This window comes from Punica granatum, chromosome 6 (assembly GCF_007655135.1).
Source record: "Punica granatum isolate Tunisia-2019 chromosome 6, ASM765513v2, whole genome shotgun sequence".
In the NCBI taxonomy this organism is placed as follows: Eukaryota; Viridiplantae; Streptophyta; class Magnoliopsida; order Myrtales; family Lythraceae; genus Punica; species Punica granatum.
Genome location: NC_045132.1, coordinates 20,222,404 through 20,361,353, shown reverse-complemented (window position 1 = coordinate 20,361,353; position 138,950 = coordinate 20,222,404). Strand labels below are relative to the sequence as shown.

Genomic DNA, 138,950 nt, shown 5'->3' with positions numbered 1-138,950 from the left:
CCATAAAAATAATAACATGTATGCAATAATGAACCCATGCAACGTATGTGATAGAAGACTAGTACATATTAAAAGACAATCAGTTGCCGAATTAATATCTAATCATTTAAACTAATAGAAAAACATTTTAAAAAGTTACTTGAAATTTAATGGAGATTATTGTTCAATTCTAAAATTATTAAATGACAAATTCCATTAGTCTTAATAATAAAATTAATAAAAATAATTATAATAAAATGATAATGAATTTATGAAAGTTGAATCGGTGCAGTTCACGGGATGAACAACTGGTAGTACCATAGGTTTGTTACATGAGGTAACTGTAAAATGGGCTGAGGGGCCCTGGAAAAGGTGACTGTAGTTGGGCTATTTTTTTCCCTAATATAGCTGGAATAGAGTTGATTCAATAATAATAATAATAATAATAATAGTGGTGGTGGTGGTGGTCTTTTTCTAATTGAAGTTAAATTAAGATTATACTTTAATTTGAAGTATAAATTATAGAATTATATTTCACATTATAAAATTCATTTAAACATATTTCAAATTATATATAAATAAGCATGAATTTATATATTAAGATTTCAATTCATGCATATATTGAGATATGTGAACCTCAATATATATATATATATATATATATTATGTTTGAATAAAAGTTAGTTGAAATGATAGAACGAGCATCATTTAACTCTTTTTAAAGGAAGTATCATTCTTTCGAGTTGGAGAAAAAATAATCATTTTAATGAGATGTTCTTTCCAACTTATAAAAGAGATACGAAAGAAAAATGGAGAACATGATGAAATATTCATTCCATTCTATTTGTTTCCATCCCAATGCGCCAAAGTTAGCCATATATATACACGCACACGCATAGAAAAGTTAAAACAACAAAAAACATTCTTCTTGACTCACTGGTCGGAACAGATTTGAAAGAGAAAGAACGTTCTTCTTGACTCTCTGTCGGAGCAGATCCGAAAGAGAAAGAGCAGACAACGTTCTTCTACAAAATATTGTTCTGTTCTCCATTAAAATCCTATTCGGAGGTTTGGAATTGGCGCGTGAGCTTGAGATTCAATGTCGTGAAAGGAATTAGTTCCAACTTGATATGATCGGAACTCAAAGAGCTGTTCGAAGTTGTGCATATTATTGGAAAGTATAAGGAGGGCCGAGGCTGACCTCGACATCGTGCAGGCCAAAGTCAATTCAAATCGGGTTTTGCTAATGAACATGCGCTGTATCTAGGGGGTCGTAACTGGAGAATGTAAAATAAATACGTACCTTTGCGTAGAGAAATTCATACATGAAGTGCGTACTACTTAATTTTAGAGCTGTTATATATTTTTGTTTTTTTTTTTTCAATTCAAAGGAAGCAATCCTCGTGGTCAATGAAGTTCTCCCTTCATAGAGCCCAAAACAGGAATAAAAATAATTAAAATAAAATAAAATGTCGACCTCAAATACTAAAGTTTGGGAAGACCGTATGTATAGTCCCAATCTATATATGAAGGATCTCGTTAATTCCTCTGCACTGGGACCATACAAAATTGGGTCATATCAATGACAAGGAATTGGCAAATCCGACGCCCCATAACTGTTGATGAAATTAAGGACATTTTAACAAGATTAAGTGGAAAAGAAACTGTGGCACGTCGTCCGAATTAACCCAAACTTTGTCACTCACAGTTCAAATTGATTCTAACTCAGTGGCTATGGACCAAGGAGGATCTTGTAATCAAGATCAAATGTGTAATTCAAGTGTCGCGAAAATACGATGGCACATCAAAGGAGACTCCAACCCAATCTCAAGCGGACTCGAAGGCTAATATATTATGTTGCTTGGGAAATCCTAATGAACGTATTCGAACTGGAGACTACACCCAATTTACTGGTTTTATGTCCAATATTTTTGATATACCACACGAGTTATTGAATTTCCATGGACTTATACGGGTTTGTACTCATTTCCACTTAAAAGCTCAAACTAATAAGTGGTGATTTTCAAGTCTCATATAAACCAATAGATATTGATACATCATTTCCATGTGGGATTAATATCATCAACACTCGTCCTCATATACAACGTGTGGTCTATTTCTGCCTACACGTTGTCTCATGCTCTTAAATATCTGCTATCAATAACTGACCTCAAGCCGAGCTCATCTTCTGTGCTTCGGTGAGGGGGGGACTAACACGATGTGCTCTTTTTGGCTGCTCTCAGACATACTGGACTTGGCATAGTATTTGTGCGCATGCGCACGTATACGAGCAATTTGAGCTCTGATACCATGTAAAATTTCCATTTGGACCTACATGGACTTAAGCCCATCTGTAACCCAAAAATTTGAGCCGATAGATTGTGGTACCCAATCATTTATAAACTCGTGGATTTTTCTTTCAATTTTTCGTGTGAGATAATATGTCTCAACACCCGCCCTCACATGGCAACGTGTGGGTTTGATGTTTCACCTACACGTGCCACGTGAACTTGAACATCCACTTTCAGGAACTGACTATGAGCCGGGACTGAACTTCCATATTCGGGACTTAACCATGAGGTGAACTTCTTCTTGCACATCATGCGAGAGGAAGGAGATAATTGATAATGAGGCCACACTTGGCTGAACTAAGATGAAATGCAATTTGGCTGCTTCAAAACTAGACGAGCTTTTGGGTTGGAAATGAGACCACCTTGGGAAGACTAAGGCGAAGCGCAATTTGGCTGCCTCAAAATTAGGCGAACTTTGGGTTGGAAATGAGTCCAATTGCTTATAAGACTAGTGGGTATTTTATATAGTATCAGAGCGGGTTATGCTTCCACTCGTTCGTGTGGGCTCACCCCAAACCAAGTCTAGTTTTGAGGCCGCCAAATTGCGTCTCATCTTAGTCCGACCCAAGTGTTGCCTCATTATCAATTATCTCCCTCCTCTCGCCCAAGATGCAAGAAGAAGTCTACCTTGTGGTTGAGTCTCGAGCACGGAAGTCCAATCCCAACTCCCGAGGGTTGTTCAAGTCCACATGGTACGTAGGTGAAGCATCAAAGGCATACGTTACTACGTGAAGGTGGGTATTGAAGCATATTGTCCCATAAGGAAAAATTAAAGGAAAATCCGCGGGTTTATAAGTGATTGGGTACCATAACTTATCAGCTTGAGCTTTTGGGTTGAAGATGAGCCCAACAGCTTATAGGTCCAGTAGAATTGTACACGAGTTCCTTACACAGTGCGTTGCTACTACATTGTTATCTTGTGATGTACTTCCATTGTAGTAAAGCAAATGAATCAAGCCTAAAATGTGGTGACCCGCGTCGCGTGCACCTCAAAATATATGCATCTATTTCCGCCATTCCGTAGGTGTATTTGTCTGAAAAACAATATCGTACATGCAAAAGTTTATAAACAAGTACATGCATTATTTATTCATCTAACCGGTCAACATTTGCTAAATAATCAAATATTCTATTTATAAAAAGAAACTTAATTAAAAAAAGAAGAAGAAGAAGAAGAAGAAGAAGAAACGAACGATTTGGTGATCTTCTTCTCGGGCCCACACTCGGATTAATTGTAGACTCTTTGATTATCGTTCTTCGCCGTTTGCCTGTAGATTCTTCTCCTAGAATTGTTGCTCATCCTCCCTGAAAGATACATAAGAAATTTTATATCTAATATCAATTTAGGCTGATCAATTTCAAGTCCATATCAACCAATAGAGATGACTCGAAAGAGAAAAGATCGAAATATTATTTTGTTATGACCAGGATGCAAGAGGGAGTTATATTTTATCCCAAGTCATTTTTACCATTAATCGTTACGTTGTTCTGGTGTCTATTGTCAGATATAGGTAAGTGCAACATCGTCAAAGTTCCTAGCCAGTACATGACATGACTTGAACTCTTATAACGATGCTAATCATATATATGGTGATGTATCAATCAAAGCATCTGTGACAGTAACAGACCACGTTATATGTATATATGCCGACCATGGACAACATGACAAAGAATGATCATTCAGGGATGTTCAAGCCTCGGGTTGGATTGGCTTTTGGTTGAACCGAAATTGAGAATTGCAAATCTGACCTTTTGAAAAATTTAATATAGGTAAACTAACCCTTATAAAAATTTGATTTCAACCTCTGTTTCGGTGCATAGAAAAGCCATTCCCCTCCCCTTGATGGGGAAAAAAAGAAAAAGAAAGGTCGATCAGACAGATTTTCAGAATTTTTCTATTTAGGATTATCGATGTTGATGCATACCCGATGAACTTCTAGTTTGGGATTTGACCGCATGAGGGATGAAGACTCCAGTCCCATTGCTCTTGATGAATTGATGAGAGCTTGGGACGCAGCTTTGCGCAGAATTTTTGTTACCGTCATTCTCGGGCACAGCAAAATCAGCCCAAGCAGCGAACCAAGCCTCGGTTGTTATGGCATTAGAGGCTCTTTTAGAGGGGCTAAAGTTAATCGGTTTTGAATCATCTTCTTCATCATCAGCAGTCAATTGCAGAATCTGCCTCTCGAGCTCTGCGTAGTAAATATCATCCTCAAAACTCACCGGTTTTGAGCAGTTAATGATGCGGTCGAGGCCCGACCCGAAGCTGTGGTGCGACCCCATAATTGATACTCACCAGTTGAGGGAATTTTGATATATGAAGGGAAGCAATTTTGTGATATTGATTAAGATGATGACATGATGTATTTATAGGAGGGTTGTGTTGAAGGGAAGTGCTTTTGGAGTCAACACTAATTGAACAAATCTAGATTAATTATTAGCTATATATGTTCCTAATGTCTGATTAGGTAAAGATTTTTCTCTAAAAATCCAAGGCAATAGAATCATTTCCACTTTAGAGTTTTTGAATTCTTAAAATGCAAAATTGCATAACTTATCCCTAGTTTTAAGGAGTTTCAACTTTGAGTCACTATACTATGTATTCATTTGAGCACAGCCATACGTAATTAACTTCACGTGATACGACAATTAATTTATAGCCATGCATATCGACTATAATGCTAACGATATCGTCTTCTTTATATAAACTCAGAGAGTTACGAGTTCAGTTCAATGAATTTGCCAAGAAGCTTTTTGCGATGGTCCTCCAATCACGTCTTGTGAAATATTTTGGCCTCAACCGCAAATATTCCACTACCTATTATAATAGAAACATGACTAATCCCAAGTTGCTCATGATTTGATAACTTTCTGTTGACTATACAACATCTAAACCCAAGCGAATGGAACCAGTACTTTGGCTATATTATAGAATAAAATGTGTACTAAAATGTAGCTTTTAGTGGGTGATGTCATTGTCTTATAAGAGGTTTATGTTGTCGTTTTGGCTAAATGACAATAGGTAAGCATTGGTTAAGGGTATCGGGTAATGCAGGTGTGCTACTTCAACAATCGGCGGAGGATAATTTTTTTTTTATCATTTTGCCGTTTTATTTTGGGGTCGTCACCGTAAGCTGAGAAAATGGCGCCATTTGGAGTTCTTGACAATTAAAGTTTTTAAATAATATATTCAAACAAGTACTTTAGAGGGTCAAATTTCTTCGGCCCGCATACATATAAAATATTGTTTGCTATGAGAAAATTGACAAATATACAAATATTGCCAAATAAAGTGCAGTAATTTTACATTAAACTAATAAGATAATCACTTGAATTGCATGTAAAAATAACGTAATTCGATAAATTATTTATTATAATTTTTAAATACATGTTTAATTATATATATATATATTTACAAATATAGTTAATTAAATTACTAAAAAAAAGTACTCATCGTGAAAAACATATCTATTTATTAGGTATTATGATTTTTATTTCATTATACTAGATCCATGAACTTCCCTCTATAAAAAAAAAGTTTATGTAGTATCTATAAAAGCAATTAAATGAGTTCAAGTTATATTATTGATCATTGTTGTTATGATATGACGAAAGCTTTATGTGTAACTTTTTTTTTTGGTAGAATATGGGTTTAACTTCTTTTTGGTGTGAACTATAATATTTAGAAACTCAATTAAACCCCGACTAACCTAGTCGAGTAAGGTCAGCTTAATAAGGGGTAAAACTCTCTTAGCATTGATTTTCTGCATTCACAAGGACTTGAACCTAAGACTTTATTTAAGCGGAATAAGCGCCGAACCGCTTGAATCAACTAACATTGGTCGCTTTTAACTTTTAGCTTTTACAGGATTCCCATCATCAGTTTTTTTTTTTTAAAAATTATGAATTATGCATATATTACTGCAAATAGTAAATTACATCAAGTTCTGGGTACCCCTCGAATGCACACAACGATTGGAAATTTGACAAGAAATCGTGGTGGCCCAAGGACATGAGCTAGAGAGTTATCAAAATGAGGTATCCAAGTACATTTTCAACCTAAGGAAAAAAAGAAGAAGCAAACTACTAATATTCGAGATAGTGCTCCTAGTCTTCCAAGGCGCACGAGTGGTGGGGAGATAAAATAGCATCAACAATAAGCAAAGCATCGTAACGAAGCCATGCACGGCCATCATCAGCTTAATTAATCAGAATAACTAAGAAAATATTTTGCTAATTTAGGCCTAGTGGTAAACCGATGTGCCCATGGATGACCACCTTCACCGTAGGCCAGGTCATCGGAAGAATCCGAGACTTTCTGCCACATCCAATTATCCATACGCGGCCGAGGCTGCCAATGCCGGCCACCCCAAGCCGGCAAGATTGTGAGATTTTGATATAAGGGCCGAATTGATATTTTTATAAGGAGTTGAATTCTCTGATTTTTCTTTACTTTGCGCCAAGTAATCGCATCGAATCGATGGGATTCACAGTTTTTTGACATAGAGCGCAGGCAGCCAACTTGAGCAGCATAAAACCATACAATTATAGCTAAATATAAGCACTATAGTTAATAATAATGATCAGAGGAGGGAGAATTTAGTAAGTGGAAATTAAAAATATATATGAAGGACCAATTCATTCTGGAAAACTACTAATCCAACCGAAACATTGGCCAAGCCCGTACATTTATTGTCGGCACAAACAGGTACAATCATATCTATACAACTCAATAATCTTACATATACATGGACACTCAGGTCATGAGTACTACGTACTATATATATATTCTGACCCCTGCATAGATCGACCGAGATTGCAACATTATGGTATGCTAAATTCGATTGGCAGCTAAGAAATAATCATCGCGACATGCCATCTGCAATAATGGGAGGTGTAAGTCCCTCGGCTTTCCACTTCTCGACATTCGCTTCCCAACCTCAACGAACATTCCCACATCAAAAAGTTGATTAGAATTTTCGAACTTTTCCCACTTTTTGATATATAGGCACAGTCAGTATATGAAACAAAAGATGAAAATCCAATATGCAAAGTCTTTGTGATTCCTGTAAGTCCAAGGCATTGAAGAATTTTAGTAAGTAGAGAGTATTAGTAAAATTCCATCATATCGAAGATGCAAATGCAACTACTGATGTGATTTCAGGACGGAATTTGAATCCTTATAGGAAAAAATAAAAGACCGGGTCTGAATAACTTTTTCTACCTAGAGAGGGATTGATCCCGCGATTCTTGAATTCTCTGTACTCCTGGGAGAGACTACAGATGCAGCAGCAGCTATGAACAACTAGGTCCGAATATGGAGCTTCCGGAAGTGAGAACAAGCGACGCAGTTTCGTTCTGTACAAGCTTCCATAGAGGCATGGACATCGCTGCCCACAGTAGAGTATGCTCGCCACCGTGCTTGCTGTACCAAGCACAAAGAAGTTATGCAAATTACTTCAACATACAAAATTCAAATATCGAGCACCATTAACATGTATTAACAGTGTCAAGTAAAATTGATATCACAGATTAAATTCTTACGTGTTGTTCCACGGTCTATAATCTCTGCGATCTGCCCGAAGGTTACGCATGGACAGAAGCAACTTTGGAGACCTTCAGACAACAAAGCCCAAGCAACGCTTTGATCAGTCCACCATCACTTAACAATATAGGAGATATATCCAGAAATGTAAAGCTCAAGAAGTTCAAAAAAATTTATGATATGTATCTGATAGTTTACAATTGGATCCATCCTCGCGACAATCCCAGAGACCGGTGGTCCACTGCCCACTGACGACCTCCTTCGTGTATTCTCCTGCAGGTTTCCCTTCAGAGACATCACCGCCTTTCGATTTCATGTTTCTTAAGAACCACAGGGAAGCAAAAGTTTATACTTTGTATCTTATGATGGAGATTTATTACTTCACTTGTATCTTATCATTGGAGCTTGTTGGATATCTTATATATATACACTTTGTCCAGGAAACGATTTTGCATGAAAATTTCATAGTCATTTCTTTTAATTATTGTTCTCCATAGTTTTGACGCAACAATAATATTTACTTTACTTTTCTATTTGGGTGATAAATGTTTACTTTCGCAACAATAATATTTACTTTACTTTTCTATTTGGGTGATAAATGTTTACTTTACTTCTTAATTATTTGTGTATGTTTCAGGTGGTTGACATTTGACAAGTTCGGGGCAATAGCATATTGGCCGAGTGTCTAATCGATCATCGGAATAGAGAAAATTATCAGGAAACTTCAAACTCCCATGACATCTTTGATTGTTCTTTAATGTATATACAATTGTTGTCTGGTAATAGACGCAAATTCGTTGTTTTCGTATATCCTTAGCGCGCATCTTACAATGATGCTATACTATCAACAACTTTTTTAAATGGATAAGCATATATGTCACTCTATTAAATAAAAAGGAGAGCTTTCACCTATGGATATATATAATTAAGGATGTGACATATCTGCCAGGAAGCTGATAAGAACATTATCTGTCTTCCTTATCATGCATGATAACCTTGTGTCGTTTTTTGTTTTAGTGTGAAAGCTCATACATACATAACAATAATTTGATGTGCTTAAACCTTATCTTTCCGTTTTGCCTTTAATTGAATAATAATTCAAGAAAAATTAAAAGAAAAATATGATTTTCACTACAACATTTTGTGATCTTACCGAAAGAAAATATGATTTTGATCATTTCTATGTTTTGGAGAATAAGTTCAGCATTGTTGGATATATATATATATATATATATATATATGTGATACATGGTAGGGGGCAGGCCTTAGGAAAATAGAGAATTTATAATGCTTGATGATTGCATGATTGTTTAGCAAGTTTATATCCCTTTCTATAATAAAACGCGTGGGCGTGGTTCGAGCGTACTGCAACATATGCTATCCGAAGTTTTGAAGCAAGCATCCTTGTTGTTGGGGAGTAGGGAGTTCCAAACCTTTTAATTGGAACTTTCGAGTACAAAATTATAAGGCTATGAAACCCTTAAATTACTTCGACTGCTTTTGGCTTACCAACAACTTGGGGAGAGGGCAAACAGCCATTTTAGGTTGTTGCTCGCTTTCTTGCTTCCAAGAGGTAAAGGAAGCCCGACGTACTATTTGTTAGCATGGCCCGAAGTGTAGGGATTTGATTTCACCTATGATCAGATAAGGGACGGCTATAATTTCACTTTCATGAGAGCATTTTCAATAAACTAGTTCGGCTAAAAGATCATTTTGATTCATCTTTGTTCTATCCATAAAGTTAGGCTGAAAGAGCATTTTCTATTAACTAATTTGGAATTGTATCCTTTTCGCATTGCCAATCTCTGGCACACATGATTAGATATCTTTTACTTTTGTATTATTATTATATTTATAATTGTAATTACCCACATGAATAGATATATTTTATCAGCAGCGGATAATGTGCTTTAGTTGTTTACTTAACATTGTAAATTTAATAGATCGTATGCTGCAACGGAAATAAACTTATTCAGTTAGTAGTATTCTAAGTAGTATATATTATTCTTTTCAAATGGATGCATTAATATATATATATATATATATATATATAAATAAAGCCCGAGCCGAATTTTCATACCGCTACATCATCAAAATATAAAACGGAGCTCTCTCGTGTTGTCTCATCATCGCCTATAGATTAAGGAAAATTTTTATATTCTTTTATCATTAAAATATTATCATATATAAATTGTTCTAATTGAATATATTCACAATATTTTTTTATTTAATTATTTAATAAACGATGTAAATTAAATGCACGTATAGGCCGTCGGAATATATAGAGTATAATTCAATCAAGGGTTATAATATATAAATAAATATGATGCCATTTACATTATAATATAATAGATGCCTTTTATATTTATATACATTATAATATATTCTCCTAGAGAAATCTTAGATATGCTTATTATATATTAAACTAAGAGGGGGGCTTCTTCCATCGTGTAGAGTTAGGCAGGTACAACAGGGTCAATACCGAGGGTTACGGCTGGGTCATAAACAACAGAGTCAGTTATTTTGAACGTTGATTTGATTGAACCAATTTAGAGTTTGTAATTGACTTCGATATTGATCTTTTCTCGCAAGATATAACTCTAATGCTTCTTTGTTATGATACGGTGATTGCGGTTTTGGAATGGTAAGTCATTTATTTGCTTATTGGGCTTAATTTAAAAGCAACAACATTCTATCTCTTTTCTCTATTTTATTTTTAAATTCTTTTTGAACATTGATTTGATTGAATAAATTTGGAATCTGTAATTGATTTTGATACCGATCTTCTTTTGATAGACTTCGATACCAATCTTCTTCTAGCAAGATAGAACTCTAATGAATCTTTGTTCTGATAAGGTGATTGCAGTTGCGTAAGAAATTTATTTGCTTAATGGGCTTAATTCAAGAGCAACAATATTATATCTCTTTTCTCTATTTTTTTAATTCTTTTTGAAAATTGATTTGATTGAATAAATTTAGAGACTGTGATTGACTTCGATACCAATCTTCTTTTGATAGGATATAACTCTAATGCCTCTTTGTTCTAATAAGGGGATTGCGGTTTTGAAATGTTGAGTTGTTTATAATTTTGCTTATTAGGCTTAATTTTCATCGTTATATTAATGATCGTAATCGAAATTGACTCTTTCTTGCTCACTCTATGGTGTTCATCTTTTGATTGTAATTGCGAGATTTAGATGTAAATGCAATGACTTAGAGTTTAGATGTAAATATACAACCATAAGTCTCTCTTCCTTGCTCTTTCATAATTCTTTTTCCCCTATAATTACAAATGAATCATGAGGTACGATACAAATTTCACGTGTTATTTCACCTTCCAATCTTTACATAATTCGCTTTTTAGTGTGACATTTAATTGTAATAATTTTCTGTTACTATTAGATTACCTACGTTACCTAGATACTTATTATTTATTAATCTATAATATTTTTAATCATATATATTTACTTCTCCACTGTTTATTTCTTACAAGGGTAATTGCTTGCTATGAATTTTTTTATAGTAGTCACGATGCTACATCATCATTAACAATAAGGAAATTTTTATATATTTATTAAGGGATATAATTAGGCGAATTACAATACATGATGGAATATATTTCCAAATAGGGGTATATTAGTATAGGGAAAGTGAAATATCCATTGGAGTATATAATGAAGTATAAGCCATCGTTTATACTAAGTAAGTTTCTCTACTCTTTTATAAAAAAAATGTTCTTATATATATTGTCCTAATTTGAATATATTTATATTATTTTCTTATGTAATTATATAGTAGAATATATAGATTATATCAATATATAACCCAACGAAATATACAGTAACTGAATATATACATTATACATAACATAAGTCAAGAATATACAGTAGAATATATATATTTCACAAAATCTTGATATATATCACCATAAGATAATATTACTTTTATGAATATATATGTATATATAGGGGAAGCAAAAGGGATAGAAGAACCGAACATATATGTATCTCTATATAATTCTACCTTCTCCAAGTTTTTCTTTTTCTGGTTTGAATTTTGATTTGTTAAATAAATTTTTTAATGCAAATTGAAAATTGATTGTTTCGATGTTGATGGTTTTGATAGGATCTTTATTACAGTTTCATTATGGGGGTCGCTTCAATAATTGTAAGACTTTTCTAATTAATACACCTTGAATATGTCCTTTTTATTTTTATTTCATAATTTAATGAAAATCTTTTTCTTCGTGAACTTCATGTTCACTAACTTTATTTATTTATTCTTATTCTTTGGTTAAATTTTGATTTGTAGAAGAGAATTTTTAATGCAAATTTCATACTAATTATTTCGATATTGATTGTTTTATGAAACATTTATTCCAGTTTTACTATGGTATTGTTTTAGTAATTGAAGATCTTTCAATATTTATAATTCAATTGGGATATTTCTTTCATCAACTTTGAGTTCGATAGTTTTATTTATTTATTTTTAGAAAGTTTTATTTGAGAAATCATAACAATGATTAGTATTGATTTTTACTTTCAATAATCAATTTCATTTATAAGTATATATTTTGAGTTTCACCATCCATTATTTGATACATGATCCAAAATATTGTAATTCTATCATATGAAATTTGCTTTCAACTTTTCACTTATTTTACGTTTATACGATAATTATTTTACATCGTATAATATTGAGAAAAGATATTTAGTATATTTTTACTTTAAGTATTTTTATATACGTATATTAGTAAAAGTAATAAAAGAGTATGCTTAGTATCTAATATTTTAAATAGGCATTCTTACTTTATAAGAATTAAAACTTAATATTTTTTAAATTTCCTTATCATATATCGTTTTTCATGCACGTTTTACATATTATAATAAAAAAGCTAAATGATATATATATAATTTAAAAACATATATATAAAGATCAAAATTTACGTTAATTTTGATATTTCAAGATTTCTATTTTCCAGTTCCTTACTAATTTTTTGCAGAATGTGCGGATCTTCATCTAGTTTATATAAAATGATTCGTAACATTTAGCTAGTATTTTACTAATAAAATTTTAGTATCTATAAAAGCAATAAATGAGGCCAGGTGATGCACATCATTATTGTTAACATCATAAATAAAGGATAAACCATTATTTGTTTGTTTCTCATATAGCTTTTTATCCCATCACCAGCACAACCAGAATTAAGACATCTATATATATATACACACGTGAAAACAAAGCATGAGTCGAATTTTCACGCCGCCATATCTTCAAAAATAAAAATGGATCTCTCTCGTTTTGCCACATCATCACTTATGTATTAAGGAGTTTTTTATGATTAATTATGCAATAAAATATATATATTATTGGTAGAATTGTCGTTCATATATTGTAGCAATCGAATTACCATTTATATAGATTGTTGCAAAATATAAAGTAGGAAACCAATATTAACGAGGCATATAATATTTCCCTTTACATTATGAGCAAATACATTCTTATCATATTAACTAAAATCAAATTGTCATTTATAAAATATTGTTTGCTTATAATAGCCGTTCATATTGTCGTATATATATATATATATACACACACACACACACCACATGAGTTAAACGAAGAGCGGCAGGCAAAGGGCGAAGCAAATGCGCCAACCAAGTAAACTCTCAATTCATGTTTTGTATGAACTAAATATACTTTAATTTGAGTTTGGTGCATACCTTTGTTTCTTTCCAATTGATATTTTGGCTATGGGTCATATGTCCTCTCTTCTCTCTTTCTTTTTCTTCACAGTGCGCAACCTCAACTACTTTTTTTAAATATTTTATAATTTTTATGCGGAAAACTTAACCGAGTTAATTTGGTTTCAGAAACGATTTATCAAGATATGTTCACGCGTGATATAATTGATTGTTTTACTTTTCATTATCTTATATGTTTTATACATCTATATCTATATCTATATATATATATATATAACAAAGTTTCGAGTCGAATTCTCGTGTCGTCACATCATCAAAAAATAAAACAGAGCTCATAGTCGAATTCTCACACCATCACATCATCATTTATATTAATTAAATTGTTATATTCTCATTGAAGAAATTTTATTAATTAATTATGTAGTAAATATATAAATTTTATATATAAGGCACAACGTAATATATATAAGGGAATAAAATATGACATAAGGCAGAACATAATATATACAAGGGAACACAATATGCAATAGAATATATAATATATAATATGAAAAATATAGTTGCTGCTTCAATGGAATATATAGATTAAGTATATATAGATTAAATATATTAAATATATAATTGTCGTTTTCTGACAATTTCATATCTTTATATGTAATATAGTTATCTGCCTAGCCGAGTATCTATTAAAGGAGAACAATATTCTAGATATAATTTTAAACTTCTTTTTTTCCTTTCTTCTCCAAATTTTTCTTTTTCTTGGTTGCGTTTTGATTCGTAGAATGAATTTTCTAATGCAAATTTCAATATAATTACTTTGATATTTTGATGGTTTTAATAATCTTCTCAAAAATTTTCTTTATCTTGATTGAATTTTGATTTGTTGAATGAACTTTAGTCGAGATTAACTGTTTCAATATTGATTGTTTTGACATAATCTCTATTGTAGTTTCATTATGAATTCCGGCGCTTAAGTAACGGTAAGAATTTTCTTATTTATTCTTCTTTTTTGGTTGAATTTTGATCTGTAAAATGAATTTTTTAAGTAATTTCTTTTTCAAATTAATTTTTTCAATATTGATTGTTTTGATAAAATATTTATTCCAGTTTTAGCATGGTTATTGTTTTAGTAATTGAAAATCCTTCAATCATTTATATATATATATATATATATATTAAGATTAAAATTTACGTTTGGTAAGGTCCGATTCCAAATTTCTAGAATTGTATTGTCGCTTGATTTTTCTAGCCTTTAATTCCATCCCAAGTAATTGCATATAGTCGCGATATTCACTAAAAGTTTTTCGACCTAGTGTGATGCCAACTCTAGTAGCCACATAACGGTTTTGCCCTTAAGATAATGTATCTTGAAAAGAAAGAGATGTATCTTATTCTTGTAAAAAGAAAATTAAAATCCTTGTCTCTCTCCAAAATGAGATTATATCTCATTATAGTACTTATGTTTGCACTAAATTAATAATGATAATAGAGCGCGAAGAATTTAGTAATTAAACATTAACTTAAACTACAACGAGAAGAAAATTCATTTGCAAAACTAATCGAGCAAACCGAAACACTCCTAGCCTGGTACAAACAGGTACAACCAATTTTTTCTTTATTATTTTTCACTTTTTTAATTATACGACATCGTTTCCTCTTCTGTTCATTTCAGTTGACAAACTTACGATATAGGCATACAACGGCTCGACACCACCACCACACCCCCCCCCCCCCCCCCCCCCCCCCCCCCCCCCCCCCCCCCGCATAACGATATGGTAATTCAACTGGCCGCTAAATAATAATATTCATCGAGACATGCCAGCTGCGACGATCGGAGGCGTAAGTCCATCAGCTTTCCGCAACTGGACATTCGCTTCCCAACCTTCACATACATCCCCACATCTAACCGTTAGTCCTTGTGTACTTTTCCCCCCCTTTTCATGGGAAGGCTATATAAAAAGAAACAGATGAATATCGAAATGAAAAATCTTTAATGATTCCGGTTAAATCTTGATAATTATATATGTAGTATAATTTCATGTATATATTGATATAATTTAATTGCCCTACCTATAGAGGGATCGAACCCGCGATTCTTGAGTTCTCTGTACTCCTGTGAGAGGCCACAGATGCAGCAGCAGTAATAATGTATGACTGAGTCCGAATACGGAGCTTCAGGGAGTGAGAACAAACGACGCAGTTTTGTTCTGTACAAGCTCCCATACACGCATCGACATTGCTGCCCGCAGTAGAGTATGCTTGCCACCCTGCTCGCTGCACCCAAAGGAATATATGCAAATTACTTGAACATGCTGTATACTTATGGAAAGGTTTGCAGTAACATATGCGACAGCAGTGTCAAGTAAACCTAACAATATGGTCTTAAGTTCTTACGTGTTGTTCCTCGGTCTATAATCTCTGCGGTCTGTCCGAAGGTTATGCACGGAAGGAAGCAAGTGAGGAGACCTTCAGATAACAATTCAAAGCCAAAGTAATGCTTTAATAAATCAATCCCTTAACATAGGAGATATATATATATATATCCATAAATGTAAAGCAGTACGTGATTACAAGTTCGAGCAACATCGTTCGAAAAATATATTTAATCTGATAGTTACAATTGGATCCGTCCTCGCGACAATCCCAGAGACCGGTGGTCCACTGCCCCTCCACAGCCTCCTTATCATAATTTGCAGGTGGTTTCCCATCAGAGGAGACATCAACGCCTTCGGATTTCATGTTTTGTAAGAATCACAGGGATGCAAATGTCTACAATTTACACTAGGAGATATGGATTTATTTCATCTTATGTGCATTCTAGCATGATGGGCATATATATATATATATAGATATATTTGCACTTTGTCTAGGAGAAGATTTTACTTGGAAATTTCAGCTGCATCTTTTAATTATTTTTAACTTGCATATATTTCAGGTGGTTGACATTTGACAAGTTCGAGGAAATAGCGTACCGCCGAGTGTGATCGATTATCAAACTAGAGGAAATTATAAGGAAGATTCCCTCCTATGACATATATTTGAGTTCTTTTTTTCTTTTTTTTCTTTCCCGGTAATAGGGGCATATAGGTCTAGTCCCTATTTGAATTCTTTAATGTATACAAATTTATGGTTTCTCCCTTTAACATTTTTTTTTATATAGAACACTATACTTTCGGTGAAGGTACTGATATTTTTCTTTTTCTGTTATAAAAAAAAGATCATGAATCTAGTAAAAATAAAAAAAAGAATAAGTTCAATAATTAAACGGCACAAATAGTTCCATTGACAAGAATCGAATCGAGAATTTATTGATTATCAGACGATAATATGAGCCGTTGCACTATATCTTATTTCTTAATTATTGATCATTTTAATGGAGCAAGCAACTACTTTGTTTGGGATAAGCACATATATAAGTAAGTCTATTAAACCAAGGAAGAGCGTTGACCTGAGGGGATAAGGATGTATGATATTGTTTACCAGGAAGCCGATAACTGCATTGTTCGTCTTCCTCACCACGAATGATAACATTTTCTTCTCTCTTTTTTTTTTTAAATCCTCTCTTTTTTTAAAAATGTAAATAGAATTTCATTCAACATAATAATACCAATACAAGGATAAGCACATAAGAGGCCCCAATGGCAGGATCCACGGGACAAACGAAACAAGAAAAAATTAACGAAGTCCACCGCTTATTACGAATAACATACACAAGAGGGTTAATAACCAAAAAAATCTTAAACTTTTCATATTTTAACGATTTTAACACGAATATTTTTCTTTAACCAATTAAATCACAAACTACCGATTTAATAACAATGTTAGCACACATTCAATATCTCCGTTAATTTTAACTAAAATCGCTGACGTGAACATGATGGTGCCACGTGACTCATGGTAATTAGTCGAGTAGATCCTACATTTAAAAAAAAATATTCTGAAAATTTAAAAAAAAACAAAAACTCGAAAAAAAAATGCCTATAATCAGGAGAACATAGATTTTTTTTTTTGAACCCTGGTCCGAAAGTTCAAATGGGCCACGACTTATCTAATCAAACCGAGTAGGTCCACTAAATGGTAAACTCTCCCAGCGTGGATTCTCCATTTACAATACTCGAACTCGAGATCTTGCTTAAGGAGAACAAGCGCCGAACCGCTTAAACCAATCCACGTTCGAGAACAGAGAATTTATAATTTTCACCTTGATGATTTTGTGTTTGTTTAGTAAGAATATGTCCATTTTTATTTAACAAAACATTGTCCGGGCATCGAATGCAACATATACCGTCCGTAAAAGCACCATAAGGTCTTTTCCTTTAACTGCTTCTCACCTGCCCCTTGTGTAGATTGGCTATGAAGCTTCTCAACACAACTTGGAGAAAGAGCGATGGTCGCTGGCATCGAGTCACCACAGCCCCGGTCTCCTCTCTCTTTCTCTCTTTGATTTCATTCGATTCCAGGTGGTGGTGGCCCAAACGCCAGCCAGCATTGCCAAGCGGAGTTGCCAGCATCCTTTGAGGCCACCAGAGACATCGTCTAGGTGGTAGTGATCATCGCCACCATTTCTACTGCAAACGTTAAAACTTTCAATGCAGCACATTTTGAAAATTTGAAGACTAAGGGCATTTTCGTCCTTTCATATATATTAATAATTTCAATCTGCCTTTATCCCGTGCTAATTTCCTTAATAATTAATCATACCTTATACTACTCAATTCCAATCCTAGTATGTCTAAACCCATTTCTACTCTCAACCACCAATTATTGCGTAAATTTCTAGCAATAGAAACCAAATCAGATGTCAAGTCATAATTGGAATGCCTACAATCATTAACTACCTTAATATAGTATATATTGACATGAAAGACTATGAGACCGTGCTATCGGAAAGTAGTTCCCGTCTTCCCATTAGAGAAGGCTCGTCAATTTTCACTCCATATCCATGCAGTACGCCTACTTTACTAAATCTTTACTCTATCCATGTAGTACTCCTATTTAACCAAAAGAAATGTTAGAGGGCTGAAAATGCAAGAATGTGGTTTAACGATAAATTAAGTTTGCATTGTGCGGATATTCTCTTCAATGCAGGATTTCAAAAAATTTTGCAAGCATCTCTCGGCTGACACTAAGATGGCGTCGTGATAGAATATTATTTCAGCCAATCGAATGAGGATACCTATGGGAAGAAAAATGACATGGCTGTGTTTTATCAATTTGGGCCAGGCTCACCAAAAATAGGCCGTGACAATAAGGTCCATAAATCATGATATTAAGATGGGCCCGCAGGATATTGATGCTGCATATTTAAGTCCAGTCAGATCTATCCCCACTCGAGTTCGGCCACGAGGACTTCTGGTTCGGGTACCCCTGACACTGCGGTTTTCGAACTGCGCCACACCTTGTGACTATATGATAGCATGATCAATATGGTTCTATGATATGTAGATGTACAAAGTATTTCCTTATGCGCATGAAAATGGTGACTCTATTGCCCTATTTAATATCGGAACAACGCACCCACTCATCACCCACAATTTGTTATCAGATCCTTGATAAGGATCTGGTGGATTATGAATGGCAAAAGTCAACGTTTACTACCAAAAGTCAAAGTCAATGCTCTCGTTTAGCAGTAAGTACGTCGCTTAAAGAATGACAAATTGCTGCGGAATCTAACAAATTGAAGCTTATTAGGTGCACAATTATATAATTGCACCAAAATTGTTCCCGCGGGATGTCCTCATGGATATTGCCAGCCGAAAACAGCACCCCTTAATTGTAGTTAATAAGTCAACGATATGGGCAAATGTATACGTACATAATTGATAATTCATTCCCTCTCATATCTTATGTGGGAACCATTAGGACTCCATCAGAGAAGAGCAAAGAGGTCAATCCAGCGATAACTAAAATGGGTCGGATCCAAACGGACCAGCTCCCCGGCCCTCCTCCGCCCCAAGCTCAGGGCGGTGTGCCACCATATCCTCCACAACCTCACCAGCCACCGCCACCACAGTATAATCTCCACCAGCCGCCGCCGCCTCCTCTGCCAAATGCGGCGCATATGATGCCTCCCTCCACTCCCCCGCAACATCAGGCCAGTTACAGCGCATACCAGAACAATGCAGCACAGTACAATCAAGTGACCCGGTATGAGGCCAGCTGGGGAGCCCCTGGTGCCCCGGTGCAGGCCCAGGTGGCCTCCCCATTGCAAGCCAGTGGCAACTTTGTGCAACAAAACAATGTGTATAACAATGGTGGAGGTACGCAGTTCCCCCAGCAAAGCAGCACTTACCCGGGTAGCTCGGGATTTCAATTGCCCAAGTTGTGGCCACAAAGCAAAGGAGGTTACGTCGGCACGAGACCGTGGAACACTGGCCTCTTCGACTGCATGCAAGATCCATCCAATGGTATGTATCACTTGATATCAAATGGTTTTTTACAATCATACACTCAAAAACTAGCAACTTGCCGACTATCATTAATTAACTCAGCCAATTAGAAATCTAACATAAATTATATTGGTTTTCTTCTTGTAATTCTGGCGTGCAGCTTTCATCACTGCGCTGTTTCCATGCGTAACATTCGGGCAGATTGCAGATGTCCTCGACAAGGGCAACACAAGTAAGTAATATGAACTGCGAACCAAGAAGACGCTCTTTCTATGCATATATGTGGTGATTGATTCTGTTACCGATCTGTTCTAATCATGTGGATGTATGTTTGCTGCTTGCAGCATGCGCTACTAGTGGGATAATTTACGGGCTCTCGCCGTGCATGCTGTCAAGGCGGTACCGGACAAAGCTGAGGAGGATGTTCGGTCTTGTGGAGGCTCCGGCGTCCGACTGGATAGTCCACACCATATTCGAGCCCTGCGCTCTCTGTCAAGAATATCGTGAGCTCAATTCTCGTGGCATTGACCCCGTCCTTGGTATGTACCAGCTAGCGACGTCTTATTAATCTATTGTTGAGTCATTCATTAATCGTATCAAATGATTAACCAAACCTACTTGCTATATTTATATGTCAGTTGTGTATAATGATCCATTACAAATTACAATTTTTATTCGCCCAAAAAAAAAATTACAAGTTTGACTTTCACTCTCGTCGACTCCTAAAATAATGCTACACTATATCTCAGGACGACGTACAAAGTAAACTAGGTAAATACAAATGAAGCATGTATCCAATATAGCTGTTAAATAAAATGAATTTAAAATGTATTGTTTATCCAATCTATTCAACCATGGGCCTTGTCCTCTTAATTATTAGAGGCTATAGCCTATAGTCACATTACTCATGTACGTTAAGGAATAATTTTGGTTCGAAAACATTTTATGAATGATATGTGTGCTTAATTTTATCGGATCTAAAATTAAGTGAAAATAATTACTAATCATGGCAACGGGCATGCAGGATATCATGGTAATAAGGAGAAAATGCAGGATCAACTACAAGCAGCAGCAGCTGCTAACTCGCCTCGGATGGTACCACCTCAAAATCAGACTATGGCCTAGCTAAAAAAAATTGTTGATGTCAAATTAATCTGATTTGCTAAGGGGGTTATTTCCTGGGGAAAAGCAAAAAAAAAAAAAAAAAGATGTTGAACAACGGGAAGATCCAGTAATTAACTCATTTTCCATCTTCAGTTAATCAAGTGTGTGTGCTTATGCGTCACTCGTTATTTTTTCTGGTTCAAATATGAGCCTGCTTCTCCCGTTAATTCGAGTGCTAATATTTGTAATTGTGAAACTATCTTAATTATATTTTTCAGTGTGTACCCTGATATGTGGAGGCCCATAGGACTAATCCATTTCGAGCTGAGTTGATCCATGATGTGATTAAAACTCTCATAGTATGGATTTTCTCTATTACGAAACTCAAATCCCAAACCTTACTTAAAATGAATAAATATCGAACCATCTGAATTAACTCATAATAGTAAACTATCTTAATTATTGGATTGTTTATTTTCGACCATTCTAATTTCTATTTCCTTTTCTGTTCCCCTGACGTACTGAAGTCAGGTTGTCTAACTATACCTCCTGAATATCCATCTTATGATTTTCTTTTTTCTTTTTTTTAGGAAAATGCCAATATAGCATTACTTTTTTTCAATGAGACTACGGCATGCTTATTCTATTCGCCGAGGAAATCTACACTATCTCCAATGGATCTCTTATTTTAGAGTCTCCGAATTGGATTCCACGCAATCACATCGGGATCACGTCAGATAAAAACAAACTCTAAAAAAAAAAGACACCTACACCAATGAATCTTTTGATTTTGAGATCTCTTATCCGAACTCATATATATATATATTAATTAAATTACTATTATATATAATGAATAGGGTAAATAATCTAAAAAAGCACGTACTATGCAAAAAATTCATAATCTAGCACGTACTTTAAAAATTTTCTAAAAATGCACAACGTTTCAAATCGTTCCCTAATCTAGCACGTCGTCACTTTCCGTCCATTCTCTGCCGTTAAATTGCTTACGTGGCCGTTAAATTTGATTAATTGACCGTTAATTGCCACGTGTCACCATATCATTGATTTTCCTTTTCCCTTCAACCCTGTGCATTTTTCATTAACGCCCAATGATATGATTACACGTGACAATTAACGGTCAATTAGTCAAATTTAACGGTCACGTAAGCAATTCACGGCAGAGAATGGACGGAAGGAGACGACGTGCTATATTAGAGAAGATTTTGAAACTTTGTATTTTTTTAAAAAAATTTAAAATTCGTACTAGATTAAGAAATTTTTAAATAATACGTGCTTTTTAAAGTTATTACCTAACGAATACATGTTAATAATAGTTATAATTAAAAAATAATATTTAATTCTCCATCCCCTTCCCCTGCCATCGACACAACCCCAAACACATACCTTCATGTTTGTCTTCTTCCTCCATCTCCTTTCTCCATATGTTTCTCTATCTCCTTCCTCTTCATGTCTTCTTCGGGAACTGGGATTGAGCGACGAAGTGGAGGTTCACGGGAGAAAGTGGGTTCGGGGGTTTCAAGAACCAGAAGCTCCTACGCGACGGAGTGGGTTCATGGCAGCTTGCGAGAGGACTTCCGTGAGTTTTGCCACGAAGCTCCTTCGTCCTCAGCTTCTGTCTGATTCGTTTAGTTTCGGTGCAGGGGGTTCATCATGGGAGCTCAGTCGAATTTCTTCTCAAAATTGTGGGCCTTATGGCTAACTCTGAAATCCCTAACTTCCAAAATTGAATCGAACCCAGAATCTCATTTTCCTTCCTCCTCATTCTTCTTCCATTCTCGCTCGGATCAATGGGGATGGGAGCTCTGAAGTTGGGGTTGCTGCGAAGCAGAGGATGGCAATGGAAGGAAGAGAGAGAGAGAGAAAGGGGGGCAACGACAATATTAAAAAATAAAAAAAAATAATGGCACATGGGCTGCCGCGTGAGACCTGAGCTGCCATGCGGCAGCCTATAATTGGCTGTCTGGGTGTCTCTGACATGTGTCTCTCCCTTGCCACTTGGCAGCATTCCCTCCAAAGTCATTCTTAGGGTGCGTTTGTTTTATAAATAATGTTTAACTCAATTTTACTTATCTTTATTTTAACATCACAATTATTATTTTTTTATATTTTTTAAATATTTTTAATCATTCAATTCAATTTTTAATATTAAATTCTCTAAACTATTCATTACTTTTTTACAATTTAACAACACAATTATTATTTAATCATTATTTTCTCTCAATTATTTATTACTTTTTTACACTTTTTCTCATAATTCAACAATACAATCATTACATACCAATTAAAATCAAAACTCAACTCAACTTTCAATCCAAACGCACTCTTATTTGGGCGTTAACAATCGAATGAAGCGGTATTGCACAAAGAGTAGTGAACATTTTTTTTTGGTTGAGCAAATTTAAAATTGAAATGGACAAGTTTTCCATGATTTAGAAGGTTGACAACAATTGTAGCCCCTTGAAGAGAAGAGGGAAAACAAATTTTATAATTTACGAGCATTCTCTTCATGTATATATATTAAAGTGCATCTAGAGCGAGACATAAAATAATATCATATGGTGAGACACTAATTTTATCTATTAGATATTTCAACATAAAATCTTGGTCATTCATAATTTATATATTTTGTCCATCAAATTCTAGTATTTCAACTATTCATTTAGCGGTTTTTGCCCACAATATTTTATACTAGTCACTCACTCATCCGACACGTGGTCCAATCAAATCGTCACACATGGGGCAACATAAACCGGGTATGGGCGTAACCCGACCCTAATTAATCGTACTAAAACCGAAGTAGTATACCGATATTTTATAACTCCGATTTGGTATTATTTATTAATTCGGTTTGTTCGATTTTCCATTGGTTCATTCTATCGTTTTCTTAACCAATTTTTTTTCCAGGTTTTTCATCCTTTCATTCTATCATATTCAATCCGATCACCATGTTCTACCATCATCTAGAAATTAATACAAAGTTTTCTGCATTTTCGATAATCAAATGGCTACCACAAATAATTAGGATTCTCATTTTTTTGTATTTAGTTGAAAATTTTGTTCATCGGAATTGAAACTTCAACTCCCTCATCAATTTCGCGATACATTCGATGCGAAAAGAGCTCCCTGTCGGACGTCTCATTGTTACGGTGGGAAACTGGTTTGGATTACAATGGCCAATCCTATCAACATGTTTTGCTTTACTTCATCAAACCGCGCCACGACTCAAGACTTCCCGTAGTACTCTCGGAGAGTAGGCTAGCCCATGTTGATCTTTTTTTTTTTATTTTTTTTCCCCGGTCTCCGATCAGTTTTTCTTTTTGGTGACAATAGTTTCCTTATATTTACTCCCTGATATTAAGGGATATTTTGCAACATTTTTCTGGTAACTTTTCCATGATATTTCTTTAGTTAATTGAGTTATTTTTTCTTTTTAAAATTGTTTTGTATTATTGGTTCAAGCTAATTGTCATATTTGCCAGAGCTCATTTGTGCTATAAATAGTCTTAGTAATATGAATTTCTTTAGAAGGGAAAACAAAAGCATCAATGAAAGGGGACCCTGATAAAAAACTAATAAATTTGTATATTTATAGATTGACATACACTAATTCTTTAATTCGCTTAAGTAAATCTAACTAAAAAGATAACAACGAGTAATTGTTAAAGATTTCGAGCAATATTGGTTTTGGTTGATTGAATGACTTGCCAATGCTAACTTTCATATTATATTCCTATTTATAGCCTCAGTTGTTAATTAGTGCAGCAATGATGATTGTTTACTTTACAAAGTAAAAGTAAAACTAACTTTTACTTTGTTTGTTTATATTGGCTCAAGATGATTGTAATCTTTGTCAAAAACTCATTTGTGCTATAAATAGTCTTAGAAATATAAATTTATTTAGGAGTAAAAACAGAGACATTGGTGAAGAGGACCATAATAAAAAAAATAAGTTCATATATGTATATATTGGCCTAAACCAATCCTATAATTCGCTTAAGCAAATCTAACTAAAGGGATAATAGCGAGTAATTGTTAAAGATGTCAAGCAATACTGATTTTGGTTTATTGAATGACTTGCCAATGGCAGCCTTCATATTCTATTCATGTTTACAGTTTTGTTGATGAATGCAGCAATGATGACAACCATATGATAGAAACAAATATTTGGAATTAAACTATCTTTTTATTTTTATTTTTATTGGCTCAAGCTAATTGTAATTTCTGCCAATGCTCATTTATGCTATAAATAGTAATTAGGATCATAAATTTCTTTAAGAAGGAAAACCAAAGCATCAGAGTAGAGGACCCTAACGAAAAACTAATAAGTTTATATATTTATGGGTAAATTGCACTTGTGGTCAAAAAAGTTTTACAAATGTTTCAATATGGTACAAAAAAATTTTCTTGCTACTTGATGGTACAAAATGTTTCAAAGTTGTTTCTGTATAGTACAAACCGTCATCTCGCTATTGACGCCGTCAAGTCGACGCTGATTGTGCAAAACCAGTTTTTGTGGGATGTTACATGATGGTGCAAAATATTTTGAAATTATAACTTAATAGTACAAAATGTTTTACGTAAGTTACATGATGGTGCAAATTTTACAGTCTTGTAAAGGATGGTTTGACGGCGTTAATGGCGAGATGACTGTTTTTACTATACTGAAACAACTTTGAAACATTTTGTACCACCAAGTAGTAAAAAAAAAATTGTACCATATTGAAACATTTATAAAACTTTTTGGACCACCAGTGCAATTTACCCTATATTTATATATTGATCTTGGCCAATTTATAATCTGCTTAGGCAAATTTAACTAAAGAGATAACATCAAGTAATTGTATAATGGTGGTTACGTGAATCGTGCTTTTTAGATTTTTTTACCTTTTCTTCCTAAATTTATTTTACCTTTTTAATTTCATAATTTTAGGGATAGTGATCATAAAAACTAACATTATGTATTTTAAGGAAGTTAAGATAGGGAAGATATTTTCTCTCAGATTTTTTTTTGGTGGACAACTAAAAAAAGAATAGTCGTTTGTTCATCGGAAGCTACCATAAATGATGGCATTCATTATATTTAAATTACGTAGACCATATTGCAACAATCTCGTTTCCTTTCCACAATCTTTGTTGGAAGAAATCTTATCGTCCTCGCTAAGGTAAGATACCTCATAAAGGGCGTCAAGTTGTTTAATAAATTCGCGTCCCACCATGTTGTGTTCGTCCAATTCTGACTTTCACCTAACTGCACGATAAGAAAACCGCCAATGGCCGTCATTAGCACATAGGAGCATGGTCGGACATAAACCATTCATGAAATTTAATCATAAGATGACCAAATTCATTCATTTGATTCACTTGACTATGTATTGTTTCTTTCGATTGTAATTCTCCGATGAAAACTTAAGTCTGTCTTTCTTTTCTACGGCAATGATGGAAGCCATGGCCAACAATGGTGTTTCAGAAGAATAACTAAATTTTTAAACCAAGTGTACTTCAGTCCGATTTAATTAACCTCCTTGTATTAAACCGATTTTTTTGGAAAACCGTTTGTTTCAATAGAGTCGAGTCAGCTTTGTCGTGGTATAGGTAGGAGCGGTTAATGAGTCGGGTATTAATTGTGACACGTGTCAGCCTCTAGTTGCGAGATATTATCAATCCAACATATTTGATTATTTTGGAATGTGACCTGATGATATTGTAACGAGATTAAAAAAACTATGGGTTGAAATGTAAATTTTAATAGTTAAAGGATGAAAAAAGTAAGTGTTCCATGCTGGAATTTCTCTATATATTATACAAGTATATATTCATGAAAACAACGAGAAATTAATTCCATGAGTACGTCACACCGAAAATCGATGAATTACGAAATTATTAAAATTACTAAAATTAGTAAGTATGAAGGATTGTTAATCGTACCTCTTGAAGAAATTATTATTTTTTATTTTAAATTTTTATGTTTTTAGTTTTAAAAGAGAACTGGTCCAATAGTCTTTCACAATTCCGCGTATTTACGAAGAGTGCCCAATTGACTGACGAGATTTGTGGCCAATAATAAGGTTTGACCATGCTCTTCATGGGCAAAGTGGGGTCACTTCCTTCCCCAACCAACCGTTTTCTTAGTTACTATTGCCAAGAGGCACGACGATCTTACTCGGAACTCTCCCTTCCCCTTTCGGAAATTGTTAAAAGAACTGTTCTCACTTATTAATTGGGCCTTTACGTATCATCACCGGATTAACAATCCTTCGTACTTGATTAACTACCAAAATCCCAGTGATTTCAAGATGGAACCACCGTGTCCTCCTCCGCCGCAGCCACCCGATTCCCAAGGACCGCCTCCACAATTACTGCCGGTCTCGTACAGTCCGAACCAGCCAGAACTGCCCCCAACGTTCAGCGGCGTTCCCATGAATAATACAGCCATGAGCCAGTCCAGTAATATTCCTACCGACCAAACTGGTCGTGGAAGAAACTTTTATCCCGGGCAACGGCAGCCTTGGTCGACTGGTCTGTGTGATTGTTGTAAAGATCCGAAAAGCTGTAAGTACATTCCTAAGACCATAAATTTCGATTCCATCTTCCAAATAATCAGTTGTGTTTATCGTGTTCAACATGTTAGATTCGATGCATGGTTAATGTACGGCTTTCGATAGTGATGTTCGTTGTTACTGAAGATTAATGCTCACAGTTATCAACAGTCTGAAGTTCTTCCAACTGGGACAGTAAAAGTAATTTACGAAGATCGATCAAGTGGAGAATACTGCGTTTTGGGCCAAAGTGACTACTTTATTGATTTTTGCAGGTTGTCTAACATGTTGGTGTCCATGCATTGCATTCGGAAGGATAGCGGAAATAGTCGACAGAGGATCTACTCGTACGACTCCGAAATCAGTATTCTCGTTGCTGTTCAACGTGCATTGGTTTCATCGAGTACATAGAATATACCATGTAGATTGTTAAGAGTATAACGCTTGAAAACATACGTCACTAACGTTCGCGTGGTGTGGGTAAGTGCAGCTTGCGGTGTGAGCGGGACACTGTACGCTCTACTGCTGTGGGTGTTCGGATGCTCGTGCATGTACTCCTGCGTGTACCGGACCAAGTTGAGAGGCCAGTACTTCCTCGAAGAAAAGCCGTGCATCGACTGCTGCGTCCATTGTTGGTGCGAGACGTGTTCGCTGTGCCAAGAGTATCGCGAGCTCCAGAATCGTGGCTTCAACTTGTCCATAGGTCTCTCCTACCCTCTCTCAAATCATAATATATGGCCGGCTGCAGCATTGATGTTCGATCCACCCCGAAACATATCGATCAACTATATATATCACAAACCGAGCCAATTCATTTTTTTTTTTTCGATTACAAGGAGGTCCATTGGCCTAATACAATAAAATAGAAATCCTAATAATTAATAAAAAGACACATGTAGTTCTACTGGGTATCGAACCTAAAATCTCTTTATTACTAAGCTAGAGTATGCACCACTACACTAGCCAATTCATATTTTGGAAGGCAGGAAGGGACCACATTGACCAGCACCTACCTAGTTAATGTTATGAATTGTGGAAGCTACATGTCCACTAAGTACATACGGGCGTTTCGTCCATTCAAAATTATCACGTTTTTTTTTCCGGTTACAAAGGAGATTTATGATGTCACGGTACAATAAAATAGAAATTTTAAATATCTTATAAGGAGACACGAGTAGTCTTACCTAAGTATCGAACCTTGAACCTTTTTGTTATCAAACGAGAACGTGCGCTACTATGTTATACCCTCTTTAATCACGCTTTATTTTCTTTAATTAGTACTTTTACAAACTCTTCTATTAAATATTTCATACATATAATAAATTAGAATGATCAACTATAACTCCAGAAGAAAAAATTGTCAATATATTAGATCAAAACATTTTACTTAATATTTAATAATAATAAATGTACAAAATTAATGCACTGTACTATATGTATTGAAGATATAACCCGACTTATATTTCACTTAAGAGTACCAGACCTTGATCAACCACACACATTTCCCAGCTGGGACGCTAACCATATCTATACATAAGACCCTCTTGTACCAATTGTTGAATCATCAGTTTGTTATGTTGGCATCTTTCATTGTTCGGTGGCACATTTGGATGTCAGGGTGGCATGGGAACGTCGAGAGGCAAAGGCGTCTAACGGAAATGCATCCAGTGGTGCCGAATGTCATGCATCGCTAGTGCGAGCTGCTAGCTACTGCTATACTTGAAATGGAGCTGGAACTTTTCCCTTCTTTAGTAATAATTTAATTGATTAATGGTTTGGAAGCAGAAAATCATGAATCTCATCACTGTAGTACATTTTCTTTTTCCCTCACATAAAGAAGCACGTAGAGCTAGCACAAGGATGGGACATTATTATAGTACATTATTAATGACTTTGATCACTTTTGCACATCATATAATATTCTTATTTTCCGATTTGGAAAGTCTGCAAAAGGGAAGTCCGCGCGACTACATAGTTAGGGATTATTTGTGAAGGGAAACAACGGGACAGGATTCCTATGCTAGTGAGAATATAAAAGTTCGGGATCTCTTATAATGGTTGAGGTAGGTAATTGCAGATATTCCCACACATTGAGAAAGGCAACATGTTCTGAATTAGAAAGAATTTCATGATGTATGTAATAACAAGCAGAAGCAGTTTTTTTGTTTTTGTTATAAAGGAGGTCCAAAAACGTAATACATTATTAGGAGATGTAATATAATTCGATCTTCTTGTTATTCTTCTGAAATCCCCCCCTCTCGAGCAAAATCTTGGCAGTACTATGATGACATTGTATGATAACGTACTCGTGTCCCACTTTTTGTTGAATATATGCTCTCTATGATCTATACACCGATAAGAGATTAGGAATGTTGGAACTTTTGAGTTTTGGCGACATCATTGTGTGTAGTATAGAAGATCCATTGGTTCAATCCCTTAGCCTCCTATGAAGGTCCGAGGCCGAGGCTCCTTCAGTGCTTAGCTTGGTGGACCTTCCTTCGCAAAACCGATCCATAATTTCTTGCTCAAATGAGTATTCCAGACGATAAGTATATGCAGACTTCACTGCAAAATTCAAGAAGACATCTAGACCGTTAATTTACAGAAATATGCTTAATTTTTGCGATACTTTTCACATCGATATATCAGCCAGTTTTGAATTACGGTCACATAATTAATGTCACTTGAAGTGGCCATTGAAAGTTCGATAATCAATTTACGCCTGTTCTAATGGTTAAACCATAAATCATTTCTCTTTTTTGATACGTCATATGAGATGAAGTCAGATCTTCGACATTATATGTCCATATGGACACTTACTTTTATATTTTATGATGTTCAACTAACATTGTTTTTATTTGTATCATCTATGCTTTTCCTTTCGCATAACCTCTTAGGTCGACGTTATTATCCGTGATTATACGATGTTCTTTGACATTGATACCATGCATCTATCAATATACGCATATATAATATGTGGAACTTCTACGTACCTTGTGGTTGCTGCAGACTAGGGCATGCTTGGTTCTTATCATTTCCATCCTCATCGGCTCCTTCTTCCATTTCTGCCCTAAATTTAATTAAGGGTATCAGAGTTCTGATCGTTCAAGCTAGAAGAACCTGAGATGAGAGCGCACAGAGTCGCTGGATTTGCTTAGGGCACTTGATGAAATGAAGCACGATTCTTTATATATACACGTCGAGGGAATGGACACCAACCCCCAATTGAATAATTAATTAACGTACCTTCCAACAAGGTTGATTCAAACGGCATGACACTTATTCCCTCAAACAAAATTTCGGATTCGAATCTTTTGAATGAAGAAATCTTTGATTGTGAAAGTTTTACCCTTTATGGGCCGACTGGGTAATTTTTCATGATCCATTTGCCTTCCGGATATCAGGGTAGACACCGAAAATTAATTAATGCAGAGGGAATATGAGATAACACCGATTTTTTTTACCCGGCAAGTGTGGTGGCGGTGCGGTGCTGGTGGTTGATGGGTGTCTGTTGTGATATGGGAGCCACCAGTAACTGGAAATATGCGCCCCAACCCCCATTTTATATATCTAATTGTTGGCAAACAAAATGACATATAAATGTAAATTGAATTACCATTACCCTTTAAGCAAACTTTTCTAAAAAAATTATGTCTGTATTATACATTTATGTATTGATCAATTAACTAAATTGTTAACCTAATTTATGTATAGCATACTCACTAGCTAGGATTTAAGCTTCATATATGTTTGAGTGCGCATTGTATGATACACGGTGTAAACCTAGTTCCACGCGGCATTGTTAAATTAAAAATTATTCTGATACTAATATGGATAATGGACTTGAATAAAATGAATACATATATAAATAACAATAGGCATAGAAGAAACTCTCCTTGATCCTCTAATTCAATGCAAATATGTTAATTTTTTTCAAAAAGTTAATCGATGAATAAATATGAGAAAAAAAAAGGGAGAGGTGATGGCGGACAATAGAGAGAGACGAGAAAAGACAAAAAAAAGAGTAAATTAGCAGTTAATATTTACAATTCTAATTTTTATCTTGTGACTTTTTTTTTTGATAGGCTATCTTGTGAGTTCTATAATTAGCGTTACTACGAAGCAATCCGCGTGATGCCGCTGGCACGAAAAATTTTTTATCTATCTTTTGATTTTTCGTATCAATTTAGTTAATAATTGATATTGAGTATAATTGTAACTAATGATGAAACTATTTAAGTGTAAATATATGAATTCTCGATTGTTAATATATTATTTAGAAACAATTCTAATAATATATCATATGGTATAAAAGCTAACATTATTCTACTAAACTTAATTTGAATTTTTAATAATTTTAATTAGTGATTATAATGTAGTAGACCTTAATAATCCCGGTAATTTTAAGTGACAAACTTTACTTGCAATGCACGCTTTTGAAATTCATTGAAAGCATCTTCTAGTCACGGTCAAGTCAATGACCGAGTGAATATTAATCTCATCAGTCATATGCTAGCCTAACATTGTGTTTCACCACAAAAAATTAAGACATACATTATCACAAATAAAAAGAGATTAATTAAATTGGTGATCTATTAAAATGTTTTTTTCATAATTAAATAAAAAGATATTATCAAGGTATGTCGATTAAGGTGGTTTGATGTTTGTTTTCTAAAATAAGGTTTCGGAAATGGGCAAAATCCACGATTTGGAGGGACTGACTATAAAGAAATATCAGAAGGTCGGTGCTGAGAGCTCTGAATGCTGAGATGTATAGGACGATTCCTGTTAACTTTTGGGTATGTCCTTAGTTTCATGTGTTGAAACGGTCACTTCGTGTTCCCGATAGAATCGGTTGGAATGGCAATCTCTGCGTTCCTATTAACAAGGACCAACAAGGACCGAAGTGCAGTTAGAATTTATTAGATGTAAGCAAACATTTCCGACTTGGTTAGCCCGGAAGTGTTAGCTGCAGTCTGTGTTAGCTTATTCTGCCTCTATTGTATGCATTCCTGCAACATAATTTTGAGCCAATTTAGGATATGGTGAAAGCGAGATTTTGTACTACTGATTGTGCGGTCTTGTAAAGTGAGTTGAATGACTGGAACTTGAATTAGTCGAGATCCGTTAGATTTCGGATATGAGATGGTGTAAATATATATATATATATATATCATTTATTTAATTTTAAAAAGTTAAAAATTAATAAAAAGAAAAAAGAGGGGGTGGGTTGGTGGGTGGGAAAATCCGCCCCAGTCGCCATAGAAATGAAGAGAGTAATCACTTTATTGTATAATTCTGGCAGGAGAAAGAAGAAGGTGAAATCAGTAGATAACAGACAGTAAATTTGATATTAGTGACATGTTACATGTCCAAGGAAGGTTGTCAATATATCAGCAGTGGAACTAAAACAATCCTTGGCTGATGGGCATATAGAATTGTCCTACCAATACCATTTGAACCAAGTCGATTCCAACTTATACAGTTAATACGACCTATAATGAAAACTACTATATGTACAATAACCAACCGATTGACTTAGTCCACCGCCACAACCAATATATGCGGTGGACCATATAACTTTATTTCGTCGAGTACTTAAGAGGTAGTCCGGCGCGGTCGAGGACAAGGCCACTGCACCACATATATATTGATTGACAATAAAGAGACAAATTTGATAAAATACAAAGGGAGGTTATGATTACTCGGTCAGGTCTGGCACATGAGCCTTTTTTTAACTCCCGCGTTCTTTACTTCGGCGGGTGGCCCCAACCCGACACCACCCACCCACCCACCCCCCCTCGTTTGGAGGTTCGTTGAATTTTTCATGTAAAATATATAGACGCGGACTCGTGTGGTATAAATGAAATTTGTTAAATGACTTTTTTTTTATTTGAGTTTTATAAAACAGTTCTAACGGCTACTTTAATATATATACATATACATATATATATTTATATCTATATCTACATGAAAGCAAAATCAAAGTGGATCCAGTTAGATGGCTCAGAATGCTCGATTTCTGAATAAAATATTGGCAATTTTTTAAAATTTTTAATGCATTTTTATAAATTACAAATATACCAATCAATGAGATAAGATAATTTTATCAATTATATATTGCAAACTAGCCTTTAATTCTAAAATATCTCTATCTTTTATGATTTGGTGTGGCATGTATGTACAGGTAAGAGAAAGTTTATGAAAATATCTTTATATATAATAAAGATAAAGATATTTGTTAGTGATACTTAAATATAGTATATAAGATAGATTAATATTTAATTAATATTATGATATTTGAATTTCTGTTGTACAATTTAACCCGTAACAAAACTAAATGATATATTCTTTTCAAAAAACAGATTATATCATATATTTTATAAATATATGAATCGTATTTAATTTACAGAAAGCAAATCATATTTTATTTTATTTTTAGATTTTATATAATACATTATAAATAGAAACCACCATCCACATAAATCACTGCTTATTCAGCTCTTAAAGAATACGTCTACCACTAGATATGAGCTCTCAAAAAGTATGTCTACCGCAAGGTGCATTAATTTTTTTGCTTTTTATTGTTTCATTTCAAATTCTCAATCTTGAAGGTATGGAAATCACGATAAACAAATCTCAACTTTTTCTCTTTTATTTTTTATACATGGATGTCTCCTATATACTTATGAAATAATTCTTTTTTTATGAAATTTCATTCTTTGTCCTATGTATGCAGTATATTGTGCTTTGAATATTTTTATACATAGTAAAATTGAAGGTGAGTTTTTTAAAAAATACGTCTATCATTAGACATGAATGTGAGATTTCAAGTATTTGTTTTACTTTTTGTCACTTATGTATAAATAAAAGCTTTAGAATGTTTGGATTATTAGATGAAATTTTGTGAGATTTTCGGATTCTCTAATTTTATGCGTATATCACGTCAAAATTCAAAATAAAAATGATGTTCTGTATGCGCATTAGATGGTTGTTTTTTTTTCATATTTCTTTAATCTAGTTTTTTCCATATTGTTAATTTAGATTAGGATTAACCGTATATTTAATAATATATTTTTATTGATTGTAAATTATTATGGTTTTTAAACAATTAAAAAAACATAAATTCATTTTTTCTCATGCAATGCATGGGCTCCACAACTAATATAATATAAATCATAGTTGTAGTGGGCCTGGCCAGATGACTTGAGAGCGCTCGGCTATTGAATAGAATTTTCTCAAATTTTTTATTTTTCTTAAAAACAAAGTTTTTATTTTTTTTAATATATAGATATAGATATAAATTTGCAGGACTGGCTATTACTTTCTGACTTAAAAAGGATATTTTTCAATTTGTAATTTTAAAGTTTTAAAATATATAAGTATAGATTTGTGGAATTGATCAGTATTTTCTCGGTTTATTGAGCTACTTTTAGAAAACGAACTTTTTAGTTATTATTTTTTAAAATAAAAATTGAAACATATAAATAAGATTTAATGGAACAATTGTTAGTTTCTCGAATTTTTAAGTTTTCTTTCGAAGATAAAGGTTTTAATTTTTAAAATATAAAGATATAGATTTGTGGGATCGGCCATTATTATACCGATTTAAAAAGGATCTATTTCAACTTTTTATTTTAAAATTTATTTTCGGTTACAAAGAAGGCATTAGGTTTAGTACATTGAAATAGAATTCCTAATAGCTAATAAAATGACAAGGATAATCCCATTAGGTATCATATCTTGAACCTTAGTTACTAGGCGAAGGCATGCGCCGCCGCGTTACACCCCCTTTTGATAAATTTCAAATTTGTTAAAATTTATAAATATAGATTTGTGGAACCGGTCGTTATTTTCTCGATTTATTGAGCTACTTTTGAAACCAATTTTTTAGTTGTACTTCTAAAAATTTTTGAAACACATAAATATAGATTTGTGGGATCAATTCTTATTTGCTTGGTATTTTGAGCTCTTTTTTAGAAAATAATTTTTTAAAAATATATGGATATACCAATTGAAAACGCATATAGATATAGAGATAGATTTATGAGATATGTTGTTATTTTTTAAATTTTTAAAACTTTTTAAAATTAATAATTTAAAATATTTTATGAAAAGATCCCAATAAAATAAATCACTTAAGGTCATATTTACTTTTCAAAAAATAAATTAGATCACGTATTTCATAGATATATGAGGTGTTATACATTTGCGTTTTTGAGAGCCTCTATTCCACATCGATAAGGCGCGGTTATAGTTTTCCAAGCTCAATTCTCGATAATAGCACTTCTAGAATAGGGATGGTTCAAAGGGGGCTGAAGGGGAAAATCGCCCTCCCGAAAATTATGACATTATAAAGAAGATTATATATTTTATTTAGATTTTTTATGAAAATACTTATATTGGCCTTCCTAACTTTGAAGATTAACCTTCTCATTCGCCCCGCCTAGGAACTCATCCCCCCTTGACCAAAATCTTGCGTCCATCCCTATTCTCGAAGGTGATATATTATTTATATTACCCTTACATTTTACTATACTCATAGGCCTCTCTTGTGACCAGGAATGCATAGGGGAGCCCCCCCTCCAAAATGTTGACGCTCAATAAAGATTTACATATTGTTCTTCGATACTCAATAAAATTATATATATTTGGCCCCCTAATTCGAAAACTTTATACTACTATTTACTCTCTACGGACCCCGCTCCCTTATGATCAAAATCCTACGTCTATCCCTGCTTATAACAAAAAAAAAAACTAAAACTAAATTGAGAATTCTTACACCGATACGTACGATAATTAATATGAAGTATCACTCATGATATATTTATTACAAATAGACAAGTCAGAACAAATAGATGAATATATACTCCGTAAGCGGACTGCGCTCTATAGGTCTTTCTCTGTAAGGACTTTCATCCGCGGACCCGCCGCTGCTCGTCATGAAAGTTACAAAATCAAAAGGAGAGGTGGGATTAGATTGGGAAGGTGACGGGACAAGCCCTCATGAGCATATGGAACTCATATGATTAATCATTTATATAAGTAATGTATACACATACATAAACATAGCGGGACCTTTCGTATTTATACGATGTCTAATTCTTTCCGAAAAATTGAAAGAATTTAAGAGGGATAGAGACAAGAGAAGTGTTTACCAACACAACCAAAAAAGCCAAAAATTAAAAGCAGAAAAAAATAAAATAAAATAAAATAAAAGAGCTCGTGGCATTTTGATAACACAACTCTCGTTCAAAGTTCAAAATCTCCATATCTATGACTGGCAAACACGAAAGGGTTATCACGTGAAAAATGAGGGAGGGTAGCTCAACTAATTCCCAGTTGCCTCACTGTTCTGTTTTTGTAATTTTTCATCGGGGTCCGGAATATGGATCGTTCGGTGTAAAGAATGTTAGAGATACTTTACGAATCAGAAATCCGAACGGTACCTTATTTTAGTATTACAGTAGTTAGTACGGTAGGGGATTACTTTGTAATTCAATGCCTGATTTATGTATAGCTAGGTTGATGATTGTAACTTGGAATTCTATTTTTCTGATTTATTTGTATCATTTGACTTATAGATAAGCACTAGCTGGTTTCTGTAATTTCTTAATTTGTTATATGTGAAAAATTAGATATTATATTAGAAATGGAATTAACTAGTTTGTTCCTTTCTATGGTACTTCCCCATGCAGCAGAATTTATATAGATTTGAAATGACGTTATATGCCGCCCATGATTAAGACCACGAAATGCGTCGATTTGCTCATTACTAGAGTGAAAAAAAAAAAAAAAAAAAAGGATGAAGACCAACAAACATACTTAGCTTAATCACATTCGTCGACTTGGTTAAGAGTGTATAAGAGCGTAGCAACATATGCATGTCTTCTCATAGAATTGGAGCTGAATAGCATAACCGTAATCGTGTATGTCGATCTATAAACTTGTTTCCCCTAAAAGAATGCATGCTTATATATTTTCTGTAATTTGTCATCAGCATCGATCATCCCTTTTAACTTTTGCGAATTGTGGATTAGAAATGGCATGGAGCCTGGAGGGGTGAGTTTGAAGAGTTATTATACAACCTTCATAATTCACTTCCCGATAATCATCCATAATCTGCAATCCAAACAATATGTGAGAGTAGCATTTGACGATATGCATTACATTATTAAGTTGCATTCAAAGGAGGAAAAGACAGTAATATCGACAACGCTGCATACACATTACACTGAAATTATGTTGGAAGAGAGAAGAAAGTGCCTGCAATCTTGTCGTATTTATTGCAGATATAACGCATCCCTTATTAGGAGGAAAGAGATTTTAGATTCAATTTTTTTTAATAAAACTATCTATATACGTGTCTAAATTAAATTACAACATTTTTTTTGGCTCGAATTACAATTTCAATGGTTGACATTATTTGGGTATTTACTTTTCCTAAATGCATGTTTTATGCATGATAATTTAGTTTCACCAACATTTCCACCATAGCACTTGCGTACATTCACAACCGTGCTAAATTCTGACATAGAATACTTCCAGTTAAGGAGAGGCAATCCGATTATCTTCTGCTGGACATTTTCCATTCTCAAACAAAATTCTCGAGAACAACCAATAAAATCAGAGGCGATTTCAAGACATTTTTCGGGTCATTAACACAGACAAGAATTAGCAATTCATTCCAGAAAACCATTTGTGCCCCAAAATTTATAGAGTCAAAGAAAGGCTCGCAAAAAGAGTGATTGTCAATCCCAGAACTGTAGCTACAGAGAATCATCATCGTGTACATTAAATCCAGCAGTGTGCTCAAACAATTGGCAGTATATTCGTTTTAGCTCGACATCATTACGTGATCGATCGATTGAATAGCTTGATTAGCAAAGAAACGAACATCAACATCGGGGTCTTCGCTAAGCTCCACCAAGCATGGACGGATTGTTTTCTCCACCACCTACATCACACCCATTGCCGTCAGCACGCCCATCCGGGAAAAATTGTCGCAACAAATTTTAAGGACAACACAGAAGTAAGGTTGCGTTTAGTTGTGAAAAACTCTGAAACATTTCCAAAAGAAAGTGCAATATTCACTTCAGAAGATGCACTTTGTGCAGGAAGCAACAGAACCCATCTTCGATTCAGAAGCATTCTATGCAAGGAAGGAAAATTGATTGGCAAAGCTGAAGATCAAAGGCTGAGTTTGGCCAACGGTTTCTTAGCTTCCCTTTGATTTTTTAACCAAAGAGAAAACAAAGTTCCCATTTCCTTCCAATGTTTTTTAGTGGAAAAACGAGTTTTAATGCTTCCATTGGGAAATCACATCTAAAGAAGCACAGTTAGACCTTAATTGCCTTATCCTCTGTGGTTTCCAAGAGAAAAAAACAGAAGGAAATCAAACTGTTATTCCCACAGCAAAAATATGGGTATATCAGTGGACATGGAAGTGGAAGATATTACAGATAGAGAAGACTTACAGACTGGTCGACGATGGGAATGAGTGACTGCAGCACCTTGGCAACATTAAACTTGATATTGGGCACCCTATAAAAATAGAAATGAAAGCCAGCAGTTCTACAAGTTACAATATTCTTTTGTTCTTTTTTTGTTTGGTCATCAAGTCGATGTAATTAAACAAGGGTACCTGTCTTTTGATGCAGTAACGACCACAGGTAGCAGCTTCGAGCACGTGATCTCAGAGCCCATGACCGGGGCGAGGAGAGAGATGGCATGAAGGATGGTCATTCGGTATAAATAGTGTGGATTGCTGCTCATTTCTAGGATCTGCCAAGTCTAATATTTTAGAAATAGTAGATAAAACTCAACTGAGGATTTCTGTTTCTAAGGACAATAACAAACACAGGATATCACGTGTTAATAAGTTTTGACCAGCTGCTTAAATCTAAAATATGATCTTCATTGACAGAAGCAGAAAAGAAAATCTGTGTCATTTATGAATCAAATTTCAACCAACTGATCAAGCGTTGATGAAATGATGCTAATACTGACTTGCCCAACATCTTGTGTGACATAATCTATTGCAAGTAAGTTGATTACTCAATACAAGATAGCAACCAGGAATTTAATTGTCCGAATTACCTGAGGGATAATGTGCTGCATTGCCCATTCAGGACCAAATTCTTCTGCGAGTCGCTTCAAGTTATTAGCAGCGGCATCACGTATGGAGTACACCTGCGGTAAATAATATCTATTAGTACGCCCGATAACAAAATTAAGCATAAGAAAGAAATATTAATGCAGATAATAATTTTTTTTCTTCCCATAAAAATCTGAAAACTCTGACAATCTGCTAAGCCTTAGGTCCTACTAAAGGACTGGTCTTGTCAGACATGAGAATTGAGAAAATAATAATATATAGATGCAACTCAAAGGTATCAGAAACGTTAGAAACTTCAGGCAGGAATACAGTACTGAGGGTAAGAAAATGGCAGTAATACAACTGCGCTAACCTTATCCTGCAACCACTGCATGCAAAGAGCACCAAGCTTGTCATCAAAGAACCTCACACCCAACTGGCTGGCCAACAGTGGTATATACTCTATTATAGCCAGTCGAACCCTCCAATGTCTATCCTCAGCAAGCTCAACAATGGCAGGTAACAAGGACTGGGATAAGAGATCAATTCCGATAACCTGCCCCAGATTTTCGTCCATTTAGCATAAAACAAAAACAATGATGTTGCTAGACTCAAACCTTAGAAAGAGCATGTGAAAGAATTAACTCCAGTAAAAGAATCCAAACCCTCATATGAACTAGGGTGACTATATATGGGAAAGAAAGGAATAGCACTAACATAATCAGGCTGAAGTGTTACACAAACCTGATTTACTTGATCAAGCTTGCTGATAATATTAAGACGCACATCAGGAAATTCATCCTTCAAAAGTGAAAGGAAAATTGGAAGAAGCTGCTCGATTGTTGCATCCTGCATCCAGATTAAAGAATTAAGCAATCATTAATAAAACATAACAAAGGATAAGCTCTGACCTAAGAGAGCTTTGTAGCGTACAAAGACCACTTTTTGCACAAAACTACATGACCAATGAAATCAAGTTAAATTAACAGAAAACATTGGACGGAAACTGGCAAGACAGGTGCTTCTAGCAGTACAGGTAAGAAAATACAAGTATTAAGGGCATCGGAACTTCATAATGCAAAGTCATAAAAGCTTCATATAAGCTGATCAGCAATCATCTCAACATAATTCATGGAATTATAAGATTTGGAATTTACTCTTTAGCAGGATTATTTCACAAAACAGAATTAGAAGAATAATCATTGGAAATCTCATTCAATATTCGGCAGAACAGTATGACCCAAACATTTAGCAGCATGCTGCTACTAGTCAGGTCCAGACTGTTAGAGACTTAGAAAAAATTAGAAAAGAAAGCGGTGTCGTATTCCGCTGCACTTTTTTCTAGGGGGAAAAGAAGAAAAGGTCTATAAATGTAGTAAAATCTATTAATGCAGTAAAAGATATGTTTATGCACTAATAGGAGTCAAACCAAACAGATAGAATTTGCAAAATTTCACGACAAGTTTGGATTCAGACCAAACCTTTTGCCTCGAATGAGGACCGGAGAGAACAAAATTTTGCATCTACTTTTTACTGAGACAAAATTTTGTTGCGACATAACTATAATACCTATTGGTAATTTCCTAACTTATTCTTGTCATAGCCAATACTGGCATTGATAGAGACCCAACAAGAGCTGCATAATCTTCAAAATGGAGACTTTTTAGTACTATGAATAATTTATTGCCAAGCCACTTTTGTTAGAGAAAAAGAATTTATCTGCACAAAATTTTACCCAATAAGAAAAAGTCTGTTCCATATCCCCATTTAACAAAGAAAAGAATAAAAGAAAATTTATTCTTATGCGTAAATACCCAAACGGACCACAATGCAGCATCCTACCTTTCCGAGGACGGGAGCCATTCCCATTATAACTGATGCCAAAGCTGAGCGGACATGCTGGGAAGAGTCCGACGACAATTCCTGCAAGTCGTAGAAATTATCAAAAAGTAGGGACAAAGGAACCTGAGACATATACTATTTCCATATCCAGGTATCGGTCATATTTATATAAAATAAAATAAAACAAACTCAATTTTTACCTTCACACAGGGAAGAATATGCTCAATCGCAAGTTCTGCATCCAAAATACGGCAAAACTTAGTCACTTTGCCGGCAGCTGCTATACGTACTTCAGCCTCATTGTCCCGTAGTAATCGCACATACGCAGGCACCAAGTCCGTCCTTTAAAAAACCAGCATGTGGAAAGGAATTTAACAAATGAACCACAAATAAATATGATATAAAATAACAATATCCTATGGAAACACAGCTAAGACCTCCAGTCTCTGCAACATTTCAAGAGAACTGCTTGATATTGGAAGCAACTAAAAAGAGCTACAAGACACTGAACTAACCAACAGACTTCATGAGTGAGAGCTTAAAGGCATAATGAAGGACAAAGAAGAACCACCCAAATTTGTTACCTGGTTGGCTCAGGCCCAACAGCTTCACAAAGTTCATATAATTGGTTAGCCACCATATAGCGCACACGCCAGGACTTATCCTATATGGGGGGGAAAGAAATATGAAATTAGGATGACTTGAACATTTTTCCTCCTTGACACAAACGTGAAACATCAATGGGGCCTGTAAGAGGCATCATAAATGCTGTTGCACAGAAAAATGATTGTTAACCGTACCCAAAAAAAGGAGCAAAAATGCATCATGGGAGTATTAAGGTGCATCACCAATCTTTCTGAACAGGAAACTATGTTAAAGATAAAAAGAAGATATTTCTTAGTGAGAAATCTACTGAAGAATAATGCCAAGGGTAAATTCAGACCTAAGGCTAGAAGTTCATCGGGAACCACATTTCCCTGAAATTTAGATGGCACCGATACCTCTCCAGCAACTACGGTGGGGTTTCACCACTACATCAATGCCAGACAAGATCTATCTCATTTTCCAGCATCAGGAAAAGGGATTCACTTTTATTTCTGCCACTAAGATCACCTCTTACACATGCTCTTTCATTATTAAAGCCATGTCTTTTTTTTATTTTAATGATAAGTAAGCCATTTCAGTTATTACTCAATCAATTCAAGGGAAGATGGTAAAGTAGACCAATAATAATAAGTTATCCGATAAATATGCTGCTTACGTAGAGTAATTCATAAAATGTTACCTGCGAGAAGTTTACAATGACAGGGAGTATACGTTGAACACAATCCTGGGGTTCCAACAATTTACCGAGGGCAGCGCAGCCCTCAACCGCCAATAATCGCACAGAATCCTGATCTGGGCATAAGAAAATTTTGATTAATCATGATAATTTCAGTCATAGATAGCCTAAGAACTTAACATAAACCAGAAAGTAGGAACTGAATGAGCAACTAGTCAACATACATGCACGCCTCAAGAAGCAGGGATCAATTAGAGAGGTGGTAGATACTAAAAATATACCATTTGCACTTAATTTTTTATAAATGAGAAAAGTAGCAAAATATTCTTTCAAGGATGTTGTACTTCGTAAGGATAAAATTTAGATACCATCTTGGGTAAGCTCCTCAAATATTGACATAATATCATCCTTTAGATGAGCATATTCAACAGTTGCAGCAAATTTCCCTAAATTCGATGCAGCAGACCTCCTAACCATCGGCATGTCATCTTGACATAACTGGTTGTATATTGTACGCAACTCTGTCTTCAACAATTCTGGAGCGCTAGGATACACAATATGAAACAATCCACAAGCAGAAACACGAGCAGTGAACCACTCACCAGCTGCCAGTCGCTGCAGGAGAGTATTACAATTAGAATCACAAAGACACCATCTGACTATAACAAAGTCTTTATAGACTCTCAACTATATAGAAGCCGAACACGCAAAACCATATGTTGCACCTATGTGCGTTGATCTAACAATGAACCATAAATCAACACTTTCCTCCACCTTCTCTGCACTACCTTTTTCTTTCTATTCCTATTTGACAGCTAAGTTAATTATTCATTTGAAGAAACCCTTAGAGAAATATACTGTAAAATTCAGATATAGCTGACAGTTCAATTGGAAACAAGAAACATGCACAAGCAAGCAAAATTTGCATACGACTGAATAAATACAAGTTTCAGTTTGTTGGTATTTCCTACCTTAACTAGCGGAATAAACCAGTTGACTAGATCAATTTCTCTCATCTGAGATCCAATTCTGCACAAGGACTCCACAGCTTTGTCCCTTACACAAGTTTCCTCGACAGTGCAAAGGGTTTCCAATGGCGTAAGTAGCACATGCGCATGCTCCACTCCTCCTACATAGGGAACGAACACACCCAACTCCTCCGCCATTGCAAGAAGCACCTCATCGTCATCGTCATTGTTTTCGCTCAGGAAAGGGATCAATTCCTTTCGTGTTCTCTCTTCCCCCAGGGCACGTGCTATTGTTGACAGCCTTCTAATGGAGTTCAACCGCAATTGGATGTCATCATTTTTAAGTTCATCTATGAGAACAGCTATTGGGTATAGTGGCTCATCAAATGCAGCCATTTTTTTTCAGGATTCTGTCGAACTTCAAGATATCTGGGCAACAAAAAGCATCGAGAAAAGTAAGGCTTCGGTTAATTAAACAAGAAGAGACTCCACTGATGTGGAACAAAGTACTCGATAACAGGTTTCAAGTTCAATCCGACTACCATGAGCTCTTCATCTACAAATTTTAAAGGAATAAGAAAACCGAAGCCTACGAAAACTTCTTAAACCCTTTACGAATTTAAAAAATAGGCAAGATATCAGTAAAACCGAAAGATTGTAACCCCCTCCAGCACCATCAACCGCCGCTCATTCCAAACACATAATAATGCATAGAGCATCTAAAGGAAAAACAAACTAAACATAATTACGAATCTAAGAAGGAAATAATGCCACCCGCTTCTAGCGTAATAATGACCAAAATTCTTCTTTATCCGCATAACTAACCATCAAACAAATCTAAACAAAAACAGCAATCATCAAATGGAAACTCTGAAGCTCACACATCCGACAGGCTCAAAAATCAGATCCCAAAATCAAGAACGCTGACAACACAAGCGGGTGAGCATAACTTTAATTCGGTAGCTCAGACACAATCACTGCAGCTCCGCCGTCAACAAAATATTACAGCAGCAATTCAAAGCAACAAATTCCGATGGGTGAAATGAAACTCCCTCGCTGTCTCTCAACAAAGCCATATAACAGCTGGATCTACGTTGCAGGCCTACAGCTTCGAAAAGTACAAATCCTGAACTTCGAATGCAAGTTCATCCTGCTACTCTGAGCTTTCCTTCAAGCTTGCACATAATCAAAAAGCAAAGAAAAGGAAAGAAATCCAACTTCAACGGACAAAAGCAACACAAGGAAACATTCGGTTTCGCCGAGAACAGATGATAGCAGCGAAGAAGGCAACGTCAATGGCGGCCTTACCGATCCCTCCCAATTCGTTCCCGCCGGCAAGACTTCGAACGATTCGAGAACCAGTTCCTCTTCGAAGGGGAGAGAGAGAGAGAGACAGGGAAATTCGATGAACTCATTTTTGCAATCATTTTCTTTTTTATTTTTTTCCCCCTTTGGGCCCCTTTTCCATTTATGGGCCTCCTCTTGGGGCCTTGAGAATGAGCCTTAGGCATGGTTCTGAGGCCCAAGAGATTGAAAGGAAGACCATTCGGCTCCTTCTTTTCACGGTGAAACCACGATATCATAAGTTTGTTGATTAAAACTAATCTTGTTCGAGCGTTAACTTAAACCTGACTAGAGGCATTTCTGATGGCGCCCACTAAAACCTCAATTTATTGTTGAGCCACATGTTCGTAATTTTCGGCTTATTCTTGCAAGTGTGGGATCAGTAGTCGCTGCGGTGATCATGTGCATGCCCATGGAGGTATAAAGATGGTTTTTATCTGAGACTACCATTAAAAGGTTCTAAATTTGATGAAGAAAGGCTCTACGAATACCACTATCATGAAGTTATGATAGTAGACCATGTGTAAAGTTAGCTGATCCTTATCTCGTGTAAATTCTCTATCTCGATACGATTCAAAGTATGTTTTAGAGCCTACCGATTTGTCCGACAATGCACTTCATGTGCTATCATGCACCGACTAAGTTAAAGAACATGAATGGTTTACAAAGAGTATCTGCACACCAAAGGGATCCAACATTACAAATCAACCCTTCTCAATATAAACTAAAGAATGGTATAATATATAATACAACTACTATTCATTACAGTTCTTCGTCAAGATCCAAATAGAGAAGGTATGCAGTCAACCCCACCACGGGCACAAACCTAAGAAAACTCACAATCCCAACCTTGTCTTTCTGTACGTTTTGCAGGTTGTCACCAATCAACCAAGGCTGAAAGATCATGTAGAGAAGGATGTCCCATATGAAGGCGTAGGCTAGCCTCTCCGACCCAAGATAATGCACCAAGAAATCTAGTCTTTCAGTTATGTCTCCGAAATCAACATCTGCTCGGGCGAAGAGGGCCCACAATGCAGATATCAGGCATATGCCACCACCGACCAGGCCAACAATGGGTGCACCACGGGTCATCAACAAGCCAAGCTTGGAGGGCACGCTCGGTGTAGAGTCGTTCTCATCAGTCCCGTTCAGCCGGATGGCCATGTACGGGATTAAGAATGCTGTCCAGCAAGTAAACATAGAAAATGCTTATTGGATATCAAAACCAGGAAGAGAATTGAACCACCCATGCTACAGGTTCGTGGGTTAGATCAAGGCCTCAGTCAATATATTGGTGAAGAATCTCCAGCTTCCTACTGAAAAATCTTGCGATACTCAGGATAGTATCTTGGCTCAGTGCAATTTACCTTAGACTTGGTTCCCTTAATTTTAATTTTCAGTTCATTGCTATCTTGGCGACATCATGAATGACGATCATGTAAAACCCATAAGATTTTGTATGCTCAGAACAGCAAGACAAGGAGCACTTCGGTGAACTAACTGATGCATCTTCATGCAAATGTCGAAACTCTGCATATCAATGTAAAGCACAGTAGATTTTGCAGAACACTAAACTAGGAGCACTATCTAATGTCAGATACTCTATATATGCTACCTCTTAGCTTGAATCATGATTTATATGTATATTTTTTCGGCTGCTCTACCAATTTTTGGAAAAAGGTATTAAGAAGAGCATAAAACCCGGTGTAGAAGGCATACTGTTAGTGAGGAACATCTGCAGACCCCACAGAACATCAAGAGACCCCTTGTATCTGTCCCTTCTCCGGTCCGTGAAGAGCAAAGGAGCAAACATGAACGTCCACCCAATAACAAAGTTGAACAGTCCTTCGGACATCTGAAGGCCAAAAGGCAAAAATGCTTTTAGCTCCATTCGACTGACAAGGAGAATAACGAATTATAGATGCAATTAGTCCTTACTGGATGGAGAACTAGGGCGTCAATCAAATGAATCCCGACTACGCTGCCAAAAAGTGGCGACAATACAGATTATTAAGTCGAGAACTGCGTACTATTTCATCCCAAGGATTCAATTCAACGTCGGTACATAAGCACTCAATTGAATGGACTATAGTTGACACAAATCTGCATTAGCTTTACATTCAAAAAAAGCTGATATCCCGAAATTCAGATGAGCATTCAAACTTAGCTTACCGGAGTTCATGAGAGGCAATATGAAGAAGAAGTTGAGAGACAGCCCAGTGAGTGAATTGACCGTCTCTGAACTGATTGCCCAGACAGGATCCCCCTGTTGTCCCAACAAACAAACCCAACCAACAAATTAACCATCCAAATCCTACAATGTCGGAAAAAAATCCAATCTCGAAGATGATATTCTTACCGGGGCATAAGGGAGGAGGAAGAGCCAGAGGACGTAAGCAGCCTCGGCGCCCCACAATAGCGCCTGCACCACCATCCGCCGCAGATCATTGCCGCCATCCTCGTCAGGAGTGGTGTCGATGGACGCCTTTCGCCGTGAGCTACGGCAGATGATAGCGGACGAAAAGGCGCCGGAGCTCTTCGTGCAAACAGCCGGCGGGGTAGTTGGGAGAACTGTTTTCGTGCTGAAGGTCAGCCGAGGAAGTCCGGCGCCACTTGTGATGGGAATCTGCAGTTGGGCATGGAGGGTTGAAGCTGAAGGCCTTGAAGTTGAGGAAGAGGATAAGAAGTTATGGTTGTGGATGCAGAGGAGAGCTGCTCCCTGGGAATGGGACGCCATTGTCGTCCACATTCTTCTTTGTTTGGTGATTGATTAGTCTCTTCCTCTCAGCCTGGCCCTAACATCAGTTATCCAAAACTATTGGGGTGAAAGTTGAATTTTTAAAACATTAGGTAGCAGAGTGAATAGACTTAAATATTCAGGGGGCAAAAGGCAGATATTCATTTTTTTTCTTACTCGCGCTAACTAAGCAAGACTTCGCTTGCTCTCTCTCCTCTCCCAGTTTCAATTCTCAGGGCTTTCCCTTCCCTTCCCGCCACCGGCACCGCCCGCGCCCCGTCTCAGCTCCGATTCTCCGATCCAATGGCGCCGAAATCCGACAGCGTTGAAGGTAACTGAAGAAGCTACGAAGCTCCATTGCCTCGTCCCTCTCTCTCTCTCTCTCTCTCTCTCTCTCTCTCTTTGTGTTACTGTGTCACTGTGTCACTGATTTTCTTGCGATTTTCACTGTAATGTGATGAAAATGTGCTCGTTTAAGTCTATGGTGAGCTTGTGAAGTTCTTCGTTTATCAGTGGGTTCGTCATAACGCTTCGCTCTTGTGTTGTGGTGTTGTGCAGAAATCGTTCTCAACTTCGTCAATGAGGTCAGCTTCCTCACCTGTGTTCCTGATCTTCATTCAAAACCACCCATCCACCCCCCCCCCCCCCCCCCCCCCCCCCCCCAAAACAACTTCAGCTGAGTTGAGTTCGATTTTAAGATCGATTTCGGATTTGCTTGTTTGAAGCTGTCTCTGTACATATGTTTGTATTGATGCTAATCGGTATTTGTCATGGAGAGAGCGATTGAAAGTTACGGATCATTTGATCATCCAGTGTGGTAGAAGTTCTCCCCGAACAATCTAGCCAAACAGATGGATTATATTAATTACTCGATGATCATTCATCTCTGGCTACGGTTTATAGACAATATAATGGCGACTCTTGTATGTACTGTCATTTACTCGGCATGGCATCGTCGAAATTGAGCAGGAACTATCACCTAAAAGTACTGTCATGGTGTTTCGATCTTTTATCGTGATATGCTGAAATGACAATTTGCAGTGGGCTTCAGAGCTTTTTCATATCAGTCTGATATGTGCACCATCTGCGACGTTCTTGTTTCACTCTGTTACTGATGATAGTCCGGTCTCTTTCGATGCATTGCCAGCAAAACAAGCCATTGAATTCCCAAATCATAGCTGATTCGCTGCAAAAGTTTAATCTCAAGAAGACTGCAGTGCAAAAAGCACTGGACACCCTCACTGATAATGGAAGGATCTCCTTCAAGGAGTATGGCAAGCAGAAGATATATCTTGCCCGACAAGACCAATTCAACATTCTAAATGCCGATGAGCTCAATCAGATGAAGGAAGAAAATGCCAAGCTGCAGCAGCAGCTTGAAGAACAGATGAAGTTAATCAGCGAGGTTGAGGGAGGTAGAATCTCTTATGTGCTGCTTTATGTATTCTCTCAGATTTCTTTCATATCTCCCAATTCCACAGTACATTCTCTCAATGCTTGCAGAAATAAAAACTCTGCAATCCAATCTGACTCTGGAACAGATACGTGACAGAGGAAACAAACTGCAGTCCGAGGTAAGAGTTAGGTATCGAAGTTTTTTGTAGTGATGAAGTAATGGTATAGTAACAGGGAGTTCATGGGTCTTTGAATGTCCAGGTTAAACAAATGGAGGAGAAACTCAAGGAGTTGCGCGGAGGAGTCACACTTGTGAGACCAGAAGACCGAAAGGCGGTAGAAGACACATACAGAGAAAAGATAAGCCAGTGGAGAAAGCGCAAGAGGATGTTCAAGGACCTGTGGGATGCTATAACGGAGAACTCGCCCAAGGATTTGAAAGAATTTAAGGTAGTCAAGCCGCTTGCGATATCTATAAGCATATTTTAAGTAACTCAGCTGCAGAACATTCGTCATAATTCTTGTTTTCTCACAGGAGGAGCTGGGCATCGAGTATGATGAGGACATCGGTGTGAGCTTGCAGACATTTTCTGATATGCTGCAACACGGTAAGAAGAGAATGAGAATCCAGTAACTTCTCACAAGGCGATAGATGATCTACTTGGCAGATGTATATTTTACAGATTTCAGGTGAAGGATATGCTACTGCTGCGAATTCACCACACGCTTAAATTTCCAGGCTATGTTGATGTTGGTCCCATGAGGGACGGATCATACAGGCAACATGAGTTCCTGATGATTTAGTTTAAGGAAGCCTAGGTTATGATTCCGAAAAGTATAAAGCCCGCTTGCTTTTCATATATGAGAACGATGAAAGTGGTTGCGATGCTTAAATGAATCAATTATCTGCAAAGCTTTATGCTGATACAACCATTGTGCTTGAAGCTTTTACGCAGACAACCATTGTGCTTGATTACTGCTCACCGCAAAGAGGATCCGTGCTTGCCATTTGCCTAACCGCTGCATTCATTTGGTTCAGTCTTCCGGTAGTTGTTTTTGCTGACTTTTGCATTGAATTTAGCCAAGATCCAAAAAACCGTACTATCATCTTCGACCGAGTTGGGGAACCATACCTCAGTTGCACATCCCTTATTGGCTCATTTCACCCTGTCGAAGATCATAGAACTTCATACCACGGTTTTGTGACCTCGGTATAGACAACTGATCAGGCCACCCACCCATCCTTGATTGTCCTCGATCACTCCAACCCTCTCCGATTCCTGCTACATCATGTAAAAACTGTGGCATTATCTTCGACAGAGTTGGGGAACCATATCTCAGTTGCAAAGCCCTTATTTGCTCATTTGACCCCGTCGAAGGTCATAGAACTTCATACTACGGTTTGTGCAACCTCCATGGCCCATTACGTGTAGTCACAGGGCCTCATGTGTCATCAATCAATGTCCGTAACATCCATCAATGTCCATGATTCAGGTAAATGAGGCTAGGCCTAACCCCGATTAGGCTGGCTCATGGACACAACCAGCCACCACCTTCATTTTTTTTTCTTTTAAAAAAAAAACAATTTGTAAATGGCAAATGGAATGACATTTCGCTCTTGAATTCCATTCCGCTAGTTCAATCCCATTCCAGGAGTGTTGAAAATGTCCGGTCATAGTAAATTCAAACACTTGTAAACAATTTCACAACTGAGTCTATTTTATTCTCGGTGAACAATCGAAAAAAAAAAGCTCAGATAAACAGCTGGGGAGCATCGAAGAGAATTTCCACAGTAATCCGATTACAGAACGTTGTATTTGCATAATCTTCCTCGATGAGATACAACAACAAAAGCAGATTGATGCGCGATACCTCCAAAGCTTCGGTATGCCTTATGGATTGATCCAAATAAACTACATTGATCTAATCTTTACCATTACAAAGTTCGCCAGCTTAGATTCCACGAAACAGAGCCAAACGTGCCAAATACGATAGTAACTCGCACCATAAGGGAAGGAATAGACATCTACTAAAAAAAGTAACTATAAAAGATGTCCAGTTAATCTTTACCTTCGGCTCCATAACTACACTCCACTTTGTTGCTCTAATAGGCTCAACTTCAGCCTATTATTTCATCTGCAAGAGGTGTTATAAGACAAGAAGCCAGAACTAAAAGGAAAAAAAGACTCCAACAGGGAAAAAAACTACCTTTTTCAGAGGAATCAGTGAGGCAACACCAGGCCTATACTGAAAGTTTAAGATTAATTGGATCTCAAACTTTCACCGAAAATTAACTTTACACTTTTGTCTCTAAGTGATGATAGTCAACACCAAAACATACCAAGGCATAGAGATATGAAGATGATGTTTGCCCATTGATCTATGGTATTGCATATCTTTCGTATCTTAATCCGTAGTCTGCTCCTCAAAGTATAGACTCCGCATCCAAAGACTTATGATGTGGACACAGCAAAAAGCGCGCAGCAATAAGATCTAATAACCTATTTCTTTGTTCTCAGTGAATATGAACTGTAAGAGTAAGGCAGATTATAGCTGAGGAGCACGTTTAAAGTTCTTTTAAGAATGCGCTGGGAGGTCTCACAAAGCGCCTTTCCTTATAACCTATAGCAGAAGCTATGTTTGATGAGATTTTTCAAACCCTAGTTTAGGTTGAATTTGGCAATTGCAAATGGAATTTTCTCCGGTAGATTGATAGATGCTTATGAAATACTTTTATTCTGCTTTTCAAGCATTAATCAATCACATACTTTCAGCAGTAATAAATTAGTAGCTCCAAGACACTCTAGCTCATACTGAAATCAAGAATTACTCCCTATTTCAGCACCTTTTCATCAGCAACACCACTCCCAAACGAACCTCATAAATAAACAGTATAAATGTTGGAGCTGTTCCTTCCAGATAGTTTATTGAGAATGTGTATACCAGGGGGGACAAAAAAAAAAAAACGTAGTGTCAAATTTTCTGCTGTCTTGCTAGGTGATCCATTAGATGGTGCAATGGACTTTTTCTAAGGTATAAAATAGCACATTCTGCCATAAAGAAAAGCAGTTAAAAAGGACCATACAAAGAAAAGTCTACACAAAGATGAAAATGAACAGTCTATCATTTGTTTACCAAAAAAAAAACGAACAGTCTATCATAGTGGAAATAATGATGCGGACTAGCTCAAATTCAAAGAGGGTCATGAATAGACTACCATAAGGTTTGTCATGTCTATCACCCAAAAAACAATCAACTTAGCATTTGCAAAAAGCTTAATGCTTCATTTCACTCAAAACTTACACCAGAATGCACCACAAGTATATCCACTATGAGATCACAACCAAGTGACTGATCCAACATTTAATAATCCCTTATCATCAGATATGTACTATGACCAACAAAACTAGCACTGATTCCCCTCTATTTCTATTAGCAGAATTTGTTAGCAGTTAATTCTCAGCTCGTCCATTAAAACAATAGTCGAACATCTTCCATGTTTCAAAGCACTTGAGGAATCAATGCTCCATTTTTCCTTGGTTGAAGTATTAAAATTGATCAGCTAACAAATGAAACACAACACTTGATGGAAAAATATTCTTCAACCTCTAACACTACCTTTTGCAGTCTAGTACTTGCTGCTTCGGCCTTTACTTGGTTTTAACCTTTTATGATTCTTAATTTCCTGTCAAATTTCCAATTAGCACTAAGCCCTTGCTGCTATTTACTTGTTTACCAATTCGCTTGAAGGTTAGTAGCTTATCGTAGACGTTTTGGCAAACTTTGTTGAAAGATCCTTCAAAAATAAATAAAAAATCAAACTTCCCCCCGCTTGTAACCTCCTCGAGTCCATTCCTTTGACTATTATTTTGCAATTTCAAGTTTACAATTTTACCCTTATCTGATACAGGAAACTTCTCCAGCATTGAGAACACACTCAAAATATCATCGTTGTTAGGTCTCTCTGTTGATGCAAAGCATGTAGCGGGTGTTTTCTCCATCTCCAGCTTTTCCATATTTATGCATAAGTTCCATCTTAATAATTAGGCTTGTCTTCTATAACTCCATATCATTCTTTTCTTTTTAAGTTCGTGTATGAGGTGTTCCTCGTAACTTATACATCAAAACTCTTGACTAATAAAAGTGATCCAAGTGGTGAAGCTTTTAATAGTTCCATGAAACAAGTTGAGGCAAATCTCGTTCAAGCTCCTTATCTTTTTGCATAAGTTCAAGCACTTAATTTTGTCGACACAAATTACCCAACACATTCCAAGTTTTCCCAAGTTTTCAACTCCATAGACATATAAACCACAAGTTCAGATGTGAACATCCCATAACATATGAGTATGCCAAAGGTGAGATCATAGCAATACGAGAAACCTGAAGTCTGCAAGTACCTGGCCGTGAAGTTTCTGATGTTGGAATACTAGCAGACGAATGGAACACAAGCCACGCTCTAGGAAGATAAAAGAAGACATTAGAGGAAATTCACCACAGAAACCAGTAATTTAGTCTGAAGCAGATCATACAATTACCTACTCACCACGACATTGTCCATTCAAGTAGGACAAGAATAAACCTCCATTGCAATTGTCTCCAGCCCATGGAACACATGTAAGGTAGTTTCATTAGAATTAAGTCCACATTCGAAACAGGGAAAAAAACAAAACAGTAAAAGCCTAACTGGAGAAAGGAAACAAGTGCCGACTAAGAGCTATTCTCAACAATAAACCAGGAGAAACATATTGAAAAAAAGCTCCAGACGCAACTAGCAAGGAAGAGTGTGCACACGCAATCACCATTTCCCTTTCCATGAGTAATCCATTAGATCCTTAAGAATATTTTCCTCATGACATGCAATCTGAATAATGCTAAGCAAGAGTATAAACAGCCTATGCTCACTAAGCAAGAGCTCAAACTATCTTGACTTTCAGTCTAGCCACGATATTAAGTGTTACAAATTCGAATCCAACTTCAGAAATTTATATGAACTGATGACCAATGCAGATGAACATATCAGCATCGAATCAAATATATAAAAGAACTACTAGAACAGGCTACCTCTAACAAACCAAGATACCTTCTCTCAGGTGCCTTTTAAAGCATCTAAGCACCAGAGGATTTCCTCATAGCATTGCCTGGGATCCTGAACCAAAAATAGTATTAGGCTCTCAAGGACCCAAAGAATAAAACAAAAAAACAACACATTGAAAACATTAACATGAAAATCCACATTAACATGAAAATCCAAACACCATGAAATATACAGTAATACTGATGGCCTGAGTTCAGACACCACTAAACAGGTCAATAAGAGAAGCATAACTATTAAACTGAGGAAAAATGTAATTATCAAACCATCTCAAGACCAGACCTGATAAACAGCTAATAATGATAAACTTGTCTGCAATACAGACTCGCTGAAGTAAAAAGTACATTGAAAAGAGAAAAAAAAAATAGTTATATTGAACTTCTGTAATGGCCATAATCAAGAACAACTACAAGGAGCAAACACCTTTGCCAAGTTTTCTTGCAATAGTAACAGTACATTCCATGGAAAGAACCGCCAGTAAAGGGTACTCCTGACAACACATCAATCCCTCCAACTTCAACCGAGCCAAAAGAGCATGGAATCCTCTTCTTCCTCCAGAGGAGATGTCAAGACAGATAGCGCCGATGATTAGATATCTATATAAGGATTAGATCCTAATGGAGTATTTTAAGGCAACAGCATTCTGGAGTGAAAATCAGCAAACATTGTTCACTTGCCCGTGATGAAAGGGTGATTTAATGCCTGATGGACCGTCATCCTCTTGTCAGGATCTAATACAAATATTTTGTCGAGAAGATCCTTAAAATTAGCCAGCATCTTTGGATCCTCACCAGGATACCCTTTAATAATTGATCCAATATCTCTCTGTTTAATATTTGGAATGACTCTCTTTATCTTCTGCAAAAGCAGAATAAATGGTTCAATTAGGAATATAAAACTTCAAATTTCTATAGAAGACCAGAAATAAGGGGGGGAAAACGGGCTTAAAAAAGTGGAAATGCATACCTGTTTTGTGACAGGGTCCTCTTCTTGAGCAGTATAATTCAGATCCTGATCAAAGTGCGGCTCTACAAATGCACCCTGGAAATGAAAAAGAAACCTATGAGGATTGTCACGTGGAAGTAGCAGCTCCCCATCACAATTGCAAAACCAAAATATCATTAATTAGATATCATTCTCCAACTGCATATAGCAAAAAGAAAAAGAGAGAGTGAGGGGCCGGAGGGAGGGAGGGAGGGGATGGGATATTTTATACCTTCCGAAGCATTTTCTTTGAGAATGGTCCCTTCAACTCTATGAAAAGTCGAATCATTTCATTGTTTGTGCTGCCTGGAAAAAGCACTTTTCCTGTATAAAGTTCATAAAGGGAGCACCCGACAGACCACATATCTATTGGATGGTCATAAGGCAATCCAAGAACTGCAAATAAAATAAAATGTCAAAATGTGTTACACCAGAAAGTTACTACACAAAAATCAGAGCGACTGATTGTGCTTTATCTATAAAAGAAATCTTACTTATTTCAGGAGCTCGATAAAAGCGGCTCACAAGGTATGGGGTGATCTCGTTCTTCCCAGCATACATGGCATTACCAAAGTCACAAAGCTTCAATACATTTTTTGCCTCATTTACCTATTAAAAAGGAATGAAAAGAGAGAGAGGTGGTCAGAAGACAATCAAACTAGATAATAACCACAAAAATGTGAAAGAGACTCACCAACATATTATCTGGCTTAATATCAGAGTGCAGAACACCACAATTACGGAGATGCTTCAGGGCAATAAAAAGCTGTTTGGCATAGGCCCTCACTGCAGTTAGTTTAAGACCAATGTCTCGACCAAACTTCTTCAAAACCTCACGCAGATTCATATTAAGAGATTCAAAAACCAAACAGAGATGATTCCGGTACTTAAAATTCGAAAGTAATCTAACACAGTGGCGCTTATCATCAGGATCTGCACCTACTAATTTGTTCAATATCCCAAGCTCAGATACACCAGATTTATACCTGCACCAGATTAAGCAAAGAATTCAAACAAAGGCCTCGAGGCATGACAAATATGCAACATATAAGGACATCTATAAACAGAAAGGAAAAGCAAGATTTCAGTAAACAATTGGAACAATGACTCACATAGCCTCCTTATTACGCAATATCTTTACTGCCACCTCCTGTGGGTCACCACTGCCAGCCTTCAGATCTCTACAGCGAACTACATTGGAGAAAACTCCCTGCCCATGAGAAGCAATGACCTCATAACGGCCATCGAGTATTTCACCAAAACGATAACCTGCAAGAACAAGCAATGTCCTCATAAGAAGAAATGACTATTTTTCCCTCTATTCATAACTGGGTATTACTCAATAATATACTTCTAAAATAAAATTCAGCCACAAATGCTGCTCTGAAATTAAGCTGCTGCACCAAAAGATGCCAAGAGCCATTTCCACGTGATTCCTGGCCATGAAGAGGAGGAAAGGAACCGGTCCAGGATGTAGAGTGGAAAGCAAAGAGTCTAAAGTGGACAGCGGAAAAAGAGGGGGAGAGAGCAAGAGAGTACATGTGTCCAGAGAATAATTTTGAAATCGCTGTTGTTTCTTGGAGGATAAAATGCAAATAGTTTGAATTGGTGGTAAGCTATTGAAACTTCAACCGAGGTCAGCACATATGTTTAATTTAAGGGAAAAGGATGAAATACAACCCTTTCAATGGTAAATAAATGGAACTTGCAAACCAAGGTCTCCATGTGATATTTAAAGTAAAAGAATTTAAAGTCTCAAAGTTGATTGACTCTTACTGTAATAACCCTCAGCATCATCCCAGTTGTCATGAAGGCCACTCCTCTCAATACGCAGGCCACCACCTTTACCCTGCGAAATTAGAATACCCAAAGTTAGTTCCACATCAAAGGCGGCATACAATGTGAAAATTAAATTCCTGAGCTCGCTAGAACAAGTAGGAACTTCATACTTCAACGAATCTTGTATAATGTTAGTATCATAGAGCTAGTTCTAAGAATTTTCCAGCTTCCCAATTTGTGATAGGAAGTTTAGCTAGTGTATATAGAGCTTATTCATAATAGGCTACCCCACTTCCTAGAGAAAATCCACCTCATTTAAAGATACAAGAATTAAAATATGCACTACAATGTAAAAAGAATAATGCAAAACAAGTAAGACACTTACAGTTTTCCATTCTCCAGCTGGTGACTCTCCAAAGATATCATCATAGAACATATCCTCTGAATGCTCACTCTGCTCATAAAAGGGGGAAGAGATTTACAGTGATAAATATAATGAAATTAAAAAACTAAAGATGATGTTCAATATAGCATATCAGCAAGACCAGACAGATCTTGCAAGCAAAATTCTAGGATAAAGATCCTAACAAATGAAGCTACCAGAAAAGATGTACACACCTTTGGTGTACCCTCTCCAAGTCCAACAGCAGAAGTAGTTGGATGATCAACAGTTCCATCAACTTGTGGCGACTTTTTGATAGAAAACGACAGATCACGGACAGAAAAATCAGCACCTTCTGATCCTGGAACCGCATTGGCTGCCCCGATTGACTCACCAGGATTCTCTGCCAGTCTCTTCCCTGTAACCAAAATTTTGCCATTGGAGGGTTGGGAAAACCAAACACTAATGACCAATGCTTAAATATACTAAATGTATTCTGATGTGGATTTTGTGTGTGTGTGAGTGTGTGAGTGTGTGAGTGTGTGAGTGTGTGTGTGTGTGTGTGTGTGTGTGTGTGTGTGTGTGTGTGAGAGAGAGAGAGAGAGAGAGAGGGGAACACTTATTCATATGCAACATGGAATTACAAAATAATATTCATACTAGCATGCAATCAAGATTATCCATCCAATCACATGGAGTTAGCATAAGTGTTCGAACTCAGATCATACAAAAAATAAAAGATAAAATTCAGTGCATATTTATACAACACAAGGAATTATAAAAGCATAATTCCATAAAGTAGGGGTAATAAACCATCAGAAACATTGTGGCCAAGCACACGAGTGATTCTATCCAGAATAACCATAAAAGACAAGCATATATAAGTGTATGCATGTACATATATATGCCCAGATTCTAATTTCAATAAGTTAATGCATCCACTATAAAGCAATTAACATATGCCGACTGCAAAGAATGAAACAGGAAAAAAAAAACATTTTTCTATGCACTATAAATTAGCCACCACAGTCCTTCAATTAAAATTAACCCGTTCAAACCTAATAACAGAATTACCTCTTTCTGAATTTTCTGGTTGAGGTTCAGCTAATTGTTTTTGTTGCTCCTCCGGTTGATGCTGATTCTTGTATGTTTCCAGTATGGCTTGCCTCCGTCGTCTACTCTCTTCCTTGATTCTCTCAACATCTTCCTCTTCCGGTTCATTCATTTCAAACACAACACTTTCATCAAGATCTTCATCTTCATCTTCGTTACTGCAACCAAAAGAAAAGCAAAGGCATCAGAGGTCCAGATGAAAAAACCCACCCCTTAACATTAAAAAGCTAATCCGCATGGTAAACTACCTCGGCTGTTTATTTTCACCACCCTCCAGTCGTTCCATTCGATCACCTCTCGAGTTATTTGAGCGCTTGGATCTATCGTCATTTCCATATTTAAGAGCTTCATACTTTGCTTTGTCACTTTCAGCAGCCCTACGTCTACCACTATGTCTATCATCCAAGTTGCCTCTCTCCAATTTTCTTTCTTCTCCCCTAGTCCTGTCTCTGTCCGTCATTTCCCTCTCACTGTACCTCCTTCGGTCAATTTCTCTTGTCCTATCCCTGCTCCTATCTCTTTCCCTCTCAGTGTACCTCCTGCTGTCAATTTCTCTGGTCCTATCCCTGCTCCTATCTCTTTCCCTCTCCCTTCTACCTCCATTGACCGTCCTCTCTCGTTCCTTGTCACTTCTGTCCCTGCTCATCTCTCTTTCCTGATCTCTTCTCCTATTCCGATCAATCACCCTGTCCATACTAGAACCTCGCTCCTCCCCCCTCTTCCTATCTCGCTCCCACTCCCTGTCCATGCTCCTTTCACGTTCATTCTTCTTTCTGTGATCCCTATCTTCTTCATCTCTCCTCCTTTTCCGATCTTCCTTTCTTCTTTCAATATCAATGTCCCTCTCCTTACTATGGTGCCTTGACTCATCCCTATCATATCTGCTATAACTACTGCTCCGTTCCCTTCTTTCGTCCCTCAAAGTATCTCTACTGTCATGCCGCCAACCCTTACTGCGGTGAGCCTTCCTTTGATCATCCAAGTCATAATCACTCTTGTGTTTCCCATCATAGAATGAAGAATCGGTTTCACGTCTGTGTCTAGTTTTTGAATGGGTATCTTCATCCTCTAATAATATGCTTCGAGAGTGAGACCTCTCCCTCACAGAATCTACCAAATGTGACCTCCTGTCAGCATGATCACCATCTTTGTATCTGTCACGAGAATGAGACCTCCTTGATGCTTTGTACCTCTCAGCAGCACTGCCGGATGATAATTTGCTATGACTCAAGCCACTGTCTTCAGACTCCAGTGAGTCAACATCATTGCTTCTCATTTGATTGCCATTATCTTTGGACAGAGGTGTAGGTTCCCTATTCTTCCAATTAACTTCATGAGATTCAGGGACGAAATCACCATTTATATTTCCATCTGGATCCAAACCAGAATGCAACTCCCTTTCATTTAAGGGTCCAACAGCAACTGCAGAATTTTCTTCTACTGGCACTACACCGTTTTCTCCATCATCTCCCTAGAAGAGGAAAACATAATTAACGGTAAGTTTGCTGACCCAACTATAACAATATAATGATTCAACATGCAAAATCAATTTCACTAAAAACTTCAACAGGCTCTTACAAATTAACAGTAAGCCGTCAGTCTTCAAACGCCTATGTAGAAACTTCTTTCTATCTTGGCAGATTATCACTCAATGTACATGAAGTGGAAGCAGGTTCTTTACAGCGCAATCACATTAAGTCTGCTTTTATTTATGCAACAATAAACGCAAAAGTATATATATAAAATAAAGGCAAGTATATCATGTATATATATAATAATATAATATTTTTTAAAAATCAGGCCAAGAAAGGTTCTTGGGTTGCTAGACAACTGCTATGACACGGGTCCATTGAAGTTATTGGGCTATATGTTAAGGTAGTCCGGAACAGAGACAGAACCAACCTAGCCTCTGACGCCCTTAGCCCTTTCTAATTCCTCAACACCTCTATCTTCTGCCGCACTCACCCCCATTGCCTCCTTTCACCAGCCTAATCCCGGTTCCACGCTCAATGAGGAAGCACCAATAATAGATGTTACCATTATATATTTTCGTACTTCCCCACCATCTTCGATGTAAATAAAGCTCAAAGCGATTTCTACTAAGGAGCTACAAAATTTCATTAGTATGAAACTTAAAAATCAAATATTTCTTCAGTCAAGTCTTCTGGATTACGATCTGATTAACAATACAGCAAACAAGCAAAAGAACGACGCATAAAGCAAAGAAAAGCCAATTGAACACACCGGATTATGAGAATTCAATCCAACAGCCGCCTCCTCCTCAAGAATCTCCCCTTCCTCCAGGTCATCCCCGGTCATCGAAATCGGAGCAGGGGGTGGAGGAGGAGAATCGACGTCACGGCCTTCTCGATGCTTAGTCTCCTCCCCGTGCTTCCTGCTGCGGTGGCTGTGGCGGTGGTGGCGGTGCTTGTGGCGCTTCGAGGTCCTCTCGGCCTCCTCGTCGGAGGAAGGCGAGGATCGCCGGTGCTTATGGAGGGACTCTCCCTTACCGTCGCTCCCCATAGGCAATTCGCAGGGAATTTTGGGGGATTAGGGTTAGGGTTTTGGCTCTCCTGCGGAAGGGTGCGATTTTGGCGGTGACGGAGACGAATTAGTTACTTGGTTGGACGGACGACCAAGCGGACAGCCTCGGCACCTAACCACAGACTGTTCACGGCTTTATGTTCTCATGCCCTCTCGAAATTTAATTTAATTTATTTTTTTATGAAAAATCAACCACTCCTTTCCTTTATATATTATTATTTTTTTTTTTATTATAGATACTAAAGCTTCCACCATAATGCGGCCAATAAACTATCGATATTCATCAGTATTTATTATAACATAAAAGCGATCCAGAAAAAAAGATAAAATTTTATTAAAAATTAAAGGAAATATTCAAAAAGAGGGGAAAAAAAAAAAAAGAGAGCGATGGTGGCAAAAGAGGAGAGGATAAGAAAGGGAGAAATGGGAGGAAGAAGTAGAGAAGAGAGAGAAAGATAGTTAATTCTCTAATTACGATTTTATTCATTATTGTCATTTTTTTTTACACCATCCGATGGAGGACAATTTAGGTAATCCACTAAAGTAGCTGTCAAGTAGGACTTGCATTATACAGTAGCATAGATAATATATATCATTATTATTCCCAAATCAATATCCTTTATTATATGTTATTGCCAAAATTAATAATTGTCAAGTGAACCACTGTCCTCGTAAATATTTGTCTATATTTATCCATGCTCTCTATCTACATCCATGTACAATTATTTAAGGGAGAAGTCTTATATTGTATCCGCTTCTTTCCTAAAATAAGTTATATTGTAAAAACTAAAAATAATAAAATCTCACTCCATATCCTTTCCTTCTCTCTCACATAGCCGCCTCCCACAATCTCCTCTTTCAACTTTGGACAAGGGAATGGTCCATCTATTATAGCCTACTAGATCATGAGAAATAACAACGGAGTACATTTGTGGTTTCCAAAGATGATAATTGTCGGAGTTCAGTTTAATGGAGAGGAGACGAGAGATATTGTGAAAACTTAAAGTGAGGAGCAGATCCAAGGACCAGGAGGAAAAATTTATGTCGGTACGAGAATGGAATTGCTAAGACCGAGTGAAGTGAAGATGGTATGGAGGACTGTGGTGATGGAAGAAAGGAAGGGACTTGAATCAGTTGCATGAATAGAAGAAGGAAAAAAGGTGCTGGGAGATCATAAGAACGTCAAGAAAGAGTAGGAGGAAGTGGAGGAAGCGTAATAAATAGTGGGTTAAGTAAATGATCTGAATCGTGTAGGAGAGATTGGACTAAAAGAAGGCAAAGTGATAAACGGAAGACGATCGGTAGTAGCCGGTGGCAAGTGTGTTTGCGATGTCGTCGTATTGGCAGCCATGGTCTCGTGCTTTGATATATATTGATAAACATAGTTGAGATTACAAAGAATACTTAGAGAGACTACAACATCAGGAAACTGAAAATATCCCGAACAATAACAATGTGCCTAGATATCCTCTAATAGGCAGACATGGTGAAGACGGACATGGAGCCGGTGAGGATCTGGAGGGAGCCACCGAGGTGGCGATCCATGGTCTTGGCCTGCTGGAGGGAGAAGGTGTCCTACTGGGCGTAAGGGGTGAAGAGGAGGATTCCGGCGGCCCATGTCAGGCCCTTCCAATGATCGGCCATTGCCATATAATCCCCATCATGCATTATCATTGTTATTTTTTGGGCAAATTACATCATATATTCTATAGTTTTATATTTTTTTCAAATATATCATATACTTTTAAAATTATCAAAAATATCTCGCGACTTATATTTTTTTTCCAAATCTATCCCGTCGTTATATCTTTTATTAACATTTAATGGTCTTGTCACTGTGGCCCTTTTTACTTGTGGTAGATTTAACAAAAAAATTAAAATCATATGATATATTTGATAAAAAAATTAAAATCATGAAATACATTTGAAAAAAAATGTAAACTATGGGATATTTTTGATAATTTTAAAAATATATGATATATTTAAAGTAAAGATGTAACCATGAGATATATGGATAAAAATCCCTTATTTTTTCTGTATTAAATTAATATAAAATGAGAAAATTATAGTTGATATCCTAAAAGTTTGCCGTTTTTGTCGATCGAGTTCCATATATTTCATTTTGGCTTATAACTTTTATTATATTACACAGTTTTAGTCTAAATTGTAATCGAGAGTTAATGTCTATTGACAAGGATATTAGTAGCGCTAGATAATTTCCACCCTTTATGAAAAATTACTTATACAAACATATAAATATAAAATAATAAAATGAGATTTTTAAAAACATTAAAAAAAATAAACATAAAAAAGGTACCCTAACCCCTTGTTGGGATGGGTGCTTCTGGGGGGTTAGGGGGCTTACTGGCGGCCCCCACTCCTGGTGAGGTTATCGACCCCTTCAGTGTTCACCGACGACCTCATCCTTAAAAGCGAGGATGTAGCCTCAATTTTCTTTCAGCGTGTTGGAGAAAATCTACCCGATCGAACAACGAAATAAAAAAGAGAGTAGAGAAGAGAAGATCAACACACGAAAAATTAAGTACTAAACCCTCTCCATCGGTGTGATCGAGAGGGTCATCCATAGGCAAAAAAGGCTCGTCGATGACTTCTCATTAAACAACAAATATGAAGTGGGGTACAATATGAGTACGTCTCTCACATAATCCTAACCCCCTCGTGGACATATCTCATCTCATGAATATTCTCGCTCTCTAAATGTTCTTCCGCACTTTATATTAAAGCTCTCGATACACATATATAGATTTCGATTCTTTCTCAACGTAATATTCTTTATAATCTTTATCAATAATATCACAGAATACGATATCATTGAGATATTACCTAACCAAAAGAGAGAGATTTGATTTTACAAAATAGGAAACAAAATTGGGTTAAGATTCAAGACACAATTCTCAACAAATCTCTACATTGTCTTGAATTCTTCAAAGCTTTGAAAGCAAAACACTGCCTATCTCATTGGTCGATTCTTCAACCAGCCAAGACAATTAGAAAAATCTTCACACCCTAGTTGTCTTCTCCAAAAAAGTCAAAACTTGAATCTCGTGTTACCTTGAAACTTCTCGATGTCGAACTTCGATGTAACCACTTGAATTGAGTCAATCTGCGGAAACGCCAAAACCTTGGCTCTAATACTAGTTGGTTAGGAATCGACTCAACGATCAACGAAGATAATGCGGAAAAGAGAAGAATTTGTTCACAAGATATACGTGGTAAACCCTCAAACGAAGTGGAAATGTTTAAGGGAAACATCAACGGGTAAAGGAAACTCGACGATGATTTCTTATTGAGCAACAAATATAGAGTGAAGTACAATACATGTGCATCTCTCACAGACACAATGGCTAAACACAAACGATGAACCTTAACTCCCTCGTAGAAATATCATATCTCAGGAATATTCCCACTATCTAAACGCTCTCCTTGCACTTTACATCAAAGCTCTCAATACATATATATATAGCACCCCAATTCACTCTCAATAGAAAATCTCTATTTGATCTCTACAAAAAATAACTATAAATACAAGATTCTCAAAATTTTATCTCACCAAGGATAGATATTTAAATCTACAAAATAAGAAACAAAATCGGATCAAAATTCAAGACATAATTCTCAATGCAGCGGAGGCAAAGCAATGACATGACTTATATTATACATTCCTGGTGCAAAGTAATGACTTAACATATATATTATAGGGTAAAATTTTGAAAATATATAATTTTTTAGGGTAAATCTTGAAGAATTTGAGAATCCAAGGGTAGGTTTATTTTTTAAGTTTTTTTTTGTTTATTTATTAAATTATTACAGACATGCCAAAGATTAAGTCAGTTCTTCCTAGGGCTCACGAGCCCAGGGTCAGGTTGCCCGAGGAATTCTCTCTCTAGACTAGGGTTGGGGTCCCGGCCGTTGGGCTGTGGCTCATGAGCATCAGACAATCCCGACCTTAGGCTCATGAGCCTAGGTGGGATGACGGCAAGCACGCAAGAGTTAAGTTAAGCCCCAATGTGACTGCAAATTCTAGAAAGGAGACAAAAAATAAAAATAAACCGATAGACTCCACCCTTAGCTACCCTCCTAACCTGACAATAGTTTGGGCTGTTATGTTTTTTGGTTTTCTCTCTCTGTTATTTTTAAATTTTATATTTTAAAATATTATTTTATCTATTATCTATATTTTATAATGATATATAAAAATTATTTAATGTCTATCAATGTCCATATCAACACACTTTCAGTTCTTGTCATGATTGGAACCAAGAGTGTGTAATGCGTATATCGGTGAAATCGAAGAATTTTTTACACACCTCAGATACTCACAGAAGTACATTCACGTATGACACATAATGTACATTACTATATTATGATTAGCATTTGATTAGCGCAACTTAACTTAACTTTACGTTATTTTCCACTCAATTTAATAATATAATAATAAAAAATTATATATTTTTAAAATTCTCTCTTATATATATTTTATATATTATTATAATTAATTTTTTAATATTAAATTCTTCCAACAATTTAATGTTTTTCCTTAAATTTTAATGATTTTTTTCTTTCATCTCCTGTTAGAATAAGAAGAGAGAGAGAGACGAGAGAACGAGAGAGAGAGAGAGAGAGAGACGGAGGGAGCTCGAGCCGAGCTAGCGGAAGAGGAAGAGAGAGGGTTAACGCACGGGTCAAAGGGAAGGGAACGGAGCGGAGCAGGTCTCAGAGGGGCGAACAGAAGTGCTCCGGCCGGGGCTGGAAGTAGAAAACCAACGCATGGACGAAAAGGCTCAGCTTGAACTTGAAGTAGTTTATTTATGGGAGATAGGCTTAGGTAGGCCGCTGAGTTGCTTCTTCTACCAGTTTCTCGTACTTGATTGTGCTCTTCTTGATGCGAATATAGTTTCTAAAAATTGGAGTGGAGAATTTGGAGAACAATCCAAGAGATAATACGCGCTGATTGATTGGGTCTGCTAATGACTTAATTAGATAGAACTATTATCTTTCTATTCGAATTAATCGTGAAGTGGGAGTTTGTTAAATTGTGATTTGAGATGGAGATATGATATATATATATATATATATATATACGTAACCTTGTTCTTGCTGCAGTAAAATCTGTTTAATGAAAGGAAGTCGTGAATATTGAGCTCCAAGTCCGCCGGAGAGAGGGCAGCAGTCCTTGAACAGAGCAGCTCGGGCCAGGCGACAAGGCAAGCATTTAAAATGGTGGAAATTGCTGCGACAACATTTGCCCATGTCCAAATAAGTCCAGGGCTGGTTCTGCGCCCAACAGCTTCTTCACTCCCTTGCAAGTCTCAGAAGATCAAGAGCTTTGAGCTCTCAACAAACCAGGAAAGATGGAGAATCGGGAGAGCTCCTGCTTCTGCCGCTGGCACTGGGGCATGTAATCAAACGGGTCCAGAGCAACTTCTGACAAGACGTGAGCTTGACCGTACCAAGAGGGAGAAGGCGACAGCCAAGAGAAGGGTCTTCTTCTTGGACGTGAATCCTCTCTGTTACGAAGGGAGCACCCCAAGTTTACGTAATTTTGGTCACTGGGTTTCCCTCTTCTTATCTGAAGTTAGCCGTTGCGACCCTGTAATTGCTGTAAGCCGCTTCTCCCTATCTTCCATATTCCATTCATTTCATTGCATATCACGGTTTTGGCTTAGAATCCTCGCCTGAGTTGAAGAAGATTTTCTCGAATGTCTTTGCCTCCTTTAATCCATCCCACCCTGACTGCTAGATATTGGTTGTAACCACCCAAGTTCATAATAGATTCCTGAAATATAAATCTGTAGTTGCGGAGAGTTGCACATTTAGTAAGTTGTGACTCCCCTTTATTCCGCGGAAAAGGAAAAAAAAAAGAAAGAGGTTGCGACTCCCCTGTTGGAGTACTTACCATTTGTGCTAAAGTGTACTGTTCTACCAGGTCCTTGATGGCGAGAGGGGCAGTGAGCATCGCCGACAGCTACTGCCTTCATATAAAGCTCATAGGAAGAAATTCTCAAGATATATGTCACCTTCAAGAAAAATTGCACGGGCTCACGTTGGAATATCCCCACCAGTCATCATAGATGTTCTAAAGAAGTGCAATGTGCCGGTGATTTGCCAGCCCTTCCTTATTGCATCTCTGAGTTTCGTTAAATTGGTTATTCCTGACCTTCCGGCACTTTTGGGATATTATCTTATCTTCTTGTCAAAGTTATGAATCTGAGATGGCTCTTTGCGAGGGGATACGTTCGGGCCATTCACGTTTGCTTTTGATCTTAATTACGCCATAAATATTTGTGTTAGTTGCACTTTGTTCAATTCGCTGGATGACACATTGGTAAAGGACCGGTATTAACTCGATTGTGGAGCATGCATACAACGAACAAGTATTCAAGGACTTACAATATATTTCTTGCAGATTTGACATGCAACTGGAAAGTAGTATCTCGTCTCTGTCATGAGCTATTATGAAAAAGAAACCAAAGAAAAGGATACAAGGAAGCACTCTAAAATGCAACATCATTCGACTTGGTCAAACCTGCATATCACAAGTTCATTGAAAAGCTTGTCTTTTGTTCGTAAAGGATACAAGGAAGCACTCTAAAATGCAACGTCATTCGACTTGGTCAAACCTGCATATCACAAGTTCATTGAAAAGCTTGTCTTTGGTTTGTAGTGAATTTCAAAATTGTGGGAGGAGTTCAGGTGGGTTTAAACAAGTTGTGCAATCCACTTAATTTGCTATAGCTTTACTTTTGAATTTGGATTATCTGTGAGTAGCTGAATAAGATTTTCATGGTGCAATGCATGATGATGGTGCTACCTTGCTGATGACATTAAATTTTTTTTTACAGTATCAATAAAGTTGTTGCTTAGCCAAGAAAAAAGTTACATCAGTGAACCGTTATTGACAAGGAGAAGTTTTCAGGTCATTCAAGTTGAAGGCCATGAAGCAGATGATGTTGTGGCTACTCTTGTTGATCAAGTTCTGCAAAAAGGATACCGAGTGGTCATTGCATCTCCTGATAAAGACTTCAAGCAGCTGATTTCTGGAGATGTCCAGATTGTGATGCCCATGCCTGAGTTAGGAAGGTGGTCCTTCTACACACTAAAGCACTACATTGCTCAATACAATTGCGAACCGTGTTCTGATTTAAGCCTCAGTAAGTATTTGCAGCATGTTTCCTTATCAGGATAGTAATCTCATTCTCATGAACTACTGTATTTTACTGTTTCTCCAAAGTCGATAACGTCGTTATTGTCCTCAGACTAGTCATGTCTCTTTCTTAGAAAATATGACTGTGACTCTGATAGGATGCATCTTGGGTGATGATGTTGATGGAGTTCCTGGGCTTCAACATTTGGCTCCTGCTTTTGGTCGTAAAACTGCCGTAAAGCTCTTGAAGAAGCACGGTTCACTCGAGAATCTACTGAACGCAGCGGCAGTCCGTACCGTGGGGAAACAGTATGCACAAGATGCACTTACGAAGCATGCTGATCACTTACGTAGGAATTACGAAGTTCTTGCACTTAAAAGGTATTGTCTTTCCTCCTTGCCTCTCTTGGCTTTTCAAGCATATGTCATCCTCCTCACTGCTTCATATGTTGCCAGGGATGTGAATGTCGTCCTTCGAGAAGAATTATTGGCGGAGAGGAATAGTTGCAATGATTCAGTGGCTTGGTCTGACTTCTTCAAGCTGCTGCAAGACATTGAGAAGATCTCTCACCAAAGTACACCTTATTCTTCATCTTGCTGACTATCCGGAAACGGAGAGCTATTCAATCTCACCTCTCGATTCTATTCCTTTGCCCTAACATGATCGGGATGTATACGCTAGATCGAAGGTATTAATTTGTCATCATCTGCTCTCATCCTCCTTTTGCGATCACCCTAACCTTCTTTTCAACCCGTAGACGTGATTTTGTTATGAACTGCGCAGGAGAGCTCGCTAGGTGACCTCTGGTTTTATGCCAAGGAGAGCTCTAATACTTTGATTCGCAACAGATTATGATGTTTCATAATAAATAACACTAATGTATTTGAGAACAAATGACTGTGATTTGTATCCGCAGATAATATTGTGAATCACGCATTTCCACTCTCCAATCCAATAGTGTGGTTCCATGCAGCACCGATGTGCCATCATAATTCATAAGACCCAAAGTATGCATACAGAATCCAAAGCTACCCAGAAGAGTGTAGAAAAATTGCAAAAGGCCAAAATACAAAATGGAAAGTTCTGATTTGACCTTAAGCCTCGGGGTGGGGACCCCCCAGCAGTAGGATCCAATGAAGGGGCAGAGCAGGTGCCCCAAACCCCCAATTCCTTAGATTATGTTATTCACTCAATTTGCTGCAAATTAGACCTTACTAATTTGTCTGTTTATGCTAATCTTACATTCCTTCCAAAGTTCAGAGGACTAAGAATCATTCAGTCATATGAGATGACCTTAATCAATATGAGAGGCCCCTTTCATTGACCCTTCCAATTCCAAGTTCAAGTCATTCAATGGATAAGCAGTGAGTTCAGCTCATCCCTCTTTAATTATCTCGTTTCCTGTCAATCATGGCTTTGAATTACTTGGCGACCCGATTGACCAGTCGAACTCGAGAAAAGGATATATACTTACTATTACGAGTTTAAGCCTTTCGAGGAAAGCGAGAATCCAATCTTTCGAGGGGCAGTACGAAAAGTTGATAACCTTAAGAAACCAATGAAGATGTAATATTTATTCGGAACCGGTAAAAGTTCGGAACTGGTAATTATTCCTACGGGGTGTGATTGGTTTATTGGACCGATGCGGGATGGAAATGGTTGGGATGTAAGGAGTGGTATTGGTAGGTTGGGGACCGATGAGTTGGGTGAATGGATACATCTTTGTCAACTCACAAAACTATTAGACCACCTTTCTCCACTTCACTTTACCAATAAGATTGTTTGCCTATGTCCTATCCCCCGTTTCAGTGCCTGTCCTGTCTATATATCTCCAATGGTTACTTCCTCCTTATCCAGCATCTGAAGCATCTCAAGAAAAATTCTTGGAAAAAGGTGTTGCCCTGTTGGGACTGCTGTGTCTCCAGCACAGGCAGAAGCTGCTCCTAAATCATTGTCCAAGAACGACAGTTGATCAGTTCCACAGTCACAGTCCCATCATTGCGCTCTTCATCACTTGCAAGCCTCTTTTCTTTTCTTCAAGAACGGCACTGCTTGGTGTCGAATGAATGAGTGGAGGCAGAGCATGGAGCTGACCCCGGGGGAGAAGGCGGTTCCAGGAAGCTCGCCGGGTCATCGTCTTCGGGCATTGTCCAGCCTCGCCTCCGTCGAGTGCTTGTCCATGCCTCTTGTTCGTACTCTCTCCTTCTCTGTCTCCTTCCGTGGAGAACTCGCTCGACTCCATCCATGTTTGTTCTTGCAACGTGATTAATCACGTCACGAGAGTATGTTCTTTCGCTGTGTTTTCTGTTAAGGGCAGGTGCAAGAGGTTGTTCTCTCAGCAGATATCGGGTGCGCCGAGTGCCGGAAGAGAATCGCCGACGTGATGTCCCGTATGAACGGTGCGTTTTCGTTCCTGTGGGATAATCTATTCTTCCTCTAATGATGATCATCAAGACATTGTCCATGCTCAATATTGATTTCCAATTCACAACACGTCAGCCATTGGAATGCAGAGAAAGTCATTATAGAAATGAGTACATTCTTCTTTTTCTTGCATAAAAAATTCAATTTTTTGTTCCGTTTCTCTTTTGGACTTCTGCCTGTTTATTACCACCAAAGACGTAAATTCATCTTTCTTTTTATCTATTAAAAAAAAAAGAACCTTTTCATTTGCCTGATTTCCTGGACATTTCCAATGCTGCAGCGTGGGGCTAAGCAAGAATTATATCTGAAACAAAACATTTCTGTTTGTTTGATCAAATTGTGAAGATATTTTTCATAGGTCTCTTTTCAATATGGCCAATTGTAATCCCTGTCGTTCTGCTTCAAAGATGGCTCATTCAATTATTGAAAACGCGTAGCAGGTTCCGGGACTGAAAAACGAAATATTATTGCTTCATCGTCGTTCTTTCTTAACTTGCAGGAGTAGAGTCGATGACGGTGAGTGTACGAGAGAAGACGGTGACACTTTCTTGTAAATATTCGGATCCTGCTAATGTCGCAGCCCCAGAGCAGCAAGTTCCAGCCATTCATAAGAAGTCGTTTAGCAAGACTGCCCTTATCAAGAGGATTTTTCGAGGCAACTGATACAGAACAGTAAGGTTCCAAGTGAAAATACAGAATTCCCTCCATATGCACGTTTTGCTGTCCAGATTAGACGGTCCGATCGGGATATTCTTCTTTGAATGTATAGTTTTCGATTTCTATGAACTGAAAGGGGCAAGATGAGGAGACGCCCTCCTTTATACTACGGCTTGTACAGACAGCACAGTCATACTTAAGATGAATCTGTTCTCCTTGTTTGTGTAATGAGAATAGCAGAAATTATAACTTCTTCCTGGTCTCATTAAGTTCTTGCGTGCATATGATTCGTGAAAGGTCATGTCCGAAACATTTCAATCATATCTAACTGGAGAAGTGCGATGAATACTAGTTCGGGATTCATGCAGAGCGTGATTTATAATCAAAGTTGGGTCTTTGTTGTCACAAACAAGTTATTATATCTGCACCTACATATAGCATACAAAATCAGGCCTCCATATTTCCAACCATCTGGGAACTTAACGATCCATGTCGAACGAGTATTAATAGGCTGGAGCTCGATTCAACATGTACAACTCGTCCTCAAAGCTAATTTCAAACTTGATCGATCTGCTTGCAGACTAGAACTTCGAAAGGGTTACTATTCAATTTCTTAGAATGACTTAGATGTTGGCAAAAGTCGCGACGTGAAATCAAGAGGCTCTGGTTTGATCCTCGCTAATGCCCTTTCATCTCGCTTTCCTATCCTCATGCTAGGCCTCCCGATCCTTCTTATAATCGAATATATATATATATATATATATATATAATATATAAGGAAAAAAGAAATTGGCATTAATTCAGGACCGGTTCATAAATTCCGGTCCATCGGGCTAACTACAGAAAACGGTCCATGTAAGCCGGAGACAGGCTCGTCCTGACCGCCGGTCGGAAAGATCGGTTGACGGACGTTACCGAGCTTCAGCAGGTGGCGATGAAAGCAAAGAGAGTGAAGCAAGGCAAAGCTCAAATCCTCCCAACGAACTCTGCCTCGGCTTCTCCGCCCCTCCCAACCTCTCTCCTTCTCCATCTTCTTCTTCTTCTTCCTCCATTCAATTCCTCTGAGTAGTCCCATTCCTCATTTCCCTCCTCAATCGAATCCCCTCAGCTCCGTCCCATTTCCTCGACCCAAATGGCCTCCTCTCTCCTCCCAAATGCCGCCACCTCCGCCAATGCCGACCCCACGCTCTCCTTCTCCTCCTCCCTCTCCCCCTGGACCCGCCGCTTCCCCTCCTCCGCCCCTCTTCCCCGCCGGCGCCGCCGCTCCCTCTCCGTCCAGTCTAAGGTCCGCGAGATCTTCATGCCCGCCCTCAGCTCCACCATGACCGAGGGCAAGATCGTCTCCTGGGTCAAGTCGGAGGGCGACGTCCTCTCCAAGGGCGAGAGCGTCGTCGTGGTCGAGTCCGACAAGGCCGACATGGACGTCGAGACCTTCTACGATGGGATCCTCGCCGCTATCGTCGTTCCCGCAGGCGAGACTGCCCCTGTTGGCGCCCCCATCGGGCTGCTGGCTGAGACTGAGGACGAGATTGCCGAGGCCAAGGCCAAGGCCAAGGCCGCCGCCAATTCGGGCTCTGCCTCCCCTGCACCGAGCGCTCCCAAGGCCGAGGCAGCTGCCGCCCCTGCCGTGACTGCCACGCCTGCCCCAGCAATCCCCCAGCCACCCCCAGCTCCGGGGCCGGCCAAACCATCGGGGAAGGTCGTCGCCACACCCTTCGCGAAGAAGCTCGCGAAGCAGCACAAGGTGGATATCAATAAACTTGTTGGTACAGGGCCATACGGGAGGATCACGCCCTCCGATGTAGAGGCCGCGGCTGGGATCAAGCCGTCAAATCCAGCATTTTCCGTGGCTGAGCCAGCTCCCGTCGCAGCTGCTGCTCCACCAAAACCAGCTGCTGCTGCAGCAGCGGCCCCGCCTCCTCTGCCTGGCTCCACCGTCGTGCCCTTCACCACAATGCAGGCTGCTGTCTCGAAGAACATGTTGGAGAGCCTCACAGTACCGACTTTCAGAGTCGGGTTTCCCGTGTCGACTGATGCCCTCGATGCTCTCTATGAAAAGGTACATTCTTTCTCTGCATGTCAGAATATTGGCTGTTAAAACATTGAGCATCATATTGACCGGTATAATTGAATATGTTTTGCAAGCATCTGATGGCAATTCAGTTTATGTGCTTGGATTTCTTTCTTCCAAGCGGGATTTACGAATAAGTGCTGGGTCGTAAATCTGCATGATGCCACTATGAGCAATATTCTGGGCAGGCTCGATGTCCACCTGAATAATCTGCAACAATGTTTTTGTTGATAAATTTGGAAATTTTTTTTTTTTTGCTAACCCGGGTGTCCGGGCTTCGGCCGACTAATCCCCGGGCTCCGTGAACCCTGGTGACGCACGGAGCGGGTAATTACGCCAAAGGCCCTCCGGTGGCCCCAAGGGGATTCGAACCCAGGTCTCGGTGCAAACTTGGGTGCACATTAACCACTAGGCCGAATCCCTTGGATTATAAATTTGGAAACTTAACTGTTTTGGTTTGTGGATTTCCGTACATTCTGCTACCGCACGACTAGCGTCCTATGTAGGTGTTTCTTTCTGGGACCAAATACTGAGATTGAAAGAGTAATTTTTGACCTTTTGAAGGATAGTATTAGTACCATAGTACTAGCAATATGTGAAAGAAGTTGATTGTCAATGCATGGTAATTTTATCATCTCAGTACATCTTACCTTCTGAGTTTTTGCGACTTTAGGTGAAGAAAAAGGGCGTGACGATGACCGCATTGCTAGCAAAGGCTGCTGCAATGGCTCTTGTCCAGCATCCTGTCGTGAACGCCACCTGCAAAGATGGGAAGAGCTTTACTTACAACAGCAGCATTAACATTGCAGTAGCAGTAGCAATCAACGGTGGGCTGATCACCCCTGTGCTTCAAGATGCAGACAAGGTTTGAGCTCGATATCTATAGATGCAACCCCTGCTTTGAGTTGCTGTATTCATGCAAACCCTTCAAGTGCTACCTTCAAACTTTTCTTATACGAAATTACTTTTTGGTGCACAGTTGGATCTCTACTTGCTGTCTCAGAAATGGAAAGAATTGGTGGAGAAAGCCCGCTCGAAGCAACTTCAACCCCATGAATATAATTCAGGTCTAAATTGCTGAAAGTTTGAATCTTCTTTCTTGCTTCCTCATCTAATTTGCAACTCAATGAGCTCTCTGTTTATGTGTCATATTATCTGGTGCAGGAACCTTTACCCTTTCAAACCTCGGCATGTTTGGAGTGGATCGATTTGATGCTATTCTTCCTCCAGGCCAGGTATATTTATTTATTATTTTTTTTTAAAGAATGAATCTCGGTTCTGACACACTAAATCTTGAACTCTCCTTTATTCTCATTATGATGAAATCTTTGCTGTTTGATCAAATTCTTTGTGATATACATCTAATTTCAGGGGGCTATCATGGCTGTTGGAGCATCAAAGCCCACCGTCGTGGCAGATGCTGATGGGTTCTTCAGCGTCAAGAGTAAAATGCTGGTAAGTTCAACTTGATCTTCCATATATACTCGGCACCATTTCTCTCACATCCCGTCATAGTCTTAGCAAATAAATGCTCATACATTCAGTAACTACAGATTGAAAACTGGTCTTAAAGTTTGTGATGTAGAGATGCATTTTTAGTTTCTCACTTCTAAAGCTTTTTCAAGCATCGGCCCACTGCTTAGCCTTTGAAGTTAGGCCTGTAAAACACGGCAGATGAAAAACCAATGAGGTGCCTTGTTGACTGATGGATAACAAGTGTTGTATACAACTTTTCTGGTCTCCTAAGTGATGCTGCTAGCTCATGTAGGAGATGTTGCAATAGATTTTAGATTCCTCTGCTAATGATGCACACCATACAATTGACTAAATGTCGAGATTGTTGTAGCAGATTGTGATAGTTTCTGAACAAGGCCATCAACAAAGGAACAAAATTATCCATTTGGGATCTAATTATCTATGCAAAATTTTCAGGTGAATGTAACGGCAGATCACAGGATCATCTATGGGGCAGACTTGGCCGCCTTCCTCCAGACATTCTTGAAGATCATTGAAAACCCTGACAGCCTCACATTATGATGACGTTGCCTCTTCATCAATTGGATCGTTCGTGGTCTCAATAGATTCTTCGATCCACTAAATTTTTTTCTAGTAGCTGAGCAATTTGTTGGTATCGTTTGTTGATTTTGTGTCCATGTTCCATAATTTGGTGAACTTATCGGGACCTAATTTCACACTAGTGAGCATACTCCCACCAGAAGTGGATAATAAACTTACACCCACGAGTATCAAAATTAGTCTTATATCAGTGTTCGGAAGGAAGGACAACCAGAGATTGTTTTCTTGATATATTCTTACTACTGCTTTACATGCTGTCTACATTTATAGTGAACTGCAGTTCAATTGATCAACATTGTCTCAGTTCTCTACAAGGCAAACGAGGAATTCCCATCCTCGAATCCGTGACTAGACATTGGGCTTGAGCTCGACTCCATCTTCATCAGAATCTCGAGCCTCCACCTTGTGTAACTGAATGGGCTTATACTTATATCGCTTGGCACAGCAGATGTAGTAAAACAGATTGAGGACCTGCAGAAGGGTCAGGATCCAGTAGAAGTACTCCAACTTCCCCACGTTAAGATTATTATCAGGAAGCCAATTCGACCCATCGGGCCCGGCGCTGAACTTGTGTACTAGGGTCACGAGGAGGGTGCTCACATAATTACCCGCCGAGATGGCGATCCAGAACAGGGCCATGGCGGTGCTCTTCATGCTCTCTGGTGACTGGTCGTAGAAGAACTCAAGGTGGCCAATGGACATGAAGGCCTCGGCGATCCCATGTAGGCAATACTGAGGGATGAGCCAGAACACGGAGATCGGTATCGTGGAGTGGGCCAAGTGGGTAAGCCCGTGGTCGGCGGCGGCCTGCTTCCGCTTAACCTCGACGAAGCCGGCGATGAAAGTGGGCAGGATGGAGATGGTGAAGCCGATCCCCATGCGGTGGAGGACAGAGATTCCGCGGTCGAGGCCAGTGAAGCGGCGGGCGATGGGGACGAAAGCGCGGTCATAGAAGATGATGGTGAGAAGCATGGCGGACATGGTGAAGACGGACATGGAGCCGGCAGGGATCTGGAAGGAGCCGCCGAGGTGGCGGTCCATGGTCCTGGCCTGCTGGAGGGAGAAGGTGTGCTGCTGAGCGTAGGAGGTGAAGAGGAGGATTCCGGCGGCCCATATCGGCCCCATTTTGATGATCTGCTTCAGCTCTTCCACCCTGTGGACTGTGCTCAGCCTCCATAGATTTGGAGTCTTCGGGTTGTCCTCTTCAGTCACGGTAGCTGCTTTGTCCAAAAACCTGCATCCAGCTCATTGAACTAAATCAAACATATTATTTTTAGATTTCGCGAAAGCACGATAAACGGTCAAGCGTGACACGGTGGTTACGATCATGATCTCACGAACAACGGATGAAACAGGCATGGAAGATGCACACGGAGCGAATTTTGGGACTCGAGATGGTGTTGTATAGGCTGTTGTTTTACATTTGCTCTTAAAAAGTTCGCCTTATGTTTGATAATAGAAAAGCTTACTTGCAATCTGCTTCCTTTCCGACTGAACAGAGGTATGGAATTATCGTGCAAAGTCATTTAAAACGTGGAAGAAATCACTGGCCGTTGTTATTACATTGCTCTTATCGTTAGCACAGACCCATTTTCATGTAATGGTAAATTATAGGTTGCATAAAATTGGAACGACCTAAGTCATTAGAAGTATTCAAGGGATTATGACTTCAGTGGACGGATTTTATTTTCAATTTAAATATTCAAAATTCACTAAAAGCGTCTTGCAGTCAATACTAAACTAAATTGACATCCAAACAATATTAATCTCAGTGTACAGGCGACGATACTATTTCACCATTAAAAAATCACTACAATTCTACAAGTCAAACAAGTTGTTCAATACATCGGACTAAGATGAGAGAGCCAGAGAGGTTATCTATCTTTTGAGAGATTATCGATGCGTGCCATCTTCTTTTGTCAATTTTTTTCCCCTTTGGAGCCATATTTCCCTTTCTTTCCTTTTTTATATATGCACCATGACATTTGAAAGCTCAATGGATTCCTAACTAATTCAATTGAGCCGAGTAAGTTTATTAAATGATAAAACTCTTCCAATATAAATTTTCTCCATTCACAAAACTCACGCTCGACATCTTGTTTGGGGCCATATTTCTTTGTCATCGTATTTCAATTATTGTTGACAATGTCATGTTGTCATTTCTCTTCAATAATTGAAGTCCAGGCATACGAATCATTGGACTCGTTCGAAATTTCCCTTGCAACATGGGCTAGTGCAATAAAAGTTCGAGAATTTTTATTTTTTTTATTTTTAGATGATTAGAGTGATTATACAATTACAATATAATTCATCTATTTTCTCCTCTTATTACTACTTATTTTTTCTTACTTTTCGTGGTGCACTATTTGATATTAGAAGTTTAACGTACCTCAACTAATTCAGATTTGAGAGAAGGATCGGTTCATTAAGGGAGGTAAAATTATTGTAATCATGAATTTCCTCTATTCACAGTATTTGAGTCCGAGATCTTTTAAAAAAAAGATGTCAAATTACCTAAATCAATCCTAATTTGTTCTTATATTTTCAAGAAAAAGAAACAAAGCCCTATCTGATTCAGGACAAATATAGAGGAAAAACTCACTTCATATATTTGGTGTGCACAAGCTTCCCGCCCACCGAGATCGGAGCATCCAGCTCGTTGTTCCGGTAAAGCAAATCCGGGTCCGATACATTTTCCACCTTCCTCTTCTTGAACGCTGCCACGGATACTTGCACCAATCGTGTGAACGGGCTCCCGGCGGGGTCCAGCATCCGGTAGAGCGGGTGACCAGACACTAGAGCCACCACCGACAGGAACATCAGTATGGTCGGGATGCCAAGCCCCCAGCCCCAGCCGATGTTGTCTTGGATGTAGACAAGGACCGTCAGGGCCACCAGCATCGACCCGCCCATCACAAAGTAGTACCAGTTGAAGTACTTCCATGTGCGGGTCCTCTGCTTCGGGTCAGCCTCATCAAACTGGTCTGCCCCGAATGCCACGACGCAGGGCCGAATCCCACCTGATCCGATGGCCCCGAGCAGGAGGGCTGCGTAGAGGACGGCCAGCTGCCATGCGTTGGCCTCTTGGCAGGGTTGGTCGGTGGCTCTTCCGAGGTTGCATGGAGGCGGCCTTAGTTGGGGAAGAGATGCCGATGTTGTCAACAATGTCATTCCCTGGTTGATTTACGATGATCATATATTAAAGATATCCCATTAACTAAGGTTACCCTATCAAGGAGCATAATCTTAACAAATTCCATGATAATTAAGCACATTAGCTTATGGTCACTAGAATTACTGAAAAATAACTCGTACCGGTTCACCTTAATGGATCAGTCAAGTCGATGCATTAATCAATATTCAATTCATAAAGCATAATATGAGTAGCATCTTTCTATAATCTCGGACAACTTTAATTCGTCAATAACTCAATATAGTCTTCAAATTTAATCAAATTTAATTATTTGACCTAGATAAACGATAAAGCGGGCTTGTATAACAACTACGTAACAGGTCTGAAGAAAAATTTACGCGACAATTTTGTAACTACTCTTCTTTGAAAAAAGAAAAGAAAAGGCGTAGTTGATAATTAATGTACTTTAAGGAAGGATTAGTTAGTTTTTAGTTAGTGATCGTCAATCATTGAACAGGGAAGGAACTGAATTTTCAAAGGGATCTTGACGTGAATTGATGTCATTTTCTGCGGGAGCTAATAATCCCGATCACAGAAAAGCGATATGTAATACAGGAACACGCATTTTCGTCTGAACTAAAGAGTTTTCGAATTTAACACTTGTATGCGACTTAATATTCACTTTGTTTTCTGCTTTTATTATTTTATGATTAAGTTCATCAGTATCTCTCGTACTCGAAAAAATAAACACTCCCAATCATTCATGTGGCGAAAGCATTGTATCATTGCATGTGGAGCAATGTTTGGTCGTACTGACATCAATCAATATGGTCACTTGGATATGTAGACATTATGGGGGATGTCATTAATCTTTCTGCATATAAAAAGATTGTCTTTTACTCTTTGTTCTTACTCTTATTTCGTCAGCTAGTGGCAAGTTGCATGTGCCACACATTTTTGGACAATCTCATCCTTTTTAGGCTACCGAACCAATCAATATGCACATATAAGAATTTCCCAAGAACTTAGTTAATCACATTATCAATAACAGATTAATCTTCGAATTCTAAAAAATTATATTAGGAGTAATAGAGAATGACAGTAATGGAACCTAAAAATAGATACATAGTTAAAGTTATCTCTCGACAATTTTTGTTTTTTACCAACTTTCATATTTTTCAACAATATATTTATCATGATACGAGAATTGTACCGTCCATATATATTATTAAAGAATAAACACAATTCTTAAAAGAAAATATTGATAATGATCCTCTGATATATATGATTTAAGGTTCATAACACGCAGAAAATGAAAAAAAAAAAAGGCGTCGTGATAATGTTAATAGGGCATGGTGTACGTAACCAAGCAATGGAAGGTTCGGAAATCATAAAGCGTGATATGTGTGGAGCTATATGCGTGATTCACCAGAACCAATGGTAATGGTACTATTGCACAAGGAAAGGTTAATCATGCATGTGAATATAGATAGAGATACACGTACAATGACATAGATGATGGAGGCGACGGTGATGGTCCAGAAGCGGCCGGCAAAGGCGTCGGCGATGAAGGCTCCGAGTACAGGGGTGAGGCTGGCAGTGCCGCCGAAGTTGGTGAGGGTGTTGGCGGCCTTGGTGAGGGGCATGTGAAGCTGCGTCGTCAGGTAGCTTATCATGTTCGCGTTGAATCCCACCACCGCCAACTTGTCACAAACCTCATTTGCTGTACGTTCAAAGATTATCCAATTTCAACCATCACCATTGGTTCATCATTCAACAACAAACGAACAAACGAAATAATAGTCATGCTTATAACTCCGAAACGTAATTGTGTGCAATATTTACGGATCGATGCTAAGATATCTGTTTATGGAAAGCAAGCTAATTAAAGTCCAGCATTTCAGACATCGAACTAGCTTGCTAGTTCATCCACAAACAACGACGATGTGTGCTGGTTTGTAAAAGAATGGATTGGCCGTGTTGCGAAATTAATGTTGAAAGTAGCTAGATAGGGATGGACATGGACTTACAGAAGATGAAGGGCATCGTAAGCATCCCTCCCTTCTTCCTTCTGCCATGGCTTCCTAATTTCTCCAACTCCATTAAACTTTTATTTTTCCTCTCTCCCCTGAATTCCTTTCTTTTTTTTTTCCTTCCTTTCCTTAGGGGGTTTATGTGTTTTGTGACTCCATTTTTCGTTTGTATTTATAAGGGGGAATTCCCCCATATGGCCTGCCCCAGGTAAAATATCCACTAGACTTGGATGAACTTGTGGCCACAACATTATGGTGGCTTTTGGTAATGAACTCCATTCCACTCCGAATATTTATGTGTATATTTGAATGAGGTTGTAATAATGATTAAGAAAAAGTATGTGTGAGAATTTATTATTAAATTGTGAATGAAGATAAAAAAAAAAAAGAAGCAATGATTGTATTGTTAAATTTAGGAAAAGTAATGAATAGTTTGGAGAATTTAATATTAAAAATTAATTGTAATGGTAGTTAAGAAAAAAGTTTACGGGATAATTTATTATTGTATTGAAGAAAAAGATTAAAAAAAAAGTAATGATTGTGCTATTTGAGAAATGAGTGAAGCGAAGTTAAGCGGAGTTAACTATATGTTTTGCTTACTATGGTTTTCAAGGTTTTGATTGATTAGGAGGGTTTCGGCGGGCTAGCTAACTATTGCGCATACTTTTTAGCATATTATTAATTAACTATTATCATTTTCTTTCATAAATCAGGATGCGTGAAATTTTGGAATAATCACAATTATTTGATTTAAAAGACTAAATCTATCGTAAACGACGACAATAGTATAGTATTTATTAGCACTTAGCACTGAACTTCACATATCTAATTAAGTTGAATGAATTCAGAATATGATTTTAAAATTTTATATCTACTTTTTTTGTAAATATTTTATATTATTTTTTTGGGTAAATGGTGATAACTTCATTAATACCAAACCAAATTGATAACAATTGTCCACCTGCCCACTAGAAACCAGCAAAAAACAAAACGAGCAACAGATCAGCTCAGAGAAATTCACATCAATAAACCCATATGCCTAGCTATAGAGGAATGTACAACTTTAATTTGCAAGAAAAACTAGCCATGGACAAAAACTTTTAATCTAACTTTCCAAAATTTTAACTTGCTTCTTGAAGATCCTGCCTTGCCTTGCGGTCAGTCCATGTCCAACAGATGTAGCGAGTCCAGAGGAGCTTCAAGCATACGACGACGTCCAACTTCCTTCCTTTGAGAGATGTAATTCAGCGAAGTTCTGATCCCCAATTTGTACAGGATCTCTGCACTCCTTTTACTCGAGCCATCAAGCTTCTCCAAATCTTTGTGTTATTAAACCAGTGAAGCAAAGTGATCCCGAGTGGTCTCCAACTATGAACAACAAAACTCACATTCCTCCACGGCAACATTAATCATCCACTGTATCAATCTGTCTTTTGTACCAAGTCGATTCGGCACACATAGCCAACTTATGAAGGATCGATGATCTGGGGATATGCCCGTCCATTGAACCACACTCTTAGTCATTGTTTGGATGGTCTCAGCTTGTGTATCCGAGTTTCTTGGCCATGATCATATGCCATGATTATAAACAACATTTGCAGGAGCATGCTCACCAATTATTTTAAACATTGTCATCATTTAATCCTCAAATACATGATTCACATATCTAATTTGATTTGAATTATACCGGAGAGATATCGTTGGGGATCATGTTAGAAATAATTAGATTTAACATATTTAAGAAAATTAAAGGAGTTTCAAAGTTAATATAATTTGAATGAATTCAGAATATAATTTTATCATGAAAAATTAATCTGCAGCAAAATACGCGAGCATTTTTATAGTAGAATTGATAAATGAGATCGCATGCACCATCGAAGTAAGAGACTCTATCTTGCCTCTAAATTACCCTGTGAAATTTTAAAAATATACAGTCAACTGATAAGAAAGTTTTGAATTTAGATAGAGAAGCGCCGTTTTATCACTTATGGAAGTCATTTGGTCCGCTCATGTAATCAAGGTATATCACAATTCATATGAAGGCATCTCAGAGTTGAGCGGAGATTTTTACGAAGTTGCGATAGCTAATGGAATATATTCATGTCGTAATCATCCCTACGCAAGTTGATGAACTAGTTGTAGTATATATCGGACAGCTCGAATTCTTACCCCTTTATCTTTAGTCCTGCCTACCATACCACTCGAATAAATAATTTCGTTTTTCATGGGCACTGTGAATAAGCACGAGTAACAAGTTACCAAAAATTGATGTTTTGTCATTTTAAGCTTTTTTCTGGCCTCTCTCTTTCGTGCTCATATGCTCCACATCTACTTACAAGTGTCTTGGAATTGTGGATCCGTCATTATCATGGAATGAACTCCGGCTTAGAAAGAGCCCCACTATGAATCCCATCCATCTGCTAAAGAACAAGGACACTTCAACCTTTACCTATCGGATTGCCGATAGTGCTCGATTGAGTGATTGTAGCCGACATTTTATCGGACTGACGAAGGAGATGATGCAAGCAAGCAAGGATATACGTGAATTTTAAGGACGGAAAGAGGCCAAAAAGAAAACCAACCATTTCACGGATAGTGGATTTCGATAGCTCTGCCTATTCGAAGGACGTTTGTCTCCTTCTATATATATATATGTGTGTGTGTGTGCGCGCGCGTGTACGTATGATCTCCTTTAGGTGTCGCTGAATCTACACATAATATATGGTCCGACGTTCAGATCCAGTAATCGTGTTGCTATAACAACAGAGAAAAGGACCTCGGGACGTCTCTCTCATGGTGATGCTGAAGCCAGTCGGTAGGAATACCACCACTTGGTCCTCCCCGTGCGTGAGCTTTCGGTGTCTGCTATGTCAGAAAGTTGAGTTATTAGGTGATCTGAAGCTCATTTGGTAATTTATCCTAAGCTGGGACTATTGTCAGAGACATGATAAGCCATTGAAGACCAAAATAATTGATCAAAAGCTGAAACGTATACACGCGGTTTTAGATCCAAAATCAAGTCAGTTTAGTGCAGATGCCTCACGTATTTTGTATAGTATGTCCTATACTGATTAACAGACGACTTTCTAAGGGTCTCGATCGTCCTGTCTAGGTCACCTTCGCTCTTCACCCCGATAATAATCAAAGAGCAAAGTTGCGCGAGGTGGGGCTGAGGCTGATCTGTTGAGAATTTTCAACCCCGTTGTTTCCTAATCATATAGCAGTCTACTTAGACTAACTGAGACGAAACAAAAACGAGGGCATGCATGTCCCTCGGAAAGACCCTTAAGATATACTCCAAAAACTACGAATCTGAACTTGCGACAACAAACCCTATAATACATAAAAACACCAGGAGCAAAATCGTCAAGGATCCTTGCTATTTTCTGCAATAGATCGTCTTTCATGGTGACGATGATCCGATTCTATTTAATTCTGGAAATTCTGACTCAAAAGCATGTTTTGCTGTAGCCTGTCCATTTTATGTACTTATTTTAGTTAATTTTCACGTCCTAACCCAGAGCCTCTCCAATGGCAATGTCTCGACTTGCCAAAGGATTCGGGACCCATCCAAAGAAAAAGCAGTAGGAAAAGAAAAAGATAATACCTCCTATATTCAGAAATGACACCGATGCGAACGCTGACGATAATTGGTATAGCCTCTATTCTCGGGGTTATGGTTACGAGCATTTTCTAAGACAATAGAATGGACAAGGACAAGACCACATGGTGACATATGGTAAGAGAGGCCTCTAGCAATCTCATGCCCACCAAATAATTGAGTGAGGACTACAAATGCTGGGCAAATAATTGAGTGAGGACTACAAATGCTGTCCAGCCGGGGACCATCTGACAATTCCAGGCCCCCTAAGGGTGAATTAAGACTCTACACGCCTCTCACCTGTATTCAATATCTGTGCCGGTTTAGATGCATAAAATAATTCCCGTATCGAACGGGTCCAATACGGTCATCATCCTGTATTTGAAGACTGCAAATAATCGGAAGTGCAGTGTCTTCAGACTCGGGTTCATGGTAAACCATGCCTTGTATTAACCCTCTCGAGTTTCTATGTCATTCCACACGGTCTTATTTCTCGAGACATGAATGGAGCAATTACAGGGGAACTTACCGGACATGCATTTCAATATTCCATGAGAGCAAACCGAAGTATGAGGGCAAATGTGACGATACAAGGAGGAGTTCATAAAGGAAGAATAAAAGATAATACGAGTTAAATACGAAAGAACGTTAGACGCAAAAGGAAAGAGAAACAAGGAAGAAGACAAAGGCAGGGGATGCTACAAATGTTCGGGATTATCTGTGCAACTCTTTAGAGACTCTTTGAATATGTTATATAAAACAGAAGAAAGGGGCCTTCTAAACTTAAGAGAATATTTATGTTCATATTCATAAACAGCAGAAGAGGTTGGAAAGGAAAGAAATCACAGACACGAACGGTGACGGGAGACGGGCAAACAAATCTACCATCTGTTCTCATGGCCGAAACATCAGTCCTCGAACTCATGCATATGGTCTAAGAGGTAGTTTGCTGCGAGCTCCTCATTCTTGTTGCACGCAAAGAAAACCTCTAGAACAATCGCCCGATCGAAGCCCATCGCTTCAAGCTGAAGAGCATGAGAAACATAAGAGCCAATCTCTAATGCATAGGGAAAAGATAAAAATGCTTTGGTTGGCTTTGTACGTTCTTTCAATTTTCAGCTTTCTTGCATGACAATTGCCTTTTAGATTCTTTATGTATTTCCAAGATTTCTTTTAAACAATGGCATGAATTTAATGCTTTTGATAAAAATTTATTTGCCCAAAAATTAATAACCTTCGTCATCCTCAAAAAAGGAAAACAAAACTGACTCAGTTGCAAGGAACAAAGAAACCTATCTTATGAAATCACAATCATGACATGAAGATGTATGGACAGGACTTGAAACACAAAGCCAGAAAATGTACTTTAAGGAATCCCTAGAAATGTAATTTACAGCTTGCAATGTACAATAAAGAGGCAAATCTTACCCTCTCAATGGCCTCCCGCTCTTCAGGAGTGACTTGGATGGCCTGCGGCATCGCTCCAGCTAACTGGCCCAGGATGTTCCTGACATGAGATTTCAACATGTCATACCACAACCCAGCCATAGTCCCCAGGCTAAACTTAAAAAATCATTCTACAATACAAACCCTTCTCCACCCTCCATAGGCTCGTTTAACAGGCGAAGAAAGTCAGCTTGATGCTCTTGAATAAGTCTCATCAGGTGAGGATTTTGCTTCCCAAGCTCTTGAAGCATGGGCTGGATTCAAACGAGAAAAGTCAAAGGGCAAGCAAAATTTCCACCAGAAAAGCCATGCAGGAGAAAAATCAAAGTTAAACCTGCAGTATTTGCGGATTCGCCTGCACCATAGCTCGCAATGCTTGGAACTGTAACGATGAACAAGAAAAAAGAGATCAAATTAATTGTGCCAAAACATGTTTCAGAATATAACAAAGAGGAGTCCACGAAGGGAAGCAGGGACAGAAAGACAGGTAACCTGTTGGCTGTTGCGAAGAAATTCAAGGTTACCAGCACCGGCAGCACCTGTTCCCATGTTTGGAAGACCCTGTATCACATTTCAACACATGTTTACCACAGGATAAGAAGAATAAACAAAATACACTACCTTTTTTACCACAAAAAAAAATGTACTACCTGAGGAAAGAGATCAAGAGGATTTGCATTGGGCCCACTCGAAGGAACCGCAGCTGGCTGTGCAGGTTGTGCAGGTTGTGCTGGTTGAGCGGGAGGATTAGCAGCTTGCTCGGTAGTAGGTGCCCTTGCAACAGGTGGAGCATCAGCTTGCTCAGGTATACCCTAATATTGAACAGGTAATACTTCTGATTAAACAGTTCAGGTCTAAGATCCAAAACAAGAGAAGAAAGGAGACACAACCTCTCATAGTTAACAATTTCTCCCCATACCAGTGCAGTTAACACACTCAAAGGAGATGTGACTTATCTATCAGAACCTAATAAAGGCTGTCCTAAAGCTTAAACTGAAAGATACTGCCCATATGAGGCCCATCAGACAAAAAATAACTAAAAAAACTATAAAATTGCAATCAACTATTCTCCAAGAAGTACTAATAAAACAATCAATCTAGGGCGGAACAACTTAAAAGTAAGATTGTTGTTCTCACTTATGCTAATTTTGATAAGGATATAGAACTGGCACACCATTTAGAAAGATACAAAAAAACAATGTATAGACATAAATACACACAAGCGATGCAATGCAACTGCCACCACAAGTTAATGATGCATCAGATTTAGAATTACTAAGCAAACGAACATACCGAATATAGATATTCGACAGCTCTCTCTGGGTTATTATAGGCAGCACGAAGGGCTCGGACAACAGTATCCCTGTCCCAAGTTCCTCCACCCATGTCAAGGATTTGTTGGATTGCCCCCTCTAAATTGTTTCCTGCAACAAGATTAGAAGCAGCTTGGCCATAGACATCTGATTCAGACCTGAAACAAATAAAACAAAAGCAAACTTTCACGTGTTAGCAAGCATATTAATTCACATGATAAATGCAAAAGTTCCAGTAGATCTACGTGTCTACGACCACAACTTCGTATCCCTATAGTCCAAGAAAGCACTGTCAGGAAAAACAAATATGCTTACACAGCAGTGCCAGAAGAAACAGAAGCAGGAGCAGGGGCAGGGGAAGGTGCAGGGGCAGCTGCTACAGAAGCAGGCCTACAAAAGAGTTAATTACTTTAGCAAACACTACAATAGATAGACTAACGAGAGAATATTTTTTTTTTCAAAATAAAACAGAACAGAGACGCACGGTGGAGCAGGTGATGGTGATGGTGCTGGAGCTGGTGGTGCTGCTGCTGCTGCTGGAGCTGGTGCTGCTGCTGGTGCTGCTGTAGCAGGTGAGGCACTTGTTTGTGGTGTCTGCAGGGAAATATCTTTTAGTCCCTACCTCGATGACAGCAGAAAAAGGCCATCAAAATGGTATAACACAGAATCACGAGAACTATGGCAAATTTAAATCTTCAATTTACATTTCAAAATCAATGTAAACAACGGTAAAATAGTATTCACATCAATACAAGCGAGCTAATACAGAAATTCTCTTCACTACGCATTAAAATTCGCAATCATCACAGTGCATAGAAGAGTTTTAAGTATTAGTATCACATTAGCCGCTTTATTTGTTATTACCTTAGTTGCTGGAGCAGCAGATGTGGCTGAACCCTCGCCAGATGAGCTCTTACTCTAGAAACATCAAAAAAATATTCGTAAGAAAAAAGATGGACAATAAAGGCAGTGGAACATTCTTGGATGTAAGGACTTTGGAGCAGGAAAAAAGGCTTTCCTCAAATTCTTCCGAAGTTAGCTATTAGTAATTGTATATAGAAACACTAAAAACAGGATCCTTAATGTGATTTTGAGTAATTGACTCGGATTTCATATTATACAATCCAAGAGAGCATCAATCAACTTTTCTTCCCAATCAAATTTAAAAAGTTGATCAGTTTGATTAGAATCTTGACCAAATTCCACTGTAACGAAAACAAAAGGAACAAAAACCGCAAATCACAATTACATGAAGTTAATGCTCCTTATAATGCTTGACAAAACATCACAAATGATATCAATTGGTCTAACTGCTAAGGAATGTCTCCTTCAAGGATAAAGATTTCTATACCTCGGTTCACTAATATCAGACAATATCCGGATAACTAACACCAATAAATATAAATAATATGCTCATATTAGTGAGTAGCACAATGACCGGAAAGAATGGCTCACCTTCGACAACATAACTACAATAAAACTATTCTCAGCAACCTTATTTTCTTCCATTGTTGAACCATCGGGCAGGACTTTTCCCTGATAAATAAGCATCTGCTGAGTAGCAGGATAAACATCTGCTCCTTGTACAGCTTCTATGTTTTTCTTTACATCAGCGACCTGAATGCAAAAATTCAAGTCACTCCTTCCACATTGACATTGACCCCAAGGTAAAGTGAAATAAAAAGAGATGTAAAATGGAAGCACATGTACGATGCCAGAAAACGTAGCCACACCAATGAAAATTGAAGTTTCGCATCTGAGGGACTAACTACAGCTACATGATTCTCATGGTGAAATAACAATTCGGAAGCATAGAAAAGGTAATCTCACTAAACAAGGGGTAGGAAGAGAAATGCCCCATTAACAACAGCCTTTCTAATTACCAGTTTCAGCAGCAAACAGATAATCAGTTTTTGCTCACAGACAGCCATTTCAGCGAGACCAATTTAGCTATTCCAATTCATTGATACATGGAAATTCAATCGATACAGTCAATTCCGCTGCAAGTACGAATCACCTAATTCCTAATAAGCACCTAATCATCCCGCTCAAGACATAACTAAGCAGCTGACAGCAAACCAATCTTAAACCCTAGTCAACAAGGAAAAGTTCAATTTTTCCTATCTCAGGAATCAAACTCAAAGCCCGCGGCAGAAGCTAGCTGCTCAGCAGCAGTCCTATAAACCCTAATTGAAGCTAAACCCGAGCTAAGACAGGCCCAAAATAATCGAAGCAGCTCAATTCACAGCCAATCACTCCGCCTAAGCACAGTCGGATCCTGAATTCCGACGGGACTGGAGAAAACGAGAAGCAGGAAGATTTAACGATCGGGAGGGAGCAAGAGAACGAACCGTATCTTCAGGTTTCACTTCGATTTCGAAGCGAGCGCCCTTCAGAGTCTTCACGGAGACCTTCATGGTTGGCCGAGCTGCCGACGGATTTCTTCCCGATGAAGCGATCCTCCTCCCTCCTCGCGATTGGTGAAGGCCCCCCTCGGCTTTATACCAAACCCAGTCTCACACACAGAGAGAGAGACACACACAGACAAACACATACATAGAACTGAGAAGAGCTCTCTTTTCTTTTTTTCTTTTTTTTTTTCCTTTCCCCCCCCCCCGATATTTCATTTTCTCTCTTTTTTAATAATAATTATAATTAGAAAAATGAAAAAGTTGCGTCCGTCCTACTGAACCTGACGCGCGGACACGGGGGTTAGAGGACACGAGGCACGTTAGGTGGTCTCGCGATTGGCGAGCCGTTCGACTTGTTCATCGGACGGCAGGAGAGCAGCGCGTGGAGACGCGCTCTGGTGTGGCGGCGGCTAGATTTTTGGTCATTCGACGAGGCAAGAGGAAATTTGTGATTATCCAGCGGAGATTTTGATATTTTTTTTTCAGATATAGAATATGTGATTTATTATTATTATTATTTGTTTCCCTTTTTCAGTAGGGGAAAAAACCAGAAATCTGATGAAGCAAAAGATCGATCGGTCGATCCGGGAAAAGAAAAATCGAGTTAAATATTAAAATCGCTAGGAGCCCAACTCGACCCGAGTTTATAATTACAGAACTTTTACTATATATATATAATATAAATATAATAATATATATTTCTACAGTTTTAATCCTGCACTAATATGTCTTTGGATAATCGATGTGCTTTTAATTAGTTAATTGACATGAAAACTTTTCATCTTGACGTCGCGGTTCTATCTTGCACTGAGATGTAATGTTACACGTAAGTTGTTGGACTTATTTATGTGATTTAGTTGTTCAAATTAGAGGACATAGTTGAGATGATTTTGGACTTAATCTATTCAAAATTAGTCCATATTATGTGATGTGGTAAAATTTATTTTTACTTTATTTATTTACATTTAAAGTTTGTTCATTTTACTATTGAGAAAAGAACATTTTTAACTTGAGTTCTGCTTTCGGAAATTCACTCGAAAACATGTTAGTGATTTATTTTTTGAAGTAAAGTAAATATTATTTCCTTTTATTTATTTTTTCTCATCTCAAAGTAAAATAAATATTATATCCTTTTCGATATTTTCAAACATCATTTCGAAAAGAAAAAGGTGAGATTAGAGGAATTATTATAAATTATTTTATCCATTTTTTAAGCTACATATTCTATAGTCTTTGGTTGGGTTGGAAAAATGGGAGGGAGGAGTTTTCCCTTATTTGACTCCAGAAATTTTAATGAGGGAAAGGAAATTGAAGAAATAAAAGATCATGTTATTTTCCTTAGGCTCTTATATTTTCAATTTCCTTAAACTAGTCATGTAATCCGCGCATTGTGCGAACGTTTATTTATATTGTAGATATTACTAATTTTATAATACAAAATATTAGAAATAAATAAAACATTGAGAATGGTTATATTAATTTGTATGTGTCTCTTTGGGAATATATAATAAAATTTTAAATATTTATAGAGAAAAATAATTGAAAAGATATCTAAGTTTATATTAATGGGGAGACTCACCATGAGCTAAGGGGCATAAATGGAACAATTTCGTGAACTTATATGGAAAGCCCTCGTTGCATGACAAACAAATTTCGTGAGAGTACATTAAATTAATATATGTTGATATAGGTTGGGCTGATAATTAGTTAATTGATTTAATTAATTTTTCATTCCCCTTCTTATCCATTTCAAATAAATTTATCCGAACAATGCAAATTATATCCCTCTAATTCCCTCCCCTTACCTCCCCACCCTTTCCCTTGCCAAGTGAAATCCAAACAAAGTGATAAGCCGATTATGAGATTCGGTTAATTGTACTTACATTAAATTAAAAAAAAACTGACACATATTTAGCTCAACCAGTGAGTTTTCACCTTCTTTTGCTAAACATTATCGTATTTTCTATGCAAGTATGTCAAAATTATGCTATTTTAACGAGTTTGCTTGGCATAAATAGTGAAAATGTAAAACCGTAAGATTATAAGATTACAATATTTGAGCAATTGTTTAATAAAAATTTTTCAATTTAGTTTCTTTTATGAGCTTTTCAAGCTAAAATTCCCATTAAGATGATTCCAAGAAGAAAGTTTCTTATTTCGGTAGACCAAGAAGAAAATTGAGATAATCTTCCCTCAAATAATATGCCGAGGAAAAATTAATAAAACCTTCAATTAAAAATAATTATAAGAATTATTCAAGTGTTCAACCCGCATTTTCTTATTTATTGCAATTTATAAATGTTTTTCTCTCACTATATGATGAGTTGGGATCTTTGAAAATTTTCTCAATTCGAAGACTCGGTTTCCATCGAAACCGGCGATCAACAACCGAATCTGCAATCTTCTATACTGGTTTAGCAAGAAATTGCAATATAGCAAGTATATTTCAAGTGTCATTTTTCTCGATTATATATAATTTATTTTCCTTCTAATTTTGTTGGAGTTTGAAAAGTTTTCCTCTAAAATATTTTTCAATTACTAGGAAATTATATTATACCACATACAAGTATCAATTAGATTTTCTTTAACGGATGTAATGAAACTTAAAAAATATAACTGGTGGAGGATGAACCAATCCATGGACGCAAATTGAAGCATTTATTGCTAGCAATAAGCTCAGTTTAAATTTGACTATAAATACTGCTCTCTTTCGACAAGTATGCTAGTTTAATACCCGGGTATCGTATATTATATAATGTACTTAGTATTTTATAATTGTAAAAGAAACTAATTAATTTTGACATTTTTGAAATGTCAGTAGTAAAATATGGAATGATTAAATAAATTTGGCCAGGTAATTTTTTGTTTCCTAAAAATTCTGTTGAGAAAAAAACTTTAAAAAGTACATTTTCGTCAATTCATTTCCTTCTTGCCTAAAATGATAGAATTAAGAGGATTATTAATATATTTTTTTCTTTAGTCATGAGATGTGCTTTTTTTAGTTTGATTCATCGAATTGTGTTATATGAACTATAAAATCATAAATATATATTTATTTAAAATTAAAATTTTTATAAGGTTAATAACAAAAAAAAGTACAAAATTTTCACATTTTAACAATTTTAGCATAGACTTTTTTTCTTAATCTAAAAGCACAAACTTTCGATTTGATTACAATTCTAGTATTTTGTCAAATTTTTCGTTAATTTGAACGAAATTGAGACTACAAATAGCGTCGGTGATCCCAATCAGAAGGGTGGTCGTGGCTCACCAGTCGAAATTAGGAGAATCCCTAGGGTTCTCTCCGATTCCGAGAGGTGGGGGTCTCAATTCCGGCCACCACCCCCAAATTGGGGTCGCAGGCCCCCTCCCCTGATTGGGGTCGTCGACGCTCGCTATGGTCTCAACTCCGTCTAAATTAATGGAAAATTTGATGTCATCATAGAATTGTATCAAATCGAAGTTTGTGCATTTTTAAATTAAGGAAAAAAGTCCGTGCTAGAATTGTTAAAATGTAAAAAGTTAGTACTTTTTTTTATTAATACCTTGTTTTATATATCTTTCAATTGCATAAATGAAATGTTAAAAATGAGAGTATTTGTTCTCACTATTTTAAAATTTGAGTTGGATCAATCAATATCTCAATAAGTCTACTAGCTCCTCAATTTATTTGAATTTTCATTTTATTTTTACCTAATTCACTTACAATGAAACTATACAGTTATTATTGTTTTTTCTTATTTTGACTACTTATAAGGTGCTTTCTTTTTGTTATTTCATTTACAAAACACTAATTACCTTTACAATTTGACAATATTTATTTATATTGATTAAAATTATGAAATTGAAAATGTGTTTTAACAATCTTGAAATCTCAATAGCAATCAAATTTGTTGATAAATTTAATTGCTGTATCTTTTCGATTAGATTTACAATCATATTTTTTATTACGTAATTCATATGTGACAAAAGGTTTATTTTGTATTATTAATTTTTGTACTTTGACTAATTTTATCGGATTGTGCATTTATTATATTTCAACTAAGTTTTACTATACATATAGATAGATAGCTGGAAACCAAAATTGAGACAAATTGAAAATTTTTAAATGAGCTTACTTTTCAATGACGTGATAAAAAAAATCAATCAGATTATTGTAATGAATAATCATTTGTAATAATTATTTGAGTGATTAATACCCATTTATCCATTTATTTATACGTAATTTAATTGATACTTCTTAATGTCTTGTGCCAAGATAGAATTAGTAAAGATTTCCTTGAGACAAACCGTTAGGAGTGTTACCTTCTCTGGCAATATAGCATGCATTAATCTACTTTATTGGAGAATCTATGTAAAAGATGTTTACTTTGAAAATACGGTAAATGTTCAATCTAAACTAAACGGTTTGAAATTTAAATGTTATTCTCAGGTTGCTTAGCAAGTTCCACCATATTCCGATAAAATAATATCAATTTGGCATTCGACCCATGCATATTATTTATCTTATCTTCGACATGAAAATAATATCGATAGCGAACAACACTTCTAAAGAAATCACTAGACAAAGTTGACCTTTATTTCTTTTTCCTGCCCGTTAGGTCCATATATATATTATGAGAACCAATCATACATATATATATAATATTGAAAATTCGTAATTAAAATTTTTTGTGGATGAAAGTAAATGCTTTCTAATGAGAACCAATCATACATACATACATATATATATATTATATATAATTCCTTTGGGACAACATATTATGGGATGAAGGTTTATACTCTTCTGACGGCCCACAATCAATTGATGTTGGGCCTGTACGTGAACTGAAGACTGAGCGAGTCCGTGCTTGCAAATGTTATGAACCGTTTGTTTTCAGGATTAAAATTACAAAAATTTTAACTTTAATTTTAACTTAACACACTACACAATAAAAATACACATTTCTCAAGTCAAAAATTTTAATTTTAACTTTAACTCAATACACTACACAACATTTGTCTTTTTCCATAATCAAAATTAAAATCAAAATCACTTTAACTCTGAAACCAAACGCACCGTTAGTTTTTCCTTTCTTTTCTCTTCATCCCTCAGTATGTGATTCTTACGATGCGATGAAGTACTGCTCTGTTCAGGTAGTTTGGGTTGTAATTTAAAATGTGCAAGCCCCTCGAACGTACTCTTAAACTGCCTCGCATTCAACACGGCTCTCGTTAAGGGGTATATTTCGCCCCCAAGGGTTTCTCTTTAGCATTGCAATACTAAATAGAAGTTTTTTTTTTTTGCTGAATAATTATTTAGTAGAAGTTGAACCATCGCCCAATGTGTCGAGCAGGCTAAACTCCTTTATTAGGAGTTGTTTCGTCGATCTCTTAGATTTGGTTTACGTATTTTCTACGCGTTTTTCAATTTATTTTTTTGTCAGACGATTTTTTTTTCTAGCCCACAGTCTGCATAACTGGGCTGAGCCGGCACGGTCGCAACCTCGACGACAGCTGAACTCTGGGGTGCTTTGGTGGGCCTACAGCTGGCTTGGGACCGTGGCTACCGGCACGTGGTCTTAGAACTCGACTCCCAAGTGGTTCAACGACTGCTATCAGATGGTGCAACCCACAATCAATGTCTCGAACCGCTAGTGAGCAGCATTAGCGATATTCTCCACCGTGACTAGCATGTAGAAGCCAGTCATACGTATCGCGAGGGCAATACGTGCACTGATTAGATGGCTCAATGAGCGGTTTCCTTCTCATTGGGTTTACATTTCTTAGTTGCTCCCCCAATTGGTCTTCACGCTCTCCTTGAGGGCGATCTTCTAGAGGCTTCCTTACCCCGTTTTTGTGTAGCATAGTTTCTTTCTTGTAAGGGCTTTCGCCCTCCACTATCACCGAAAAAAAAAAGACCAGCTCACACACTTGATCCACGATGCCTTCGATGACCTTGTCTGGGAAGAGGCAGTCGGGTTTGCTCCACCGCGACTCTCCATGATTGTGCTTATCTTTTGTCTTGGAATATCACAATATATCGTCTTGAACTATATCATATCCTTCAATCTTTTTGACATGGACCACTGAGTGGACAGATAGATTCAACTAAGTTCTTCGTTCACAAGAACATAGAGAATGGCCCACGTACATAGTGGGGAATGGTCCTGGTCTTGGCCATAGACTTTTGCTGAAAGGCTGAAGCAACTAAAGCTTATCGACTGAATTCGGTCCCAATTAAGTACGTCGTGATTACAGACTGCGATGCGCATGCATTAACTTCACCTATATATGGCGTGTAACGGAAGTTGGGAACTGTGAAGGATGTTTCTAAAGGCTGGAGTGACGAGACCTGCCCGTGTTGCAACCTTATGTCTTTGGGGTTTAGACCGCTAGGCGCTAGTGAATGGACATGAATGAATCGTAACTATAGTTATTAGTAGTGTCGTCCACTGTGTTGGCTTTAGAGAATGGTGCTTACAGTATATGGTTTCTCGGAAGCAGTTGTGACCTATGCGAACCTTGAAGGGCTCGAGGCAAAGAAACAAAATATACAGTTGCAATTGTACCGTGCTCGAGCTCGGCCATTTTTGGAAGGATACAATCCATTGGACTAGAGAAATCATAGAGAATTAAGATAACTTGAGGTATACCATTATTTTCCGGGTATGGATTTTGGTATATATGGGATATTGATATAAAGTCCGTGCAGGTATATGAGGGTGCAACCATTTGAATGGACCGAGTCGGCTCCTTCAATCCTTTCTTAAGGGAACCATTTGAGCTCACATCGATCTCCTGGACACAGTATACAGCTCTATCCATTGGCAATAGGTGCCGCCTTTTATGGGTGGTTCCTTTACACGCTCATGCACCTATGAAGCTCATATATAGCAGTCAAGCCGGGATGGCAAGGACGGGTTTTCTTCTCATTTTCAGACCTTTACATAGCGCTTGAGCTTGCAGTTTTTGATCAGGCGCAGTGTCACAGTGCCCCCGATCTTTGAGCCGGGGGGAAAAACAAGAGTTCGAAAGTGTCTTTTCCCCGGGCAGTTTCGTACAGGCTGTTGAATATATGGCATATAAAAGCTGAAAATATGTTACACTCCATACTCAGGTAAGCCGTAACAGGTTGGTTATCTAGAATTCGAATTCACCAGAACATAACACTGCCGATGTTTACAGACCGGAATGCTTCCATTTTGACAAAAAGAAGCAAAATTAGTAATAATATTTTGTGCCTCTCTACTGTAATCGGAAAAATAATGTATGCGAATTTCTGTATAGCGGATAGGATAATTCCCTGGTTCTGAACATAAGGATCTGTACTTGGGAACTTTGCCATCAGATATATATTCTTAGAAAATAGTAAGTTCCGAGGAATAATAATTCCTGAGTTCTGAAACTTTAAGGATCAGTATATACTTGAAGAGATATAATTTTCTTCTTCCTTTTTTTATTTTTTTTAATGTGTTTTTATTTGATTTTTGAAGGGTGTAGGGTCCAATCACCCGTCACTTGATCAGAAACTAACCCTTCATGTCATGTGAAGAAATTTTGGCTTGTTCGTTTCTTTATTCTCATTTGCCTCCCGAGTTCTTCAATCAGAGGTTGCCCTCTGATTTGCTCCATCTGTCCCAAATTGCAGAGAGGGAACCGCGACTTAATTAATCAGGACAAAATGAAGCGAAGATAAATATATTGACCGCGGGTTTGACAAATATATTTATGTGTAAGGATATATATGTATAGATATGAAAGTAGATAAAAAAATTATTATTAAAACATTAATATATATATATATATATGCAAAAGTATATGAACAATTTATTATTAAAGAATTGATTATAAAGATTGTTAGAAAAAAATATAAGTGATAATTTATTATTAAATAATAGAAAGGACAAAACATTAATAATTATATTACTGAATTTTGTAAAGAATAGAGTTGAGTTGTATTATTTTACTTGAAAACTAAACGAACATTCTTCCATAATCATATGTCGTGATATAATATGGAAAAGTATCAATTAGATTGTAACAGATTAAGAAATGAAAGGAACCATACAAGGGAATATCACAAACTACTCTAAAATTATCAATGAAGTCGAAAATAACTTCTTGTTATGAGTTGCAATCGAAAAAATAATCTTAATAACAACATAGAAAAAGATATATGTAATATCCAATTCATTTTCCATCACAATAAACTTATATTATACATATTTACAATTAGCAAACAACATACTTATTAATTAATATATGATTTCTTCTTTAATTAAAAGATGCATATATTAGACTATAATATAAATGGAAAATAAAAATCTAATGAGTGCCTCCACAAATGTCGACTATCTTCCAACGGGTAAAACTTAAAAGATGGATACATATATAATAGGCCTTTGGCTCGTGCAAATGTCAAATTCAGTGATTCTTATTTGGAAAAACTGCTCCGATTTTTTAATCCTTATAAGGTTTGCTTATTTTAAAAATATATAAATAACAAAGGAGATAGTAGAGGAGATATTTTAGTTAACAGAGTAGTAATTTTTTTATATTTATATTTTAATATAATCTTTGAAAATTTCATAGATTTTAATTGTTTACACACACACATATATATAAAATAAAATTTAACTTAAAAAAAAAATTATAGCCGTTATCAAATGAAGATTTTTCTTGAAATTATAGAAGGTAATAGTTTTTTTTTTTGGTTGCAATAATGATAATAATTTAATAACCCTAAAAAAGGGTTCTACATACAATGTTGACAAGCTGCTGTGACAATCATATGTAAAAAAACTTGTTTTTCTGGAGAGTGATCGTATAGAACTTCGAAGCAAGCATGTAAGAGATATTGTCCTTATATCCTAGAAAATATAATATTTAATAAAATCGCATTGGTTAATCACATTTTTAGTGATACGGCTTTAGATATTACTTCATATTTCATAAAAATTTAAGTATTTAAAGTCTGTAAATATGTGGGATTTATTATATGTAATTAATTTTTCATTCCGTGCTTGTTCATAATATAATAATCATTACTTTAATAAAGAAAAACTTACTTCTTAATAGAATACTTAATTGAAAATTTCGAATATTAATCTCTTAAATATAAATTAATTCAAGTAGCAATTTTTAGAACATTTATAAAAAAAAAACAATTTTTAGAATATGTTTTCATTAAAATATATGCTGGCAATAATATGCTCTAAGTAAGAAACAAACTACAATAATCTAATAATGATTCTTATAGAAATACGTGTAACTTCTCAATCAAATCCTTATTAGCACGACCCAGTCGATTTCACGATTTCATGTCTGTCGGTGATCCCAATTGAGCATATTCTGCAGGAAAAGGCCACAAAAAGGTATAATATAAAATTTGTGGACCGCCGCTTGCAATAGGGGGGCAACATCCTACGGTGGTCACGGGACATACATAGTTGCGGACCGCCCTATAAGTGACACGACCATGCCTTTCGAAATTTATTTTTCTTTCCTTGCTCAATAAATAATTATTTGCACCCTCTTCGATGTTCATTACATCTCTTTAAGCATATCATCACCATTTTATATTCTAGTCAATCCCCCATGATCAAGAATGATTGCATTATATATTAGGGAATATATACATCTGACATGTTATCTTTACTCTTTTTTTCAAGTCCATCTTCTCCTTTTAAGTTCGTTTCATCCAATATCTTTGCTTAATAATAGATTATTATTTAATAATTTTTATATAAAATATATAATCGAATAATGATTTAACGCACCGCACGGTTAAAGCAGCTGGTTGAATAAAAGGAAAATGCTGCAGGAAAGATAATGGATGACAATCAAAAACGATAAAATTAGACTAAGAAATTAAAGTAAAGATAGTGCGTCGAATGTATCATTTCCCTATGTATTGTACATATAAGTAGAAATTTGGGAGGGGGGGTGCTAATATACGGCAGCATCAGATAAAATTAAAAATGCTTATGTCTAAGTTTTCTTGTAATCCTTGTTGAGGTTTTATTTTCCCCCCTCTGGGTATGGCTTGCCCGAGGTTCTATTTTCATATATATATATATATATATATATTCCTTTCATTTTGTTTTCCCTTCTCACTCTCGATCGATCTTCTAAACGCCTAAACGAGCAAATATCTAAGAGAAGAATGCCGACTTCCGAGACGTTGCCCTCATCCTATACAGCCTTGGCGCGATTGGTTAGGAGTAGTTTCAAGTTTTCCACCATCATAACTGTTAAGTGCAACATTAATCTTCTTCGAAAATCCGATATATGACTTTAAATCAATGCAAATCTCATAAGACACATGACATGGCAAAGGCCACTAGACGTGGATTTGGCCCAATTTGACATATCGAGGATTTCTCTTTCGCTCAAGTAATTTAACCAATGCTTGAAATTTCCTACCACAATCGCAAGGAAACCGTAGTGCCACGAGAAGATGGCATCACTCCTCCATCAAGACTGAAAATATCCAATAGGGCCCCTCATGTCCCTTTTGTTGGGATATCTTTCCAAACTAGATCGATATACAAAATGTTCGGTTTCGACTATTAAATAATATGAGACAAATCAACCATAGTGAAATTTGGTTAATTTTGTCTAGTGGGTAGAGATACTAAGTTCCAAGGTAAAATTGGTTACCACCAAAAATATCTTTGTCATGCCATGTACCGTTACTTCATTCCCATTTGGATGATACTATACAAAGATCAAGATGAGAAAGTTCCACTCGGGCAGCCACGGGTTCACATTCCTAGCAGTAGTACCCACCAAAAAAATTTATTTTCCATGGAAAAATTGCCCTTTTTATAATAAAAAGAAAAGAAAAAGGAAAGTGACGGAAGGAAGGGGATGAAGAAATGTACGGGTGGGGGGTCCCCCCTTTGGACCGGAGACTCGGAACATCACATGGCAAGGATGCATCAATATTCTTCCCATGTCCCTTGCGATTGCAAAATTATTTGGTGTAACACAATACTCCACATCTTGCGTGCAAGTATTATGGTATCAAAAATCTAACATTCAATGAAAAACATTGCGTTAAATTATCGGAACGTAAAAAGAAAAAATAGTCAAATTCTAAAATAACTGTTTGTATAAACTGATTGCAAACATGAAATCATTTTATTTGAAGATAATCGTTTGTTGGGTCTTGAAAGCGATAAGGTTCGAGCAAAAAAAGAAAAGAAAAAATGACGAGGTCAATTTGGCAAGACAAAGAACATGGTAAGGTCAATGATTGGGTAAGTTCATAAAAAACATTTATGTAAAAAGATAAATGTAGATTGTGTACGCTTAAAGGACGATGGGCAAAAAGAACAGCCCACAACATCTACTATTAAAGCATGGCTCGTATTATTTTACTATATTTATTATATAAGACTAATACGGTATATGATAAAGAGATATACCGAATGAATTATAAGCTAAATTGATCTGATCAGGAGATGCAAACCACTAATTATGGCGGGGGTCGTGTCGCGAGTGGTCCTTTGCTCGTGCGATGACCGTTTGGACCCTCTGTCGGGTCTTTAAATACTAAACCCAGGAAGTCGCTAATCTCAGCAACAGCTCCAAAAATCTTGCCCCCCCCCCCCCCCCCCCCCTTTCGTTCAGACCGCTAGCTGTTGTCTCGCTCGCTGAGCCACTGAGCTCAGAGCACAGTGAGAGGAACAGAGCAAAAATGTCGTCTCCTCCGCCATTATTATCTTCTTCCTTTTCTTCTCTGCGCCTCTCTTCATTCCTAGTCCTGGTCCTCTGTCTCGCCGGCGTAAGCTCCGCCGCCCCTGCCAAGATCGGCAGCGGATACCGTCTGGTCTCCGTCGAGGAGACGGCGGACGGAGGCCTTCTGGGCCTCCTCCAGGTCAACCAGAAGACCCCCGTCTACGGCCCCGACATTCCTCTGTTGCAGCTCTACGTCAAGTAATTAATTTAACCATTTAATTTAATTTACCCCATTTGGAAAGCTGGATTATTCTAATAAATCTCTGATTTGATATTAAAAAAAATTTAATTTCCGTTAATGGGTTATTCAGGCATGAGACGGAGAGCCGCCTGAGAGTTCACATCACCGACGCCGAGAAGCCGAGGTGGGAGGTTCCGTACAACCTCCTCCCGAGGGAGCAGCCCCCGCCGCCGCTGAAGAAGGCCGCGCTATGGAGGTCCAGGAAGGACTTGAACCCGACTACGGTTTCGGAGTACGCCGGCTCCGAGCTCATCGTCAGCTTCACGGCCGACCCGTTCAGCTTCGCCGTCCGGCGGAAGTCGAACGGCCAGACGCTGTTCAACACGAGCTCTGGCGGGTCCGACCCGTACAGCAGCCTCGTGTTCAAGGACCAGTACCTGGAGGTGTCGACGGCGCTGCCGAAGGACGCGGCGCTGTTCGGGCTCGGGGAGAACACGCAGCCGCACGGGATCAAGCTGTTCCCCGGGGATCCCTACACGCTGTACACGACTGACGTCTCCGCCATTAACCTGAACACCGATCTGTACGGTTCCCACCCCGTGTACATGGACCTCCGGAACGTCGGGGGGGAGGCGTACGCTCACGCCGTCCTGCTGCTAAACAGCAACGGGATGGATGTCTTCTACAGGGGCACTTCCCTAACGTACAAGGTAAAAACCTCAAATTTGATCTAGACATTGTCTAATTCAGACAATATCATTAATTCAACATGATACTGATTAAAATAATACAGTATATTTATTAGAAAAATGTTCACTAGCTAGCCATGGCAATTAAGAATTAAAATAGATTAATACCTATGGCGAGTTTACGCAAATGCAAATAGGAAAATGGGGCCTCTTAAACGTGTTGGGTTTCAAATTTACGTAAATTGCCCGAATGCGGGTCCTGTGGACTCCCGTACTGGGTTGTTGGTTCCTAATGGCGATTGAATTATGGGGCTGCTCGGTCATATATGAACTATGGTCGATCATCTTTAGATGTAACATGTAACCTAAAACCAATTAATATGCTGACTTGCAGTGGACGATATATAAAAGTACATAAATAGACCGTTCGTGAGAACTTTTACTGCCGGACGAAGTACAGCAAGATTAAGACAATCACGTTGTATATATCGGCCCTTTATGATAATGTGCTGCAATCAATTCTGTGGCCTGCGGGGTTCTAGTTTAATGGATTGAAACCATCAAATTATTACAAGCTATTCGGCTTCAACGAGAAAATCATAATCTCGTAGTTATTCTTACCCGTGGTCGACACTATACAAATCAAACTGTAGGATTAATGAAGGGCAGTAACATCCTTCGTTTTTTGGTTTTTGGCAGGTGATAGGGGGAGTTATGGACTTCTACTTCTTCTCGGGGCCAAGTCCACTAGGAGTGGTCGATCAATACACACAGTTCATTGGGAGACCTGCTCCCATGCCTTACTGGGCCTTTGGTAAGCTTCTTGCCTGCTTTTTTGATAGTTCTTCTTCCCCTTTGTTCCCCATTTCCGCCCTCTGCTTTGGTTGGCCTCTTTACTCGTATTTATGGTGGCATTGAGAGATGTGAGAGGCTCATTTATGAGTCAGTTCCCTTCCCTTCCCCATGCCCCTAAAGAGCAATTGGTTGCAGAACCCAGCAAAAAGTTTGATAGACAAGTTTCAGGATAAGGGTATAAAGAGAATTAAAAAAAAAAAAAGTCGGCCTATACTATCTAATACTATGTCAAGCGGTCGTTATCTTCTTGTTTTTTAATCTTAAGAAGGTTTTGGTTCCAAGTGTGAAGATATTTGTTTTCCCGGGTGGAACTTTGGAAATGATAGACGTTCGGTGGTATTTAATGTGAAAAGTGCACAAACTTTTAACAAGGGGAAGCACATGAATCCCCCCTTGGGATTACATGTGTTTAGAGAGCATCTCGAAGGACAATCCTTTTGCTTTTGTTTTCTCATATTTTGTTTAGAAAATGGAGGGAAAGTGATAGGGATTGATTGGGTAAACATATAATTTTTCCATCACAATAGCTTTTTATCAAGAAAACCCCACACATCAATCATTATTTTAGTGGTCATGATTGTGACCTCAAAAGAAAGAAAATCTTTTGCGTTTTTCCTGCGAAATTTACGCACATAAAAGTAAAACTTATGGATCGAATGTTACGGCATGTGTCCCCATTTTAAAGGTCATACTAATTAATACAAATGCCCGCATCAGAAGTAAAACGTTAAATACAATGACCCTTTTCTTCTTGTAGGGCTTCGAGTGATTGAATATATTTACTTATACTTTCACTATGCTATGGTTCACTGCTATTTCTCATTTTGGGTGTATGACGGGTTAAAACTCAAGATTTCGCATTCCTGTCTCTTTAATGGTCACATGGAGGTGGTGATAAGATCCTTGAGAGAACAATTGGAATCCACCAGTTCATAAAATGTGACGTGTTACTTCCTAAAGAGAATGGATGCACCATCTTTTTAAGGGTTGATTTAGACTTTAATCAAAAGATGTTTTTTCTTAAAGAGAGAGAAGAAGAAGAAGTGATGATAATAAAAGGAGTCAAGAAATTTAGGACCACCTTCCAAGAGTGGGAAAAAAACTATTAAAAATGCTGATAGTTGATTAATGACACGTATGGGATCCGATGGTGTTTGTTTCCAGGACAGATATTTGGTACCCTTTTTATTATTATTATAGGTTGTTGGGTTTGGTCCCTCGCTTGTTTTCTTGCTGAATTTATTTAGGAAACTTCTGTCGCTTAATATGAAGCTCTCATCGTTTGTTTTCATTTGTAAAAGTCCCTGTTAGAGGAGATTTAGGCAAAATGCACAATCTTTCTCATAAATTATTGAAGAAAATCAATTTCTGGTCCACATGATATGGAGAATGGAGATAAGGCTGTGCCCATGTTCAAAGATATCTAATCTTCTTTGTTTCTTGATATTTCTTTCGTGCTGCTTGTTTTACTTTTCCAGCTTTTAAATAGCCAAAAATCTTGACCATTTTCCAGTTTCCACGGACAAATTTTGTGCATGGGAGCAACAAGTGGGCCCCCAAAAGCACAATGATTACTTCAAATTAGCAATGAAAGATAAAAATGACGATGTTTTATTTGTCAATCCTCTGACCTACAACATGTGGAGATTGAACACTAGCCCTCTGGTCCTTGTCACTAGGGAGGGTCAGTCGGTACCAGTGGACCTCCTAGATGCCTGCCCATGATGCCAATATGCTCGTACTAGATGCTGTGCATGCATCTTTGTCAATAATTTATGAAAGTGGGGCAGTGTGCTTCATTGGGTAGTATGCATTATTTGCAAGCGATGATTGATAAATGGTTAATTTCGAATTGCCCCCTATAGTTTGAGGGCTGCACCTACATAGTTGATTCCTGCTTAAGCAAACGAGGCTTGGTCAAGAAACAATTCCATAGTTCAATTGGGCCTTTTGTCTCTCTAATCTCTCCTGAGAAAATTTCAGGCAACTTGTTTCGATATGTGACGTTATTTTGCTCAACCATCAGGTTTGTAATTTCCTTTTGCTGTCTGTGTGATACGCGCAGGATTCCACCAGTGCCGATGGGGTTACCACAACCTGTCTGTGATTGAAGACGTTGTTGAAAACTACCAGAAGGCTCAGATCCCGCTCGATGTTATATGGAACGACGATGACCACATGGATGGCAAGAAGGACTTCACCCTCAACCCTCTCAACTACCCCCGTCCGAAGCTCTTAGCCTTCCTCGAAAAGATCCATGCCCGGGGCATGAAGTACGTTGTCATTATTGACCCGGGGATTGGCATCAACTCCACCTACGGCGTGTACCAGCGAGGAATCGCCAATGACGTGTTTATCAAGTATGATGGGGAGCCATATGTGGCCCAGGTCTGGCCTGGAGCTGTTAACTTTCCGGACTTCCTCAACCCGAAGACTGTGGACTGGTGGGGCGACGAGATCCGTAGATTCCATGAGCTTGTCCCCGTGGATGGCTTATGGATTGATATGAATGAAGTTTCCAATTTCTGTTCAGGGAAGTGCACAGTTCCGAAGAACAAGCAGTGCCCTACTGGGACAGGACCGGGGTGGATCTGTTGCTTGGACTGCAAGAATATTACCAACACGAGGTGGGATGACCCACCCTACAAGATAAATGCATCGGGGATGCAAGTCCCGGTTGGGTTCAAGACCATAGCCACTAGTGCCGTCCATTACAATGGTGTGTTGGAGTATGATGCTCACAGTCTCTATGGTTTTTCACAAACCCTTGCAACTCATAAGGCGCTTCAAGGGCTCGAGGGGAAGAGGCCATTCATCTTGTCCCGCTCGACCTATGTTGGTTCAGGAAAGTATGCGGCTCATTGGACTGGAGATAATCAGGGGACATGGGAAAATTTGAGGTACTCAATATCGACGATGTTGAATTTTGGTATATTTGGAGTTCCAATGGTTGGGGCAGATATATGTGGGTTCTATCCTCAGCCAACAGAGGAGCTCTGCAACCGTTGGATTGAAGTCGGAGCATTCTATCCCTTCTCAAGGGACCATGCGAATTACTATTCCCCGAGACAGGAGCTCTACCAGTGGGAATCAGTTGCTGAGTCTGCCCGAAATGCTCTGGGCATGAGGTACCGGCTCTTGCCTTACCTGTACACTCTGAACTATGAGGCTCATACTACCGGGGCTCCCATAGCGAGGCCGGTTTTCTTCTCGTTCCCGACTTATAGCGAGAGCTATGGTTTGAGCACTCAGTTCTTGCTCGGCAGCAGTGTCATGGTGTCCCCTGTTCTCGAGCAGGGTAAGTCCCAGGTCACAGCACTCTTCCCACCAGGCACTTGGTACAGTCTGTTCGACATGACACAGACCATCGTTTCGAAATCGGGGAAATACGTGACCCTCGATGCCCCCTTACACGTCGTCAATGTTCATGTCTATGAGAACACCATACTGCCGATGCAACAGGGCGGGATGATTTCCAAGGAAGCCCGAACAACGCCTTTCAACCTCGTGGTGACGTTCCCTGCAGGCGCCAGCGATGCCCAAGCCAAAGGGTCGCTGTTCCTCGACAATGATGAGCTTCCCGAGATGAAGCTGGGGAGCGGGTCCTCCTCGTACATTGACTTCTATGCGACCCTCAGCTCAGGGAAAGTGAAGGTGTGGTCGAAGGTCCAGGAGGGCGACTTTGCGCTGAAGAACGGATGGATCATAGGGAAGGTTTCAGTGCTGGGACTCGGCGGAAGCAGCACATCGGCCCTTGAGATCAACGGCGATTATCAGATCGAAACCTCGAACGCGGAGGTGAACTTGTCGGACCATAAGGTTGTGGAGGCATCGGATGGTGTCGGGGATATGAAGGCCACGATGGTGGAGATCACTGGCCTGAAATTGCTCGTCGGGAAGAACTTTGAAATGACATGGAAGATGGGAATGAGAGGTTGAGGAACAATGAATTAGCCCGGCGCTGCCATTTTGTTAGTGCATTACATAATTGGGTTTGGTTTTTGGTTATGGATAGGAGATGAGCTCGAGAAGATCGTCATGTTCATCCCTTTCCATGAGAGCAAAGCAAAAACCACCTTTGAGTGAGTGAGCGAGTGATAGATGCCATCTGCTTCTTGCATTTCTGTTATGCTTAGAGCCCTTCGCAAAGTCCCGAATAATTATTGAGCTAAAGTTATTCTCCATATGAAAATTTCAGCACGGGATCGAGCGTTAACATAAGCCGCTGTCCCGAACCATTTCTTTTCTCTCTAGTGTCTTCCAGAACCGTTAGATTCTGAACAATGCTAGCCTTAGTATACTATTAAAAACCTCAAATTCGCGAACGATTGCGGGCCAAACTACTACTTAGCTGAATTTTCATCGGATGTTACTCGTCTAGATGCCTGACAGAGTAACTATCACCCAATATTTGGTGAGTAATTAATTCTAAATTTTGTTGTTTATTTCCATTTTTATTCGTTTCAATAATAATAATATGCGAAATAAAATTTAACAGACAGTCCCAGTCTTTCGTCTCGTTAATCGGAAAAAAGAGGCCCAACTTCGGTCTGGGCCAGTCTACTAAGTAAACAATGCCTCAATTTGAAGCGACTTTATTGAGCAACACTTTAACCTTTTGTTACCCGAAAAATAATTATCTTTTGTTTGGTAATTTTTATTATAACTAAAAAAAGAAAAAAGAAACCTGCCACGAGACCTACACTTCTTCCCATTTGAAAAAACCTTTTAGCATTTGAACTAGATTTCTAAATCCGTCCCCGAGTTTACGGATGTCGTACATACTTAACAACTGCCACTTCGATTCTCATCCCCATTTTAACGAAACGAGAACCGTCGAAAATATGAAATTCATTGGCGAAGTAAGATTCATTCAAATGTGAAAACTGAAACCGCATGAAAAACGACTGGCCGGGACAAAATCCCAAAAATCTCTTCTCCCAACACAACACTTTCTTCTGTCGCTGTGAACGGTACCGGCCGATGAGCTGGTCTGCTGCATTTCAGCGGCCGCGGGCCCCATCCTACACGTCACCCCTCTGTCCACTGGGGCCCATCCCCCCCCAACCCCCGGTGCTGCCCCGCCCCGCCCCGCCCCGTCTCTCGGGGTTCGCATCGAGACTCGCTGAGGGGTAAATTCGTCAATTCAATCGCACCTGCTGTGTACTTTCCACGCAATTACGGGCCACCGGTGATGATTCGAGGGCCCAACAGGTGATGGACACGTGTCCGGATGGCGAGCACACGTGTCCCGACCTCCTGCTGCGCGGGGGCGGGAAAATGTTGGGTTGGGGGGGGGGGGGGCGGCGTTTTGGCGCGAAAAGGAGGCGCGTGGGCTCCACGCCGGCGGCTTTGGCGGGAAAACTAAGTAATGTCCGCCCGGGGGTGGAGTGGAGCGGTCCACTCATTGCCAGTTGCGTAGCCCACTTGCCTTCCTTCCCCTCAAAAAGTCCACCACCGGTCAACGTCGGGTCAATTAGAGAATTGGACTCAACTGTTTTTAATTCAATGACAGTTCAGTGGGACGATTAATGTCACCTAATTATTTGAGTACAGTTAATTAGACATTGTTGAATCGATCATCATCAGAAGAATTAGGCAAAGCTTACTTTTTTTTTTTAAATAAAAAAAGAGTGTAACACGTTCTCGTTCGATAATGAAGAGGTTTCTATTATGATTTTTATTTTATGGTAATAACTCAATAAGTCTCTATTGTAAAAAAAAGGCTTATTTTTATTTCTATTTGGCAACCTTAAATAATCCTGGAAAAATCGATACTAAGCATAATATTAATATTTGGAGATTTCTAGTTGTCTCATAAACAAAATAAATGTATATTTATAGGAGTACGCAATACCCATACTGCAAAGCATACAAAATGTCCGATTTTCTATTATTTTATCTAATTCGTAGACGTCCTCGTAAAAGAAAATGGAACCTTAACTGGTATCGGTTTTAATTTTGAAAAGGTAATTTTTTGGCTATTTGATCAAAGATCAAATGGTCGTGATGATGTTTGGAAAACTAGGATAAATTTCTTGAATGATTCTGCCCCTGAGTAATTACTAGAGAAGCTTAGTGATGGCACTAGAACTAGAAGAGTCGCCTAGGTACAAACCACCGTGGCCTTCATTTATTCATCTAGGTAAGATCATATTGGAAGTGGCTTGAAAATTTTTATATGTCACTTCGGGAGATCGGAATGATCTTATTCCAAGTGTTTTAGCTCCTATCATCGGAAGCGTACGTGTTTATACAAGTTTTCGGCAACTTTGTGCTGATAAAACTCCAGAAACCTTCTATATCAATTCCCAATGAGAAGTTCGAGCATATCGTTCTAAAGATGCTAAAATTTGGAATGTATGATATAATATTGCAATGCATATTCCAATGATGCATGATGCATGATGATGATAGTGATGGATGGATGGATGGATGCATGGCCATGGACATGCAGCATACCATGGCATGCCGTGCATGATGGGACTTGCGTGGTATCACGTGACCATTAAATATTGAGGACAAATATCAAGCGGACATAGGCATTTACTAAGAATCACACTGTTGCATGTACGGGGTGGGCTTCTCCTCAGTAGGAACCGATTTGGTTGGGAAATTGCCTGCTGTGAGAGACAGGCGACAGGATCTGAGCGGGCATCGATTAAATGAGATGGTGCTACCAACGGGCATTAATATATTTAAGCGACAAGACACTTATTTTTTTAATTAAAATATAAATTAGAACCTTGTAATTAAAAATAATTCATATCGAAAAATTTTATTTTTAATATTGATTCAAATCAAATTGAATAAATCCTGATTGTTTAGTCTTTTCTGATATCAGCGTGCATATAAAAGTAAAATAAAATTGGTGCCATCTCTCAACAGTCGGATCTTTTGAATCTTTCCATCTCTATGCGGGTAATGTCACGTGACTGGTGTTTTTCTCCTTCGGAGGAAAAGGAAACCCTTTTCTAAAGATTTTATATATTTATGAGGGAAAATTCTTACATGACCCTATATCATTGGATACGGAATCATCACAGTCGTTCGTCCGTGAATGGAACACAGAATCCATGTGAAGTTGACGGTTGTGATTTTCGTGTCACATGACACGGGGTCATGTAAGGCCCTTCGATTGATGATATCTCATAATAAATACATAGAGATATTACATGCAAATAAAATAATGTGCGGAATGCGAAAATGAAGTACATGAGTATGAACTCAATAGGATTGACCTAGTGATTAGGAAGCGGATTTACTTAGAGAAGTTCTAAGTTCAAGTCATCTCACGAATTATGTAGGAAAATGCTCTCTATTGAGTTACATGCACAACCTGTATGATCGGATTGACATGTTCTATGGGCTTGCAAGATATTCACGTGAATTGTGCGGATCATGGACGAAATCCGGAACCCCTCCTTATTAAAAATAAAAATAAATAAATAAATAAATAAATAAAAGAAGGACATGGATATGGTATGGGGTATATGCCAGCAAGCATCTAGCAGGTTTTGCCGGTCCCACTGGGATCGGACCGGAGTGTGTCGGTGAGTCTACGGGAGTTTCATTTCAATCACAATTTAGAATATAAAATAAGATGAACTTCCTATATTCATCTTTTATCCTCAGAAAAATTTATTCTATTGCTGTGAATTTTTACAATTCTGGAGAATGTCTTACAAATATCAGCCACCCTTTAATCTCTAATGGAACATTGGATCAAACCTTGATAGAAATATTGAGATTAATTTACTATAAGATATGACGAGAGAATATACACTTATAATTCTTAGCTATAATAGAATTTCAAGATAAGGGACTCAATATTCTTCGGCAGCGATCGCGTCTACATGGCATTTCACCCCCAAAAAAAAAAGATTATAGAGTAGTACAAATACAATTACAAGTACGTTAGAGAGTATACTAAAAGGTTCCAAAGTTAATTTTAAGCGAAATTAGTATATAGCACTCATATTTGTTTCACATTTTGATTTTGGGAAGCAACAGTATATCATACGTATTGTAGATGCAGAAAATTTTTAATATATCATACTTGTGTTAGACACGGAAAATTTTTACACTAATTTTGAATTGTCACATAAAATATTTTCGAACCGATGGTGAAGAAGAAAATGTCACGCTCCAAATGTCGCGATACGTCAGCACAAGACATGTGTCATCCAAGGGTGAATTTGGAAAATTTTTGTTAAAATTATCTATTACTTTGCAGAATTAAATGGAGATTATCCAGAATAAATTAAATATAATTTCTGATAACTATTTTCCGCAGATAATATCTGCAGTTTTGATATTCTCTAATTGTGGTAGATATTTATCTAAATTAAAATTATATAATTTTCTCCCACTTACAAATGAACAGTTAATTTTTTTTTTCAATTACAATAGAAGACTCGTGGTCTAGTACAAGGAAATGGAAAGGAAATCTAAATAAATGGGCACGGGTAGTCCCACTGATGAGAATCGGACCTGAAATCTCTAGGTTACCAGATGAGGGTGTTAGCCACTGCACTACATCTCATTTCTCAATGAACAGTTAAAATTGACTCTATAGAATTAGAGGACTTCATTTTACTTGTAATTTCATTTCCAATTAGAGATTGTACCATGAAATGAAATACATATATATTTGTCACATTATTTCTTGTCCATTATAATGACTTGAGATTTAGTGCGTACAAATTTATGGCATATGCCGCGTGGGATGGCTCTACCTCTCATCTCTCTTTCTCAAAGCCAATTTCTAACGGCTCAAATGGCCCCGAGGAAGCTTGTTACCCTTGAGCCAGAGGAGGCGACTCACCCTAAAGATGTTGCCACTAACGTCAACCAGGAGACGCAACCAAAGTGTATACCAGGAGCAAAGCCAAGGAGGTGGAGACACAAGGTAGAGTGTCAATCAAGACCAACCCGGTTTTCGGATAAGGATTTCTTGATGTTTCTTGCCACGTTGACGAGGACAAGAGCTGATGTCGATGTGATCGACTACGTCGAAACGGAGTTGGCATAGTAATTCCTGCAAGAGGAAAAGGTTGCTAAGGAGGAGAATATTGCGTCAAGTGAAGATGGGATCAAGTGGAGTGGCAACTCCGCTCTCCCTTCACCACCAAGGACTACAGCTAAAGCGAAACATGCTATTTTGCTGGAGAAGTGGGTGTCCAACTTGGCCATAATTTTTTTTTTTGGAAAAATTAATTTCATTATTAATTTCTATATCTATACTATTATAAAGGGAGAATGAAAGGAGTTGGTGTAATTCATTTTCTCCCCAAAATGTCCTTTCTAAATTATTATAAAAAATTACGTCCATTAGATAATGTGAAAATTAGGAAGTAATCAATAATTTTAATAATTTGTTTAACTCCCCACAATTCTCTCCATCTTGCTTTCTCTTCTTTCTACTCATGGTACCCTTTCTTCCTCACCACAGTCAAATCAATACACAAGAATTAATTTTCATTATTTGATGTTTCTAACAAATAATAATATTTTAATTGTGACGGAAAAAATTATATTATTATATTTTAAAATCATAGAAATGTTTATAACGTACTACCGTGCATAGCACGGGTACGGAATAATTTTAAAACACTTTTCAATTGCTAGAAGAATCTATATGCATACTAGAAAATTAAGAAAAACTTACTTTGTTTAAAGGTTATAAAAGGTAAGAAAAAATAGTTATGATGCAATGTCGGAAGACTCCATACCCTAAGTTTGGATTGAGAGGTTTGGGAGTTTTTGGAGGGGAGGGATTTGGAGGTGTAGTAAACTCCTCCAATAACTTTGTATGGAAAATTTTTATAAAGGTTTTGGAGGGGTTTAAAATACCTCTAAATGCCATAAGTTAAAATCCTCCAAATAATGAGGTTTATGAGACTTTTGTGCATCTCTTTATTAAAATAATAATAAATTAACAATTTGACTTCAAATTAAATCTAAAATAACTAAAGAATCTAATCAAATTCCTCCAAATTCCTCAATGAGATTTATGCAAATAAAATTTTCGAACCACTTCGTAATCCTTCAAAAGCTTTCCTCCCTTATCCTTTCATAATCCTCCCAAATCCTCCCCGTCCAAACCCCTTAATGAAGAATATCAAAGTATAGTGTCACTTTCACTTTTCAAAAAAACTCTTAAAGAAACATTTATAATTAATAACAATTGTCAAATTAGGACTAGGATGGTAAATTTAATTATTAAACTGCCTCTATTTTTTTTGGTTGAATAACTACTCCTATTTTCTCTCCACAGGCCCCTTCTGTCGTTTATCTCTACCCCTAATTTTTACACCTCACTCCCCATCTCTGTCTTTTATCTGTAATAGTGGCGGCGTCCGGTGCTACGTGCATAAATAATATTTAAGAAATGCTACAAAATTAAGTAGGTATTTGGACAACTTTAATTAGAATAAGAAAATCCTGCAAAGAATGAAAATCCTAAAAAAATAATTTCTCACTAATATTTTTTATAATCATTATTACAATTAATTTTTCATTTATTTTTACATATATATACATTTTTATTTTTTTCAATTTAATAATAATTTCTCACTTTTGTCTCTTCTATAATAATTAATTTTTAATAATAAATTTTTCATATATTATATATGTATAATATTTATATTTATTTTTACTAGACTGAAATGAAGTAGAGTGAAATTCCAATTGCAAAATCAAAGGCAGCCTTGCGTGGAGGTCGTTAAAAACATATGCCCAGGTTCTAGAAAAATTTGAGCGCGTGCCGTCTTTTCATTTGACTCTTCGAAAAGTTATAATTTTTTCCATTGAAATCTTCTCCTTGATTTGACTTATAATGACTAAAAATAATTTAGCTGATTCTCCCCTCGGATTTAATTTTAAAAAAAATCCTTTTTCCTAATTAAAGAAACATGCAACCGTATTAATAATTTCAAGAAAGGACAGTTGCTGCATGACATAAGATATCTTGCTATATGTGTTGCGATGGGAATTCATGCTGTTTCTATCTTAGAGAATATGCAAATCTAATATGTATATGTACACATGTAGATGTACATACTTGACATGTAAATCTTCTAGTTTTGGAATTAATATTACCCATTTTTGGCAAAAAGAGAAACCCTAAGATTCTTGACTGTTTTCGATATCGATCTGCTGAGAAAATATATCTGTTGAACAAAATAAACATATATAAGCTTTGTTCATGCGGATCTTTTATTTTGGAATTAACATTACGTTTTCTTTTTGTCATAATAAATTGGTGACGAGACATTGTGCACCGAATAGAGTTCGCCGTATCAATACAAATGAAATCCTCTATTTTCATCTACTAATGAATCTGCCAAATTACAAATAGAAAAAAGGAAACACCGTATCAATACTTGGACACATAAATACTCTATTTTCAGAAATACTCTGTTCGTTTTTTTTTATCTGTTCCTTCGGTTTCCCAATTTAAAAGGGGGTCGTGGTAGGTTGTTTGTTTGTGGAATTGCATGGAATTTCGGAATATTGCGTGTGTATATATATATATGCCAACCCAATTGAATAATAATTATACAAATTTACAATTATGGGAAATTGCTCTGGTTCTGCACAAGAGAAAAGTCGAAGATATTCACTTCAACCTAAATGGACAGAATTCACATTTTATATAATAAATTAATTGAATCTTGATTTTTTAAGAGTGTATTTAAAATTTTTAAAACATATAAAAATGAACAATTTAGATTAAATTAAATGAATTTAAGGGATCATATTGATTTAATATGGTGTGAAAAAATAAAAAATATACTTTGAAAAAACAGCTTTAAAAAATAATATCACCTTTTTTTGGGTGGATAATAATCACTTTTTTTTACCAAAAGGATGCTGCCATTCTCAATTTTCTGGGATAATAAATCTGTCATATAATGTGAGAAATTCTTTTGGATTAGAATAACATAATTACGGTAAAATGAGTAAACATATACATACACACATATATATATATATATGTATGTATATATACATGGACATGTAAATCCTTTATTTTTGGAAATAACATACCTTTTTTTCCAAGAAGAAAAGAAAACAACCGGCGTTTGTCGAAGAAAAGAAAAGAAAAGAAAAGAAAAGGGGCATTTCCTTTTCCAAAATCCTATCCTCATGGAGCATGGAGAACGCTCAGTGGCAATACCGTAATAGAGAAGAAATGCGTGCCTCGTTTAGCACCTCAAAAATGTCAAAGAAAACTGCTGGACAAATATTAAGCGGACTCGCGGCGATACGTTTTTCTTTCTCAAATAGTAAAGCGGCCGCGCTACTATTTCGGCTGTCACGCTCTTCGAAGCGCGTGTCTCCACGCCCTGCAGGGACCACCGTCAATTTCGTCGATGATATTTGAAATTGAGTTTCGATAAATAAACAAATCATCCATCATACTTATTATAAGTAGATGTTCCAAAAGTTTAAGATCTCCTTGCAAGCGTATCAAAACGATTCCTTTTCCGGTCATGAGGAGAACTTGTTCATCACAAAAAAGTTTTTTCGGTTAATGCTCTTGCTTCGTATACTCGTATCTGTCGATATAATCACCAAGAAGCTCTCGCGATGCCACGAACAATGCGGTGCAGCGTCGGGGGAGTGGCACGATACGAGGCCAAAGGATATAATTAGTCACCATCACCATATATGCATGACATCCGAGGGGGAGGATGAGTCATGCGCCATGTATGGAAACATACCATGAAGGGGCCACAACCTGCCCAACTATGGCCAGTGCCAGCTGGGAGTGGGCTCCTCTTGCCATTGCTATTCTTCTTTAATATACTCCTAATTAGAGGAATAATAATAGTAATAAAAGGAAAAAGAAAACGTTTTTTTCTTTAATTAATTTTTGGTCTCATCAATGTCACAGTATTGGTTTGAGCTCCCTTATTAATTCCTCAGATGCTTATTTAATGGCGTTTTGACCGCTCGGGGAAAGGTGAAAGCCCCCTCGGCAAGAGAGAGAGAGAGAGAGAGAGAGGGTCGGTAGAAAGAGACCCGAAGGGATTTTTAATAGCAGAGAGAGAGAGACAGAGAGGCCAAGGCCACTCACAGAGAGAGAGAACAGCGACCGGAGGTAAATATTTTACCTTTTTTCTTGATTTTTCTTCTCTGCTATTCTCTTTCAAGTGGGCAAGGAAGACATTTTTGTTACAATTTTGTTTGTTGGGTCTGATATTTTGCCTGCTCTGTATCGAGATTTGCGTCCTGTTCGGCCGAATTGTTTTAGTTAAATTCAGAGGAAGGCCAGGGGTGTTTACGGAGGGGAGTGAGAGGGAGTGACCCATCTAAGCTTTGCTTCTGCAGAATCGATAAAAACCCATATTAAACCTTCGTTTGTCATCTTCCGCAGTGACCAAATCTTGGCCATAGATTCCTAATCCCCTCCCTACTTTGCCCTGCGCTTTCCCTTCCCCTGCTTCTTGCTGTATCTGTTGGAGTCTCACCCCATCTCTTGCTTTTTCCCCTCCCTCTCCCTCACTCTCTCTTTCTCAGTGTCTGGCTCTTACCACTCTGTTGGTGTTGATTAGGGAGGGGGCAGCGGTTGAGGAAACAGCTGCGATTTATGTTGGCTGGCTTTGAATCGGCAGTTGCTCGGGCGGCTCTGTTGCTGCAGCTCTGTTTGTTCTGCTTCATGCTCCTCTGCTCCTCCTGGCAGAGCTTCAGCCTGGTGTCGCCGTCCGCTTCGATGCGTTTGAGATCCAAAAGGTTTGTGGGTTTTCTCTACCATCTTTCCCCCTTCTCCTTTTCGACGCGTTCTCGGTGCTTTTCTGCTCAAAAATCTGAGATGGGTCTGTGGATTCTTGGCTCGCAGGACTTGTTCTGGCGTGAAGTGTTTCGGGGGTTTTCACATAAAGCGATTCTTCTACCTCTTATTGTTCCTCAGAGGGGGTCTCACTTGATACTTGTTTTAATCTCAGATCTGATGTGAATCCTTTCTGCCGGTTTACAATTTTTCCGTTTTAGCTCTTTTCGAGTGTATTGAGGGGTTTTTCCGGCCATGGCTGGGGTTCCCGAGTCCTTGAGTGTTCCCTTAAACCCCAACAGTCTCTTCAAGAAACCCAAAAAGAAACCCAAATTTGCCGAAGACCCGAAGATGGTCCGGAGAGTCCGTGTGTTTTGTCGGGATCCCGACGCTACGGACTCGGACTCCAGCGACGACGAGTCCGAGAGGACCTCCCGGAAACGAGAGAAGCTCTTTGTTCGGGTCATCAACATGCCGATCTCCACTCTAAGTAGCCAGCCGAGCAGCGTCGAGACTGAGAGCTCCTCTCAGGACAGCAACAACGGCACCAAGAACCCCGAGAAGGCCCGGGTCTTGAAGAGGAGGCCGTCAAATTCGCCCTACAAGGGTGTGAGGCAGAGGAAATGGGGAAAATGGGCCGCTGAAATCAGGGACCCCTTCCACCGGGGCAGCCGAATTTGGCTCGGGACTTACGATACCCCTGAGGAAGCTGCCAAGGCCTACGAGGCCAAGAAACTCGAGTTTGAGGTCCAGGCTGCCGCTGCAGCTGCCTCTGAGAAGAGACAGAACATCCCCCAGCCACAGTCCTCGTCTTCTGCTGCAGCGGTCTCCGCCGCCTCTGCCTCCAAACCCGCAGCCTCTGAGGACACTGTGAGTGCGGTCTCTCAAACTTCTCCTGCATCCGTCCTCGACTTGGACACATCAGCATCAATCGGGAACCCCAGCGGAGGCAACGATTTGGCCAAAGGAACAGTCACCACTCCGTGCAGCAGTGATCCCGCGAAGAAAATCCCGTCCTTTGAAGAAGAGCCCTTTGGGATTCCTGAGATGGGGCCTGATTTTGACATCGGAAAGGAGTTTGATGCACTATTTGCTGGCGATTTTGGTGACCTGATGAACGACTTCTGCAGCATCGATGATTTCCAGTTTGGCGGCATGGACGAGAATGATGCAGCGGGAGAGCTCCCGGACTTTGATTTTGCCCTTGAGAACGACGACTTTGGGCGATGGATCGAAGAGTCACACCTCAATATAACTTGCTCATAAGTTTTGCAGCTTAGGAAGTATAAATGGAGTATTTACAATTACCAGTTTTTCCGTCTATAGTATTGATTTCTATGTCGTAAATTAGGGTATAGGAAGGGAAATGGATCCTCTGGGACTGGAAGCCGATAGTTCTTGAGGATTCGAGTGATTTTGTCGAGATGAGGTCAAAATTTCTTTGTTGGTTGAGTTTGAGTGAGATGTGAGGCGTTGCGAGAGGGGAAGCCATGAGGAAGAAGAAATCGGGGAGAACCCTTTGGGTTTTTTGGTGCTGTTAGAGCCGTCCAAAGGGTGTCCGACCAGAGTGTTGCGCATCGAGTGAACGGCCAATTCTCGGTCGACTCAATGTCTAGCGAGTTTTGGGACAATGTTTCTCCTTCCCTGACATTGAAAATGTTTGCACTATCTATTATAAGACAATCTTATTTCGCGTTTTGCTACTTCGATGTTGTTTTCGTGTGTTCTTAATGTTTGTTATTCTTGTGCTTTGAGCATGAAACTGTGATGGAAAACAATTGGTCGAATCTCCTTTGCGGGTTGGGACTGAAAACAACGTTTTCCTAATTCTCCTAATTCTCCCGATTACCAGAGTGAATGGAGCAGTCAATATGGACTTGAATCTCAAACTCAAAGATAGTCAAAAAATATACGACGAAATTTCCTATCAATCTTTCAATTCTTAATGAGGTTTATGACTTGTTCTCACAATCAGTAATTGGGTCCAAGAATCTCTGCAATCTCTAAATTGATCTGATGCGACTCAGATCTCAGATCAGACGGGCATGATTTTGTCAATTGAAATTCGTAAAATTCGTACCTGGGGCAGATTTTTGTATTTAAGTGGAGGAATTAGATTTTCTAATTGGAAAAAAGTGGCTTCTAATTTTCAAATGGGAACAAATTTTTCTGTTATCAGAAATGAGGGGACGGTACCAATAAAAGTATTAATTGAGTAGGCAGCTCTTTTTGTAAGGAGGAGAATAAAAAAAAAATGAGGGGACTATATGAGGCAAATTATATAAAAAAATTTAAATTGTTTTGTAATAAAAAATTATATATTTGAGAATCGTCTAAGATTTGATATCTCATTACCATTCTGTTAAGTTTGCCGTCTATTTGTCTACGTGAACTTCACAGGACCCATAAAATTTACACATCATCTAATCATCCTCTATTTTTTTACAAAAATAACCTAAATTTTCAGAAAAGTCCAGTTTTATTTTAAAATTTGATTTGTAATTTAAAAAATATATATTTTAAAAATTTCTCAGAAATAGTCAATGAGAGGAAATGCTAGCCGGGATCGACTTTAAGAGCAAAAACATATGGTTTTTTCATTACAAACTAGATTTATAATGAAATTGAGATTTTTTTAAAAATTTGAATTTTTTTATTTAATATATCTTATTTATTTATTGATTTAGGTATGAAATTAACGATCCATGTATGCAAAATTGACGGAATTTATGACGAATGTCATTTTTGAGACAATTTAAAAAATTTATAATTTGTTTTGTTACAAAATAAAATTTAGAATAAAATTGAAACGTTTTATAAAATTAAATTTTTTTTTTTATGTAATTTGTCCGACGGTATTTCATTGTTCTTGCTGAATAGTCAGCACGATGCGCAGTACAGTGGGACCAGTACCATATTTTTCCTTTTTTTTTTGGTCAAATATGTATATATATTTTAAATATATACTGCTTTGATTGCTTTTGGACAAGCAAGGCATATCAGCGACAAGAGGCCCTGGGGGAAGATGATGCTGGAGAGTCAAGATGCAGCAGGCCAAGTACTTTTTTTTTTTTTTTTAATTTTTTTTTTCTTTTTGTGCTGAGCTGTTTCCCAATGTATAGCCCTTCCGGAGGGAAATTACATATATAGTCATATGCACATGAGCATGGAGGAGGGACAATTTTGGGTTTGAATAGTAAAAACTGAGAAGTTATTTTCTTATTAATGTCTCGGATTCAATCATGATGGGGAACGTCTAGATGAAATCCTTTGAGAGCGTTAAATTTCGACACGTGAATGACCTATTTGGATTTAGTGTAATAATAAGAAATTATACTGGAAGTCTGAAATTGTGTACCTAACCTCATAAAATAAAGTGATGGTAAAATCCCATCACTTGCATTGCCGTTTGAGTTACTATAAGAGCGCTCCTTACAACCAAGGCCGCCAGCCGAAATCTGTAACTTTCGATATTCTTAATCGTTAACTTACTTTTGCAAAGTAAAAGTTTCGCGAACATAGGATTGCCCAACCCCTTTGCTCTATTTGATAGGCCCATCTGTCCAAAAATCGACGGACGTACATGACGTAAGTCCAAATTTATTGCTTATTCCATTTCATTGGCTATCAGTATACAAATCAAACATTGAACACGAATTGAAATGTCGACGCAACCGGTTTGGTAACTGATCGAGCGGAAGTGGATCGATCTCTCGTACTCGGTAGTGCTAGTGATGAATGAGAGTGTGGTAGGTAGGGTTGGGTGGTCCCAACACTATTCTCCATCCACTTAAAATTAATGAAAGCTTGAGATGGAAGGGATATGTATGCGTGTGCGTGTGGTGACTCATCATGAGCATCTTTGTGATGCAAATTGCCAATGACCCTCTTCGTCTCCTCTCGTCTTTTCCTTTCCACTGTGGCACGTGCCTCCTTTGATTGAGGCGTTAGTGTTGTGTGATGATCCTCAGTAGAATAATCCACAATTTCTACTCAATTCTAATCATTCAGCTCGCTCCACATTTCGCGATCGAGTCATTATCCGATGTTATTGGATGAAAGCCTAACTTGCTATGTAGGCCGGCCCACGGCAGAGTAGCTTCTCGACGATAATGATAAACGAATACCGGTACTCTTAACATCGCTAAAGTTTTACTGTTTATCGAGAATTCGATGGAATATCGTGGAGCGGTCGGTTAGTAAAGCTAGGAGGAGGTCCACTTGCTCGAGAAAAAAAGGTTTCCACTTGTCCATGGCTAGATATGAAAAATACCCGCACATTCCGTTACTTTATTTGATTTTTGGTCAATATATGGTTACCTTTTGTGTTAAAAGTAGTACATCCTACCCCGGACAAAAGCTGCAATATTTTTTTTTTGTTAATTACGAGTAATTTCAAAAATTTTATAAGAAAAGATGATTTTCGCAGGGCTTAATATGATTCTTAATATGAAATTTTGAGATGAGGTGATGATATTCATTCGTTACAAAAGACCATTCTTGTTGAATATTATGTGATTCATTATTTTATTTATAATATTGTACACGTCTAAGACTAAAAATGATAATATGTTAAAAAATTAAAGATATTTTTTGGTCCTTATATATTACATCTTTATTTCCACCGTCAAGTACGATAACAATTATATTAATAATTGATAGTAAATATAACATAATAAAAATATGTAATGGAGCCAAAATTGTGAACTATATACAATGTACTGAATCTAGTCAGAGGAACGCACGAACAAATGTCTACAGCACGTGACATATTATTAACGATACTGTGATTTAGCAAACCACTCTGAGACCAATTAATTAGGCATTAATAGTATATCTCACATCACGTCCAATGGCATGGGACACTATGGATTGTCAATTCCTAATTAATAATCCAAAATTATTCTTCGTGCTCTTCCTTTCTTTAGAAGGTTCCTCGTGCTAAACCAAAAGTATTATTATGTAACCTTTTATTATTTATTTAATTAGTGACCGATTAATTTTGCTTTCGTGTCCATATAAGAGGAGATTACATATATTTTAAAAGAAAATGAGATGAAATGCAGTATCACCGTTTCTTATTTGAAAATCAAAAGATTTTAATTTTTTATTCTAGATTCATAAATTTCTTTTATAAGGAAGGGAATTTGGTGTAGTGGTATAAATCGCCGCTTGAAAACTATGAGGTTTCGAATTCGATCATCGTTAGTGAAATTTCCGTGCTCTTTATTTAGCTTTACTGATTCTGTTATTGTATTAGGTTATATACTTCCCTTATAATAATAATAAAATAATAATATATTTTTTAGACGAATATGTCATTTTGCACGCTTTTATTTTGGGCCAGGCTTAACGGCCTGGACCCCAAGCCCATAAAGTATTTTAACATTCTGTCCATTTCCAAGTTCCAACATCATTTCAAAATTTGTTTCTCCTAAGCAAAATAATGGTGTCCTGCGTAGAAGCAATTTCATATTATGGATTCCTAGACGGCGTGCGATGTGTTGTGCAAAATATAGTGTTACCTAAGAAGTTGATCTAAAATGGATACACAATTGAATAGGTGCAAATAATTTTAGGAAGCATTTTAGCGTATTGCCGACTTCGTAGCTGTTAAATTTGCTATTTTATTTATTTATTTGTCAATTCAACTGCTATAAAGACTGCCGGCTGTATGCTAAAGGCTTCCATAATTTCATATAAGATGATCGTGATTTGAAGAAAAAAGAAAAACTAAAATAAGAAGTACAACAAGACAGAGAAGGCAATAAAGTCAACGGTTGGAACCAACTAAGGAGTTTATTTCTACTTATCGGGCATACAGTTCGAGTATCATTAGATTATTAAAAATGTGAAAATTTGAGGGAAAGTTTAATTATGAAATTTTTTTTTGAATTAAGAGTTGAAATGTGAAATTGTTGTATTTAGTAAATTATATTGAATTACGAGAAATATGATTTATTTTTGTAAAAATGATTATGGGTCTCACAACCGTAATTTCTATTATAATATAATAATTTCATTTGTTTTGAATGCAAAGTTTTTACCGATCACAGATATAAAGTTCTAACTTGAATAAATAATTATAATAATTAACTTTTATAATAAACATCTTAAAATACTATATAAAGTTTGAAATTTACATCAAAACAAACGGCCCTTGTAAAGGGGAAAGAGAGTAGGGATTGTTATTTATTGGTGGTTGGGAATTAGTTGGGGGAAATCGAAGTAAATCTAAATTTTAGGAATCAGATGTGACATTTTAGAGTGGATGACTAGACAATCATATTCTCAGTTTCTGTTTCTTTATTATTAAATAGTTTAGTAATTTTAAAACTAGTGATTAGTGCATATATTTTTATTTATACTTTTAATTCAATTATTTAATTTCAATTCAAACGTTTTGTATTTTGTTTAGTTTATTACAAATATTAAAATTACTAAATACTTGCATTGACATGTGTCACATATTAAGTCATGTTAGAATTTTCATTAAATATAATAAGGAGAGTTGATATATATATATATATATATATATTTATGCGTGATAAGAATTCAAGAGACTTTTCACAGTAATAATTTTTTTTTCTTTTTTAAGTAAAGTTACAAGTTGACTTCTATTTATAAATTAAGACTAATTTTTACTTAGTGTTACCAGCTCTTCAATAAGTTGCAGATTGTTACATTGCAAGTAAGTTTTTCTACACGTGTCAATTTGAAATTCAAAGGTTAAGCATTCAATTATGCCGGATGAAGTTTCCTACGTCATTTCACTTCCTAATTTTCTCTTAAACAACCATAGGAGTGTATTTATTTTTTGAAATTTTTTTAACTCAACTCAACTCCACTTCATTTATCTTCAATTCAACATCACAATCATTACTTTTTTTTTCATTTTTTTCATTTTTTTAACCATTCAATTCAATTTTTAATATTAAATTATCTCAATTATTCATTACTTTTTCATAATTCAACAATACAATAATTACAAATAAATTAAAACCAAAACTCAATTCAACTCAACTATAAATCTAAACGCACTCTAGGTCTCTCTAGTTAAAAAAGAAAAAGGAAATCCGACAAGGACATTTTAGAAATGAAATTAATGTGAAATTTGGAAGCGAGTTTGAAACCTGTGACTTTTATAGAAGATCGGTAATGAAAGTAGGAGACTCACTGTTGACTTTTCCTTCTCCAAATCAATATTTGGAATGGTGACTGATCATCATAATGAATTCCCCTCCAAGCTCAAAAAGTAAGACTCAACGGTGGACAAAAAGTTGCACCATAAAATAAATTAATTGTGAAAAATTTAAGTAAAATTTAAGCATTTCACTAAGAAAATACATAATTTCTTTTTTAAAATTTATACAAAATATTTTGAAATTTGTAGGATTTACTTCGAAATAAGTGTAATTTACTTCTTATGTTAGTAATTTTTTTAGGTGAATTAGAAGGACGAAATCCAATTGCATTAAACAAGAAAATTACACAATATTATGGCAACATTCCCAAAAAGGGGCATAGACGTCCTGTGAATATACAAAATGGGCACTGTGAGCCTGTAGTTTCCTAATTAGTTCGCGCACATATTATCGACTCAATAGACATGTTTACCACTAACGTCCAATCCCGACTGAGTAACGCCTGGATATCTCTCAGGATGGCTCCGTTGCACCTCGCTACTCCCTGGGTCGGGTTGAAGTAAATGGGCTGCAACCTCTGAATTCATTTCGAAGATCAACTTTTCTCAACCTAAATTCCCACGCCAATTCAAGACTTGCCTTGACCTCCCCTGACTCTGTCGAACCCAGAGCTTCTTCCAGCTCGAAGAATAGCGTTCGCACCGTCGTTTGGTCTTGTAAATGAAGATTAACAATTAGCCTTGAATTAGATTAGTTTATCAAAATCACAAGTAATTTACTATAAATTGGATCAATTTTTAATTTTATTATATATGATAAAATTATTGTAAATAGATTATACTATATGTTTTTTCTATTATTATTTTTTTAAATTGACAAGGACTATTAGGAAAATGAAGTTAGTGTGAAATATGGAAGCGAATTTGGAAGCAATGACATTTGTAGAGAATTGGTAGCCAGAGCGGCAGACTCGCAGTAGACTTCTCCAAGCGAGTAGTCGAATGGCGATTGATTCTAATTGTAATGACATTATTGAATTGACCCTTTAGACTCTAGTTAAACCTGATAATATCCTATTTGAGATCTAACAAGGTCGCAAGCTATCGTGTCATGTAAAGTCTCACTTACCCTTGAACTCGGATATTTTCGATGTGGCAATCGAACTTTAATGCGCGGCATATTGTGTATGAGGCATATAGGCAGTGGAGAGATTCGATTCGAAGCCCTGACCTCCCATTTTAGGAGACGTCAGTCTTGCACATCCTTGAGTGAGTGCATTCTAGTGCTAATTAAGGCAGTTGAAAACTCTTGTAGGACTTCAATTTAAGAGGCAGTATAGCTGTCATCACTGTTGAAGATTTGTTATATGGCTAATCAAAATTAACCGTCTCTTCTTACACACAGACAAAAAAAAAGGCCTCTGTCTAAGGGTAAATATGCTTAGGAAATAAAAATCGAACGCGATGTAATTACTTGTTACCGTCCCGAACTTAAAGAAATTATTGCTTAATCTATTCCAACTATATTTGTTGATCCCATATTATACTATATTGTTTTGGTTCGATCTTCAGAGAAGTCCCTTGTCCTGGAAGCTCTTAATGCAGTCATCGAACATTTGCTCGAGCGACTTCGGAGGAGGAAGGCCCATCTCAACAATCTTGCTGCTGTCCATGCTGTGCGGCTTGTTGTCTCCCTCCTGACTACTGCACCTGCAAATCGGTTTTGAGGCCAAAGGAATTAGCTTATATTAGATTTAAGCTCGACGTCTCGAACATCTACCACTTGGCGGCCCAATAAAGCTTAAATTTTTGTCAACTAGAGCATTACTTACTTGGTTTCGTAAGGGTAGGATGGGTATCTGGATTTAAGCATGCTAATGATTTGAGACCAATGAGCCACGGAGCTCGAGCAAACAAGTCGGCCAGATGCTTTCTTTGCCTCCATGGCCAGGATGTGGGCAGCCACCACGTCGTCTATGTGCACGAAACCGACTGTGAAGTTTGGATACTCTCCTCGTAAACCTGCCAAAACATAAAGCTTAATACATCGTTCTTCTATGGTCATAGAAAACAGGAGCACGGCGCAGACCAACTATCCCATTTGGTCATGGTTGGATATGTATACACTAACCTTTGACAATGGCTAGTACTAGGAGGATTGAGCTCGTGGGCTGTGGGGCAAGCAAAGGACCCACCACGAAAGACGGGTTTACGACCACGAGATCGATCCCTTTCTCTTCGGCCACCCTCCACGCTTCCTTCTCGGCTACTGTCTTTGCGTACGGATACCACAGCTATGCAAGACAAATTAAGAAATCCCATTAACTAAAATATGAAAACTTCCCTTACAATTAACTTAAAACCAAGAGTCGTTACATTATATCGTTTGCAGTACTCTAGGTCACTCCAGTGCGACTCGTTAAGGGGAGAGACATCTGTGGCGTCGTCGCGATACCGTATCGAAGAGCAGGACGAGGTGAGCACGACCCTCTTGATGGAACTCGCCTTTGAGCACGAGTTGAGCACGTTCAGAGTGCCCTTTATACATGGATCAATCAAAGTCGCCTGAAAATTGTACGGAATCAATAAGAATAACAATGTCAGCAGAATATGTCAAGTTATGCTTGTCTTCTTATCATGGAGAAAAGTATGATTAACACATGGGTTGATCGATGTACTACTTCTATTAAAAGTTGTGCATGCGTCCATTTTGCACTTTTAACCAATTATTATGCTGCGTGTATGATTTCGATTAAAGTAATTGACGGATGAAATCATTTGCTGTGTTATTAGCTTTTCGTTTCTTATCGACAAACGGACCCATCCATGTCATGTATGTTGGAACTGACACATTACACGCCTCTCATACCTTATGGCTCCACTACTTATGTTTTTATTTTATTTCATTTATGAAACTTTTTTCACTCGAGGCAATGGTCAGATAGGGATCACGAGATCTGCATGCAGGGGAATTTGGAACTCCGAGAATAGGAATCAAACTAAAAAAATCAGACGATCTTAAAAAATGAATTTAGTACAATAGCGCTACTTTACATTTTGTAATTAAGTGGCTCTCGATTCGATTTACCACGTCCTTTCATTTTATCTTGTTCAATTTCTTTCTATGGTTATCAGCAAGGGAAAGTCTTATATGTAACGAATATATCACGTGATAATGTCACAAATCAATAATAATTATCCAATATCTAATAATTTTTTAACAACATAACAAAAATATTATTCTTTATTTAAAATACAATTACCTCTCTTGAGATTTGGAGAAATGACCCTCAATCTCATTTATTGAGAATTGTGCACTTAGGGGCGTTTGACTTATCTGACAAAGTTATTGTTGTCAGGAAAAATATTAAATGAGGTAATGAATTTTGGGTTTATTTTCTTTAAGACCATACATTTATTGTTTTTACTGAATAAGACTTATATTACATAGAATTCTTATTTTTGAAATATTTTCTTTATTTTGAAAAATAAAAAAATTGAAAATAAGAAAAGAAGTTAAAAATTGCCAACATAGAGAAGTAAAGAGAAGAAGTGGCGGTTGAGGCATCACCGGCTACCATTGCTCAAGATGATGTCAACGTAGGATGCCAGAGGCATCATCTTGCACGGTGGTGGCTGAGGCGAGCCATCGAGGATGTAAACGGTACAATTAAAAAAAATCATATACATCGATAAGCGTATCACTTTTTAAATCGTGTAATCAAATCAAATGGTTATGAGATGGTGGTGATCCATTGATGACTACCACCTGAAGCACCATTGTTGGAGGCCTTTCTCCTCTCTCTTCATTCAGCTTGTTTTTTTTTTCCACTTTGTTTATTTTTTTAATTTTTTATTTCTAAAATTACATAAAAATATTTTAAAAGTAAAAAAAGGATTTATACGAACTTTTTATGTAACACGATAGCCTTGTTAGGTAAAATAGTAAATGCTGGTCTTAAGAAAAAGATCCAAAGTTATGGCCCAATTGTCTTTTCTTAAAAAAAATAATGATTGGTCAAAAAAGTCAAATGAAGTTAAGTATCTATTTTCTAAACAAATTAAGTTATGTGGTATTTTTCCGGGAGGTAAGTGTATTTTACCCAATTTTTTAGTGATATAGTAACATTTGATATATTCGTTGCACACAATATATTCCGAAACTAATTATTCTTCCCAAATAGTCTACCTTAATAGTTCTCATGTCTTTTTTTTTTTTAAGATATCAGTATGACTCTTTTTTTTCGGTGAAATACGAATCCGGAGCCCGAATTAGATAAAACCACATTTTTTTTTGTGTAAAAAACATACGCACTATTGCTGGCGAGCACTATCAAAAGTCAAGAAATATCTACTATTTTTTGGTGTAAAAAATATACGCACTATTTATTAGATTAATCAACTCCACTCGTTTCGTATTCAGTGTGTTGTCATTTTTCTTCTTTAATTAGTACCTACCTACTCATCTAACATAGTACTTCAAACTTGAAATTGTAAAGGCAGCTTCAATTCTAACTTTGCAGTACATTCGATGTTTATCTCGTTGAATATCGTCACGTCTAATTAGATAATCATTCGGATGTTGCACCCTCATGCGGAATTATCAGAATTAATCATACAGATGTTCCCCGGAGGTTCGGTTTTCTACGTGCATTTGAAGAGTGGGCTATTTGAAGGGAAAGAAATGAAATTCATCATTACAACAATTAAGCTCATTTTGTGATTAAAACATTAGTATAGATTCATATCGATTGATCAACAGAATTGTTGCCCACTTTTCAAAAATATCTTCTGTTATATCAATGCTAAGAAATTTATGCATGTAATCAGTCATAAAAATAGATCTATACCGGGCACCAGCATCATTGCCGACGAAACGGCTCTTCTGCGTGGTGTCTGTGAATGACGTCCGGGAAGTATCATCCAAGTATAGAGAAAGTAAAGTAATATGATGTTACCTGGACATTGTCATCATAAGGAACAAGAACCGGGGCAGCAGTATGGAATACCCCGTCGACCCCGTTTACGGCCTCATCGAAGCTTCCTTCCACCATCAAGTCTGCCTTCATGATCTTTAGCCTTTCCTTCGTTCCCTCGAACTCCCTCAGGAATCCCACCTTCCCATCATCCCCTGCATGTAAAACCCGAATGTTATGATACACCTAATCAAGCGTGTTTCCCATTAGAGAAATTGAATCGTTGAAGAGATTTCTTCAATGCTTATGTGATATGCTCATAGTATCTGATAATCTTCCACCTGGATTCCGTACTGTGGTCCGCACGGTGTGGCCTCTTTCGAGCAAGGACTTGATGAGGTAAGCCGCTATGTAACCAGTTCCTCCGGTCACACAGTACTCTGGCATCTCTCCCCTATCTCTTCTCTCTCTCACTCTCTATCAGAGCTCCTTTCCTGATCTAAGTTGAAGGGGGAATATTTTAAAGCTGATGGTGTTTGTTTATATATGGGCGATGGGAATCGATACGCTTTAAAATATTGGAAGGAAATGAGCGAAAATGGTGGCATGGGTAACACCAAGCTTTCCACGAATAGGCCCTATAGCAATGGACTTATACATCGATTAAGTAAAAATAACCTAAGTCAATGTGATTTGATTCAAGCGGTTCGATACTTGTTCCGCTTAAGCAAAATCTCGGGTTTGAGTCCTAGTAATGTAGAAAATTCAGGCCGGAAGAGTTTTACCTCTTAATGGGCCGACCTGACTCGATTGGATTAGTCAGAGTCCAATTAGATTTTACGATACCGGAATTCATACCATGAAAAAATAAAAATCACCTAAGGTTTGCCGTTAATTATTTCAATCCATAACTTTTTTTTTTTAAATAAAGGAGGTCGATGAATTTATCACAACCCGTATACCTTTATTGAAAAAAAATCGTGATTGATTGAAAGAGGATACGTATCTTTTTGGCGGGTAGAGATATTCACTCGTTTGTGACTAAAACTGGACATTTATAATGGCCAAACGCAAAACCAATAAAGGAGAGTAAGCAACACCTACGCGACCAAAGCCTATCTTGTGGTCATGGAAATTTTTGGGGAGTGACAGTGACATATAGTCCCAGTGTCTAATTCTATACGTGAAGCCAGGGACCAGCTCCTTGTAAACGAATGGCGCGCCAAGAAAAGGGATAAATACTTTCCGTTTCGAGTCCCAAGTAGTGCGTCCTTCATTAGAACATGTAGGACAGGTTGGTTTCTCAACATTAATTCATGCTCCATACCATGAATGGTTGATATATGAATATCACTCCATTTATCGATCTAACTTTCCAAATCCATGTGGGTCACTGACACGATGGGGTAGAAAGAGGAGGAGGTTACAAGAAGTTGGAAGAAAGTAAGAACATGAAATATATCAAGGATGACTAATCAACGGGCAGGTGAGTCACGCACTTTGTCATCATCCTCGTACTCATTCTTACGTTTAAATTTTGAGGAACCACATGACCGATCTCGTTGGCACTGTTTCACCAACCCAACTCGGACACACTTTTGTAGGCACTTCATAATTAATTTACTGATACGTAGGAGAGTGCTAATCTATATATCCATATCCATATTCATATATATATATATAATATAGTAAAATTAACGTATATAAGTAATTAATAGACCTATATTTAATAGGGATAGAAATATCAATTTGCTTTATTTATCAATTATTATTCATAAAATTTTCTTATTCTTATTAAATTTGAAATATAAATACAATAAACTATATGTTTCCATTGCTTTAGCCACTATACTTATTTGTTTTTAATTAAGTCCAAGATATGATATAATTTGAGATTAATTATAAAATTATAAAATATATCTTAATTATAGTATTCATATTTCCATTTATCTATATATAGTAAAATACATATGAGAAAGTTTCTCGGACTAATATAATTTAGAAAATTATCTTATAAGAAGTAATAATAAACGTAAAAATTGGTTTCTAAATAGAATATAATATGTAGATTATATATACATATATTCTAATTAGAGGTTGGCCTATATAAATGACAGAGGCATAATTTCATAATTACAAAAATTTAAATTTAAATTTAAATTGTTCAAATTATCAACGGGATATTTAATAAATAAATTAATTAAATGACTTGAAAGCAATTGTTTATTTAAAAATCCATATAAATCATGTCGCTTTATGACTAAAAGAAACAAATAATTTTTATTTATATAGTTTTCAAAAAGGATAAAGATTATCACAAGCCACTAATTTAATGGAATTAAGGTTATTTGAAAATTAAAATTTATCACAAATTCTAGAAGCTTATGATTCATCAAAAATAAAAACTAACATTTGGAAATTAGAATCACACAAAATAATATTTGTTTAGAGCAAATATAAATTTGTGACTTAGTAAAAATTTGAACCAAATATTCGTGATAAATCAATATATTGATGATTAATCGATATATAATTCATATTATATAAGAAAATTAGTTACAAAACTTTTATTTAATCATTTATATTTAGTTTAATATTATTGAAGATTATTGTTTTGAGTTTCAGATTAATCATTTATTTTTACTAATAAGAAAAAGAGTTAATTACTTAAAAAAATGACATTTGCACTTTTTTCTAAATATAGCACGACCTTTGTATTTTTTTCATGAACATAATATGAACTTTGGAAAGTAGCCTAAAAAGACACGACTTTTATATTTTTTTCCTAAATATAGCACAATCATTAAAAAATAGCACAGAAAGATACGGCTTTTAGGCATGATCTTCTTTTTTAACATGCTAGAAATGCAACTAAACTTGAAAGTCGTGTCTTTCTGTGCTATTTTTTTTAATGTCATGCTATATTTAGAAAAATGTACAAAGGTCGTGCCTTTCTATGATACTCTCCAATGGTTGTGCTACATTTAAGAAAAAATACAAAGGTCGCGCATTTCTATGCTATTTTTTAGATGTCGTGCTTTTTAGGTAATTAATCCTAAGAAAAATTATTGTTAAAATGTGAATAGTTCTCATAAAAAATATTAAGAGGTATACGATAAAGAACCCGTGTAATGCACGTGATAGAAGACTAGTATGTATATAAAGTTGTATCACATGCAATAAATTAGGTTAGAAAATAAATTGTCAATACTATATAGAGTTATAAATGTAAATGTCTAAATAAGATTTATGGTTAAAATATTATTTATAGGAACAAAAGAAAGTAAAATTCTTGCATTAATGCATTAAATAGTAAAACAATTAAAAATTTTAATTAATTAATTTTTGTCATTGTTAGCAAAGAAATATTGTGTTATAATATGAATTTATAATATATGTATTTTTATCTATTCAACTTTTTATGCTACCAAAATACCATACACTTTTTATATCTAAATAATATTCAGAGTTAAAAAAAGTACTATAACTGTATTTAATATGTTTGCCGCAAATCTATATGTACATATAATAAAAGAGAATTGATACATTTATTACGCATTGAATATTTAGTGCAACTAGTTAATTTTTTTTAAAATTTTTTGATCAATTTTATTTTTATTTTCAAGAAAATGCTTCAAATAAAAAATCATATAACTTTTCTACCATGATAATAACTAAAAGATATTTTAGATAAATTTCATAAATAAGCTTCTTGCTCTTATATTACAATTGCAGCAATTAAGAATATGTATATATATATATATATATATAACATCAATAATATACTAATGAAGAAGTACTGTGTACTATGTTTTAATATTTTGGTTTTCTGATTAAAAATGAAAAAAAAATCTATTTTCATATTTTTATACAACTTAAAAAATCATTAATATGAGATTTATAAAAAGATACAGCTTACTCATAAAAATATATTTGATACAAATTGAAAATAAAAATATTTATAAAATAAATCACTTGCTAAATGAATTAATTATATTTTTCGCACAAAGATATATTTCATTCATTATTTGAATTCATAAAATACGATTATATTCGTTAATTTTGATGATACTATAACAAAATTTCAAATCTAAGCAAAATAAACATCATCAAACACCACCAAATTTGAGCAAATTTGATGCATTTAATGGTGTGAATTAATAGAGTCGATGAAATTGGAAATTATTTTGAATATATGGATAAACATATATAATATATAACTAATTATTATACTGTTTCAAAATATATAATAAAGAATTATTATACTTAGAAGTTATATAGATATTATAACTAGAATGAAAATAGAATAGAATATTATAATTAGTATTGGTGATTTAAATAGTAATAATTAATAATCTTCAAAGTTTATAACTCATATCAAGTTTATTTTGTTTATCCAAATACAACACTTCACTAAATAAAAGGTCAAAAGTTTGTGAGCCGACTTACTTAAAAAATTACTACCGCATAATATTGTAAAAATAGAATAACATTTTTATTGGGATTGAAATATTAGATATTCTTATAATTATTTTCAAATAATTTATGTTTTATACATACAAAAATTAATAGAATAATGAAAAAATAAAAATATGAAAGACCTAAATGATTATGTTAAGATATAGCTTTAAAAATATTGTCAGATTTAATACTAAAAAATAAACTCTGTGCATCGCACGAGCCATTCAACCAGTATATATATATATATATATATATATGTACATATGAGATGTACGAGTTCAACATGACGCTTTCATCCCAAAAACATGACGCATCTCCTGTGCTCGTTAGATCTGACACATGAGATTCACTTGTAAGAACTGTGCAGATCAAGGTGGGTCATGCACGAGGCCCAAGCCCAATTTATGAATGACTTACAAAGCGAATGGAATTATGGAGAAAGGGCTCAACCAAGTGTTAGGCAGAATGAAAAGATCACGACATCAACATCCGGGAAGTGATGAGTTAAGCAGGTTTCTTGACGTCAACCCCGCCAATTCGGAATCGGAAGTCCCTGCTGTCACGCTCGGTTGACGAATCATATTCAGCTTAGTAATTGAAAAATTGAAAAATTAATATTTATATTCACGTAAACTATTGCTTCTGCTGACAGTCTTCCTATCAATAGAACGAAGTATTCGTCCTTTCCTTTTTCGTTCTAAAGTCGTTGCAATACACTTTTCTGCATTCTGTGCATCTGCAGGTATGGGCCACCCTTGAAGATATATGAAGCCCAATTTGCTTAGATATGGGCCCCACATGTAAATTTGTTGACAACAATTGCAGGCCGAGCTTGTTGGGCCTGGGCCCTCCCCTAAGCATTGAGATGGACAAAAGTGGAAAAAAAGATGTACAGATAATACGTAAAAAAATTAAAACATGCACTCATCCAAGGAAAAAAAAAATCAACATTAGAAATTTAATTTTCAGCTAAGTTTTTCTTCTTCATGGTCTAAAAAATAATAATTATATGCATCGAGAAAAGCGTCCGAGTTATGCATTTTCATTCATAGATTGGAAATCTCTAACCTAGTCGCTGATTCAAATATTGATATAGTTAGAAGTGTGGTTCCGCTCAAATTTACCGGGGTTATTGCCACCTATGCTTTACCCAAATAGTGAATGAATATCCCGTGGTCCTACTTAAAAAAAATTTAATTAATGAAAAAAATACATTACTGCCTCTTGTTAAAATAAAGTTGAATAAAAAATAGCAAATGATCATACCACAATTATGTGAAAATAATTATTAAGATATCTCATGTAGATACTAGGCTGTGATTTCATTCTGAATGTGGTTTGTTAGGGATATACTAGGTAGTGATTTCTCATCTCATGTTTGTTTTTTAATCAGCCAGAAGAGTAGAAGAAACAACATAAATGAGGAAAAAATAATAAAATATGTTCACTGTTCCTATCACTTGTCAATCGCTGTTTACCCTTTCCCTAATTAATGACCAAATCACATGTTTACACAGAAGATGTTGCTGTCTTATTAATAGGAAAATTTAGAAGTTATATCGCTGAGTGATTGCGAGAAGGTGTAGAATTAAGATAATGTAGTAAATGAACAAATAGATGTTAAGCATAGAATTATGTGCAATATAATTTTATTTTATTATTAGAATTTGTTTTATGAATTGTCATTCTTCACTATATTATCGCCACTTATGAATTTAAGATTTTGCCATATATGCATCCACTTAATAAAAAACAAAATAGATGAACAACATGTATTAATTCAAACAATTTAGTTCTTATTCCTCTTAAATAAGATTTTAAATTTGAGTCTTTATGAATTGAGAAAAATCCATGATTAAAGAGTTCTACCTCCTAGTAGACCGACTTGGGTCGAATTGGATTACTTGCAATTTATTGGACTTTCGAATATCATAGCATATACAAAAAAAATATGCATTGCTTCTTACAATATAATATTGTTAACAAACATATTAACGAATAAAGTTGAAAGGAAAATAATTTCTTCAATTAAAGTCACAATGGCTTGGTAATCAAGAGATTTTAGGTTCGATACTTGATGGGACAACCGGTGCCCTTTATTAGTTATTAGGATCTCTATTTCGTTATTATGTAATAATGTGCCACTCCCTTGGAACAGAAAAGTCACCTTGACAGAGTTGCAAAGTGCCTATTGCAAAATTTTGAGATAATTACAAACTCAACTGTTTACTATTAGTTACTTAATAGTTAATATTACCTCTCACACATAAACTGATATAATTCTGAAAGCGTTTGGGAGATTAATTAAAATGGGGATGTTCGTTCGCACAGTTTCAAGTCTTGTCAGCAAACAATATTATCAGTTGTTTATTAATTAATACTTTTTTTTCTTCGAAGTCTATTACTCGATACCTTTATTGACTTTGAAATTGACACCGGCGGCCGCAGACGCTCCAACGACCTGGGTTTTATTGTCTCACGAAAGCCTTTGATCAGTATAAGAGGATAAACATTCAAGAAATAAATAAATAAATAAATAAATAAAGGTCAGGCCGCATGGCCAATAGAGGAGGATGAGAATCAGTCGTAGATTTGTTTCCATATACTGCATATTTAATTTCATGACAGAACCACCGTAATACAATGTAGTTCTTCGGATCAATGTTCGGAAACTATAATGAATTTGACGGATCAAACAGATCAATCATCAAAGACGGAATGGATGTCCTTGGGATCATATCGTAGTACGTATTTCAATTCTCTGTTCCATTGAGTGGAAAAACATATCACAATTTAGGTTGTCCGGCTTCGGATCTCCTTCTCCTACTGGTAATGGTATTTAGATGCCTCGGAGTTAAACCCGAGGACCATAACATCCTATGAGTTTGCCCAACTAACAAACAAGTACTATAGAGCTGTTCTATTGATTACTCATGCAATAAGATATTTTCAATCATATTTAGACAGTATGTTGCTAATTACAGAAAAATGTTTACTATGATATTGCTACGTCTTTAAAATGATATGGTTTGTAAAGAGGGTGTAGCATACTGGAGTACGCACTCGTCTAGTAAGAGATTTCAGATTTGATTCTTATGTTGGGTTTATCTGTGCCTTTTTATTAATTATAATGATTTCAATTTCATTAGATTTATGAACCTCTCTTGCGATAAAAAAAAATGACGTGGTTTGTATTTCTTAGTTTGCTTATTTTGTTCTGGGCTTAAGCTTCGATTTATCTTCCAAAAAAAAATATTTATGGTTTGTACAGTTAATAATTAATGGTTTTAACTGAGTATCACTGTAGGAGCTTGAAAATGGGGGAAAAGAAAAGAAAGATTGCAGGCCCGAACTTCATCACTTGTAGTATGAAAGGATAAAATAAAAAGGAATATATAAATGTCGAATTTTTTTCTCAATTATATTGGTAGATAGTTCGACCTTTTTTTTTTTGTTTTGTTTTGGTAGAAGCTAGTTCGAGCTTTGGCATGCAGTATATGTATCATCGAGAAAACTCATGCCTCAACCGGCCCGCCAACATAAAGCTAGTAAGTTTCATTTTCCGCTTGGCATCCACATTTCTTTTTGATTCTTTTATTATCTTTTTTTAATGAAGCTCTAAATTATTTAGAGATAGTCTTGTCGAGTTTCTCACTGATTATATTGGCAGTTCAAATTGTACGTGCCATATGTGTCGTCGAGAAAACTCATGTCCCAACTGCATGGGTGACAGTAACTTGCATCAATTTGACCGTGTTCCTAATGGTTTCGCGCTTTAATTGTTAGGAGATTATTCTTTGTAGCCAAAAGGATGAAGAAGCGAAAGAAGTTAGATCGTATGGATAGGGTTCGTCTCTGTCCCCGATTGGGCTCCCTGGCTCTAAGTTATTATATTATGCACTACGTGAACGGTGGATTTAGATAAGAAAATTCAAACCAATTATATAATGTTGATAGAAATGAAATTCTAAAAGATTGGCTAAAAGTTTTTCAAAAGTATGTGAATTTGATATGGAATTTGAATGCAGGTGAGATCATGCACGCTGGGGTGGTTGGGAAGAGGGTTGGTCCAACTGCATGCGCCACATATATTACATTCATCACGAATTATATTTCAATTATATTGTATATCTTATATATTCTGTATATTTGTATTTAGGTATATCTATATGAGTAAATAACTTGTACTGGACTTATGTGCCTTCATTGTAACCGAAAGAAAAATAGCTTTGTCGTTCGAACCACATATAGGCTAATTATGATTGTAAAACTCAACACAAAAGCGATAGCTAGCATATATATAAGTTGAAAATAGATAAAACTTTGAAAAGTTTCCGACACCTAAATCCAATTATTTAATCACCGTTCACAGGATAAGTGCACGAGTGACTTTGAAGCTCTTCGGGCCCTAATCGAAATGAAATAGCAGCGAAGACGCTGAATTACTCGGCAGCCACTTTAACGTTTTAGTTGGAAATATGGTACATATATCGTATGTAGTTTATAACATGCGTGGTTTAATACGTCATGTCATACAGTTTCATGACTTGACTATAGGATATGTGCCCCGATATTATCCATGGGTTAAACACTCATCATTTTGGCTCATTGACCTTTGGAGGGATGAGCACTGTTGAAAAGTATTATTGGTGGTTGTGGAGCCGTGGACCGTAGGAAATTGAATCGCGTGATGCTAATTAAAAGGGAAGATAAGGACGTGCTCCTACTTGAAGGATCGAGATCGAGTCCCCGACGACTCGTATGAGTCTGCGTGAAGAGCTGGAAAAAGTCCAAGGAAAATCTTGGCTGCAACAAAAATTGAGAATAATGATAGAATCCAGCCGTAGGTTTGCCACGAAATAAGGATATGCATGTGCCCTAGTGAAACCTATCAAGTCACTTCCATTCGTTTTGGACAGGACTTCGAAAAGGAGTGCTACCTAGAGCACGTACAATAATAATATAATAACAATAATTGTGGGATCAATATATATAGTACTTTATTAATATGTTTGGTGGCAAACAAAACTCATGGTCCTAAAAAGACATAGATAAAGGAGGAAACAATAAAGTATTGATTGAATGGTAAGTAGTTCTATCTCATAAGGAAAAAAATATAAATTTGAGTCTCAAAAGTACATTTATTGAGATAGATGATGACTTTCAATGCTTGATCTTCCGAAATTGAGAGAGTAATGTCTCTTATAATTTTTCTACTAAAAATTAAAAAATGAGATATTATTTAAGAATATGAAGAATTCCACTTGTGAAAATCAAATTCGCTATCTTTGTTCTTAAATTGAGGAGATGATATCTACCGAAAAAGAAAATTGAGGAGATGATGTTCTTAAATTGCCAAAAAGTACTTATACTTTTTTTTCGGGTAAGTAAGAAAGTACTTACTTTATTTGTTGGAAAGTACAATATGCTATATTTGGAACGATGGTTTGGAGAAATTATCTCATGATAATTTGTAGTTCTCCTTAATTATCACATCCAATACAGTTCACTCACTTCGACTCGAAACCAAGAAGTTGTCAGTTGAATTATGAGCTTCCCTTAAGTTATGTTCAATACACTGGAATGGAAAGGAATTTAATGAATTATACACAACATTCCACTTTGATAGTCTTTTTTCACCAACTCCATCGATGGAATGATCATTCCTTCATACAAC

The 138,950-nt window shown here is 37.1% G+C and overlaps 17 protein-coding genes and 1 long non-coding RNA gene across 42 annotated transcripts; 8 read left to right on the top strand and 10 right to left on the bottom strand.

Annotated features, from left to right (window-relative positions):
* Positions 1-1,980: 1,980 nt before the first annotated feature.
* LOC116211769 lies at positions 1,981-4,646 on the bottom strand. Of its 2 annotated transcripts, XR_004157742.1 has the most exons (3): positions 4,256-4,646; positions 3,524-3,635; positions 1,981-3,364 (listed from the first exon to the last, which is right to left on the bottom strand). XR_004157742.1 is itself a non-coding variant. In XM_031546283.1 (2 exons), the coding sequence occupies exons 1-2, from the start codon at positions 4,611-4,613 to the stop codon at positions 3,559-3,561; spliced, it is 435 nt and encodes a 144-aa protein (XP_031402143.1). In that variant the 5' UTR covers positions 4,614-4,646; the 3' UTR covers positions 1,981-3,558. The 2 variants fall into 2 exon arrangements, 1 of the variants encoding a protein (XP_031402143.1); XM_031546283.1 differs by having other exon boundaries at positions 1,981-3,635.
* A 2,306-nt stretch (positions 4,647-6,952) lies between these two features.
* Positions 6,953-8,287, bottom strand: LOC116210466 (protein PLANT CADMIUM RESISTANCE 9-like). Of its 2 annotated transcripts, none has more exons than XM_031544343.1 (4): positions 8,074-8,287; positions 7,875-7,946; positions 7,555-7,755; positions 6,953-7,396 (listed from the first exon to the last, which is right to left on the bottom strand). In XM_031544343.1, the coding sequence occupies exons 1-4, from the start codon at positions 8,189-8,191 to the stop codon at positions 7,182-7,184; spliced, it is 606 nt and encodes a 201-aa protein (XP_031400203.1). In that variant the 5' UTR covers positions 8,192-8,287; the 3' UTR covers positions 6,953-7,181. The 2 variants fall into 2 exon arrangements, with proteins under 2 accessions (XP_031400203.1, XP_031400204.1); XM_031544344.1 differs by having other exon boundaries at positions 6,953-7,269; positions 8,074-8,268.
* Positions 8,288-15,339: 7,052 nt separating this feature from the next.
* LOC116211982 (protein PLANT CADMIUM RESISTANCE 7-like) lies at positions 15,340-16,390 on the bottom strand. Its single transcript, XM_031546542.1, has 4 exons — positions 16,199-16,390; positions 15,975-16,046; positions 15,651-15,854; positions 15,340-15,462 (listed from the first exon to the last, which is right to left on the bottom strand). The coding sequence occupies exons 1-4, from the start codon at positions 16,317-16,319 to the stop codon at positions 15,386-15,388; spliced, it is 474 nt and encodes a 157-aa protein (XP_031402402.1). The 5' UTR covers positions 16,320-16,390; the 3' UTR covers positions 15,340-15,385.
* Positions 16,391-19,329: 2,939 nt separating this feature from the next.
* LOC116210299 (protein PLANT CADMIUM RESISTANCE 4-like) lies at positions 19,330-21,583 on the top strand. Its single transcript, XM_031544156.1, has 4 exons — positions 19,330-19,987; positions 20,130-20,201; positions 20,314-20,508; positions 20,994-21,583. The coding sequence occupies exons 1-4, from the start codon at positions 19,384-19,386 to the stop codon at positions 21,092-21,094; spliced, it is 972 nt and encodes a 323-aa protein (XP_031400016.1). The 5' UTR covers positions 19,330-19,383; the 3' UTR covers positions 21,095-21,583.
* Positions 21,584-27,235: 5,652 nt separating this feature from the next.
* LOC116210160 (protein PLANT CADMIUM RESISTANCE 11-like) lies at positions 27,236-29,567 on the top strand. Of its 2 annotated transcripts, XM_031543983.1 has the most exons (4): positions 27,241-27,643; positions 27,906-27,977; positions 28,121-28,333; positions 29,248-29,567. In XM_031543983.1, exons 1-4 carry the CDS (start codon positions 27,388-27,390, stop codon positions 29,322-29,324), a joined length of 618 nt encoding a protein of 205 aa, XP_031399843.1. In that variant the 5' UTR covers positions 27,241-27,387; the 3' UTR covers positions 29,325-29,567. The 2 variants fall into 2 exon arrangements, with proteins under 2 accessions (XP_031399842.1, XP_031399843.1); XM_031543982.1 differs by lacking the exon at positions 29,248-29,567 and having other exon boundaries at positions 27,236-27,643; positions 28,121-29,210.
* An 87-nt stretch (positions 29,568-29,654) lies between these two features.
* LOC116210162 lies at positions 29,655-30,780 on the bottom strand. Its single transcript, XR_004157428.1, has 2 exons — positions 30,624-30,780; positions 29,655-30,195 (listed from the first exon to the last, which is right to left on the bottom strand). It is a non-coding gene; the product is annotated as an uncharacterized LOC116210162 (long non-coding RNA).
* A 7,508-nt stretch (positions 30,781-38,288) lies between these two features.
* LOC116210984 (serine/threonine-protein phosphatase 2A 65 kDa regulatory subunit A beta isoform) lies at positions 38,289-45,263 on the bottom strand. Of its 4 annotated transcripts, none has more exons than XM_031545159.1 (13): positions 45,128-45,263; positions 43,823-44,248; positions 43,220-43,466; positions 42,855-42,967; positions 42,154-42,233; positions 41,770-41,911; positions 41,570-41,650; positions 40,472-40,576; positions 40,101-40,283; positions 39,730-39,822; positions 39,275-39,423; positions 39,108-39,174; positions 38,289-38,587 (listed from the first exon to the last, which is right to left on the bottom strand). In XM_031545159.1, exons 2-13 carry the CDS (start codon positions 44,213-44,215, stop codon positions 38,468-38,470), a joined length of 1,773 nt encoding a protein of 590 aa, XP_031401019.1. In that variant the 5' UTR covers positions 44,216-44,248; positions 45,128-45,263; the 3' UTR covers positions 38,289-38,467. The 4 variants fall into 4 exon arrangements, with proteins under 4 accessions (XP_031401019.1, XP_031401020.1, XP_031401021.1 ...); XM_031545160.1 differs by having other exon boundaries at positions 39,275-39,414; XM_031545161.1 differs by having other exon boundaries at positions 43,454-43,466.
* A 499-nt stretch (positions 45,264-45,762) lies between these two features.
* On the bottom strand, positions 45,763-47,942 carry LOC116210982. Its single transcript, XM_031545157.1, has 5 exons — positions 47,523-47,942; positions 47,336-47,429; positions 47,102-47,139; positions 46,883-47,018; positions 45,763-46,344 (listed from the first exon to the last, which is right to left on the bottom strand). The coding sequence occupies exons 1-5, from the start codon at positions 47,910-47,912 to the stop codon at positions 45,926-45,928; spliced, it is 1,077 nt and encodes a 358-aa protein (XP_031401017.1). The 5' UTR covers positions 47,913-47,942; the 3' UTR covers positions 45,763-45,925.
* A 106-nt stretch (positions 47,943-48,048) lies between these two features.
* LOC116210983 (homologous-pairing protein 2 homolog) lies at positions 48,049-50,268 on the top strand. The gene is made up of 6 exons (XM_031545158.1): positions 48,049-48,231; positions 48,459-48,484; positions 49,048-49,315; positions 49,404-49,474; positions 49,557-49,745; positions 49,831-50,268. Exons 1-6 carry the CDS (start codon positions 48,204-48,206, stop codon positions 49,927-49,929), a joined length of 681 nt encoding a protein of 226 aa, XP_031401018.1. The 5' UTR covers positions 48,049-48,203; the 3' UTR covers positions 49,930-50,268.
* Positions 50,269-51,030: 762 nt separating this feature from the next.
* Positions 51,031-61,337, bottom strand: LOC116210980 (serine/threonine-protein kinase prpf4B). 17 transcript variants are annotated; one of them, XR_004157602.1, is made up of 16 exons: positions 60,890-61,337; positions 58,894-60,116; positions 58,607-58,803; positions 57,769-57,950; positions 57,536-57,604; positions 57,148-57,220; positions 56,484-56,640; positions 56,066-56,357; positions 55,866-55,980; positions 55,604-55,767; positions 55,354-55,428; positions 54,811-55,245; positions 54,357-54,441; positions 53,831-53,889; positions 53,693-53,751; positions 51,031-52,345 (listed from the first exon to the last, which is right to left on the bottom strand). XR_004157602.1 is itself a non-coding variant. In XM_031545156.1 (12 exons), exons 1-12 carry the CDS (start codon positions 61,166-61,168, stop codon positions 55,057-55,059), a joined length of 3,015 nt encoding a protein of 1,004 aa, XP_031401016.1. In that variant the 5' UTR covers positions 61,169-61,337; the 3' UTR covers positions 54,624-55,056. The 17 variants fall into 17 exon arrangements, 1 of the variants encoding a protein (XP_031401016.1); XR_004157600.1 differs by having other exon boundaries at positions 53,839-53,889; XR_004157603.1 differs by having other exon boundaries at positions 51,031-52,201; positions 53,839-53,889.
* A 4,456-nt stretch (positions 61,338-65,793) lies between these two features.
* LOC116210978 (5'-3' exonuclease-like) lies at positions 65,794-69,305 on the top strand. 2 transcript variants are annotated; one of them, XR_004157587.1, is made up of 7 exons: positions 65,794-66,035; positions 66,314-66,811; positions 67,137-67,307; positions 68,127-68,361; positions 68,513-68,735; positions 68,811-69,043; positions 69,139-69,305. XR_004157587.1 is itself a non-coding variant. In XM_031545153.1 (6 exons), the coding sequence occupies exons 2-6, from the start codon at positions 66,428-66,430 to the stop codon at positions 68,953-68,955; spliced, it is 1,158 nt and encodes a 385-aa protein (XP_031401013.1). In that variant the 5' UTR covers positions 65,794-66,035; positions 66,314-66,427; the 3' UTR covers positions 68,956-69,305. The 2 variants fall into 2 exon arrangements, 1 of the variants encoding a protein (XP_031401013.1); XM_031545153.1 differs by having other exon boundaries at positions 68,811-69,305.
* Positions 69,306-70,043: 738 nt separating this feature from the next.
* Positions 70,044-71,698, top strand: LOC116210979. Its single transcript, XM_031545154.1, has 3 exons — positions 70,044-70,543; positions 70,673-70,754; positions 71,279-71,698. Exons 1-3 carry the CDS (start codon positions 70,418-70,420, stop codon positions 71,440-71,442), a joined length of 372 nt encoding a protein of 123 aa, XP_031401014.1. The 5' UTR covers positions 70,044-70,417; the 3' UTR covers positions 71,443-71,698.
* A 665-nt stretch (positions 71,699-72,363) lies between these two features.
* Positions 72,364-75,783, top strand: LOC116210976 (dihydrolipoyllysine-residue acetyltransferase component 4 of pyruvate dehydrogenase complex, chloroplastic). The gene is made up of 6 exons (XM_031545150.1): positions 72,364-73,495; positions 74,181-74,372; positions 74,487-74,574; positions 74,672-74,742; positions 74,879-74,962; positions 75,440-75,783. The coding sequence occupies exons 1-6, from the start codon at positions 72,569-72,571 to the stop codon at positions 75,542-75,544; spliced, it is 1,467 nt and encodes a 488-aa protein (XP_031401010.1). The 5' UTR covers positions 72,364-72,568; the 3' UTR covers positions 75,545-75,783.
* On the bottom strand, positions 75,777-80,908 carry LOC116210975 (protein NRT1/ PTR FAMILY 3.1-like). Its single transcript, XM_031545149.1, has 4 exons — positions 80,747-80,908; positions 80,222-80,439; positions 78,186-78,757; positions 75,777-76,817 (listed from the first exon to the last, which is right to left on the bottom strand). The coding sequence occupies exons 1-4, from the start codon at positions 80,817-80,819 to the stop codon at positions 75,932-75,934; spliced, it is 1,749 nt and encodes a 582-aa protein (XP_031401009.1). The 5' UTR covers positions 80,820-80,908; the 3' UTR covers positions 75,777-75,931.
* Positions 80,909-84,875: 3,967 nt separating this feature from the next.
* Positions 84,876-89,705, bottom strand: LOC116210977 (ubiquitin receptor RAD23c-like). 2 transcript variants are annotated; one of them, XM_031545151.1, is made up of 12 exons: positions 89,461-89,705; positions 88,565-88,726; positions 87,974-88,027; positions 87,594-87,727; positions 87,425-87,499; positions 87,090-87,267; positions 86,447-86,608; positions 86,289-86,357; positions 86,131-86,178; positions 85,941-86,050; positions 85,779-85,857; positions 84,876-85,375 (listed from the first exon to the last, which is right to left on the bottom strand). In XM_031545151.1, the coding sequence occupies exons 1-12, from the start codon at positions 89,524-89,526 to the stop codon at positions 85,259-85,261; spliced, it is 1,254 nt and encodes a 417-aa protein (XP_031401011.1). In that variant the 5' UTR covers positions 89,527-89,705; the 3' UTR covers positions 84,876-85,258. The 2 variants fall into 2 exon arrangements, with proteins under 2 accessions (XP_031401011.1, XP_031401012.1); XM_031545152.1 differs by having other exon boundaries at positions 87,594-87,703; positions 89,461-89,665.
* An 11,402-nt stretch (positions 89,706-101,107) lies between these two features.
* LOC116210733 (alpha-xylosidase 1) lies at positions 101,108-107,219 on the top strand. The gene is made up of 4 exons (XM_031544758.1): positions 101,108-101,445; positions 101,559-102,138; positions 102,817-102,931; positions 105,038-107,219. The coding sequence occupies exons 1-4, from the start codon at positions 101,207-101,209 to the stop codon at positions 106,909-106,911; spliced, it is 2,808 nt and encodes a 935-aa protein (XP_031400618.1). The 5' UTR covers positions 101,108-101,206; the 3' UTR covers positions 106,912-107,219.
* An 8,715-nt stretch (positions 107,220-115,934) lies between these two features.
* LOC116211338 (ethylene-responsive transcription factor ERF118) lies at positions 115,935-118,458 on the top strand. Its single transcript, XM_031545668.1, has 3 exons — positions 115,935-116,083; positions 116,538-116,715; positions 116,822-118,458. The coding sequence occupies exon 3, from the start codon at positions 117,008-117,010 to the stop codon at positions 118,016-118,018; it is 1,011 nt and encodes a 336-aa protein (XP_031401528.1). The 5' UTR covers positions 115,935-116,083; positions 116,538-116,715; positions 116,822-117,007; the 3' UTR covers positions 118,019-118,458.
* Positions 118,459-125,214: 6,756 nt separating this feature from the next.
* LOC116212527 (tetraketide alpha-pyrone reductase 2-like) lies at positions 125,215-129,367 on the bottom strand. Its single transcript, XM_031547186.1, has 6 exons — positions 129,154-129,367; positions 128,855-129,027; positions 126,273-126,461; positions 126,028-126,190; positions 125,729-125,918; positions 125,215-125,606 (listed from the first exon to the last, which is right to left on the bottom strand). The coding sequence occupies exons 1-6, from the start codon at positions 129,257-129,259 to the stop codon at positions 125,465-125,467; spliced, it is 963 nt and encodes a 320-aa protein (XP_031403046.1). The 5' UTR covers positions 129,260-129,367; the 3' UTR covers positions 125,215-125,464.
* Positions 129,368-138,950: the final 9,583 nt, after the last annotated feature.

Bases quoted from the DNA above. Each gene is read 5' to 3' on its own strand.
- LOC116211769 (XM_031546283.1), bottom strand. From the start codon at position 4,613: ATGGGGTCGCACCACAGCTTCGGGTCGGGCCTCGACCGCATCATTAAC. The intron at 3,636-4,255 runs GTATGCATCAAC...TGTATCTTTCAG, and splicing joins CCAAACTAGAAGTTCATCGG to GGAGGATGAGCAACAATTCT.
- LOC116210466 (XM_031544343.1), bottom strand. From the start codon at position 8,191: ATGAAATCGAAAGGCGGTGATGTCTCTGAAGGGAAACCTGCAGGAGAA. The intron at 7,756-7,874 runs GTAAGAATTTAA...TGCTTGGTACAG, and splicing joins TATAGACCGTGGAACAACAC to CAAGCACGGTGGCGAGCATA. The intron at 7,397-7,554 runs GTAGAAAAAGTT...TTGGACTTACAG, and splicing joins CGGGATCAATCCCTCTCTAG to GAATCACAAAGACTTTGCAT.
- LOC116211982 (XM_031546542.1), bottom strand. From the start codon at position 16,319: ATGAAATCCGAAGGCGTTGATGTCTCCTCTGATGGGAAACCACCTGCA. The intron at 16,047-16,198 runs GTAACTATCAGA...TGTTATCTGAAG, and splicing joins TCGCGAGGACGGATCCAATT to GTCTCCTCACTTGCTTCCTT. The intron at 15,855-15,974 runs GTAAGAACTTAA...CTTTGGGTGCAG, and splicing joins TATAGACCGAGGAACAACAC to CGAGCAGGGTGGCAAGCATA.
- LOC116210299 (XM_031544156.1), top strand. From the start codon at position 19,384: ATGTATACGTACATAATTGATAATTCATTCCCTCTCATATCTTATGTG. The intron at 19,988-20,129 runs GTATGTATCACT...TCTGGCGTGCAG, and splicing joins CATGCAAGATCCATCCAATG to CTTTCATCACTGCGCTGTTT. The intron at 20,509-20,993 runs GTATGTACCAGC...ACGGGCATGCAG, and splicing joins TGGCATTGACCCCGTCCTTG to GATATCATGGTAATAAGGAG.
- LOC116210160 (XM_031543982.1), top strand. From the start codon at position 27,388: ATGGAACCACCGTGTCCTCCTCCGCCGCAGCCACCCGATTCCCAAGGA. The intron at 27,644-27,905 runs GTAAGTACATTC...TGATTTTTGCAG, and splicing joins TTGTAAAGATCCGAAAAGCT to GTTGTCTAACATGTTGGTGT. The intron at 27,978-28,120 runs GTACGACTCCGA...GGGTAAGTGCAG, and splicing joins AGTCGACAGAGGATCTACTC to CTTGCGGTGTGAGCGGGACA.
- LOC116210984 (XM_031545159.1), bottom strand. From the start codon at position 44,215: ATGGCTGCATTTGATGAGCCACTATACCCAATAGCTGTTCTCATAGAT. The intron at 41,912-42,153 runs GTAACAAATTTG...GGTTTTTTAAAG, and splicing joins GTTGGGCCTGAGCCAACCAG to GACGGACTTGGTGCCTGCGT. The intron at 39,175-39,274 runs GTACCCTTGTTT...CTATTTTTATAG, and splicing joins GTTACTGCATCAAAAGACAG to GGTGCCCAATATCAAGTTTA.
- LOC116210982 (XM_031545157.1), bottom strand. From the start codon at position 47,912: ATGTGGACGACAATGGCGTCCCATTCCCAGGGAGCAGCTCTCCTCTGC. The intron at 47,140-47,335 runs GTAAGCTAAGTT...TTGGCAGCGTAG, and splicing joins ATTGCCTCTCATGAACTCCG to TCGGGATTCATTTGATTGAC. The intron at 47,019-47,101 runs GTAAGGACTAAT...TTTGGCCTTCAG, and splicing joins ACGCCCTAGTTCTCCATCCA to ATGTCCGAAGGACTGTTCAA.
- LOC116210983 (XM_031545158.1), top strand. From the start codon at position 48,204: ATGGCGCCGAAATCCGACAGCGTTGAAG. The intron at 48,232-48,458 runs GTAACTGAAGAA...GGTGTTGTGCAG, and splicing joins GAAATCCGACAGCGTTGAAG to AAATCGTTCTCAACTTCGTC. The intron at 49,316-49,403 runs GTAGAATCTCTT...CAATGCTTGCAG, and splicing joins AATCAGCGAGGTTGAGGGAG to AAATAAAAACTCTGCAATCC.
- LOC116210980 (XM_031545156.1), bottom strand. From the start codon at position 61,168: ATGGGGAGCGACGGTAAGGGAGAGTCCCTCCATAAGCACCGGCGATCC. The intron at 55,768-55,865 runs GTAAGATTTCTT...TTTTATTTGCAG, and splicing joins TTATCGAGCTCCTGAAATAA to TTCTTGGATTGCCTTATGAC. The intron at 55,246-55,353 runs GTATGCATTTCC...CTGCTTTTGCAG, and splicing joins AGGACCCTGTCACAAAACAG to AAGATAAAGAGAGTCATTCC.
- LOC116210978 (XM_031545153.1), top strand. From the start codon at position 66,428: ATGGTGGAAATTGCTGCGACAACATTTGCCCATGTCCAAATAAGTCCA. The intron at 66,812-67,136 runs GTAAGCCGCTTC...CTGTTCTACCAG, and splicing joins GTTGCGACCCTGTAATTGCT to GTCCTTGATGGCGAGAGGGG. The intron at 67,308-68,126 runs GTGATTTGCCAG...AGAAGTTTTCAG, and splicing joins TAAAGAAGTGCAATGTGCCG to GTCATTCAAGTTGAAGGCCA.
- LOC116210979 (XM_031545154.1), top strand. From the start codon at position 70,418: ATGAATGAGTGGAGGCAGAGCATGGAGCTGACCCCGGGGGAGAAGGCG. The intron at 70,544-70,672 runs GTTCGTACTCTC...TGTTAAGGGCAG, and splicing joins AGTGCTTGTCCATGCCTCTT to GTGCAAGAGGTTGTTCTCTC. The intron at 70,755-71,278 runs GTGCGTTTTCGT...CTTAACTTGCAG, and splicing joins CGTGATGTCCCGTATGAACG to GAGTAGAGTCGATGACGGTG.
- LOC116210976 (XM_031545150.1), top strand. From the start codon at position 72,569: ATGGCCTCCTCTCTCCTCCCAAATGCCGCCACCTCCGCCAATGCCGAC. The intron at 74,373-74,486 runs GTTTGAGCTCGA...TTTGGTGCACAG, and splicing joins TGCTTCAAGATGCAGACAAG to TTGGATCTCTACTTGCTGTC. The intron at 74,963-75,439 runs GTAAGTTCAACT...CAAAATTTTCAG, and splicing joins GCGTCAAGAGTAAAATGCTG to GTGAATGTAACGGCAGATCA.
- LOC116210975 (XM_031545149.1), bottom strand. From the start codon at position 80,819: ATGGAGTTGGAGAAATTAGGAAGCCATGGCAGAAGGAAGAAGGGAGGG. The intron at 78,758-80,221 runs GTACGTGTATCT...TAAATCAACCAG, and splicing joins CCTCCATCATCTATGTCATT to GGAATGACATTGTTGACAAC. The intron at 76,818-78,185 runs GTGAGTTTTTCC...AGCTGGATGCAG, and splicing joins GTGCACACCAAATATATGAA to GTTTTTGGACAAAGCAGCTA.
- LOC116210977 (XM_031545151.1), bottom strand. From the start codon at position 89,526: ATGAAGGTCTCCGTGAAGACTCTGAAGGGCGCTCGCTTCGAAATCGAA. The intron at 86,051-86,130 runs GTTTAACTTTGA...GTTTGAATCCAG, and splicing joins CGAATCCGCAAATACTGCAG to CCCATGCTTCAAGAGCTTGG. The intron at 85,858-85,940 runs GTTTGTATTGTA...ATCTCATGTCAG, and splicing joins CCTATGGAGGGTGGAGAAGG to GAACATCCTGGGCCAGTTAG.
- LOC116210733 (XM_031544758.1), top strand. From the start codon at position 101,207: ATGTCGTCTCCTCCGCCATTATTATCTTCTTCCTTTTCTTCTCTGCGC. The intron at 101,446-101,558 runs GTAATTAATTTA...TGGGTTATTCAG, and splicing joins CTGTTGCAGCTCTACGTCAA to GCATGAGACGGAGAGCCGCC. The intron at 102,932-105,037 runs GTAAGCTTCTTG...TGATACGCGCAG, and splicing joins CATGCCTTACTGGGCCTTTG to GATTCCACCAGTGCCGATGG.
- LOC116211338 (XM_031545668.1), top strand. From the start codon at position 117,008: ATGGCTGGGGTTCCCGAGTCCTTGAGTGTTCCCTTAAACCCCAACAGT.
- LOC116212527 (XM_031547186.1), bottom strand. From the start codon at position 129,259: ATGCCAGAGTACTGTGTGACCGGAGGAACTGGTTACATAGCGGCTTAC. The intron at 126,191-126,272 runs GTAACGACTCTT...TGTCTTGCATAG, and splicing joins AGTACTGCAAACGATATAAT to CTGTGGTATCCGTACGCAAA. The intron at 125,919-126,027 runs GTTAGTGTATAC...ATGTTTTGGCAG, and splicing joins AGTACTAGCCATTGTCAAAG to GTTTACGAGGAGAGTATCCA.